Below are 144,179 nucleotides of genomic sequence, written 5' to 3'. Positions count from 1 at the left end.
TAAAAGCTTCCCCACCACTGATGAGTTTACAATTGACATTGTTTCTTCTTCCTTTTATTGAAAAAGGTATCACATATTCAACCCTCCTATGATTTGATACCACCAATGGATCTAAGCAGAATTGATGAGAGTGGCACCAACACCTCTATAATTTCTCATTTTTGTTTCCTCAGCAATATGGAAGAAATTGTGTCTGACCTAGAAGACATATCCATTTTAAGCATTGACAGCTTTCCTGTTATCTCCTCTTTACCAGTATTATCTCATCCAGTAGCTCAGGAAATGTCACGTTTTCACCTAACACAAGCACTGTCTCTTTGACTCCATTGCAACCCTAGTGCCAGTGTTATGAAACTTCAGTATTAAATGATGGCAGTCAAGATACTTCTGATCAACTCCAGTGCAGCCTACACAGTCAACCCTGACTGACAGGGAACTGACACTGGTTGGCTGCATGTGTACTGGATGCATAGCAGACAGGTAAACAATCTCTAATGCTGATATTTTTATGCTGGTTCAGAAAAGACACTCTCTTGTAAACTCTTCGAGTGAAATGTACAACTAGTTGCTCAAGTAAATCCCCACTGCTATGATTTAAACGGCCAACCCCATACAACTTCCTGTGAGGTGCTTTCGACTTAATTTTGCTGCCGCAGAGAGACTGAGAAAACTGTTGAGTTTTCTTGTTGTTGGAGTTCTGCAAACTTTTCAGATTTATTTGGACCTTGACGAAAAGATCAGAGGAGGTAAAAACAATGACTGCAGATGCTGGAAACCAGATTCTGGATTAGTGGTGCTGGAAAAGCACAGCAGTTCAGGCAGCATCCGAGGAGCAGTAAAATCAACGTTTCGGGCAAAAGCCCTTCATCAGGAATACAGGCAGAGTGCCTGAAGGTAGCTCTCCACCCTTCAGGCACTCTGCCTGTATTCCTGATGAAGGGCTTTTGCCCAAAACGTCGATTTTCCTGCTCCTCGGATGCTGCCTGAACTGCTGTGCTTTTCCAGCACCACTAATCCAGAAAAGGTCAGAGGAGTCAATTGGCTGATCAGGAGGCAGGCTGCTTCAGTAATGGGGTCTGAAGCTGCAATCCCTGTTGCAACACACAATGCAAGCTGTGCAGTTGGAAAGGAGGAGTAAGGAGTTGAAGAGGAGGAAATGTAAGAGAGAGAGAGTAGGAGGAGAAAGACAAAAATAGAAAGTTGACAAAACATCCAGGATCCCTTCACTCCAGGCAAGCTGACTGTAAACAGACACTCAGATGCCAGTTCCCATATCCCAACATCCTAGCTGCTACACAAATTCCCACTTTACAACCTATCCTGTTCAGAACATTATAACATCATGAAAACTGTGAAATAGAAGTAATCAAAAAAACCAAAATTCCACAACAGTTTTATCCAACAAGTTTTCTGAATGTCCATACGAACTTTTACACAAATATATTCTTTAAGTCTCCTATGTCATCAGGCTATGAAGCATGGCCATCCCAGGGGCTGCAGACTGGCTGGTGCATGGTTTCTGGCTGTCAGTGAGGAAACCTTGCAGGATGGCCTTGCACAGCTCTGCAGTTTGTTGCCATGATTTTGGGCTGCATCACCTCAGTGTTGGGTGGCTGTGGTTCAGGGTGACTAACTGAGAGGTGGCAACAAAGGCACTGGCAGGAAGTAGTCATGGGAGTCGTCCTGACAACAAGTTGGTGCTTCCTAGATCCTTCCCTATTTCCCTGGATGCGCACACAACAATCTACTAAAGGACAGTTATATGACCTGCTGCAGTAGCCTGCATGCTCCTTTGGATGCTGTTGATTGCAGACATAATGCCAGTAGACTGTGCATACATTACAGTAAGCATGGATCAATGACTTCAGCCTAAAATTCCACACAGTGGAAATTGAGGCATGGACCATGAGATGCTGCAACCCAACTTTGTCCACAACAGCTGACATGGGTTCATTGGTAACCTCAGTCTCTGGTGAGAGGCACATAGGCGATCCTTTTTCTCCATCACTAGCTGCAGCCTACTGATGGCCCATGACTCACCATAGGCAGACTCACCTTTACAGAGGAACCTCTATTATCTGAACGTCGATTATCCGAGCTTTGGATTATCCGAACAAGATCACAAGGTCCCGATGCTTGGCCAAACTGTATCATCCAGCATTCAATTATTCGAACATTCGATTATCCGAGCAACAAACTCCCCGCCCATGTTGTTTGGATAATCGAGGTTCCTCTGTATACTCTTCTCCAAAGTACTTGTGGTGTTAGTTTCTAAGTTAGTGTGTAATGGGTCAAATCAAACCACCTCAAAATATTCAGACGATAGTCTGGACCCCTAACCTTTCCTTCCTTTAAAGGTAAATGGATGGAGTTGCATTCCAAAAGCAATTTAGTTGGTCATACTGCTGGATTTCAAGCAAAACACACTTTATTCATCCACTATGGTCAAAATGCAACAGAAGAAAGGAGGAATTGGAGTAACAACTCCAATGGGAAACTTAACAGAATAATAGATACAGTAACTATTAGTAATTAACTGTTCCAATGTGGTAATATCCCACAAACAGACTCTTGGCAAAAGGCAAATTCAGAACACAGATTGTCACACATGCAACTCCCCTAGCAGACAGAGAACCTTTTGTCTTTGGCTATAACTTAGAGAGGGGAAAAAAAAACTTTTGCTTCTTCAAGACCCCAACAGCAACTGCTGAATGCTAAAATGAAATCTCTGGTTCCATGGGAGCTCGACTACACCCATTCAGGCTGCTTCTATTCCAGTTTTTTTTTAAAAACCCAAAGCCTCACAAGCTGTTTACTTCACTGGCATTTCAACCAGACAATGCAGCACCTCTGTCTTAAGACCTCTCTTTTAAAAAAAAACAAGACCAAGTAGCCTCGTGAATCCACAGCATCATCACAAGTGGCTACCAGTATCAGAACAAATGATGGTGCTATTTTGTATCAAAGTTCCTGTATTACTCATTCCTTCTTCACGTACTGACCGGGTATCTGAAGGCTAAAGACAAAAGTAATGAACAGTTTGTGGGAAGTGGGTGTAGTGAAAAGCAAGAGCATTATATAAACTTCAAGTTCAATTTTGTGCCAGAGATCAGGATGAGGATAAAATATAATTGGAGAAGAATGAGCTTCCCAGCAACATTAATGTTTCAGACAGCTGTTCCAATACAGTTTCCAATTCAAGATGGCAGCACTGGAGCAGCAGCGTTCTTGCCCACGTCCTGAACCTGGGTTCGTCTGCTTCCATATACCTTTCATTTTTCTCTCTCTTTCTTTTGCATTTGCTTTTTTCTTCATTTCCATTTGTCGGCAGCATGGGACCCCTTCCTGGAGTGTCGGCAGCAGCGGAGGCGGTTCCTTCCAGAGTGTTGGATGCAGCGAGAGAGGTTGCTTCACACAGGGTTGGTAGAGGCGGGTTCTTTTGCTGAAATGGCGTCCCAGGACGCAGCAGCTCCAGCAATGTAAGCCAGAACGAGGCACTGGCTGCTTTGTCATGGTGGACCCAGCGTAGAGTTTAAGCGCAGTTCAGGATTCAGACTCATGGCAGCAGCAATGTAAGTGGAGTCAAGCTGGTGCCAAAGAATGGTGACATGGTTCTAGCAGCGACGGTGCAGCTCCAGGACATGGCTGGGCCCCTATACCTGACGGCAGAAATTATCACATCCCGGCCGTGGCAGAGTGTGGAGTCTTGGGGTACTTGACTGTTTGCAGCCTGAGGAGTGGAGTTTGAGACTGTTTTTCTGGCAGCAAGGACTCATGGCAGAGGCAGGGAGGTGATCTGGACATTGCCTTTTCCTTCAGCTCTTTCTATTATTGCTGATTCTGTTTTTAATCCTGCCTTTTGTATACTAAGATGGTGCCAGAGACTCGTACAATTTTCACTGTACTCCTGTACTAAAGTAAATGTCACAATAACATCTAAATCCAAATTCCAATTTTTTCTCTGTCCCTGTTTCAAAAACATGGCATCAGAAAAACTTAACTCAATCTTTCTCTGAGTTAACACACTGTTTATAGGGAGTCTATCAAGAATACAGGAAGTCAGTGCTTTCTTTAGCAACACAGATATTGAGGCATTAAAACTGAGAGGATGCCTCTGTGTGGGAAAGACAAGAATATGGGGAGACAGTTTAAAAATAAAAGGGTTCCCATTTAAGATGGGAATAGGGAAAACATTTCTGTCTCAGAAAATTGTCAGTCTTTGAACGTTTTTCGCCCAAAGAGCAATAGAGGCAGGCTCATTCAACATATTTAAGACACAAGTTGATAGATTCTTGACTAACGAGAGTCAAGGATGTTGGGGGTAAGTGGAATTATGAAGCTGAAGTCACAATTAGATCAGCCATGATTTTATTGAATGGCAGAGCAGGCTGAAGAGGCCCAATGACAGAATCCTATTTCTAATTCTTATGTTTGTTTTTATATTGACACAACACTCAAAATATTACATCGTCTCCAAGAAAGGATGCCAAGCACATCTCTGGTCATCTTATTTGTTTGTTTTTTTTCAGGGAAGTAGGTTTCATTGTCAAGGCCAGTATTGTCAATTCCTAATTTCCCTCACACTTAGTGGCTTGCTTCGCCATTTCAGAGAGTTGTTAGAGTCAACAATACCACATATACAGGCCCGAATAGGTAGCAGATTTCCTTCCCTACAGGGCATTAGTGAAACATAAGGCATTTTATGACAATAAATACAGACAAGGAAAAGCCCTTGAAGCTTGCTTTATCACTCATGGCTGATCTGGTGTTAACATCAACCCTACATTAGTGCATATCCCCAGTAGTCCTCCAACCCCCTGGTAGTCAAGCATCTATCTATCGCTGCCTTAAAAATATTTAAAATTCTGACTCTTGAGGAAGGGAATTCCTGATGAATTGAATTTAAATTCTAAAGGCTGTTGTTTCATCAGTTTGAAACATTGGATTATTAATTCAATATCACTGACACTTAACCAAATGAGTTGAAATTTACATTCCCCTTGGCTAAATGCAAGTTGCATTGAGTTTTTGGAGATGCGATTAAAATGATTTCTCACTGTATTTTAGCACTGTCACCTCATTACCTGCCGGTCCATGGTGCCTCTCATGTAAGACACGATCTCCATCTTGCAACATGCCTTTTCTGGAACTACAGCACACTCAGCGAATAACCGCTGAGAGATTGGCATCCCTCAAGCCTCGGTCATCTTTAAAAGGTCATTGTGCACCAAGGTAAGCATTCTGAACGTAGCCTGCTTGGATAAGAACGTTTTTGATGATGTTGGAGAAGGGGAAAGCTGGCACTGTGATTTTCCAATGGGGAACTGGAGGTTCCAGTCCAGGCAGTGCAACACAGAGGAATCCTGTTCCCAGAGGACCAGTAGAAGAGGCCGCAACACCAAATCCTGGCAACTTGGTCTCAAATCACCACCCGGGTCAGTGTTGCTTTATTGGGATAGTGAAAAAGACAGCAGTGCCATAAGTAGGTCAAATGAATTTCTCAGCTCTGTCATGGTAAGTGGTCACACTCTTCTCTCTGATACATCACACTCATGCTATCTTTACTAATGTAGCCATCTCCCACCAAGGCTTGTGCTCTGTCTGGCAACATCTTCCCACACCCACTTATAACACCCCAGCCTCCAATACCACTACCACGCCATGGTGCCTATTCACTCCTTCGGAACACATCACACCAACTTTCGTCCAAGTGTGCCAGCAATAACAGCTGTGCCACCCACCTTCATGTCTCTTAATCCTCCCCGCTTTCTAATGGCAGGGAGGGTGCACATATTAGGCTCCACACCCTCTACAAAGACAGAATTCTGGCCCTCACAGGAGAAGACGGCACGGTGGCACAGTGGTTAGCATTGCTGCCTCACAGTGCCGGAGACCCGGGTTCAATTCCCGCCTCAGGCGACTGACTGTGTGGAGTTTGCACGTTCTCCCCGTGTCTGCATGGGTTTCCTCCGGGTGCTCCGGTTTCCTCCCACAGTCCAAAGATGTGCAGGTTAGGTGAATTGGCCATGCTAAATTGCCCGTAGTGTTAGGTAAGGAGTAAATGTAGGGGTATGTCAGGGGATTGTCCAATCACCTGATGAAGGAGCGTCGCTCCGAAAGCTAGTGTGCTTCCAATTAAACCTGTTGGACTATAACCTGGTGTTGTGTGATTTTTAACTTTGTACTCTTCATACCACTACTATCTTTACAAAGACTGTGTTGTCATTGTCATCCATTGCATAACATGTCTAACCACTGGCCATGACACGTTCTCTCTCTTTTGTTTTGCAAGTACCACCAATATTCCCACCACCCTCACAGTGAAATGCCAGGCTCCTGGACCTCTGAGGATGGGAATACCGAGATCTCAGAGGAAGCATTGGGAAGGCTGCCTTCTGCACATCCGTCCAGCTCAGATATTGACACCTCGACGGGAACTTTAGATGCAGAGAGTGTGGGAGCACAAGCTGATGAGCATCTCACAGTCACAGCTCTGCCGCTGGCTCTCAGGGACTGCCGAAACCCAGGTTCTTGCTCAGGCCCAGGCAGGAGAGGAGTCTGTGGTGTTGAAAATCAGGGACTTCATCCACATGCACAGGGAGCGACAGGAGCAGACAGTGATGTGGGAGGCAATAACCCTCATTGACCAGAAGCTGCACCAGAGCAGTGAGTCATGTGACTGTCTGCCTCCATGGACAGGTTGGTGGTTGCCATGGAGAGCCATGCCTGGCAATCCCAGGGTGTACTGGAGAGGTGCAAGCACCCTCACTCCATCACCCTAGCCAATGGTCCTCAGGACCAAAGGCATGGTCACAGTGGGGCAAAGCTTGCACTCCAGGTGCCTTTCTTCCAATAAGAGACAGGGTGGTGCCAGGAAGCATCCACCAATAGGAGGAACCACGCAGATGCCACTCAGGAGACTCCACTCAGGGCAAGCCAAAGGTGGACAGACCTTCCATTTCCATCCTGCTTGCTCTCCTCCAACCATTGGAAGTTCACCTCAAGGCAGATCCACTTGAATCTTACAAGAAGAATCTCAGCATATCTGGCCTGTCCAGATATTAATGCCTCCAGGATCACCCGGCCAAACCTCCAGGATCAAAGGGTCTCGTTGTCAAGAAGACATCTACTCACCAGCTCCAGAAGAAGGCAGGGAGAGGAAGAAGAAAACTTATTGAGGACACTTTGAAGGCATGGGTTAAAACGCATTATACATTATCTGACAGGTTTCTATAAATGGCACTGATTTAACCTTCCACCTGATTGGTGGTCTCTCTATGTAGCCCCAAATGTAATTGTGAAGTATGATGCCTAACTGTGTGGTACCATGGATCAATGGCTGTGTTAGAGTGACTGCTGCCAGCAGATACAGGCCAGTGGGACCTGTGGGCACTTCTGTCCTTGTCCCACAATATTACTTTCCTTTCACTGGTTTCAGTGTCCAAACATGTTGATGTGAATGCATTGGTCCTTAAAGCCTGGAGCAGGGAGATGCAAAGCAACCACGAGAATGGAAAGAAATAGAAGCTGGGTATAGGCCATTCAGCTCCTGAAGGCAGAAATGGGTACTGCATGCTGGAGATTAAAGTCAAGATTAGAGTGGTACTGGAAAAGCACAGCAGGTCAGGCAGCATTCCTGACGAAGGGCTTTTGCCCGAAACTTAGATTTTCCTGCTCCTCTGATGCTGCCTGACCTGCTGTTCATTTAGCACTTGAAGTTTGTCTCATCATTCTAAACGGTCATGGTTGACCTGCTGCAGGCTTCAACTCCTCATGCATGGTCAATACATTAGGATGGCCAGCAATTCGGGACCTTGCAAGTCTGTGTCCTATACAGTCAATGGGTCTGTGTGCAATATTGTTAACCTTTAAAGGCCAGCAAATTGGATGAGTTCCCAAACATCCAAATCCTCCTTCCTGGCTCCCATTCCAATGCACTCCATCATCTTTGCTTTTCCCCAGGTCCCCACCCAACCTGTCTGTATAAGTCTACATCTGCCCACCTTCCCGACCCAACCATTGGCATTTGAGGTGACTGTCCAGATTTAGTCATACACCACACTCCCTTGAAGACAGGGTGCTCCACATCATGCATGAACATTGCTTCTGCATGATGCCCTTCCCATCATGCTTTACCACAGGCTGTTGCTCCCCATCACAATTGACAAGACCACTTCTGCCAACCCCATGCCCTTCCAATCCTGCAGCTCCTCCCCAAACCTGAAAAATACATTCATAGTTTTCCTGTCTCCCTTGAAACTTCACCCTCTCAAACCTTCCATTTTTGCGGGTGGGCCCGATGAGATGCCTGACAGTGGCCAATCCTCTGGACTGGTATCAGAGGTTTCCCTTGACTTGCTGTGTTGGGATACCCTGACTGACAGATGCCTAATTGATGAAACTTACACCTCTAAACCAGACATGGCTGCTTCCTTGCAGCCTAGGGAGTATGTTGGCTGTGTACGCCTCTGGCACTTAGTTCAGGTGTGACATAGCCTATTGAAGAACAACAAGAAGAACACCACCTTGACTAAGAATTGCTAAGCAGCAAAGGAAGCTGCCTGTGTCACTGTACTAATTGGAACAGTGAGCTGTGCGATCAGGCCTGAGATGCAGCCTTGCCCAATCTGTGAGCCTGACCTTGCGCATAAAGTGTCCTTGCTGCAGCCTTTCACTGGACTTACAGTAATGGGCCTGTACTTCCTGAACAACCTACAAGTGGGTTGGAAGTGTCCCATGATGGTTGTGGTAAATGCAGACGCCACTGTCCATGAATGTGGGCTGCCAGTGGCTGCTGCTTGTGGATTGTGTCCTAAGATAATGTTTACAACTTGGAGGTCATTCAGAGCAGCAGCAAGCTGAAGCTGTTAAGCACCCAGTCTGAGGTCTATGTTGAGATTTCTCAATGGCTAGCTTGTAAGGCACGTTTAGTAAGATAGAAGCCGAATAATAATATGGCAGGTGGCATGTTAATGAAGTGTTTAACAAGCAATAATCCCCCTTTACTGGGAACTCACTGCAGCCCTGCGAAAAAGTCAGTAAGTTTTTGCCAAAAGCATAAGGGATGGGACAAGACACTCATTGTCAAGACAGACTTCATCAAATCACAAACCTCAATACAGCACCACCAATACAGCACTCAAGGCAACCACCTGATGAAGGAGCAGCGCTCCGAATGCTAGTGCTTCCAAATAAATCTGGTGGACTATAACCTGGTGTTGTGTGATTCTTAACTTTGTACACCACAGTGCAACACCGGCATCTCCAAATCCTCAATGCAGCATACATTTCTCAGCCCTCTATATAATAGCCCACAATCTCACCCTTCCTTCATTGTTTTGTATTCCAATGTAAAACAGTAAATCTTTTTCTTAACACTGAGAAGCTTGTGGAAAATCAATTGGTGAACCATATTAGACCTTCTCAAGTGTACACTGCCCTATTCAGAAATTGGTTACATTAATATACATCAGCCCACATCTTTCTCATCAATCTTCACAAGTTCATTTTTGCACTGAGTCAGTGCTGGTATCTCCACGTAGTATTTAAGTTAATTATTCTCTGACATGCAATGAAAATGTCCAGCAGTTATATTTTATAATTAAAGTGCTTCTGGACATGCTCTGGAATAGTAATTATACCTGCCTGACTGCTGTAGACATTTTGTAACCCTGAAATTAGGTTTTCAGAAGAAGGTAATTAATGCTTCTGCTCATTTATTACAGATAACCCTGAGATACATTTTTCTTTTGCTTTAATGGTGCCTCCTCTTCACTTCCATCACTCAGCTTCAAAACCAGTCCTTTTCATATCATTTTGAGATGATGCTATCTCAGGATCTAGTAAAAATAAAATGGAAACCAAAGAGGGGTGGAAAAGAAACTCTGAGACACTTGGAAATCTGAAATAAAAGCAGAACAAATTTGGAAAGATATTGCAGATTACTTTGCATCTGAAAAGAAAAATATACACTTTAGCTGCAGCTCCTCCTTAGAATAGTGATTGGTAGTCTTTGTGACTATACAATACACAAAGACCAAATGTTTTATTATTTGATGATAATTCTCTATGGAATTTTTGGAAGTTGGTCTATTCACTGGGAATATAAGAGGTGGAAGGATTCCAAAAATTCCAAAAATAATTCATAAGTTATGCTTAGACAATGTTGAATAAATGTGATAGTTCTACTCACATTTGAAAGTGAGACATGATTGCCTCACAGCACCATGGACCTAAGATCGAGTCCACCCTTGGGCAACTGTCTGTGTGAGTTTTACACATTCTCCCTGTGTCAGTGTGGGTTTCCTCTGGGTGCTCTGGTTTCCTCCCACAGTCCAAAGATAGGCAGATTAGTTGGATTGGCCATGCTAAATTGCCTCAAAGAGTTCTGGGATGGGTGGGTTAGCCATGGGAAATGTGGGTGCTGGCAGATGTTCTTCGAAGAGTCAGTGCACATTCAATGGGCAGAATAGCCTCTCTCTGCACTGTAGGGATTCTATGATTCTATTTTGCAATCAAAATAAAATCCTTTCACCTTTCTGGTGCCAATAGACTTTTTGTGTACTTCCAGTCTTTATTTTGCATTTCTTAGATTTTTATTTTCTTGTACAATAACCGCTATGTGACTAATGTCAATGTTTTATACAGGGTGAAGCAGAATGATGAATTGTTGCTGTCATGTCCCTCGTGAGTCTAACCGCAGTCTCTCAGTCTCATATTTCCTTGAATATCATGAGAGTATATTGGAAATACTCAGCAACTGGAACAACCAATGCAGTGAAAGAAAGAGAATTAGTATTTTGAGTGTTGCAGACAGAACAGAGATAGTGGGATAACTCTTTCTCTTTCTTCTCGCCACTCTACTTTCTGCTACGAGATGTATTTTTAGAGGGAGACTTTTTAAAACCGTTTTGAGTGTTTTGATTTTCAATAATAAACATGTTTAAGTAAGATATTCCAATGGTCATGGTCATTAAAGCAGCACAGACTGGAGCTGCACCTCAAAGGAAATGTGGAATCCCCACTGCAGTTGACTCCACGGAAATTTCCCAGGAAATGAGAATATCCAATGGGCAATTCCTTGAGTCCGGCGTTCTCTGGAACAGCCTCTTAAATAAGAAAACTTGGAAGGATCCAACTCTATTAAGCATAATTGTTAACCAAGAAATATTAGAAGGATAAAAGCATACTCTAACTCCTAGGTAACTATAAAACTGACCTCCGCCAACTCACTGAGCCTCCCTAGTTCACCTCTCCCAGCTTTTTACATGCTTAACAATAACCGCACGACTAGAAACACCTCATCGTCCGACCCTATTAAACCTGAAACACTCACTATCGATCAAATAGCACCACAACCAACATTCCCAAAGATACAAAGAAAATTCCCACATGTGCTGGCCTCAGTTCTGCCCCCACCCTCCTCCAGACTTGACAACCATTTTTACCTGTCTTACCTGACACCTCTCATCCTAAACCAGATCCCAGCGCAACCAAATTTTCCAACCCCTCTCCCTGCCAAACCTCACCAGACTGAACTATCTCCTAACGTAAATTGATAAATGCTCCCCCAACACCCTTACAGTACTGACCCCTCCTGACAAAGCAAAATCCCACTTCCCACCATTCAGACTCAAACACATATATCCCCCCTCACATGACCCAGTAACCTATATCCTCCAAGACCCTGACTCTAATTGTTTATTCAATACTTGACATCCTGGCATCCTACAAGCTAGCACCATATATCTGGCACACTACCCACCTGGCAGACTACCCACCTGGATCACTACCTACCTGAAACATTACCCACCTGACATGGTATTCCCTCTCATCCATCTGGCAATGGAAATCCTCACTACCTTGTGTCTTAACTCTTCAAGCAACTGCCAACTTAATTCCAAACTTATTCTTTCACAGAAGTTGTCCAAGCTGCGCGCTGTACTGCGAGATATTTAAATCACAGAGCACACCAACTACTGCAAAAAAGGGGTGCGGATTCTGTGAAGATCTTCACTGCTGCGATTGAGGGTTCTTGGACTAGTTCGTAACTGGAAATCCCGTCGAGGATCTCCAGCACAAAAAGGCATCTAAAGTTAAAGGGATCATTGTTAATCTGATCAGGCTCTGAAAGCCCATTCCTGATTGGAATGTCTTGGTCAATGTTTATTCACACGACAGTCTGTGAAGTAAATGCAATGACAATATTCACTCTTTCATGTATCTAGACACAAACACAAGCAGAGATTGATTCTAGAGAAGAAGACAGTTTTGAGAGTTATAAAACAGTTATAAGAAGCAAATCAATTTTAAGGTGGACACATGAACAATATAAGTACTCTGTCATGATTCTTTGGAGAATAATGTTTATTAGAAGTCTTGTAATGTCCACTTAGGTTTATGCCTGAACTTCTGGTTAACTGGTTTCCTCACTAGTTCTTGGAATGATAGGATTTGCTCACAGTAGTTAGCTTCTGTCACATGATCGATACTTCTATTGTCTGTTCAAAACGATTTAGTTAGAAGCCTTTAGTTAAAGTGTGGAGCAGGTTACTTTCACTTAACAGGTATGGGAATGTTGGCCAGGTCTTATAAAACTCATAAAATGTAGGAGCAGATTACACCATTCAACTATTGAGACTGCTCTGCCAATCAATAAGACCATGGCTGATCTAATAATCCTCAACTCCACTTCCCTGCCTTTTCCACATAACCCTCGATACCCTTACTGATTAAAAATATATGTATGACCCAACTTCTACAGCCCTCTGCAGTAAAGAATTCCATACATGCATTACTCTCTGAGATAAGAAAATTCCTCCTTACGTCAGTTTTAATTGAGCAACCTATTACTCTGAAATGATGTCCTCTGTTCTCAGGTTTTCACAAAAGAGAAACAACCTTTCCACATCTACCCTGTCAAATTCCTTAATAATCTTGTGTGCTACAATCAGGTCTCCTCTCAATCTTCTAAACTCCAACGAGCATGTGGGCACGAATTGCTTCAGTATTTTTGTTACCTCTAGTGGAGTATGTTGCAATTTTTGCATTGCCCTTTACAGCTCAGCTTTTTCTCATTATTTGCTCCTTTACATCCCTCTTTGCCTTGAACCATCATTCATTTTCTCACTTAATTACAATTGCCTTTCACATTATCACAGACTGTCCTTTTTATTCTTTCCTTCCTTATTCCCTTTCCTTCTCTCACCACTTGCTTTATCACTGTAATATTTTCTAGTTTCGATTAAACATCACAAACCTGAAACACTGTACAAGATGTCGATCTCACCATGGAGTTCTGCCAATGGGACCGAATTAAGGTTGGTGGGTGGGGGGTTGTCACGGAGGTGGGGATGAACCTTTCTTCAGCCATCTTTGAGTCCGTGGGCTATATTTTGCAAGCAATAAACAAATTGCAAAGAATAAAAAGGACTGCCTGTGATCATGTGAAAGGCAATTGTAATTAAGTGAGAAAATTAATGACTGTTCAAGGCAAAGAGGCTTGTAAAGGAGTAAATAATGAGAAAAAGCCGAGTTGAAAAGAGCAATGCAGAAATTGTAACTTTCCCATCAAATGGATATCCCTATTAAAGACAGGCTGCCAGACAATTAGAAAGCCACCTGCTCAGGAGCCTTAACAGTGTCTCCACCAGGACTGCATCTTGATGAAGAGATTGCCATTTAAGATGTGAGGGCACTTGCACCATTCAGACTGGCCCTGGTAAAGTGGAAATGAGTTGGTGGCTGTGCAACATTGTCACCGGGGTATCCCTCTGGGTCAAAGAGTGGGCTTATTCAGAGAACTGCCCTTTCTGGTTGCGCTTGCTGGTTATCTAGAATTCTCAAGATCCTCAGAGTTACTGTTATTCTTTGTAATATTATAAACCTTTCCTTTTATCTCATACACTCCTTACCTTTCCCAGTGGACTATGAATTGATCTTCCTGGCAGAGCTTTTGTTTATAATGAAACACACTTTTGTTGCAAACTTTGAACCATATTGTTAAATGTTTCCCGCTGTTTATTTACCTCTATTCCTTTCAACTTAAGATTCTTGTTTGATTTGTTATTGTTGTCACATGTACCTTAGTACGGTGAAAAGCTTTGTTTTGCATGCAGTACAGGCAGATAATAATATACAAGGACATACCGAACATAGGGTGTTAAAACAGATTGAGGCATACAAAATTACAGGTGCACAGGAGGCGCATAAAAGCAAAATCAACATTAGATTTGAGATTTGAGAAGTCCATTCAGCAGCCCAACAACAGTGAGGAAGAAGCTGTTCTTGAACCTGTTAGTAAGTATGTTTCAGCTTTTATATCTTCTGCCTGACAGAAAGGTTGGAAGAGAGTATATCTGGAGTGGGAGGAGTCTTTGATGATGTTGGCTGTTTGGACTGAAAGCATAGGAACCCTACAGTGTGGAAGCAGGCCATTCTGCCCATCAAGTCCACACCAGCCCTCTGAAGAGCATCCCACCCAGACCCATTCCCCCCAACCCTGTCCCGATAATGCTACATTTCCCATGGCTAGCTCACTTAGCCTGGACATTCCTGGACACTATGCGCAATTTAGCATGATCGAGCCACCTAATCTCTGCACCTTTGGGTTGTGGAAGGAAAGTCATGCAGACATAGGGTCAAATGTGCAAACTCCACACAGACAGTCACCCAAAGGTGGAATCAAACCCGGTTCCCTGGTGCTGTGAGGCAGCAGTGCTAAACACTGAACCACCACACAACCCCAACTGTGTCACTTTCAAGCTTAATATAGAAAACAATTGCATTATGGTCACTATGCTACAGCTTTAACTATTCCCAGTTCTGAAACATTAGCTCCATGCTCTCTCCAGAGACGTTGTCTGACCTGTTGAACATTGTCATCCCTGAACAAGCTATCAATCATCTTAAAGCTATTAGTTTGTTCTGCTTCCTTCTCTCTCTCTAGCATGAAGTGTATTTAGCTGTCTTAGACTCAGTGACTTTCCAAGTCAGCAGATTTTGAGATGTTGGAATTATCACCAATTCTAATCTGGTGGTTATCTGTTGCATAATATCTCAGTCAACATCATCTTCACATCTACTAGCAACTCCATTCTCACCCAACTCTGAGGTTGGAGTTTCAGTGAGTGCCGCCTTAATAAAGTGTAGATCTTTAATAGACTCTCCCTCTCTGAGACTAAGGTAAAATAGTTACTCCCAGAAGGATCCCAAAAGAGCCAAGCTACAACTTAACATTGTTAGCCTCAAACAATATTGATTGGCATCACAATCCAACCTCTTTGGTTACTTCCAGTGCATTCTCCCTGCACCCTAGCTAACACCCTGTCCAAGATTGCTTTTGCTACACCAGAAGTATACACATGTTTCACTCTATAATTATCATATATATTAAGATATCAAAAATAAGAGAGAGAAACAGCCTGAAAGCAGAGATTATCATCATACATGAATGATTATGATGGTCTCTCTGATTTCTTCTGCTGAGAATCATTAAAATACAAAACATAGCAGGCTTCCAAATTAGTTTTGTTAAAATCAAACAAAATTACTTGCTGCCTGTACTAATTGGATCTAAGTATTATTCAGATTTTACTAATACTGTTTCTAAAGGGAATGGTGATGCATATTCAGTTTGACTGGGAGCAGTTAGAGCAGTGTTTCGTTAATCACTGTGACAAATGTTACATTTACTTCAACACACATTTACTCCTTTAAGACTGGCTGGGAGCTGTTCCTATTCAATACCAGTGCAGCTACATTGTCATTTTCAGAGACAGCTCCTCTGAATTCTGCTGTCTGGAGGTCATGAAACAATTTAATGACTGACTCGATTAATTTTTGCTCAAGGACTAAAAATGTTTCGTTTAAATTATTCACAGTGCCACTCTCAGTTGTTCTTCAATGCACTTTTCATTTTCTCCCTGCTCTCATGCATCTGTCAGATTCAAACTTGGAATTAGTGATAAAGAAAACAGTTGGTGAATTGTTAAGGAAACTCAAGAGCTGCAAAATGTTGAAGTCATTCATTCAGGCTTCTGCTCCTTCCCCATTCCTTTCATTAGGTTTCCATTGCACAAAATCTCCCCTCAGACTCTCTCCTGTACTGGTCCTGAGTCAGAGGTGGTGGTGAGATAGGGTGGGAGGGTAAAGTTATTTAAATTGGATGATTGGGCGGGATTGACAAAGACTGAGGGGATTAAGTAGGTAGAGAATGGAGTTATCTGGTCCTCAGGTCTCCTCCTGAGTGTTTCCCACTTGACCAGATTTCAAGCCTGTTTGCCAGGTTGACCTCTGTGTGGAAAAGGCTATCAATGACCAAGTCACCTGCAATTATGTTAAGCCTCCCTGTGTACTACCAGAACTCTGCTTGATCAGTAAGGCATCAGAATGTCAAAATTCTCCTGAGACCATCCTTATTTTTTTTCCAGTAGCCATCATTCCTCTCTGAGCTTAACATGTTGAAGAGAACCACCTTCTCTTCCATCTGAGGTATCTGGGTGTCCTCGTACATGAATCACAGGAAACTAGTATGGAGGTAATAAGGAAGGCAAATGAACTCTTGCCATTTATTGCTAAAGGAAGAAAGTATAAAAGTAGGGAAATGTTGCTGCAACTGTGCAGGGCATTCGTGGGACTGCACCTGGAGTGTTGTGAACAAATTTGGTCTCCTTACTTGAAGAAGCATTGGAAACAATTCAGAGAAGGTTTACAAAGATTGATTCCAAAGATGAGGTGTTTGTCTTATAAAGAGACATTGAACAGTTTGGGCCTATATTCTTTGGAGTTCAGAAGAAACTGAGGGCGGCACGGTGGCACAGTGGTTAGCACTGTTGCCTCGCAGCGCCAGAGATCCGGGTTCAATTCCCGCCTCAGGCGACTGACTGTGTGGAGTTTGCACGTTCTCCCCGTGTCTGCGTGGGTTTCCTCCGGGTGCTCCGGTTTCCTCCCACAGTCCAAAGATGTGCAGGTCAGGTGAATTGGCCATACTAAATTGCCCGTAGTGTTAGGTAAGGGGTAAATGTAGGGGTATGGGTGGGTTCGCTTCGGCGGGTCGGTGTGGACTTGTTGGGCCGAAGGGCCTGTTTCCACACTGTAATGTAATGTAATCTAATCTAATCTAAAAAAAAAGGCAGGAGATATAATTGAAGCGCATAAGATGCCAAAGGTGATTGACAAAGTAGACGAAGAGAGGAAGTCATTATGTGGGACAGTTGAGTGGTCATATTTTTAAGGTAAGGTGTTTCATATTTAAAACAGATGAGGAGAAATGGCTTCTCTCAAAGGATTATAAATCTGTGGAATTCATTAACCCCGAGTGTGAGAGTTTGGTGGATGCCAAGACATTGAATAAATCTAAAGAGAAGATGGATAGGTTTTTAGTAATGGATTGAAGGGTTATAGAGAGTGGGTAGGAAAGTGAATTTTGGGCAAGATGAGATCAGCCATGATCATAATAAATGGCAAAGTGAGCTCATAGAGCTGAATTGCCTCATCCTGCTCCTAATTCTTATGTTCTTACATCATATTCATTTACATCCCAATTACTTTGCTGAGCAGCCAAATTCTGTTCCTAGCTCCACATGTAGATGGTGTTATAAATTGCTTCTCTCGCCTCAGATTCTTTTCTATTCAGACTGGTTATCAGCAGCACTCCTCAAAAAAGCCTAACTCTTGTCTACACTTCCTTGCAAATCCCTGCCCTATCTTCGCCTACCCTTGCTCTCCAAAGTTCAGGAATGCTCTGTTGTCGTCAGATTTCTGAAATCATACAACATGGTAATAGGCCCCTTTGGACCAACTTATCCATGCTGACCAAGTATCCTGAACTGAACTAGTCCATTTGCGCACATTCGGCTCCTATCCCTTTAAATCTTTCCTATTCATGTACCTGAACAAATGTCTTTTAAATTTTGTATTCTCGCCACTACCAATTCTTCTGGCAGCTCATTCCATACACTTAGTAAGCTCTGTGTGAAAAGGTTGCCCCTCAGGTCCCTCTGGATACCAATGGATACACCAACTTGGATATTGTTCCAGTATATATGGTACACCTTTACTGCACAACTCGGCAATACTGTACATTCACAACACCATTGCTTTGTTTCCCTGCATTGTGGAGTTTACCTTGGTTGGTTGATCTGCAGCTAGATTCTCCCATATGACTTCTTTTTCCCATAAAATATATCTTATTCATAGAGCTTGCAAAAACTTAGTTCAAAACATTTTATTTCAAACATTACAGAATCTGTAATGAAAGTCAATTTGTCTTCATGCAGTATAGTCCACTCTTCAGTGTCTCAACATGATTATAATAGTCTGAATATTTATTGCATACATCCCTGAATACAATACAATCCCATATGATAGATTGAAATTGAACATTATGGAAAGGGCAATAGAAATAAACTTTTATCCCTGCAGTCTCTGCCATTTTGAGGCATCTCAATACAATTTCAATGAACTTGATGTTCCCAATGTATATCTTTTGTAAGGAAGCCAACACAATCATAGAATCCCTACAGTGTGGAAACAGGCACTTCAGTCCAACAAGTCCACATCAGCCCTCTGAATGCAACCCACCAAGACCCACTCCCCCACCCTATTACTCTACATTTACCCTGACTAATGCACCTACACATCTCTGAGTACTACAAGCAATTTAGCCAATTCACCTAATCTGCAAATCTTTGGACTATGGGAGGAAACCCACATAGACACAGGGAAATGTGCAAACTCCACACAGACAGTCACTGAAGGCTGGAATCGAACCCTGGTACCTGACACTATGAGACAGCAGTGCTGACCACTGAGCCACCACACCACCCACAATAGCTACTATAGCTTTCAGCTCCTTGTGTACTATGGCTGAAAGGCTTTAGACACTGATCTTTACCCATTGTGTCTCTGTGCCATTGTGCCAAGCTTTAGTTCATCCCTTCATTATGTAGGACTTGACATTGCCAGTCTACAACAGTAGCTCAAGGACAACTCAAGGAAGACCAACAAGTTTCAAGCAGACCAAAGTATGTCTTTCACCAAATAGACTGACCTTCAGAAACTGTTGAAGTTTGACTCGGTGTACATTGCTGGGAACAGGCTATAGAGCATAGATTCCTGTGCCATGGACATGCCCGAAATGAATCTAGGCAAAAATTATAGTACCTCTATCCAGACCATCTTTGTAAAGGCATATTTCACAAGGAAGCAGACAACAGTCTTTTACTCAATACACCCACATTGAGATCAACATGCAGACTGAGTGATGCTGTGGATGTGTAGGAAGGATGTGTAAAAGCCACACTCACCAGCCAATCTGCATGTTAGTGCTTGCTTGTGACTTCTGGTGATAAGGCAGCTAGACAGTCTGCTCAGGGAACCATATGACAGGATCAACTATTTCTTTTTGTCACAGGTCCTCAATGACATTTATGCTAACTACTGCCTGATAGACTTGTGATCAAAGATGTCATTCCGGCATTACAGCACCTTCCAACGTGTTTTGCTGCAAAATTGCCAGACCTATTTTCACGACACCAGCTGCAGGTAGAACCTTGGCATACAGTGCCACTTACTCATAGTAAGCAAGGACATACAGAACATAGGATACTTGGACAGGGTGATGGACACAGGTTACATGGGAGGTGCACAAAGCAAGATCAACAAGATTTGAAGTTAAAGAATCCATCAAGAATGGCAGGGAAGAAGCTGTTCTGAACCTATGGGAATGGGTTTAGGTGCAAGCTAGGAAACAAATACGTCAGTTTAGCATGGCAAATGTACCAAGTGTAAAATTTGGGAAGTCAATCAAAGAATGTTGGAACAATTCAGTCTGAGGTAACAAAGGAATGCATGAGTGTTTCAGCAGCAGTATAGCTGAGGTAGGGGCCAAGCTGGCTGTTATGAAGGTGAAAATGGGCAGTGTTGGGGATGGTGCCAATCTGGTCAGAAGCTCAACTCAGTGTCCATTGTGATACCAAACATACAAAGTATTCAGTTTCACCTCAGGCATTTACCAAGGAAAGAGCTGGAGTCACTGACATGGGAATAGACATTTTCACATTTTAGTTGATTGAAATGTTTTGCTTCTCCAGTGCTGGATGTTAGTCAAGAAGTTTGCCCATTTGTAGATAGTAGAGATTTCAAGAGCATGGTGAAGAGGTCAAAACAGCACAGAAGTGTAACCTGGTGCTGTGTAATCAGAAGAGGGGTAGAGTGAAGATCAGAAATGTAAGGGGTCAAAGATTAGATTCTAGAGGAAAACCAAAGGTAACCATGAAGGCTTGGGAAGATGATGCATTGCAGGAGATCCTATGGCTGTGGTTTGACAATTTATTTCAGGAGTTGATGAGGATATTAGATTGGCACATGTAGTCCCACCCAAGTGGACAATGGTGGAGAGATGTTGAAGTTGGATTGTTGTGACATATGTACCGCACTCATGATTAGATACACTTCAAACCTAACTCCATATTGCAAACATGCAGGTAAAAGATTCAAACTCCCAATTCTCTTTCTCAAAGTCTCCCCCTTTTTTCAGATCACTCAAATTGTTTCACACTCTTCCCCAGTACAGGGATTATATGACACTCAGCTGTAAGTTGCTTCCAATGGCTCCTGTCCTGGCCCAGAATTCTTTGTCTGAGCTTTTGATTTTCTGTGTGAGTATGGAGTGAGGGGCCAAAGACTAAGATCTGTTTCCAGACCATCATACAACAATGATTTGAAATTTTATAATACTTTTAACGCAGTTAAGCATCACAGGCAACTCACAGAAGTACTTTCAAACATACGTTTGATATAGAGCTACATAATGTGCTATCAGGGCAGATGATCATAGGGTCGAAGAGGTATGAAAGAGCTTCTTTAAGGATAAAATGGAAGTAATGAGGAGGATAGGATTAATCAGAGAATTTCAGAGCTAAGATCCCAGATTACTAAATGTATGACCTTCAATGGTGGACCAATTAAAATCAGAATGTGCATGTTGGAGAACCACAGAGATATTATAGGGTTATAGAGCTGGAGGAACTTCTAGAGATACAAGGGGCTAGACTTTGGAGGAATTTGGACATATAGAGGAACTAAAGCAGGAGGTGATTGTTAAATGGTACTTGGTGGAGGATATGGGCAGAAGAGGTTCTTGGATTAGTTCAAATTTATGGAAGGTGACAGATGCAATTGCATTGAAATGCATTGGGATAGTCAAGTGTGCCAATAGTAAAACAATGGATGAGCTTTCAACAGCAAACAAGCTGAGGCAATATTTCAAATGGAGGTGGATGGCCTTGGTAATGGGGTGAATATGGGCTTAATAGGTTATCTCATTCTGCAGTTAAATTACGGCACATTGACTTCATCCTGACAGCTTTGGTGGGATCAGCACTTATACCACAATGTGCCCTTTCCCAATCATGGAAATTTAGTGCCATTTTGCACATTGTGTATGCCAAGGATGGCAGGGGAGAAAAAAGACACATTCAACATAACACATTTCAATGCAGAATTAACTTGCTCTGATAATTCAGTGGATGACTAAAAAAAGTATTGAAATGTTTTCCTTCTTTGCTTCCACAATATTTACTTGTTGCAGAGACTCAGCAGGTGGCAGCCAAGTCCCACTGAAATCTTTTGCAATGGTTTTCCCTTTCATATGGGCATGCCCTGAGTGTCCTGACTTGCAAGGGAGGCAGGAGAAATTTTTCAATGCCTCAGAACTCACGCTGTTTACGTCTGAAGAACATCAATTTCCTGATGTTAATTCTAGAATTCTAAGGCAATTAATGACTTGATTGTAGGAAAACGATGATGGCTCGCCAGCAGCAAACCCACATTCATCCATTCCTAAACACATATTGCTTTACTCCGTATTGCGGAGGCAGGGTCAGTTTTATGGTTAAGTTTGGAGCATCCTACCACGATAGCTTCTTTAGAGGTTCCTGCCGTTTGGGTTACCATAGTATTGTCAGATCATGTCAGAGATAAGATCTGGTATACTCCCACCCAAGGAATATCACTTCTCTGACTTCTGGCCCAAATGGAATTAACACGTGTCCCCAAATTTGCTTGCATTTCTTCAATAAATGTTCATAAGGCCCTCAGCAGCACTCCCCAGATCCCATTTATTGTGACTTTCCCAGATGTATAACAGGCAGTATGGTGGAATTTCCTCAGATACCCCTTGAATTTGCCCAGACACATACTTTTGGTCTGCAAACTATCTGTGGAAAATTCAACCACAGCAAAATTTAAAGGGACATTTCTAACAGAGAGAAATTCCTACAAAACTTGACTCCAGTTCATACTTTAGGCTGTCTTTTCAGAGCCCAAGAATGCAATCGTTTAAGACTTTTGATGTTAATCATCCGTGCTTAATCATTTTACGTGTTCCATCTGTCTTCCTCTTTGTCACCATAATCCACTCCTTCGCAAAAGCAAACCTATAATATAAACTGCACACTGTTGCAAATGCATAACTCTGCAAGAAAGGATGTTATCTCAGATTTGGATGCAAGTACTTCATTGAAGTGCAGTAACAGGATCTTTATTTGGCAGAAGTGCTTAACCTGCCAGTAGTTAATGACAGTGAGTATCTAAAGCATGAGATTGCTGCTCAGTGGCTGAGCTGATTTTGTAAAACAACATGAGGTCAGTACAGTTTCATAATTTAGCAGCATTCCTGAACTTTGCATAAAACATTCTAGGGCCATCTTTGCGGTTAGGAACCAAATGTTAACGTTTTGCGATGTTGACAGCTAAACTGCTTTCCCGGCTGCCCTCCAATGCAATTAAAGGTCAGGTTGTAGAGACAACTTTAATTGCTCCTAAAGCACTCAACATCCTTACACCAAACCTTGCCTTTTAGATGACTTTGAATGTCAATGGACCAGGAAAGCAGGGGGAGAAAACAGTTGGAAATGCTCCAAAGTGCTCCCTCCTCCAGGTCCATTTGCTTAAAGTGGGCTGCCATGATGAAACTGGTGTATCAGGAAGGATCTGAAAATATTAATATTGACTGAGTGCAATAAGCACTACCCACTGTAAAAATGTCACATGGACTTGGTAATAGAAAAAAGCAGGATATTGTGGGAGACAGACCTAAGGACCTATCACAGTCTTTCAAGTAACATACAGACTGTTCTTACGACCTGCAAATTGTTACAGAGACGAAATAAACTACATCTTGTCTCCTCTACAACACTCTTCTTGTTAGACCAGGAGTTGGTTTACCTTATTTATACCAGACCATGTAAGTCACAAATAAATCCACATACTCAAGCATGGAATCTGAAGGTTTAATTTAGTAGCACCAGACCCAACAAAATAATGTTCACAGCCAATAGAGGTTCACCTATATGGCCCAGGGACATCGTACTTATCATAAAGATATGCAACGGGCAACACTTCAACATTGGGGACGTCACATTTTCACAAACTTGTATATCCGTAACCAGAGTAAAAAGCTGTGCACTAACCTCAGTCTCAGACAAAAGCTGAATAAGGTTAAATATCAGGAGGTTAAGGAACAGCTAATAGAATAATTTACAGGGCCCCATAAGCTCACGGCAGAACCTGGGCAAGAAAGCATAATTATATTGCAATAGGAAATTTGATTTGTAGCATTAATGAGATGGACAGTTATGTCTATGTGAGTTTGGTAGAAATGTTTTCCACTGCAACAGAACTGGAGAGAGTTCAGATTCCAGGTGCCAACAAACATTGAGGAGAAAAACAAACAAAATGACAGCCACTGATCAGTGTACCTCACTCAGAACAATGAAGCATCAGCAACTGAATTGAATCAGTTTCCAACACGACATAGTAAACAGCCTAATATAATGAATCCCAGTTATACATTAGATACTGGGATGATGAGGAATGGATGAGTTCAAGTACAGTATTTTACCTCATTGCTTTTCAAAGAACAATCCTGAACAGCCATAATAGATATCACATCAAAAAAGGAGATAACAGTGAGGAAATGAACAAATGATTTTACTAATAATTTAAGCATTGGGACTGAATGAGAATGTCCAAACTATCTACAGGTTGAAGTATGAGGTTTACCTACTTTAGCACAGATCTACAGTTGGATTGGATTGAAAATGAAAACACACTGACAGAATTTCAAGATGTGGTACACATAACTCCATGCAGGACACCCCTCAGAAGAAACAAACAAGATCTAAAGATTCTAGATACTGCAAAGAAAAACAGCCTGCTCTGGCAGGCATGTCCTCCTCAAAATAAATAAAAGAGAGCAAAGGTCTTCCTGAAGAGATCCTTAGATGCCAGACAGTCCAGAAGACAGATCAAGACTTCTATCCAGCAGATTATAATTGGTTTAAAAAAGGAAGAGAAGGGAACACATTCAGAAAGAATGCTGAAACCATCAGATTGCCTGAATTTGAAAAGTAAAAGATTTGAGGAGAGGTTTTGTAGTGTTAAATTTAATTATATAAATGAGTATATACAATAATAGTGGGGAAGATATATATGTCAATGAGTCTGCCACTCTGTATGTATCTGGAATGGTCAGAAAGGATGTATAATTGATTTAGTGTAATAAGCACCACAAATTGTGATGATGTCGTAAGGACTTACCTGGAATAAAATGTAGGATCTCGTGGGGCAGATCTAAATCTAAGGTTAGACCCTTCCAACCGAGGCACTTGCCTCTCCCAGAAGATAGTTATTTTCCTCCAGGTCTTTCCATTGCCCTCGAGCATCTTTATCCTAGCCACTGTGTTTGGGTGGATGTAGAGGCTGAATTGACTGTCCCCTGCAAGCAGCTAGCTGACACAATGCTGACTCCATTGGGGTAGGAGCCCCAAAATAGTCCCAGCACCTGAACATTCTGTAAGTGTAATGGGAGGTTGTGTCCACTTCCTGACAACCTGTAAATACTTGCAGGCCTGAAATAAACTTTGTCTTGTTTGCTCTACAAGATTCTTCTTTTGAGACCAAAAGGTGCCTACTGTCACACACACTACAGCACTGATGGTGTTAAAGACATGGGTAACAAAATATGCAATAGAGATGAGCATAAAATCAGGGTAATTGAGGTGTCAAAAAAAGAACATTTTCTGACATTAATAGAATTTCCCAGCATTGCATGAATCCAGCACTGTCTCTCAGTAGAAGGCTGGAGTGCCATCCGTGGTGGAATGACACACAATGTCAGGGAGCTGCAGGGCTCAAAGAGGCCCATTTGGAGATGTCGGTTAATTCTGAGGATCCTCACAGTTCTGGACATTGAATTTTTAAACTGGCTTTAGAGACTACCATGAATGCTTTCATTTTGAGGTTTCACACCCCAAATCCAGGTTCCCTATTCTTCAGCAACACTTGCCTCTCCCAGAAGATGGCTCTTTTCCTCCAGGTCTTTCCATTGCCCTCCAGCATCTTAATTCTAGCTGCTGTCTTTGGATGGATGCAGAGGCTGAATTGACTATCCCCTGCAAGCAGCTAGCTGACACAATGCTGACTCCATTGAGAATTAGACAGGAATTTAAAAAGGAGGTCCTTGAGAGTAGTAATATCTGGATTACTCCCGGTGCTACAAGCTAGTGAGGGCAGCAATAGGAGGATAGAGCAGATGAATGCATCGTTGAGGAGCTGGCGTATGGAAGAAGGATTCACATTTTTGGATCATTGGAATCTCTTTTGGGGTAAAAGTGACCTGTACGAGAAGGACAGATTGCACTGAAATTGGAAGGGTCTAATATACTGGCAGGGAAATTTGCTGGCGATGCTTGGGAGGATTTAAACTAGTAAGGTGAGGGGTGGGACCCAGGGGGAGAGTGAGGAAAGAGGTCAATCTGAGACTGATACAGTTGAGAACAGAAACGAGTCAAACAGTCAGGACACGTAGGACTAATAAATTAAACTGCATTTTTTTCAATGCAAGAGGCCTAACAGGGAAGGCAGATGAACTAGGGGCATGGTTAGGAACATGGGACTGGGATATCATAGCAATTACAGAAACATGGCTCAGGGATGGGCAGGACTGGTAGCTTAATGTTCCAGGATACAAATGCTACAGGAAGGGTAGAAAGGAAGGCAAGAGAGGAGGGGGAGTGGCATTTTTGATAAGGGACAGCATTGCAGCTGTGCTGTGGGAGGGTATTCCTGGAAATACATACACGGAAGCTATTTGGGTGGAACTGAGAAATAAGAAAGGGATGGTCACCTTTTTGGGATTGTATTATAGACCTCCTAATAGTCAGAGGGAAATTGAGAAATAAATTTGTAAGGAGATCTCAGCTATCTGTAAGAATAATAGGGTGATTATGGTAGGGGATTTTAACTTTCCAAACATAAACTGGGACTGCCATAGTGTTAAGTGTCGAGATGGAGAGAAATTTCTTAAGTGTGTACAAGAAAATTTTCTGATTCAGTATGTGGATGTACCTACTAGAGAAGGTGCAAAACTTGACCTACTCTTGGGAAAAAAGGCAGGGCAGGTGTCTGAGGTATCAGTGGGGGTGCACTTTGGGGCCAGCGACCATAATTCAATTTGTTTTAAAATAGTGATGGAAAAGGATAGACCAGATCTAAAAGTTGAAGTTCTAAATTGGAGAAAGGCCAATTTTGATGGTATTAGGCAAGAACTTTCAAAAGCTGTTTGGGAGCAGATGATTGCAGGTAAAGGTACAGCTGGAAAATGGGAAGCCTTCAGCATTGAGATAACGAGAATCCAGAGAAAGAATATTCCTGTTAGGGTGAAAGGAAAGACTCGTAAGTATAGGGAATGCTGGATGACTAAAGAAATTGAGCGTTTGGTTAAGAAAAAGAAGGAAGCATATGTAAGATTTAGACAGGATAGATCGAGTGAATCCTTAGAGGAGTATAAAGACAGTAGGAGTATACCTAAGAGAGAAATCAGGAGGGCAAAAAGGGGACATGAGATAGCTTTGGCAAATAGAATTAAGGAGAATCCAAAGGGTCTTTACAAATACATTAAGGACAAAAGGGTAACTAGGGAAACATAGGGCCCCTCAAAGATCAGCAAGGCGACCTTTGTGTGGAGCAGCAGAAAATGGGGGAGATACTAAACGAGTATTTTGCATCAATATTTACTGTGGAAAAGGATATGGAAGATATAGACTGTAGGGAAATAGATGGAGATACCTTGCAAAATGTCCAAATTACAGAGGAGGAAGTGCTGGATGTCTTTAAACGCATAAAGGTGGATAAATCCCCAGGACATGATCAGGTGTACCCTAGAACTCTGTGAGAAGCTAGAGAAGTGATTGCTGGGCCTCTTGCTGAGATATTTGTATCATCAACAGTCACAGGTGAGGTGCCGGAAGGCTAGAGGTTGGCTAACATGGTGCCATTATTTTAGGAGGGTGGTAAGGACAAACCAGGGATCTATAGACCAGTGAGCCTGACATCGGTGGTAGGCAAGTTGTTGGAGGGAATCCTGAGGGATAGGATGTACATGGATTTGGAAAGGCAAGGACTGATTAGGGATAGTCAACATGGCTCGCAAACTTAATTGAGTTTTTTGAGGAAGTAACAAAGAGGATTGATGAGGGCAGAGCAGTAGATGTGATCTATATGGATTTCAGTAAGGCGTTCGTCAAGGTTCTCCATGGGAGACTGTTTAGCAAGGTTAGATCTCACAGAATACAGGGAAAACTAGCCATTTGGATACAGAACTAGCTCAAAGGTAGAAGACAGAGGGTGGTGATGGAGGGTAGTTTTTCAGACTGGAGGCCTGTGACCAGTGGAGTGCCACAAGGATCGGTGCTGGGTCCTCTACTTTTGGTCATTCACATAAATGATTTGGATGCCAGCCTAAGAGGTATAGTTAATAAGTTTGCAGATGATACCAAAATTGGAGGTGTAGTGGACAGCAAAGAGGGTTACCTCAGATTACAACAGGATCTTGACCAGATGGGCCAATGGGCAGAGAAGTGGCAGATGGAGTTTAATTCAGATAAATGCAAGGTGCTGCATTTTGGGAAAGCAAATCTTAGCAGGACTTATACACTTAATGGTTAGGTCCAAGGGAGTGTTGCTGAACAAAGAGACCTTGGAGTGCAGTTTCATAGTTCCTTGAAAGTGGAGTCACGGGTAGATAGGATAGTGAAGAAGGCGTTTGGTATGCTTTCCTTTATTGGTCAGATATTGAATACAGGAGTTGGGAGGTCATGTTGCGGCTATATAGGACATTGGTTAGGCCACTGTTGGAATATTGTGTGCAATTCTGGTCTCCTTGCTATTGGAAAGATGTTGTGAAACTTGAAATTGTTCAGAAAAGATTTACAAGGATGTTGTCAGATTTGGAGGATTTGAGCTATAGGGAGAGGCTGAACAGGCTGGGGCTGTTTTCCCTGGAGCATCAGAGGCTGAGGAGTAACCTGATAGAGGTTTACAAAATTATGAGGGGTATGGATAGGGTAAATAGACAAAGTATTTTCCCTGGGGTCGGGGAGTCCAGAACTAGAGGGCATAGATTTAGGGTGAGAGGCAAAAGATATAAAAGAGACTTACGGAGCAATTTTTTTCACACAGAGGGTGGTACACGTATGGAATGAGCTGCCAGAAGAAGTGGTGGAGGCTGGTACAATTGCAACATTTAAGAGGCATTTGGATGGGTATATAAATAGGAAGGGTTTGGAGGGATATGGGCCGGGTGCTGGCAGGTGGGACTAGATTGGGTTGGGATATCTGGTCTGCATGGACGGGTTGGACCGAAGGGTCTGTTTCCATGCTGTACATCTCTATGACTCTATGACTCTAAATTACAGCAGGGTCCCCTCTTCTCAACTTTGTTCTTTGCAATGCTTAATGTCCAGTTGTAAGCCCAAATTCTTATTGCACAGAGTAGGGATAGGAGAACTAAACAAAAGTTTCAGAATCACTATCCCTTTCATTTGCCTGAACATAAGTAATTTCCACTTCCATTGTTTAGCAACCAGATCGACAATGCTGCAGATTCTAGGCAGAGGAGTTAAGCCCTTCAACTTTTTTTTCTCTGTCTTGGAGTGTTCAGCATTGGATGCCTCTTGCAAGGATTGTCAATTGAAGAAGGCATGGCTGAGCTGGAAGTTCTGTGCATTGTGTTTTATCCTGTGTTACATAAGTGCAGAAGATTCCACCCTTAATAATTTGATCTTGCCCATGATATGGCTTGCAGCCCCTGTTTGTTAGTATATTTTGATGTTACCTCTGGCATATGGTCTATAATGTCTACACACAAGGACCTCTTCTTCCAGCAGCTTATTATGAAGTAAAAAGACAGTATGGATTCCACAGGAGCTGTCCAATGCTTTGACAGTTTCGACATATTCCCTCTAAAATGGCCTAAAGCAAATAACTGCCTTCCCAGTTTCCTGAAAACATGACAACTGTAGTGCACCAGTTGAAGGAAAATTAGCTTTCAGAATACTGAAATAACCTGGACAGTTAATAGGAGTCTAATTACCTCTTATAAATGAGCAGTTCAGTAAGCTGTGAGATTAATTTAACTATTTAAAATAATTACTGGTGATTATCTATTTCAAATAAATAAAATTCAAACTGCAAGAGATGTGTAATGTAGGTACTGTACAATGTAATTAGTATACCATTAAACAACATACTCCCTGCTCAATATTTAATACAGTTAACTCTGACTATCCAGTAGGATGTTCAAAAAGCAATTGGTCTGACACTTCCTATTCAGAACTATACCCAAGACAAGTTATGAAACAACTTTGATGGCTGGTTGCAGACAAAGAGTATGAAGCCATCTCAGAGCATTGTAGGGGCATGACATTAGGGCTAGGGTGGATGAATTGTACTGAATGGTCTGCTACAATGTTATAATACTACAATCTGTGTAATTCTGTGTAATTCTATAGGATTTGGAACTGGAGTAAAGAGTGCAATGTGACACTAAATAGGAAAGCAACATGAATGGTGTGATTTAACTACAATTAATATGTTGATGTAAAGAGAGTTGCATAATGCAAACTTTCAAAATCACATGGTTTATCAGAGAAAGCAAACTGAACTATTACAGTCATTATTAGCCTCACACAAATAATTGATAGCAGTCACTCCCTCGATTTTTGCTTTCAGAAATACCCCAACTTTAGATTGAAGAAATTGGTGAATGCCCTCAGAGCCACTCCCTTGCCATAACTTTGTTGGACTCAATGGAAAATTCACTTACTCAAATAAATGAAGCCTCCAATAAATTTCTGCCAGTTAAATCAGCTTGGCAGACACAGCAATAAGAGATAACGCACTCTGAGAGATTTGTATTTTTATATCAAGGGAAAGTATTTGAGTACAAACAAAATACTATATATGCTGGAAATCTGAACAAACACAGACAATACTGGAGAAACTCAGCAGGTCTGGTGGCATCTGTGGAGAAAGAAACAGAGTTAACATTTTGAATGTGTTATCACTTCTTCAAAAGAGTTTCTTTTTACAATCACCAGATTACCTGTGTTGTTAATTAAAAGAACAATTAACTATCATTATCCACCAGGGGTATTGCAAAAATAACAATATAGGGGACAGAAGGGAAAGAGGGAGAGAATTAAGTTAAAACGGAGTTGGAGGGAAACATAATGCTCTCCATGGCGCCCACCTCTCTCTGGAAGCTTTAAAGGTATTGGTGGACACCAAAGTGCTCCCTCTCCATGGACACCTAGACATCAAATAAGGGTACAGAAGAGGGGCAGACAGTCCGAACTATGACTCCATTCATGGTCTGTGCCTAGATCTGTTGATGGCCACATTGAGGCCAGGCCCAGAACTAGCTCCTGAAGGAGATCCTTTGATTTTGGTGGCACAATGGCTCAGTGGTTACCACTGCTGCCTCACAGTGCCAGTGGTCCAGGTTTGATTCTAGCTTCAGGCGATTATCAGTGCGGACTTTGCGCATTCTCCTTGTGTCTGCGTGGGATTCCTTCGGGGCTCCGATTCCGTCCCACAGTCCAAAGATGTGCAGGTTAGGTAGATTAGGGAATTGAGGGGTTATAGGAATAGGGTATGGGGGTGAGACTGGGTGGGGATTCTCTTTGAAGGGTTGGTGTGAACTCGATGTGCCAAATGGTCTGCTTCAACACTGTAAGGATTCTATGATTTGCCCACACCAGTCCCTCTGCACCAGGTGAACCTTGGGGAGCTCTATCGACTCAGAAATGAATAAACAGCAAAACCATCAAACTAAAGAATTACTTTTGAGATCAATTATTGCAACTCTCAAATTGTTTCAATGACTAAGGCAATTAATGAGTGACTGAACTCAGACATAGGCCAAGGCCTCTGAAATGCTCAGTGTCAAAATCACTAATCTATAACAGTGGAGAAAGTGAGGACTGCAGATGTTGGAGATCAGAGCTGAAAATGTGTTGTTGGAAAAGCGCAGCAGGTCGGGCAGCATCCAAGGAGCAGGAGAATTGACATTTCGGGCATGAGCCCTTCATTCCTGAAGAAGGGTTCATGCCCGAAACGTCGATTGTCCTGCTCCTTGGATGCTGCCCAATCTATAACAGTGGTCAGGTCCTCCACCTTCACCATGTCTGCCTGTCCCTGAGCCTTGGAGACCCAAGCCGACGATAGTCAACTCTGAAGAGCCTCAGTTTGTCTGGCCTGTCTAGACTCAAGTACCCCTAGGATCTCCCTACCAAAACTCCAGGGCTAACAGGCTCCACTGCTGAGTAGAATCCCTCCAGCCCAGCTGCAGAACAAGGGAGCACACTAAGTTGTAGTGGAAGGCTTTGGTGGCATAGGTGAAGAAGGCTGTGTTTTTATAAATTATGAGTTTCTCCACAAATATTCATGGCATTAACTTTCACTTGTTCGTGAGTCTCTGTGGAGGCGCGAAACACATTTCCATCTCATTTGACTGTAATTCTTGAGTACAGACCAAACTGAAAGGATGGAGACTTACGCTAATGCCAACTGCATGATCTGGAAGCAAGGGGAACAATGAGTAAACATGGCACTTGGCCTTGTGAAACCAGTGGCTCTTTTGGTTCAACATCCCAAATATTGGTCTCCCTCTATGCAAAGGTGTTGGTGTCAGAGACTTGTGCTGCTGTGTCTGTGGCCAGAAGCCGCATCACCAGAGAGACTATAAGAGTAGCAATTTGCCTGTGTCAATTGAATCACTTACCCTACCTATTGAGAGTGCACTCATAGCCACCATCTTCCCATTTGGCACTTTTGATTTCCAGGACGATGACATACCTGGCATGATCATAACTGTTCCCTGCTTTGAAGCCTGGCTGCTCTTGACTGTGGCCCACCCTTCCTGCATTATCCCCTTCCCAATCTTCTTTACAGTCTCCCCTCTACATTTCCCAAATCTTAGATTACTTACAGTGTGGAAACAGGCCCTTCGGCCCAGCAAGTCCACAACGACCCTCCGAAGAGCAACCCACCCAGACCCATTCCCCTACACTTACCCCTTCACCTAACACTACGGGCAATTTAACATGGCCAATCGACTTAACCTGCACATTTTTGGACTTTTGCTCCCATTCCTTTCACAAATAGTGCCACTTCAGACATCTGGAGGAATGCATGGCATTAGAGGAAGAAAGTCAATGACCTTCTCCAGTGAACCAGTGAAAGGGTCACCACCTTCCTTCCAGTGTTTTACATTCAGTCTATCTCTTCTACTGTTCCCATGTCACACCACTCTTTACCACTTCCACTATTACCACTTCCAGTGTCTTCCCTCACTCGCTGCCATCTGCGAATTCATGACCCCACTAGCTCTGCTCCCTCACTTGCTCAGGATACTTCCCTATCCTGCACCAAAACTAATAGCTGTGCCGCCTCACTTTCATCTCCCTTAATTCCTGCCTCTCTCTTATTTCTGGAGCAAAGTAGTCCATAATAGAATGAGTGGGATGCAGGTATTGGGATGCTCACAATTCATATCAACATCCCTTATGTGGAGAGGATCCTGACTCTGACTGTCCCAAGTGACTGACTGAGCGTACCCAAGTACCTGGACTGGCATAGGAGGCTGTCTTTAATGTACTGTTGTAAAGGCTACATCTTTTTATTTTTCTGCATTCTTGATTATGAAGTGAAATGTAAAAGGACTGGCTTAACAGCCATGGATTATTTAAGGACTGCTGCACGTTTTAAAATTAAGTGACCAGATGCTTATCACTGCCGACCCAAAAACTCACCTCAACATCCAGCAGATGCAGAAGAGACACAGCAAGTTGCACCTGCTGTCAAGAGTGGCTTTAACAGGTTTGGGATCAACTAATCGGGCTACACAGAAGTAGTTTTGCTCGATGGACAGCTGGTCAATTTTAAACTTCATACAAATGCCAATGTCACTACTCTATCAGATCAAATAACATGACGAGTGAACCTGAGACTACAACTTACAAAGGTTAAAGTATATGCTCTAGGTACAATAAATCCTAAAATTGAAGGTGTCCTGCAAATAACATTGCAACGTAAACAGCAATAAGAATTGAAAATGTGTATGTTCAAAATCACCACTCCGCACGTTTCAGATGACATGCATGTTGGTAGCATAAGGAATTCAACTACAGTGAGGGAACAACTAGTTCAGAAATGGCCTGTCTTAGACCAGCTGGTCAAAAGGTAACCAGTAGAAGATTTAACTGCATTTCTCAGACTAATTGCAGGACCCCCCAAAAAAAGACAGAACCTTGTGAGATGATCTGTTTTGGCATAAGAGTATTATTCCATACTATCAACATGAAAGAAGTCACAAGCATCACTGGACTGGTGGGAGTGTTTAATCTTCTGTCCTCTAAAACAGAACAATCAATACAAATGACAAAGAGAATACTGGGTAAGCAGAAATCTTCCACTATCACAACTCAGGATGTGAAAAAGTCTAGTCTACCAGTCAAACAACCACAGAAGATGTCAGAAGACATCCAGCTTAATTAACAAGTTGAAGTAAAAGGCTTGTAACTTTCAACAGCTTTCAACAGATGCATCAGCAGATTGAGAATAAAGGTGTGCTCGAACAATGTGGTGGGGAACCGCATACAAATTCATGGAAGCCAGTTCAACAGCCACAGGTTCAGGACACAGTCAAAAGAAGAAATTTCCTGCTCTGCTCATCAAATATATTTTTTTTAAATTCTTAATTTCTGAAAAAGAAAATGCCTTGTCCAGAAATCTAGACAAGAAAGTACTTGTTTCAACAGAATCTCCCATGATTGCCGATCATTGACATTCAAGGTCCCCAAGTGATATTATTGGGAATCTACCAGAGTTCGTGAGGAAGAGTTCCTCCACAGCTTCTAGGTGTGTGCTGGAGAAATACCCAGCACCTCAATCCAGAGGATCAACATATGAACCAGGAGCAGGAATAGGCTCTCTCGCAACTTCAAGCCCGCTCCACCATTCAATAAGACCACAACTGATCTTTTCGTGGACTCAGCCTATTCCCCCTCTCACCATAACCCTGAATTCCTTTACTGTTCAAAACATTATCCATCTTAGCTTTAAAAAAAACTCAATGAGGAAGCCTCAACTACTTCACTGGGCAGGGAATTCACACAAGATTAGAGTGATGCTGGTAAAGCACAACAGGTTCAGGCAGCATCTGATGAGCAGGAAAACCAACATTTCGGGCAAAAGTCCTTCGTCATTCCTGATGAAGGGCTTTTGCCCGAAACATTAATTTTTCTGCTCCTCGGATGCTGCCTGTCCTGCTGTGCTTTTCTAGCACCACTCTAATCTTGACTCTGATCTTCAGCATCTGCAGTACTCACTTTTGCCTAGGGAATTCACACAGATTCACAACCCTCTGGGTGAGGAAGCTCCTTCTCAATTCAGTCCTAAATCTGCTCCCCCTAACTTTGATGCTATGCCATCTTCCCCCAGTTTCACCTGGCTGTAGAAACATCCTATCTACTTCTATCTTATCTATTCCCTTCATAATTTTATATGTTTCTTTAAGATCTCCCCTCATTCTTCTAAATTCCAATAAATATAAACCCAGTCTACTCAGTCTCTCCTCATAAACCAACCCCCTCAACTCTGGAATTAACCTAGCGAACCTCCTCTGCACCCCTTCCATTGCCAGTACTGTACATCTTTTCTTAAGTAAGGAGATCAAAACTGCACGCAGTACTCCAGGTGTGGCCTCACCAGCATTTTGTACAGCTACAACATAACCTCCCTGTTTTTAAACTCAATCCCTTTAGCAATGAAGGACAAAATTCCATTTGCCTTGTTAATTACCTGTTGCACCTGCAGACCAACCCTCTGTGATTCATGCACAAGGACACCCAGGTCCCGCTGCATAGCAGCATGCTGCAACTTTTTATCATTCAAGTAATAGTCGTTTTTACTCTTATTCTTACCAAAATGGACAACTTCACATTTATTGACATTGTATTCCATCTGCCAGACCTTTGCCTGCTCACTTAAACTATCTATTTCCCTTTAAAAAGTTTCACAGTCCTCTGCACACTTTGCTGTACCATTCATATTCGTTAATCTGCAAACTCTGACAACCTACACATGGTCTCCAAATCATCTATGTAAATTGTGAATAATTGTGGCCCCAACACTGATCCCTGAGGAACACCACTACTCACTGATCACCAACCAGAATAGCATTCATTTATCCACACTCTTTGCTTCCTGTTAGTTAACCATTCATGTTAATACATTACCTGTAACTCCATGCATCTTTATGTTATGCAGTAGCCTCTTGTGTGGATGTTACTAAGCAATAGCAACAAAGCTCCATTTGGGTTTTTCCAGGTCTGTTTGTTCAACAATTAAGGCTAAATCTCCACCCTTATTCTCTCTGATCTTTTGATATTACAATTTCAAAAAAAATCACATAATTAAATCATTGGCACCCCAGTAATGTCCAAATGTGTTCATATTCCAATTCTTATTATCCATAAAATTCTACATTCCCAATATGAAGTTAAAGTTCTCCAGGTAATGGACCAAGGACTATCTACTAGAAATGATGTCCTCAATGAAGAACATACAAAAGTTAAAAGAATGTCCAGCAGAGAAATAATCAGCAGATTGGACTTGGGATCAAAATCCTATGACCTGTCATTCTTTCAAGTTTGAAGAGATTGAATTCTGAGAAAGTTATGAAACATAAGGACCAAATATATTTGGGAAGTCAGATATTTGGTGGGCGATGAGGAAGAGGTATAAGTAATATAATGCTTAACATGTGTAATATGAATGTATGATTGTTAACTATGGGGGGAGAAAAGATTGGAGAGTCCATAAGGTAATGTTTCTAAAGTAGCCAATGTTACATTGAGATCCACCCAGTTTGATGATATCATACAGACTTTGGGTGGAAACGGGTGAGTTCTGTACATACCTGAAGGGAGCAGATTTATGCTGTATCGTTCCCAAGAGTCATTAATAATTTTGAGTAGCAAGTTCATGTAAACTGTATCTATTACTATCATGCAGTCCATCACTTTGTTATGTAAGACATATGCCTCTTCTGTTTAAACTCAGCAGTGATGTATTCTCTACCACTAACAATTGGACAGGTTCCAGACTCAACATCAAGAAAGGAGGATTAATGGCAGTGAACTACCCTAACCAGAATACCAGTTTGGCAGTGATAGCCTCTGAACCTATGATGCACAGTAGAAATAATTCATGGGAGGAGAGAGAACATCAAGGGAATGACCATAGAATGGTCCCAGATAACTTGGAATCAAAGACTGGCAGGCTAAACTGCATAAGTTGCTGTATTTAAAGAGAAGGTAGTTCAGGTACAGTCAGGGTACACTCATATAAAGTTAAGACAAGAAAATCCAGAACTTTCTGGATTATGAAACAGAGATTAAGATGAAACAGAAAAAGAATGAATACAACACATGCCAAATGACTAATACAATAGAGAATTTTGGGCGGCACGGTGGCACAGTGGTTAGCACTGCTGCCTCACAGCGCCAGAGACCCGGGTTCAATTCCCGACTCAGGCAACTGACTGTGTGGAGTTTGCACATTCTCCCCGTGTCTGCGTGGGTTTCCTCCGGGTGCTCCGGTTTCCTCCCACAGTCCAAAGATGTGCGGGTCAGGTGAATTGGCCATGCTAAATTGCCCATAGTGTTAGGTTAAAGGGGTAAATGTAGGGGTATGGGTGGGTTGCGCTTCGGTGGGTCGGTGTGGACTTGTTGGGCTGAAGGGCCTGTTTCCACACTGTAAGTAATCTAATCTAAAGAATCATACTCAATGAAGAGAAAAACAGTAAGAAAGAAAAACAGAGGATTGTGAGAGCATGGGAACAGCTTAAATCTTATGATACAATGATCACTGCCCCATAAATAGTCTCCTACTGACACTTGGCTCACCTCATTCCCAAGAATCATGTACACCAGTGCATTAGACTAGAAACATACTGCCATAGAAAACAAATTCCTGGAAACAATTTTAGGACTTTTGCTCCTGCTGGACGAAGATGCTGACCACATTGTGGTGAAAGTGGAAGTCATTGAGACTCTTGAAGATTTCAAAATTGATAAGGAGGAGTCATTGAACATGCTGGTCACATTTAAAGTTGATGAGTCTTCCAAATCAGATGAGATGACTCCAAGAATATTTTGGGAAATAATCCTGAAAATTGCAGCGGTTATGGCCATTATTTTCCTATCTTCCTTTGATACAGTGGAAGAGAGCCAGAAGCTTGGAAACCTTAAAATCTTGTTCAACAAAAGTTGTAAATATAAGGTCAGCAACTATAGGTTAGTCAGTACAACCACAATGATGGGAAAGCATTTAGAAATGATAACTTGGGACAAAATTAATAATAATTTGGGCAAACGTCAGTTTAATTAATGAAGGTCAAAATGCACATGGTGCCACAAGGGAAGTTGCCTAAATAGAGATGGTGCAGCAGGTCAACAAAGTTTCATTAAGTTCAGTAGGAATGCACAAGTAGTTCAGCATTTACAGAAGTGCCAGCTCTAACAAACCTCCTTTTGCGCACTACTGATCTTTCTTCTGACTCCTTTCCAATTATAATAGGTGTGTACATAAATACTGACTGTATTTTCATTCATTTCAAAATTTCAACATCCACTCTGGTAGACCTAAGCACTGTTGAAACTTTATTGCTGGAACAGCACAGCAGGTCAGGCAGCATCCAGGGAACAGGAGATTCGACGTTTCGGGCACAGGCCCTTCTTCAGGAATGAGCAGAGAGTGTTCAGCAGGAGAAGATAAAAGGTAGGGAGGAGGGACTTGGAGGAGGGGCATTGGAAATGTGATAGGTGGAAAGAGGTCAAGGTGAGGGTGATAGGTCGGAGTAGGATGGAGGCGGAGAGGTCAAGAAGAAGACTGCAGGTCAGGAAGGCGGTGCCGGGCTGGAGGGATCCGGCTGAGACAAGGTGGGGGGAGGGGGGATGAAGAAACTGGTGAAGTCCAAGTTCATCCCCTGCGGTTGGAGGGTTCCCAGTCGGAAGATAAGACGCTCCTCCTCCGACCGTCGGGTTGTTGTGGTTTGGCGGTGGATGAGTCCAATGACCTGCATATCCTCGGTGGAGTGGGAGGGGGAGTTGAAATGCTGTGCTACAGGTTGGTTGGGTTGGTTCGTCCGGGTGGCCCAGAGGTGCTCTCTGAATCGCTCCGCAAGTAGGCGGCCTGTTTCCCCAATATAGAGGAGGCCACACCGGCTGCAGCGGATGCAGTAGATGATGTGGGTGGAGGTGCAGGTGAATCTGTGGCGGATATGGAAGTTTCCTTTGGGGCCTTGGAGAGAAGTGAGGGGGGAGGTGTGGGCGCAAGTGTTGCACCTCCTGCGGTTGCAAGGGAAGGTGCCGGGAGTGGAGGTTGGGTCGGTGGGGGGTGTGGATCTGACAAGGGAGTCGCGGAGGGAGTGGTCTCTACGGAAAGCTGATAGGGGAGGGGAGGGAAATATATCCTTGGTGCTGGGGTCTGTTTGGAGGTGGCGGAAGTGACGGCGGATGATGCGCTGTACATGGAGATTGGTGGGGTGGTAGGTGAGGACCAGTGGGGTTCTGTCCTGGTGGCGGTTGGAGGGGCGGGGCTCAAGGGCGGAGGAGCGGGAAGTGGAGGAGATGCGGTGGAGGGCACCGTCGACCACGTCGGGGGGGAAATTGCGGTCCTTGAAGAAGGAGGCCATCTGTGTTGTACGTATTTTGAACTGGTCCTCCTGGGAGCAGATGCGGCGGAGACGAAGGAATTGGGATAATGGGATGACATTTTTACAGGGGGCAGGATGGGAGGAGGTGTAGTCCAGGTAGCTGTGGGAGTCGGTTGGTTTGTAGTAGATGTCCGTGTTGATTCGGTCGCCTGAGATAGAAACAGAAAGGTCTAGGAAGGGGAGGGAGGAGTCCGAGACTGTCCAGGTGAATTTGAGGTCGGGGTGGAAGGTGTTAGTGTAGTGGATGAACTGTTCAACCTCCTCGTGGGAGCACGAGGTAGCGCCGATACAGTCATCAATGTAGCGAAGGAAAAGATGGGGGGTGGGGCCAGTGTAGTTGCGGAAGATGGATTGTTCCACATACCCTATGAAGAGGCAGGCATAGCTGGGGCCCATGCGGGTGCCCATGGCTACTCCTTTTGTTTGGAGAAAGTGGGAGGATTGGAAAGAAAAGTTGTTCAGGGTGAGGACCAGTTCGGTCAGTCGAAGGAGGGTGTCGGTGGAAGGGTACTGGGTGGTACGGCGGGAAAGGAAGAAGCGGAGTGCTTTGAGTCCTTCGTGATGGGGGATGGAGGTGTACAGGGACTGGATGTCCATGGTGAAGATGAGGCGTTGGGGACCGGGGAAGCGGAAATCCTGGAGGAGGTGGAGGGCGTGGGTGGTGTCACGAACGTAGGTGGGGAGTTCTTGGACTAATGGGGACAGGACCGTGTCGAGGTATGCCGAGATGAGTTCGGTTGGGCAGGAGCAGGCTGAGACGATGGGTCGTCCGGGGCAGTCAGGTTTGTGGATTTTGGGCAGGAGGTAGAAACGGGCGGTGCGGGGTTGTGGGACTATGAGGTTGGAGGCGGTGGATGGGAGGTCCCCTGAGGTGATGAGGTTATGGACGGTCTGGGAGATGATGGTTTGGTGGTGGGGGGGTGGGGTCATGGTCAAGGGGACGGTAGGAGGAGGTATCTGCGAGCTGGCGTCTGGCCTCAGCGGTGTAAAGGTCGGTGCGCCAAACTACTACTGCGCCTCCCTTGTCAGCTGGTTTGATGGTGAGGTTGGGATTGGAACGGAGGGAGTGGAGGGCTGCGCGTTCCGAGGGTGAGAGGTTGGAGTGGGTGGGAGGGGTGGGGGAGTTCAGGTAGCGGTTAATATCGCGGCGGCAGTTTGCTATGAAGAGGTCGAGGGCAGGTAGGAGGCCAGCACGGGGTGTCCAGGTGGACGGGGTGTGTTGGAGGTGGGAGAAGGGGTCGTCAGAGGGTGGGCGAGAGTCTTGATTGAAGAAGAAGGCACGGAGGCGAAGGCGGCGGAAGAATTGTTCGGTGTCACTCCGTATATTGAATTAATTGACCCGAGAACGTGTGGGAACGAAGGTGAGACCTCTGCTGAGGACTGATCTTTCATCCTCAGAGAGGGGCAAGTCTGGAGGGATGGTGAACACACGGCAGGGCGGGGTATATTTCCCTCCCCTCCCCTATCAGCTTTCCGTAGAGGGATATATTTCCCTCCCCTCCCCTATCAGCTTTCCGTAGAGACCACTCCCTCCGCGACTCCCTTGTCAGATCCACACCCCCCACCGACCCAACCTCCACTCCGGGCACCTTCCCTTGCAACCGCAGGAGGTGCAACACTTGCGCCCACACCTCCCCCCTCACTTCTCTCCAAGGCCCCAAAGGAAACTTCCATATCCGCCACAGATTCACCTGCACCTCCACCCACATCATCTACTGCATCCGCTGCAGCCGGTGTGGCCTCCTCTATATTGGGGAAACAGGCCGCCTACTTGCGGAGCGATTCAGAGAGCACCTCTGGGCCACCCGGACGAACCAACCCAACCAACCTGTAGCACAGCATTTCAACTCCCCCTCCCACTCCACCGAGGATATGCAGGTCATTGGACTCATCCACCGCCAAACCACAACAACCCGACGGTCGGAGGAGGAGCGTCTTATCTTCCGACTGGGAACCCTCCAACCGCAGGGGATGAACTTGGACTTCACCAGTTTCTTCATCCCCCCTCCCCCCACCTTGTCTCAGCCGGATCCCTCCAGCCCGGCACCGCCTTCCTGACCTGCAGTCTTCTTCTTGACCTCTCCGCCTCCATCCTACTCCGACCTATCACCCTCACCTTGACCTCTTTCCACCTATCACATTTCCAACGCCCCTCCTCCAAGTCCCTCCTCCCTACCTTTTATCTTCTCCTGCTGAACACTCTCTGCTCATTCCTGAAGAAGGGCCTGTGCCCGAAACGTCGAATCTCCTGTTCCCTGGATGCTGCCTGACCTGCTGTGCTGTTCCAGCAATAAAGTTTCAACTTTGATCTCCAGCATCTGCAGACCTCACTTTCTCCTCGAAGACCTAAGCACTGCACTACTTTACAGAGGAACCTGGATTATCCAAAGGACACAATTCCAGATAATCGAATGCCGAATAACATAGTATAGCCAAGCATCAGGATAATTGAGGTTTCTCTGTATATGATGCATCCAAGGCAGGCAATATATAATCAAATTTAAAACTGCTTCTAATTGTATAAGTTAGCTTCGTTTTCATTGTCAAAAAAATGCTTAATGCATTGTCTCAATCAAGATTAGGATTGATAATTTACAATAAAACATCTATTTTTAGATTATATCATCAAGCTCATTATAGAATCAATCAAATCTTGTTTTGAATTCTCAGACAAACTTTGCAATATTATTACTAAAAGGCCACAAGCAAAACCACATCATTTGTAACAAAATATATTAAAGTAATAAAACTCAGTCCAATGCTTTTAAAATGTGCGTATTCCTTCTATTATTTTTTTCTTCTCATTTCAGAACATTGAAAGCTATTCTCAATTCATTTATGCTGTCATTCATGTCAGCTACCTGAGGAGAGTTGCAATGCAAAGTGCTGCAGGCAATGCTATTCTATGGATCAGTTACTAAGCTGCACATAACAGCTTGAAAGCACTTAAGTCGAAGTGGCCATCCGTCAGTTTTCTCTGGATCTTCTTACCAAATATTCTGTCAAGCACACCATGGTTGGCAGGTTTATTTTTTAGTCTCTGTCAAGAATCAAAAGCATGACTTTGGGCCTTGGATTTTCCATGAAGCAGGCATTGTAATTGTACCACAAACCTGTCCTTAACTATCTAAAGTAATTGTTTGTGTGAAGTAATAATAATCAGCAACAACACTAGCCAGCTTTTAAAGGACTGACTGCTTCACTTGTAATCACAAAAATGTGTCCTTCATTGAACCATTGAGAATTTTGTTGTAAGACTATGCTGAAACCAAAATGTTAGAGACTCGTTGTGCACGTTGATGAAATTGTCTGCAATTTTGACTCAGCAAGTTTTATACTTGGCGAAATGACAACCTGAAATATTTAGGCCAAGCATTTCTACTTTATAGCAATACCTAATTACTAATGCAAGATTTAAATAAAAACACATTTCTTTGATTTAAAATAGAGCAATTGTGTGTTAGCTTTTCAAAGCACTTTGGCACATAATGACAGAATACAGCTCTGGTTTCAAGCTTGGGGAGTTTCCCATTGAAGGAGACATGTGAGCAATATTTGAGTTTCATTCTCATTGTATTAGCAGTGAGTTGGTGCCATTACGCCCAGTCAATTACTTTGGGTGTGGATGGGTGGGGTAGCATTAGGAGGATACTAAACTATTTCTGTGGTTGACCTCCTTTGAACATACAGGGTCAGCTGTCAGTGCTATATATATAAATCGTTCACAGGCAGGTCGTCGATCCGAAATACAGGGGATTTTGTGTTATAACCTTCTTGCTGCATTGTTTTTCTGATTACCATCAGGGACCCAGACAAGTTGACAGGCTGGCCACTACGTGGAAGGAAAACCAATGGGCAGATGACAATCTCCAGTAAGAAGAATGAGGACAGCTGGGGTTCAGGTTTTGGGGGAAAGCGATGCCTGTCAGGGATAGAATGGGGGCCAGCCTGAGTGTAACAGACATCAAGTCGGGAGAGAGGCAGGGCTTGAGTGAAAATGCATTCAGCAGCAAAAATAACTAAAGACATGCATTTAAATAGTGCCTTTTATAATCTTAGAACACTATAGAGCACATTACAGCTAATTAAGTCCAACCATGGAATCATAATGACTACCAGGTCACAGCTGCATCTATTAGTTCTTTCCCAGGAAGGTTGGTTCCAGCATCATGAGTAGGTAACTGTGACTTTTTAAAAACTTAACAGATAATTGTTAGAGCTGGGTAACAAGGTTGTTTAGACAAAACACTCTTCATTAAGTTATTGTCAATCCCTAAGGTCTAACATCAGACATCATTGGAATCTTTGCTCAACATGCACAAAGTCTTTAACGTTCTTGTGAAAAACTCCCCGAGAGGGAAGATTTTCATTCTGAGCTCATGGATGCAAAATGGATACAGGACAACTATCGATGGGCATCGATCGAGGAAGCCTCAAGGTCTGACAAGTAACAAGACGGGCTATTGTAAAGGACCATCTTGAATCTCTAGGACTTCATCTAGCTTGTTTGCTCGTATCTTAATCATTCTAGTCTTCACACCTCTCATTTCCTAAGCCTTATCCCACCAATGCATACCATGACCCCAATCCATCATGTTAGAATCACAGTGTAGAAACAGGCCACTTGGCCCAAAAGTCCATACTCACCCATTCCCCTATGCTACTGCGCTGCATTTCCTCTGACTAATACACTTAACCTACACATCCCTGAACACTGTGGGCTATTTAGCATGGTCAATTCACCTAACCTGCCCATCATTGGACTGTCAGAGGAAACTGGAGCACCCGGAGGAAACCCACTCAGACAAGGGGAGAATGTGCAAACTCCACACAGACAGTTGCCTGAGGCTGGAATCGAACCCGGTCCCTGGTGCTGTGAGGCAGTAGTGCTAACCACTGAGCGATCGTATCACCATAATCCCTGATACCCTTTATGTCAATACCCCACCCCCATCCCCATAGGTCCTCAAGGTGTCCTCCCAAATTATTACAAATTCATACCAAACCATCATTTTCCCTGTTGTGGTTCTGTTCGCCGAGCTGGAAATTTTTGTTGCAAACGTTTCGTCCCCTGTCTAGGTGACATCCTCAGTGCTTGGGAGCCTCCTGTGAAGTGCTTCTGTGGTGTTTCCTCTGGCATTTATAGTGGCCTGTCCCTGCCGCTTCCGGTTGTCAGTTTCAGCTGTCCGCTGTAGTGGCCGGTATATTGGGTCCAGGTCAATGTGTTTGTTGATGGAGTTTGTGTATGAGTGCCATGCTTCTAGGAATTCCCTGGCTGTTCTTTGTTTGGCTTGCCCTATAATGGTAGTGTTGTCCCAGTCGAATTCATGTTGCTTGTCGTCTGCGTGTGTGGCTACTAAGGATAGCTGGTCGTGGCGTTTCATGGTTGATGTTCATGGATGCGGATCGTTAGCTGTCTTCCTGTTTGTCCTATGTAGTGTTTTGTGGGGTCCTTGCATGGGATTTTGTACACTACATTAGTTTTGCTCATGCTGGGTATCGAGTCCTTCGTTCTGGTGAGTTGTTGTCTGAGAGTGGCTGTTGGTTTGAGCTGCTGTTATAAGTCCTAGTGGTCGCAGTAGTCTGGCTGTCAGTTCTGAAATGCTCCTGATGTATGGTAGTGTGGCTAGTCCTTTGGGTTGCGGCATGTCCTCGTTCCGTTGTCTTTCTCTTAGGCATCTGTTGATCAAATTGCGCGGGTATCCGTTTTTGGCTAATACCTTGTACAGGTGTTCCTCTTCCTCTTTTTGCAGTTCTGGTGTGCTGCAGTGTGTTGTGGACCTTTTGAATAGTGTCTTGATGCAACTTCTTTTGTGTGTGTTGGGGTGGTTGCTTTCATAGTTCAGGACTTGGTCTGTGTGTGTGGTTTTCCTGTATACCTTTGTGGTGAATTCTCCGTTAGGTGTTCTCTGTACCATCACGTCTAGGAATGGGAGTTGGTTATCCTTTTCTTCCTCTCTCGTGAATCGGATTCCTGTTAGTGCGACGTTGATGATCCGGTGTGTTTTCTCTATTTCTGTGTTCTTAATGATTACAAAGGTGTCATCAACATATCTGACCCAGAGTTTGGGTTGAATTTGTGGTAAGACTGTTTGTTCTAACCTTTGCATTACTGCTTCTGCTATGAGTACAGAGATCGGTGAGCCCATGGGTGTTCCGTTGATTTGTTCGTATATCTGGTTGTTGAATGTGAAGTGTGTTGTGAGGCACAAGTCCAGTAGTTTGAGTATGCCGTCTTTGTTGATAGGTTCAACGTCCTGTTGTCTGTTCTGTATGTCCAGCAGGTTGGCTATTGTTTCTCTGGCTAGGGTTTTGTCAATAGAGGTGAACAGTGCCGTTACGTCAAATGAGACCATAGTTTCTTTCTTGTCTATGTGTATATTTCTGATGATGTTCAAGAATTCCTGTGTTGATTGTATGGATTGTTGGATCCGCTGATCAGGTGTTTCAGTTTCTGCTGTAGTTCTTTAGCCAGTTTGTGTGATGGTGTCCCTGGTAGTGATACTATGGGTCTGAGTGGGATGTCTGGTTTGTGCACTTTAGGTTGTCCATAGAATCTGGGGGTGTTGTTGCTTTCAGGTTTCATTCTTTGTAGGTCCGACCTGGTTATCTGTCCGTTTTTTTTGTAGGTTCCTCAGTGTGTTTTTTATCCTATTGGTGAGCTGTGGGGTGGGGTCAAACTCCCTCTTTTGGTAGGTGTTGGTATCTGCAAGTAGTTGTTGTGCTTTTTGGGTCTCATTCGACGTAAAGGCACTGTTCACCTCTATTGACAAAACCCTAGCCAGAGAAACAATAGCCAACCTGCTGGACATACAGATCAGACAACAGGACGTTGAACCTATTAACAAAGACGGCATACTTAAACTACTGGACTTCTGCCTCACAACACACTTCACATTCAACAACCAGATATATGAACAAATCAACGGAACACCCATGGGCTCACCCATCTCTGGACTCATAGCAGAAGCAGTAATGCAAAAGTTAGAACAAACAGTCTTACTGCAAATTCAACCCAAACTCTGGGTCAGATATGTTGATGACACCTTTGTAATCATTAAGAACACAGAAATAGAGAAAACACACCGGATCATCAACACCACACTCACAGGAATCCGATTCACGAGAGAAGAAGAAAAGGATAACCAACTCCCATTCCTAGACGTGATGGTACAGAGAACACCTAACGGAGAATTCACCACAAAGGTATACAGGAAAGCCACACACACAGACCAAGTCCTGAACTATGAAAGCAACCACCCCAACACACACAAATGAAGTTGCATCAAGACACTATTCAAAAGGTCCACAACACACTGCAGCACACCAGAACTGCAAAAAGAGGAAGAGGAACACCTGTACAAGATATTCGCCAAAAACGGATACCCGCTCAATTTCATCAACAGATGCCTAAGAGAAAGACAACGGAACGAGGACATGCCGCAACCCAAAGGACTAGTCACACTACCATACATCAGGAGCATTTCAGAACTGACAGCCAGACTACTGCGACCACTAGGACTTATAACAGCAGCTCAAACCAACAGCCACTCTCAGACAACAACTCACCAGAACGAAGGATCCGATACCCAGCATGAGCAAAACTAATGTAGTGTACAAAATCCCATGCAAGGACTCCACAAAACACTACATAGGACAAATAGGAAGACAGCTAATGATCCGCATCCATGAACATCAACTAGCCACGAAACGCCACGACCAGCTATCCTTAGTAGCCACACACGCAGACGACAAGCAACATGAATTCGACTGGGACAACACTACCATGATAGGGCAAGCCAGACAGAGAACAGCCAGGGAATTCCTAGAAGCATGGCACTCATCCACAAACTCCATCAACAAACACATCGACCTGGACCCAATATACCGGCCACTACAGCGGACAGGTGAAACTGACAACCGGAAGCGGCAGGGACAGGCCACTATAAATGCCGGAGGAAACACCACAGAAGCGCTTCACAGGAGGCTCCCAAGCACTGAGGATGTCATCTAGACAGGGGACGAAACGTTTGCAACAAAAATTTCCAGCTCAGCGAACAGAACCACAACAACGAGCACCTGAACTACAAATCTTCTCACAAACTTTATTTAATATTGTCACTTGTACCTAGGTACAGTGAAAAGTGTATAATGTTGCCACACTCCAGCACCATTTTGGATTACAGAATAAATTGCTGAATAGATTGTATGAATTACAAAATACTGAATAAATTGATATTAAATTGATGGTCCTGAAGCTGAAACAGCTTCAAAAGTTCATCTTTCCCTCTCATAGACTTCACCTTCTCTGCTCATTCAATGGCTGCCATCCGACATCATCGCTGAGGAATTTGCTCCTTTTCTGCCGCTGCTGGCATTGTTGCTTCTGCATCTGTCACCTCCGAGCTGGAGATAGTCACGCTACATAGGTCCCGCACCGCCTCTGATGCTGGACATCAACCGACAGGGTCTGGGCTCATCTTCTGCCGCACCACCCAAACTGGAGTAGGGATGGGTTGCCAGTCTGTGGTCTAAACAGAAGATAGTAAGTGACAACTGCCAACCTGTTCATGAAGGCAGTCAGACACTAGCATATCAGAAGCAGCATGGCACAAGCAGTGTTAATGAAGATATGCTGAGACATAGTGGGAGGTAAAGAATGAAGAGGAAATTCTGAGGGCACAATAATGGTACGGGTGAAACTTTGTTATAAATATGTTCTCACATTTGTAAATATATATTCTTTGTACATCATCAACAGTGTGATTGTATGTCATTTTAGCTATAATTACAAGAACGAAAGTACGGAGCTTCACCATCCTTAGTGCTACACAATATTTTATGGTCCAAGATGTGAAGTGAACACCATATGGGATCTTTGGAAATGATTGTTATTTTAGTGACTAGGGTGATTCTTCCCAGGCTGCCATATGTTGCTTGTGAATCACAGCCATTAGTGAGATGGATTTGTGATTTTGCATCATATGGTTTTGAGGTCAGGATTTGGACTTCACACAGTAGGGCAACTATCTCTCAAACTTGAATTGTCTCTCGAACTTGAATAGATTATAGAACACTAAACAGTTTTCCCAATTAGCATGAACTTGTTAAATACCTTTTAACTGGGTCATTATCTCTTTAAGAAACTATCAAAACAGCGCCCAAGTGAAAGTGCATGAATGAATGAATGAAACTCACACCAGCAAATAGTAAACAAATCTCACAATTCAGCTGTCGTAGTCAGTTTACTATCCTTTATTCTTCTATTAAGTACTTTCTAACTTAGTTAGAGCATATAGGCCTCATATTTTTACTAACATTTACTAATTTAAAAGACAAAGGGACTAACACCTCTTAATTATACAAGCAGACCAGACAGGCACTCTTAATCCCATCAGAAGTAGCAGTCAGCACTTCGTACATATTTTAACCCACCTCCTGTCTCCCAGGACAGAAGCCCCTCAAACCTTTGTGAATGGAATTTTGATATATGTAAGAACTGTGTATAAAGGGGATCTTGCAAGAACTGTATTTTGGGATTCTATTGCCGCCTCAAACTTGTCCTGCTTGTGCTTGCTGATTAAAGGAGGCTATTTTCGCCACAGGTCATTATTTGAACACGATCCCAACACCAGGAATCCTTAACCTCTTGGAGATAAAAGACCAGCAAATCATATGCATCTTTGTGGGAGTCTTTTTCAGAGAGACTTCATCTCCTGCAGAAACAAGACCTGAAAGACCTGTTAGAATCAGAACGCCCTTGCCTGCATCAGTGAACATCACTGCTGCCCTTAATCACTTTACTTCTAGTTCCTTTAATGCTGCAAAAGTAAAACCAGTCAATTGAAAGTAGCTCAGGTGGCCCTGTTTAATCTGGGTTTCCCTTCTGTAAAAGTCACATACTGAGCTCATCCCTTCCCGTTGAAAGTGGACTCTATCGGAAAAAGTTTGCACAAGCAGGTAAATGATCCAAGTTTTGCTTGAACAAACAAATTCATAACTTTTCCCAAAGGCTATTGCAGTAAATAAGCTAGGACCCTGATTTTGCACACATTTCAGGCTTTCTTTAATACCAGGGCATTAAACTGCATAAATATTCTTTAGCAAACTCATTTGGATGATTCTGTTGGCTGCAAGAATTGTATGGCTTCCACACTAAGTGCCCAATTTGTGTAGGTTAGAAACACATCCTGATGATCTGTGCCCACTACCACATACACTTTTCTACTCGCCAGTTCTCCACCCATGCTAAAATTTGATTCTACATGGATTGTAAGAGATTGACAATTTGGTGACAGAAGTTGCCCTCTGTATATGTGGCTTTTGTATTCTCTGAGGTGTTTATGTTCACAGTTGAACTGGACCACAACTAGCACAAGAGCTCTCATTAAGTAGGGCATTGTACTACTGTAGCAAATGTTACATAATTTGGACTCAGGTGTGAGAGATTTTTAGCAGGCTGTCAGTGTGCAAACTTTTTCCGATAGAGTCCACTTTCAACGGGAAGGGATGAGCTCAGTATGTGACTTTTACAGAAGGGAAACCCAGATTAAACAGGGCCACCTGAGCTAAAAATTATATTCAAATAGTCCTTGTTTTTGCTTAATCACGAACCCAGTCTACACTGTGAGAATCACAGATTTTTAGAGTAAATATAACTGCTTGTAACGAACTGATAAGATCTGTAGAATTGTCAAGTTGTGAAGTTATTTAAATGCTGAGTCCTTTAATTATTAAAAAGATCATCTCCCTCAGTGATCTAAAAAACTGAAATCCCCAGTCCTTTATAAATAATAGACCGCCTGCATCAGTAAGAATTGAAAAAATCTGTTCTGGCAATTACAATCTCCTTTTGTTGAAATTGTCCAAGACCTGTCATTATTAATGACTGGTTGCTTTCCACATTCTATTATTATTATGGCAGAGTTAGGTTCATTGTTTGGCAGCTCAAAGGCTCTTTGACAAAGCTATCAGCTATTTTTAGCTGTTTTTGATGTGGGATAATGAGTGCAAATCTAAAACTTTTTAATGAGCTTTCATGAAAGGCTGTGTATTTTATGTTACGTTACAGGCTATAGTAGATACATAGAGCTTTATTTTATTTCATGTCAACATAATTCCTCAGATGTGTCAATGGTGGATATTGGTTACATGGCATAGTGGTGTGATGGCAGAAGTGGATTGGGACATGGGTTGACACAAGTGACAATTAAGCAGGCATGGGATTTAAGGATGAGGAGCATGGGTTCGCAAGGTGGTCACATGGGGAGCTAGTGAGAGATGATAAGGTATGAGGGATGGTAGCCGAAGACTTAAAATTTAAGAAAAAACTGGGATTCGAAGGAAACTTGTGAACAGGCTTGCACTGCACTTGGTAACCTCTGAGGCAGCCTCTAAATTGTTTATGGGGTCAGGCTGTCCAACTCTACTCTACATCCACTCTCACTGGACTGAATATTTGGTTTAAGAAGTAATATTGGCTGGGTGTGGCAGATTGGGCGATCTCCTGACTCACACAACCTGCCTCAGGAATAAATATCCTGCCCTGAGTGTAGGCTGCACTGTAGCCCACAAAAAAAAGCTCCAACTTACATGGATTGATTACATACTTGCATAACTGTGCATTGCAACAAGAAGGACAACTAAGTTTGTATACCTACAGAGTTAGAGACACTCCATGGATCATCAAAATTATGCTACCAAGATCCAGTGTCTAGTTCCCACTTTTGACAGATCCCATTTTTACTGATACAGAAAAGGGGACAAAGAAAACTTAAACATGAAGAAAACTTGTTCTTAGCAAGCTAGTTGAACTCAGTGTAGAGTTTTCACTGTGGCTAGAGCCTGAAATCACAATGTGAAGTTATGATGTTTAGAATAGATGTAAATGCTCTTTCAGGACATGGTCTGCTAACTTTCAAGTTGTGAAATTATTGTAATACCCAAATCTCCAAAAAAGAAGGCTGCCTGTATCAGTGAAGTTATTTTAAAAGTTTGATCTAATTACAATGGCTGTTTGTTGACATTGGTATAAAGACTAACATCGTGTCGATATTCATACTTAATTGCTTTCCTCAACCCATGGTTCTGTCATAAATGGGACTTTTTGATAAAAAGAAGGCTATTATAAACATTTAGAACTTCATTTTATTTCATCTCAATATGGCTCTAGATGCCTTTCACCATTGAGTACAGGGCTAGTTGGCATGCGGGCTGCAAGGGAAAATGATGTTCAAAGTTTGGGTGAAGATTTGTAGCTCGGGTGCTCGTTGTTGTGGTTCTGTGGTGTTGTTGCCCTTTTGAACAGTGTCCTGATGCAACTTCTTTTGTGTGTGTTGGGGTGGTTGCTTTCATAGTTCAGGACTTGGTCTGTGTGTGTGGTTTTCCTGTATACTTTTGCGGTGAATTCTCCGTTAGGTGTTCTCTGTACCATCACGTCTAGGAATGGGAGTTGGTTGTCCTTTTCTTCCTCTCTAGTGAATCGGATTCCTGTGAGTGCGGCGTTGATGATCCGGTGTGTGTTCTCTATTTCTGTGTTTTTAATGATTACAAAGGTGTCATCCACATATCTGACAGAGTTTGGGTTGAATTTGTAGTAAGTCTGCTTGTTCTAATCTTTGCATTACTGCTTCTGCTATGAGTCCAGAGATCGGTGAGCCCATGATGTACCGTTGATTTGTTCATATATTTGGTTGTTGAATGTGAAGTGTGTTGTGAGGCACAGGTCCAGTAGTTTGAGTGTGCCGTCTTTGCTGATAGGTTCAATGTCCTGTTGTCTGTTCTGTATGTCCAGCAGTTTGGCTATTGTTTCTCTGGCTAGGGTTTTGTCGATAGAGGTGAACAGTGCCATTACATCGAATGAGACCATGGTTTCTTCCTGGTCTATGTGTATATTTCTGATGATGTCCAAGAATTCCTGTGTTGATTGTATAGTGTCTGGATCTGCTGAGCAGGTGTTTCAGTTTCTGCTGCAGTTCTTTAGCCAGTTTGTGTGATGGTGTCCCTGGTAGTGATACAAAGGCAGAATGACGGTCATCCTGGGCAAAGCAGACTACATCCAAAAAGCGCAACAACTACTTGCAGATACCAACACCTACCAAAAGAGGGAGTTTGACCCCAACCCACAGCTCGCCAATAGGATAAACAACACACTGAGGAACCTACAAAAAAAACGGACAGATAGCCAGGTTTGACCGACAAAGATTGAAACCTGAAAGCAACAACACCCCCAGAATCTATGGACTACCTAAAGTGCACAAACCAGACATCCCACTCAGACCCATAGTATGATTGCTACTTTAGTGACTAGGGTGACTAGGCTGCCATACATTGCTTGTGAATCACAGCCATTAATGAGATTGGTTTGTGATATTGCATCATGTGGTCTTGAAGTTAGGATTTGGACTCCACACAGTAGGTCAATGCATAAGGTTCACATACAGCACTTGGGCATTGCGAGTATCTTTCACCTGTACTGTAGGAATGTTTGTTTAATGCTGTCACCGACTGAAGAGTTCCACATCACAGGAAAGTGGGGCTCCTCTCTCACGGAATAAAAGATTGCATTCTGTGTCTCCAAAATGATGTATAGTAATTTTTTCCTCCTTAGTTAGTTAGTGCAGTATGGCTAGAAAGTGATTTATTTTATTTTATGTTGGTACAAATGTCTATTGTACAGCACTAGAACAAGCTTTATTTATCAAATAGATGTTGAAAATAATATACATTGCCAAAAAAGACTGGTTTGGCTTTGCAAGCTTCCCACTTAATATTAAACAGTTTACATTTTCTCAATGACTCCTGCTGGAGATGACACAAAATCTCATTATATCCTTTGGTGTTGTTTGGTTTAACACATTTTCTATCTGGCATAAAAGTCAACCTTCATTATTGAAAGGATTTTTCTAAGCTTCAACGATTAACTTATACGTGGACTTCTAGGGTTATTTTACTCCAGGTACATTTGAAATGAGTAACCTATTTCCCTTCAATCTTTTAAATTAATATTTGAGCTGTTCTTTGACATGAGCAGTACAACCTTCTTATGGCTGTACAATATCGGACGTGAAGTGTATATTTGCCAGAATGCTAATATGACATTTTGTGATATGATTATTGTGTAACTAAGCAAACCAATCAATATTACAGAGCACAGTTTGCAGAACAAATCTCATAGTTCATGGGTCGTCATCCATCACGTAGAGAGCATCTACCTTTTGATTGGACACACAATTTATTCATGGTGTGACCATTTTATGTAAATTAAATGAGCCATTTAAATTGTTTGCAAGGTCAGAGTCACATTTGTCATTCCAGTTTGATTATATTACAGACGTGTCAACTTGAGGCAAGGAATCTTCAATATGTATTGTGGCCAAATGGTAAGTGTTTTTTGCAAGAAAATTCTCTCTCTCTTCTATGCTATATTGCTCTGTGTAATGGCAATATCCTTTGTAACTGGTAGTGACAAGTATTTATGTCAGTGGCTTTCAATTAATCCATATGCCAGTATCAGAAACAGATGTTATTTTCATCATCCATGTCATAACTCACATAATTAGTTCAGGCAGTGGTACATCAGTACCATGCATGTGAGTGTCCCATTGGGTTCTTGACATGTTCCTGGCATCTTTATTGAAAAGTCTGATGATAGCTGTTAATGCTGCATGGGAGATTTTTCCAATTTATCCTTGTAAAAATAACATACGTTGAATACTTAAGAATAATCAAAAGTCTTTCGGAAAAGTTTGTTCTGAAAATACTTCCATAGGAATAGTAAAAATTGCTTAGAATCCCGCATTAACCCAGAAAGTTTAAGCATTGGATTTTACAGAAAATATGTGCAGTCATTATTTGCTTATCTATTAGCAAAGTTTAACAAAATCTCCCATTGAACCTGTTTCCTTCTCTGGTCTATCAGGGAATATATCTCATTGAAATTGAATTAGATAGATTCATTTAAAGGGACATAGAACAAAGTGTAATTGACCCCAACATATTAATTGAGTATTTTTGTGTGCGTGATACACACTTGAACACAAAGCTAACGGGGCAGCACGGTGGCCCAGTGGTTAGCACTGCTGCCTCACAGGTCCAGGGACCCGGGTTCAATTCCAGCCTCGGGCAACTGTCTGTGTGGTTTGCACGTTCTCCCCATGTCTGCGTGGGTTTGCTCCGGTTTCCCCCCACAATTCAAAGATGTGCAGATTAGGTGAATTGGCCATGCTAAGTTGTCCATTACTCAGGGGTACATATGAGGAATGGGTCTGGGTGGGTTACTCTTCAGAAGGTCGGTATGGACTTATTGGGCCTGTTTCCATATTGCAGGTAATCTAATCTAATTCTGATTCAGCCAAATCTCAATTTGACCACAGTGCTCAAAATCAACAACATGGTTGACAGAGCAGCCTTACAAAACCAGTGGTGTACTCAACTCTGCACATTGCTTTACTGCAAACCTTTCTAGTTTATAAACAATGATTCATTGCAGTGTTCTATTTTCTGATCATTGCATCCAACTCTCTTTCTCACTTAAAGTTATTCATTGATGTCAGTTTGATTTCATTAATTGTGTGAGATTTCATAGGGCTTTTGGCCATCTTACAAGAAAAAATGAAATACTTAGAATGATATGGATAGAGTGGTTAAGAAGGTGTTTAGTATGCTTGCCTTCATTACTCAGACCATTGAGTACAGAAGTGGCATATTGTTATGTTGAGGTTGTACAGGACTTCTGGGGTACTATGTCCAAAACTGATTGCCCTGTTATAGGAAGTATATCATTAAACTGGAGAGGGTTCATAGAGATTTACCAGGATGTTGCTGGGAATGGAGGGTTTGAGTTATAAGGAGAGTGTGGGTAGACTGAGAGGAGAAAGATTTGAAAAAGACAAGGGGACACTTTTTTTTAACAGAGAGAGGCTCATGTAAGAAATGAATTTTCTGAGGAAATGGTGGATGCCAATACAGTTACAAGTCACTGGTAAACTTTCTCAGACATTTAAGTTTCAAAGACAATTACGTAAGTACATGAATAAGAAATGTTTGGAAGGATAGGAGCCAAGCACAGGCAGATGGGACTAGTTCAGTTCGCAATTGTGGTTGCCATGGCTTAGTATAGGACCAAAGGGTCTACTTTTGTGCTGTTTGACTCTATATGAAAGCCATCACTTCAAAACTTTTGTTTTTAGTGAATGAAAATATGTTCTTTGGGAACAAGTGCTGAAAATAGCAACATAATCATTTCCATTAGCTTTTCACAGCCACACTGTAACATATTGGTGAGAGAATGGAGGGAGAGGTACTAATTTCACTCAATTCCTTTTGCCAGTTATCAATCATAAAGTCATACAGTCATACAGCATGGAAACAGATCCTTTGATCTTGCCAGTCCATGCCAACCATAATCCCAAACTATACTAGTCCCACCCTCCTGTGTTTGGCCCATTTCCCTCCAAACATTTCCCTATACATTTATTTAACTAAATGTCTTCTAAACATTGCAATCAGTCAGGGATATCTCAGAGAGAGAGTTGAATTGATCTCCCAGAAATCCTGCCACAGTCAGTGAATTACGCACTTGTGGAAAACAAATATTCAGTCCACATTAGGTCCAACTCTACTTAATTCAAATACCAATAAATCCTGGAAAGATAAATTGCAGGTTGAATTTGTACTACCATCCTGTTAGTCAAAGGGAAAAATGAAGGAGATGCTCTAATCAATGCCTAATGTTTGAAACAGGAAAAAATACATTGATAGATATTTTCTCTTTATCATTTCCAGCAGATCATCAATGCAGCTGCAAGTTCTACTTTTATGTATTATTTGGTGACTTAAATTCCCTACTGGAATTATTTCCCTACACCATATTCAAATATAAATTCGATTCCACTTGATTCTAGATGTCATTACAACATTGTTCCAAACAAGGGCACAATAATTCTGGATGTCATGTGGGAGTGGCTGCCATGAGTAATAAGGCAGCATTTGACCAAGTATGGCATTAAGAAACCCTAGTAAAATTGAAGTCAGCAGGAATCGGGTTGGGGTGGGGAATCTCTCCACTAATGTGTGTTATACTTAGGACAACGCAAGTTGATTGGGATTGTTGGAGGCCTATCATCCCAGGCCTAGGATATCACTGCAGCAGTTCCTTTAGGCCAGTGTTCTAGGCCTAATCATTTTCAGCTGCATTGTCAATGACCTTCCTTCCATAATGCAATCAGAAATGGGGATTTTCATTGGCAAATGCACAATACGTTACCATTCAGATATTGAAGCATTTAGTAAGAATTAGACATCATTCAGGCTTGAGTTGATGAGTGTCAAGTAACATTTGGCCCACTTAAGCCCCAGGCAATGACCATCTCCAACAAGAGAGAATCTAAGCACCCCCTTTGCTGTTGAACGGCAATAGCATTGTTGATTCTCTGAATGACAACAGCCTACGGAGCTACCATTAACAAGAAACTAAAGTGGACCTACATATAAATACTGTGGTTAGAAAACCATGCCATAGATAAGGAATTGTGCAACATGCAGCTTACCCCTGATTTTCCATCTACAAGGCTTAAGTCAGGAGTGTGATGAATTAGTCTCCACTTGCCTTTAACAAAACTCAAGAAGCTCAATATCATCCAGAACAAATCAACCTGTTTGATTGGTACCCCATCCACCAGTTCAAACATTCAATCCCTCCAGCACCAGTGTATCATAGCTAATATGTATGCCATCTATAGGTGTACTGCAACAACCAAGAAGGCATCTTCAACAGCAAACTCCACTTCCTTGAAGAACAAAGGCAGTAAGCACATTGAAATGCCATCACCTGAACATGTCCCTCCAAGTCATGCACGATATTGACTTTGAATTATATTTCTGTTCGTTCACTGTCACTGGACCAAAGCTGGGAATTCCCTCCCATGGAATAAGCAGGTTGTTTTATGAAGAGGCATTACACTGGCTGGGCTTACCTCCACTGACATCTAGAAGAATGAAGTTGACTTGATTGAAATGTGTAAGATAATAGACAATAGACAATAGGTGCAGGAGTGGGCCATTCTGCCCTTCGAGCCAACACCACCATTCATTATGATCATGGCTGATCATCCTCAATCAGTATCCTGTTCCTGCCTTATCCCCATAACCCTTGATTCCACTATCCTTAAGAGCTCTATCCAACTCTTTCTTGAAAGTATCCAGAGACTTGGCCTCCACACCCTTCTGGGGCAGAGCATTCCACACACCTACCACTCTCTGGGTGAAGACGTTTCTCCTCAACTCTGTTCTAAGTGGCCTACCCCTTATTTTTAAACTGTGTCCTCTGGTTTGGGACTCACCTATCAGCGGAAACATGCTTCCTGCCTCCAGAGTTCCAATCCTTTAATTATACGTCTCAATCAGATCCCCTCTCAGCCTTCTAAACTCAAGCATATACAAGCCCAGTCACTCCAATCTTTCAGCGTAAGATAGTCCTGGCATTCCGGGAATTGACCTTGTGAACCTACGCTGCAATCCCTCAATTGCCAGAATGTCTTTCCTCAAATTTGGAGACCAAAACTGTGCACAATATTCCAGGTGCGGTCTCACCAGGGCCCTGTACAGCTGCAGGAGGACCTCTTTGCTTCTATACTCAATTCCTCTTGTTATGAAGGCCAGCATGCTATTAGCTTTCTTCACTGCCTTCTGTACCTGCATGCTTGCTTTCATTGACTGATGTACAAGAACACCTAGATCTTGTTGTACTGCCCCTTTACCTAACTTGACTCCATTTAGGTAGTAATCTGCCTTCCTAACCACACATTTATCCACTTGAACTGCATCTGCCATGCATCCGTCCAGGCCATCCTGTATTCTCCTAACATCCTCCTTACATTTCACCCTGCCACCCAGCTTTGTGTCATCAGCAAATTTGCTAATATTACTTTTAATACCTTCATCTATATCATTAATATACATTGTAAAAAGCTGTGGCCCCAGCACTGATCCCTGCGGCACACCACTGGTCACTGCCTGCCATTCCGAAATGGAGCCGTTTACTCTTTGTTTCTTGTCAGCCAACCAATTTTCCATCCAAGTCAGTATTTTGCCCCTAATACCATGCGCCCTAATTTTGCTCACTAACCTCCTATGTGGGACTTTATCAAAGGCTTTCTGAAAGTCCAGGTATATTACATCCACTGGATCTCCCTTGTCCATCTTCAGAGTTACATCCTCAAAAAATTCCAGAAGATTAGTCAAGCATGATTTCCCCTTCATAAATCCATGCTGACTCTGACCTATCCTATTACTGCTATCCAGATGTGTCGTAATTTCGTCCTTTATAATTGACTCCAGCATTTTTCCCACCACTGAGGTCAGACTAACTGGTCTATAATTCTCTGTTTTCTCTCTCCCTCCTTTCTTAAAAAGTGGGAAAACATTAGCCACCCTCTAATCCGCAGGAACTGATCCTGAATCTATAGAACATTGGAAGATGATCATCAACGCATCCACGATTTCTAGAGCCACCTCCTTCGGTACCCTGGGATACAGACCATCAGGTCCCGGGAACTTATCAGCCTCTAGACCTAACAGTCTCTCCAACACCATTTCCTGCCTAATATAAATTCCCTTCAGTTCAGGTTCTTCAGCCACTATTACATCTGGGAGATTGCTCATGTCTTCCCCAGTGAAGACAGATCTAAAGTACCAATTCAACTCTTCTGCCATTTCTTCGTTCCCTGTAATAAATTCGCCCATTTCTGTCTTCAAGGGCCCAATTTTAGTTTTAACCTTTTTTTCTTTTCACATACCTAAAAAAGCCTTTACTATCCTCCTTTATCTTTTTGTTCAGTTTATCTTCGTACCTTATTTTTTCTTTGCGTATTTCCTTTTTAGTTATCCTCTGCTGTTCTTTAAAAGCTTCCCAGTCCACCGATTTCCCACTCATCTTTGCTATGTTATACTTTTTCCCTTTTGTCTTTATATGGTCCTTAACTTCCCTCGTCAGCCACGGCCACCCCTGCCTCCCCTTAGGATCTTTCTTCCTTTTTGGAAGGAACTGATCCTGCATCTTCTGCATTATACCCAGAAATACCTACTGTTGTTGTTCCACTACCATCCCTGCTAGGTTATTGCACCATTGAACTTTGGCCAGCTCTTCCCTCATAGCTCCATAGTTCCCCTTATTCAAATGAAGTATTGCCACTTCCGATTCTACCCTCTCCCTTTCAAACTGCAGATTAAAGCTTATTGTATTGTGGTCACTACCTCCTAATGGCTCCTTTACTTCGAGGTCCCTGATCAAATCCGGTTCGTTGCACAACACCAGATCCAGAATTGTTTTTTCCCTGGTAGGCTCCAGCACAAGCTGTTTTAAGAATCCATCTCGGAGGCACTCCACAAACTCCCTTTCTTGGGGTCCAGTACCATCCTGATTCTCCCAGTCTACCTGCATGTTGAAATCCCCCATAACAACTGTCGTAATATCTTTGCGACAGACCCATTTCAGCTCCTTATTCAACTTACACACTACATCCAGGCTACTGTTTGGGGGCCTGAATGACCTTTCCGTAATGAATGTAGAAAAGATATTTCCCTTTGTGGGTCCGTCCAGAACTAGGCACATTGTTTTAAAACAAAGGGTCACCTTTTTACAACAGAAAGAACAAGAATTCTTTGTCTCTTATAGGGTGATGGAGTACTCTGCCCCAGAAGGCAGTGGAGGTGGAGATTTTGATATTTTAAGAAAGATTCAGATAGGTTCTCATTAGGCAAGGAAACCAAGGGTTATTGGGAATGGATGGGAATATGGAAAACGAAATACAAACAGATCAGCCATCATCTTATTTAATAGCAGAATAATCTCAAGGGCCTAACGGTTCACTTCAGTTCATATTTGATATGTTCATAGATTGTTTAGACTATAATGGCTCACCATCACCTTCTCAAACGTAATCAGGATAGGTCATAAATATTGGCCTATCCAGCCACATATCCACATCCTAAGACCACTTTGGTTTAGAAACTCATTCATATAAATAGATACATGATTACATTGGAAAGTTTGATTGTTAATTTTACAATTTGTAATCTTCAGCAGAAGAATATGCACTCTCCAGTAATGTGGTAATATCATATGTAAGATTTTTTATCTGGTAGTAAACTGAATGTCAAATAACGTTTTAAGATAATTTCTGAATTAATGGATTATGCTGCTATTGGGAAAGTAAAATATTAATACTTCCTTTTGCAAATAAAAATAAATCCAACAGTTTCCTATAATGGAAGAATTTTAAATGATGGTTATTTCTGAAAGGATTGAACATACGGTGAGTCAGGTACACACTTGCAGTTTCAAAGTGCTTTGCTGAGTCTCATGAACTTAGGCATTGTATTAGCCTACCTGTATCTAGCTGTCCTGGCCAATCAGAGAGAGTGGTAGGCTGACATGCCAGATCTGTCAAAGGTAGAATTTCTAAATGAAGGGACCTTAGCTGTGTATAGAATGATTGAACTGGTACATGGATTATTGAAACTGCAGAAACCACAAGAATTGAGAGAAGGCCAGAAAAGACTATTCTTTTCCCAGGAAAGGCTTTCCCTTTACCAGGGAGGCCTGCTGCAGAATTTGAGAAATTGCATTGAGGTGAGTTCTCCTAAAGATGAAAGGGAGAGGCCAGCCTGGAAAGCTAAGCAGTTATGGATGGAAGTGGACGAGGAAATTATTAGCAGATGTATTGTCCCTCAAACCTGGAGGGAGTACACTGAACGCATCCAGCACCACAGGAGGGTGGAAATTGTGAGTGGTTTTACACTTTCAGGTGTCAAGCCCCACATACTGACTTCCCCAGCATTTTCTGATGTAAGGATTCTCAGATCAGCAAACCATACAGCTTCACTCATTACAAGCATATCCTCACATTCCCCTCTGAACAGCCACCATTCATACCCCAATTATCCTCCTGCCCTTTCAACCAGGACTCACATTCATCCCTAATGAACATTTTCCTTCTCTTCTATCACATGAATTCACCTTATGAAGAGGTAGACAGCAATGGGGAAGGGGTTTGAAGGATTTGGAAGGCCCTCCCAGGCAACTGGCACCTTAATGTCCTTTGGCAATGTGTGCCCACCTATTCCCTGGGATGGAAGTCTAGTTCCAGGAGAGTACTGAGGAGATGCCATGGAAGCTTGATCCTACGGAAGACTCTGGTACTCACACATGTGAAGAGAGTTTACCTCTGCCCATGGCTCACATGTTAGAGGCCTCCCCATCTTGGAACAGGATTTTGGTGTTCAGTCCCTCTTTCCTGCGCAGCAGAATGTTGCTGAGGAGAAGGTGGCTGCTGTTATTTGCGCTGGTGTTACTGCTCCTTTTCTCCTCATCGGTGATGCAAAGTAAAGTTGCATATGCTGCTTCCAACCCACGTTGAATACTGTCCATGGCAGTAGGGAATTCCAGCTGAAGATGAGTTTTTTTATCCTTTCATAACGTGTGGGCATTGTTGGCCAGCTCAGGAGTTGGTATTTATCTCTAATTGCCCTTCAGAAAGTAGTGGTGAGCTGCTCTTTTGAACCGCAGCAGTCAGTGTTGTCTAGGTATGGCCATAGAGTTATGAGGGAAGAAGTTCCAGGATTTTGAACCCATGATGGCAGAGAAAAGGTATATAGTTCCTGGTCAGTATAGTATAGCCAGTGTGTGGCTTGGAGTATAGCCAGTGTGTGGCTTGGAGAGGAGCTTTCAGACCAGTCTCTGTGAATCTGCTGCCTTTGGTCACAGGTCACAGATTTGGAAGATCCTTTCAATGGTGCTTTGGTGAGTTACTGCAGTGAATCTTGTTACAGTTCACTGCACATTGATTGGCAAAGCAGTGAATGTTTCAGAGAAAGTGGTTCCAGTCAAGTAGACAATATTGTCCTCAATGGTGTTTTCCTTCCTGAGTGCTGGGGAAACCAGGCAAGTGGACTGTTTTCCATCACATTCCTGACTTGTGCCTTGCAGATGATGGACAGGCTCGGATGGTTAGAAGGTGAGTTGCGCAGAATAGAATGTCCAGCCTATATCTGCTCTGAAGGCCATAGCATCTATCACGCTAGTCCAGTTGAGTTTCTGGTCAAGGATAAAGGAAGTGAAAAACAGGTGGAAAAAAAGCTCTCAAATCTCGAAGACACTCTGAGATGGAGTGCAGTGAGCATCAACCTCCAACCTGCCTATGGACGGAGCTGTTCAGACTCGCTGATCAAAGGCTTTCTAGTGTGGCAGCTTTCCTGAAGACATATCTCCACTGTGCACTCACCTCATTGACACTGGCAATTTCCACACAATTCAGAAAATCAATATTAGCAGAATATTGAATGCCAGAATCCATTGTCAAAAATAAAGATAAACTCCTACCATAATAAACTCCTACCCATGCCAACAGATTTGTTGAAGCTCACTTGCTTGCATGTGAACCTACCCAGGAAAAATTTATAAGTAGGCAGGATGATTTGGCATCTTGAAATTAACATCATATTTAGAAGCTTCAACTCCTTGCACACATGAACCTGCCTCTCTCACTTGCAAATAATTAAGGTATAAAGATATAGGAAACAACTTTCAAAAGTGCACTTTCATATAGCGATGTTCATGAAATACATTTTGTTCCATTTAATGATTATCTTAATCACATATATATCTATAAAAAATGCGAAACGAACAAGCTTATATAAATTTTGACATTCGCAGGAAAAGATAAAATAAGAGCTGAATATATAATGAGTGCACTGTTCAATAATTGTCATGGCCTTCCACTTTGTACTGTGTTGCCCAAGCTCTTTCATTTAAATTAGCTGGCAATTTTCATTTTGTTTCACAGAATCAAGGGACAATTTTTCCAGCAGCAGACTTTAACCCTGCTGAAGATGCAGAAGTTTTGTTCTCTGCACTACAAGGAATGGGTATGTACCATTGAATATGTCGTCGGCTATAAAAAAAGCTTCAAAGAAACAGGGCCAACATTGTCACTCTTTTAAGTCCTTCATCGTCCAATAAGACTGAAGAACAATGTTAATTTGACATACCTGACAACCAAAATAAAATTAAAACTTTAATCATATTTTAGGAATTATACCTTCATTTTTATATAGTTGTTAATCTTGAAAATTTCTGAGCTGTTGAATGGTGTTAAGATATGATTTGGCAAGGGCAATGTTTTTATCACCATTTTCGATAATACCATTCCTTAAATGTTTACTTTCTTATCATAAAACCAAATATTTTCCAACATCATGCTTTCATTTCAGGAATGAGTAGGTTCAGTGATTTGACCTTTCGTACTGAGTGTCAGTATCAAGGACTTGAATCTTACAGGCACTCAGGGGTGAAGTGTTAACCAGTGTGGACCTACTGGCCCACACTGCAATGTTACCTCAACCAAGGGTGGTCTCCAGCAATTGACTAGCTCATCCAGTGAAATGTGATAAGTTGGTAGTCGAGAAAGACGGGCCCATGCTTTTTGGGTGACCTGTGGCACTTGGAGGCCCACTTAAGGTATTCCTCCCACCCCGTCTACTCTGGCCCACCCCCATCACCCATCATCCTTGCACTGCTGGCAACTTCCAGCCTCAAAGTCGGCTTCTTCCCTCAGGCTTTGCCACTGTCCCAGAGGAGGCCAGTTCTCCAGTAGGTGCTACTAGGACCAGACACCTGGAGTCATTTGATTGACTGGCAACTCTCAGAGAATGGACTTCCTCCTTCATAGGGATGGAAGTCACGCCTCAGGCCAAATAATGAATGGCGAGTATTAAATGGCTGCATGGTAAGCCAGCCATATAAGGGCCCACTCAGCCCTGCTTTTTTAGCCCTGGCTATCTAAATGAAATGTCAGCCTGTCTACCTTTGGCATAGAATCTATAAAGGCCACAGGGTTGTTAAGGAGCATATGGGGCATCAGGGAGTCATGGGAGATGGGTAGTTAAGCATAAAGGTATGTATGAGAATCCAGAAGAAATAGATAGACGGCTTGAGGCAAGATAGGAGTTATGAGTGGCCATGGAGAGTGAAAGGAGTGAGACTGAGAGCAGGAAGGATGTTTTCTGTTTTCTGTTTTATCCTTCCTTCTGAAACTTTAAATAGGGCTGGAGTCCCAAGTCAGGCTCTCTGCCCAGAAGCTAATTTTAGCTCTCCCTACATTCACTTGGCCTGACCCCCAAATCAGTCCAAAGCTCCTGATCTAAAATCGAGACAAACATTTAACCATTTGGAAAGATAACTTTGCATCATGGGATATTGTGATAGACGTCAAGAAGTCATAGACAGGAAGGTTGATAGGGCAGACTTAAGTTTAATGCATGGATGTGTAAAAATATTCCATTTGGTTAGAAGAATGAGAAAATTCAACATGCAAAAAAGGATACAATTCTCAAGGCTCAGTTCTCACTAAATATGGGTGAAAAACCAAAGGATTGGAGGTTAGTTAACTTTCTACCCTTATTCAAAAAGGATAGGATGGATAGCGTACATAATTGCAGGCCAATCAATCTAATCCCAGCGTTGGGCAAATTGTCAGAATCAATATTGAAAAGTAGGATTACCTTTTACTTGGAAAAGACATGGATTAATCAGGGAGAGTCAGCATTGATTTGTTATGGGAAGTTCATACCAAACTAACTGAGTTTAACTTTTTTGAAAAGGTAACAAGGAAAATTGATGACTTGGAGGTGCTGGTGTTGGACTGGGGTGGACTGGCAACTTAAAAATCACACAATACCAAGTTATAGACCAACAGGTTTCTTTGGAAGCACTAGCGTTTGGAGCGTTGTTCCTTTATCAGCAGCATTCTGAAAGCTAGTGCTTCCAAATAGACCTGTTGGACTGCAACCTGGTGTTGTAGGAAAATGGATGGCAGTTGTGCGAGAGATGTTACTTACAGGTATTTTACTAGGTCATTTGTCAAGGCCCCATATGATAAACCAGTCATAAAAATTAAAACCAAGGGGTACAGGGAGAATGTGTCAAGTTGAATTCGAAATTGGTTCAGTGACAGAAAATGAAAGGGAATGGCCAACGGATATTTTTATCATTCTGAGTGGGTGTTCCACAGGGCTCAGTGTTGAATCCTTTGTTATTTGTGATATGTACTAATGATTCAGACTTAAATGTGGGAGGCATGAAGGGGAAATTTGCAGACAACGCAAACATTTGTTGGGGAGTTGACAGTAAATGGGCCTGGCTGTTGACTACATGATGATATCAGTACTTTGATTCAGTGGGTGGAAAACTGGCAGAGACATTCGATGGAATGCATTTGGGGACAGCAACAAAAGCAAGGGAATACACAATAAATGGAAGTGTTAAGAGGGCCATAACAGACCTGAGAATGTGTGTTTACAGCGAAAATGGCACAATATGTAAAGAAGGTGTTAAAGATGACTTTTGATTGTTTTCATTCATTGGGTGAGCTACTGAATAAAAACATCAGGGATGTAATCTGGAATTATATAAGAGTGGTTAGGGAGATTTACAAGAATGTTGTCATGGCTTCAAAATTGCAGCTATGAGGAAAGATTGGATAAGCGATGGTTAGTTTCCTTCGATTGGAGGAGGCTGAGGTGTGACTTAATTGGGGTTGCAAAATAATGAGGATCATGATTTGAGTTTCTCCTCGTGCAGAGGTGAGCTGCCAGGAGCACAAAGTTGTGATGCTCCCCGCAATATTTATTCTGCTGTGCAGATTTCCGACATCCGTGTGCATTAGAAGTTTCCACGACTGGACGGCATGTGTAGTACCTCCCATCAGACGCGCTGCCCAGAAAGATTGTTGGTGAATTGTGAAAGGATGAATGGGACAAATTATAAAAACATTTGCACCCAGTGGTTGGAATTCACTCCTCAGTTTGGTGTTCGAGGCAGAAATATTCAACCAATTTGAAAGGGATCAGGATCTGTACCTGAAGTGCTGTAACCTGTAAGGGTATGAACGAGGAACTGGCAAGTGGAATTAGAGTCGGCAGATCATTTATTCAGCTGGCGCACCAGCAATGGGCTGAACGGCTTCCTTCCATGCTGGAACTTTTCTCTGGTTTGAGGACATACAGCAGCAGTGTGATCTGAGAGTATATTGCACACAGTGTTGAATGTGGCAGAGCAGCTTGAGAGTAGGGCATATGGGCCAAAAAACAACAAGTTATGGTGAGCATTTATACAACACCTCAACTGAAGTGTTGTGACCAATTCTGGGCACAACATTTTGAAAAGGATCTGAAGGCGACAGCGAAGATGCATTTTCTGAGATTAGGGGCAACATTTATGAAAATAGATTGGAGAGGTGATTTGATTAGAGGGGAGATTTGATAGAAGTGTGCATAATGATGATTATTCCAAAGGAAGACAGAGTTGAGTTGAGGTGTTGAGAACACTCATTTATAGTGATTGGCTAAAGCACTAGAGGCTGCATGAAGAACTATTTTACACAGCGACTGAATACGATCTGGAATGTAAGCTTGAATGTGTGATGGAGGCTGATTCAATCATGAAATGGATAATTATTTCAAGTGAAAACTATTGTGAGGGTGGCCTCTTGTGGTGCAGTGGTAGTATCCCTACCCCTGAACCAGAATGCCTGAGCTCAAGTCACATCTGCTCTAGAGGTGTGTAATAACATCTCTGAACAGGTTGAATAGAGGGAAAAAAAACTTGTAACAAGCAAAAAAAGCATTTGCAGGGGTAATAGGAAATAGAAAAGAAGGTGCTTTCATACAGATCTAGCTGACTTGCTTTCATACAGATCTAACATAGAAAAGATATTTTCAACAATCTTCTCCTTCTGTCTTACAATTATTTAATGATCTCTATGATTATACATAGACAGGAAAATCAAAACAGTCTTTTATAAGCACAGTGTTTGAACCAATTGATGGCAAGAACATTTGTAACCTCTACAACATTACTCTGATATAAATATCTTGAATATTACTTCACCAATAATTATGAAAACCTGAACTATTGCACGTTGGACTAATACAGTGGAAACATTATGCGAATTGAGTGTGATATTGTGTTTCTCAGGTACACTTAGTTTATTCAATGTTATTGATTCATGGAGTTGTCTGGTTAAACAAAATACATAGGCTTTCAAATGTGATTCTGGTCCAGTCCATTAATTAGTATCAAATTTAAGGAAGAACACCAGAATTTGAGATGGATTTTGTTGCTTACAAACATAGCATTGTATATTACACCTGTTTCAGGAGCTGTTCCATTGACCCTCTTGAAGAAATAGCCTGGACATTATACCAGACGTTTCACTAACGCTGGTATGTTCAGCATCAGCTACTCAGGTTAAGTGTTAATAAATTCAACCAACTTTAATATTCCTTCAGTCTATTTCCTGTTTTACTTTTGGAATGTTTTGATAAAAATGGTGAATATGAGCCTCACGGGATAAGCAACGAGGTTCATGTGTTCGGAAGCTGAATTAAATCTGTCAGTTCCAGAAAATGTGTCAAACAAGTGCCACACTGTCTAATATAATTACTTCCCCAAGCTAACTTCTACAGCAGTCAGATTGTGATTAATGGCATCTCTCAAATCCCATTTCCACCCCACACACTCCATTCCCAGAACAACTTGCCAGTCAGCAGATATGCCGGAATTCACAAGCATCCCTACCCCCATGCCAGTTTTAAAAATTCCATTGCTCATCCAGAAATCTGTCCAGAAGTGCCCTGCAAGTTTCCTAACAGTTTTCCTGGACATTGCAAATCAAGGGAATCAGCAGGTCCTGCAGGGTGGGATGATGCTGACATGAGACTTCCTCCTTAACCCGGAACATCAATGGAGGCCATGACACCAGACTATGGTAGCTTGATCTGAGATTGCTACTTGGGTGAAAGCAGTCTTAGCCATCTGGAAAACTTCCATGTGAAAGGGAGGTCAACGTCCTTCTCCACTAGACCAGTTCCACCAACTTCTCTGCGATACCTCACACTCACTCTATCCCTGCCTCCCACCAAGACTACCGGCCTCACTGCCTGCAACATCTCCCCCCTTTGTTCTCATTCAACTCTAATCGTGCCACCACTAAACCAGCATGCCTTCTGCTCACTCGCTCAGACACCTCCCCACCTGAACCAACAGTAACAACTCTGCCACCCACTTTCATTCCCCTTAATACCAGCTTGCCTGTCATCTCAGAAGCGAAACAGTCCACAATGGGAGTAAGAAGAGTCAGGACGGTTATTTGGCTTTTCACCACTCATGAGGACAGGACCTGAGCCTAACTACCTGAACAAAGCTTGAACTGGTATTGGAAACTGCCTGTGACTTACAATGCTGTGAACCCCAGAGTGAAGGCTATCCCCTTTAACTTAACTGAGTACCGCAGTAATATGAACCCAGTATCTCTGGTGAGAGGGCAAAGTGCATAAATACTATGTATGGCAGGGATGATGTGAGCATCCAGGGAATTCCGAGTGAGTGAGCACTATAAGAACAAGTAAAGATGCAATTAGGGCCAATCCATGAGCTGGGTACGTGACCCTCCATGCACAGTATCCTTTCTGCAGCATTAGTTGCTGCAAAAGTTTCTTTTGCAGCCTAAGGTGCCACATTGAAATGCATTCTGTAAATGAACTGGAGTTATGGCAACAGTGCTTCTTAGAGACTGGTACATGTTGAATGCAAATATCTTTGGATGTGGGATGCATGTGACATGTCTTCATGGAGAATGCCCTGACATATTGGTGCCCAATTTCCTACACAGAGGAGACCAGGATCAAGCAGCAAGTGCTGTGCCCACCACTGCACCGGATTGCTTGTTGAGGTTTCCTGACATCGAACTTGTTTTTACAAGTATGGAAAGATGGGAGACTGAATATTGATGAGCTAAAATGGGTTGTGAACAATGCATTTAACAAACAGTAAAGACTGTCAATTAGCATCTTGCTACACTGCTTGTTAAAAGCATAAATGACAGCACCAGTCACTCCTAACATCGAGATTAGCCTCGCCAGACTTGTTGCCAGATTCTGCCACACATTTTGCCATGGCTCATGTCACTCAGATTCCTGTAAAATGAAGCCCTTAGAATTTTTACAGCAACTCTAAATTCAAGACCAATGGCTGGATCATTATTTAAATCAGTATTGTATTTTCCACTGAACCTTCCTCTTTCCTTCTATTGTCATTAGCCCTTGACTTCTCTAAGCGTACATATGGAAATCAGTAAGTAGCAGTACATTAGAACGGGGGCCAGAAATGTCTTCAGTCGCTCTCACTCTGTCATCATTTCTTTATCAGAAGTGGAACCCAATGTGAAGTAGTTCTCCCTGCAAACTTTTCTTTGGGAAGTGCTCAGAAGGGACTATGACCATAACAATCCTCGAATCATGAGAGTTTACCCATCCGAGTTTGAGCAATTCATCCATGGTTAGACCTTCAAATAGCTTTGTCACCATTTTTCTTCTTGATTTTCGTAAACATATAAAGTGCTGTTCTGAGAACTGCGGATGAATTTTAAACAGAACACCAGGATCTGTTGGACCAGGAAACTGGGATTAAGTTCAATACTAGACTAATACCCTGAGATTATGGTCCATTGAAATCAAAGCAGAATATGACTAGGTAGCTTGAAAAATTTGCATTCCACCCAATCCTACGGGCTTTCTATCCAGTGAATTAAATGAAAATACCACCTTATTTCAACAAATAAAAATACATGCAAATTGAGTGTAATTATCATTTCAAACTTTGTGGAAGATTAGTTTTATGTCTGGTCTCTCAGGCTCAGGCTCGCAACATAAAAATAATACCCACAGCAGATTATTTTATTAACAGTAACAACACTTCAGTAAACTAATTTGAAATCTATAGAGATACTCTGCAAACTGAGAGGAAATTACTTTTCTCCCTTTTCTACCTGTTTTTCTCCCTCTAATTCCACTGGTGCAGATTTTAAATCATAGTTGAGTTGAGCTTCCAAATATTCAGATAACCTTTGTCCACCATACACTGGTTAATGATTAAGGAAGGGAGTGGAGACTGAGCCAAAGATAAGTTTACCATAGTGCAGATATTAACGCTAGGATTTAAATCATAGGTGTGCCCAGATACCACATTTCTCAATAGAAAAATGTGGGAGTTTATTGTTTCATTTAAAAGCCCTATTGCTTAATATTCCATTTCTATTATTCTACTTCAACACTGAGCATGCTGATACTATTCTAGTCAAGGCAGAATGACTGCAGCAAAACTACAACATCACTGAGATTATATATACATTATTGGAAAATGTGATATCAGGTTCATTAAAGGAACATCCTTCAATTTAAAATAGATCAAGTTAATTAAATGGTTTCATACATTGGACCTTGGTAGTTGTTGTGTTGATTGCATTGATGAGGGAATTGCTTTTAACTTGGTTCACCTTAGTTATAAAATCAGTATACTGATTATGAACTCAGCAATTATTTCCACAAATCATTTTGTGGCAGTACATGTTTAATATCAAGTTGTATTTAATACTCACTCAGATTTGACTGCCTTCATAAGCACATGACAATCCATTGCAAAGGACCCTTTTGAGTAAATTGCTCTTAAAACTGGTTTGAACTGTGTATAGTTCACAGGAAGAGGATGAAGATGGTCTCAGAATGTTGCAAAGCTGGGAACACAGCAGGCTTGACACATTTAAATCAGGCATCAAAGTACAGGTGCATTATATTTCTTACCTTTGAGCTGCCCAGTGGCCAGCCAAATTGGCAGCTCCAGATTATTGCTGGGACCCCTCAGGAAATGACCGTGGAAGTTGAATGGTCAGAAAAGTTAGCAATTGAAAGTGGAGAAGAAGCTGAGATCAGACACTCAGAGGATTGCCATACTATAATCATAATACCAAAGGTGAGACAGAGGCTCATGAACTAAGTAAAAACAATGACTGCAGATGCTGGAAACCAGATTCTGGATTAGTGGTGCTGGAAGAGCACAGCAGTTCAGGTAGCATCCGAGGAGCAGTAAAATCGACGTTTCAGGCAAAAGCCCTTCACCAGGAATAAAGGCAGAGAGCCTGAAGCGTGGAGAGATAGGCTAGAGGAGGGTGGGGGTGGGGAGAAAGTGGCATAGAGTACAATAGGTGAGTGGGGGAGGGGATGAAGGTGATAGATCAGGGAGGAGGGTGGAGTGGACAGGTGGAAAAGAAGATAGACAGGTAGGACAAGTCATGGGGACAGTGCTGAGCTGGAAGTTTGGAACTAGGGTGAGGTGGGGGAAGGGGAAATGAGAAAACTGTTGAAGTCCACATTGATGCCTTGGGGTTGAAGCGTTCCGAGGCGGAAGATAAGGCGTTCTTCCTCCAAGCGTCTGGTGGTGAGGGAGCGGCAGTGAAGGAGGCCCAGGACCTCCATGTCCTCGGCAGAGTGGGAGGGGGAGTTGAAATGTTGGGCCACAGGGTGGTGTGGTTGATTGGTGCGGGTGTCCCGGAGATGTTCCCTAATGCGCTCTGCTAGGAGGCGTCCAGTCTCCCCAATGTAGAGGAGACCGCATCGGGAGCAACGGATACAATAAATGATATTGGTGGATGTGCAGGTAAAACTTTGATGGATGTGGAAGGCTCCTTTAGGGCCTTGGATGGAGGTGAGGGAGGAGGTGTGGGCACAGGTTTTGCAGTTCCTGCAGTGGCACGGGAAGGTGCCAGGATGGGAGGGTGGGTTGTAGGGGGGTGTCGACCTGACCAGGTAGTCACGGAGGGAACGGTCTTTGCAGAAGGAGGGAAGGGGTGGGGAGGGAAATATATCTCTGGTGCTGGGGTCTGTTTGGAGGTGACGGAAATGTCGGCGGATGATTTGGTTTATGCGAAGATTGGTAGGGTGGAAGGTGAGCACCAGGGGCGTTCTGTCCTTGTTACGGTTTGAGCGGTGGGGTCTGAGGGCAGAGGTGCAGGATGTGGACGTGATGCGTTGGAGGGCATCTTTAACCACGTGGGAAGGGAAATTGCGGTCTCTAAAGAAGGAGGCCATCTGGTCCTCCTGGGAGCAGATACGGCGGAGGTGGAGGAATTTGGAATACGGGATGGCATTTTTGCAAGAGGTAGGGTGGGAAGAGGTGGAATCCAGGTAGCTGTGGGAGTCGGTGGGTTTGTAAAAAATGTCGGTGTCAAGTCGGTCGTCATTAATGGAGATGAAGAGGTCCAGGAAGGGGAGGGAGGTGTCAGAGATGGTCCAGGTAAATTTAAGGTCAGGGTGGAATGTGTTGGTGAAGTTGATGAATTGCTCAACCTCCTCACGGGAGCACGAGGTGGCGCCAATGCAGTCATCAATGTAGCGGAGGAAGAGGTGGGGAGTGGTGCCGGTGTAATTACGGAAGATCGACTGTTCTACGTAGTCAACAAAGAGACAGGCATAGCTGGGGTCCATACGGCTACCCCTTTGGTCTGCAGGAAGTGGGAGGATTTGAAGGAGAAATTGTTAAGGGTGAGGACCAGTTCGGCCAAACGAATGAAAGTGTCGGTGGAAGGGTACTGTTGGGGACGTCGGGAGAGGAAAAAACGGAGGGCTTGGAGGCCCTGGTCATGGCGGATGGAGGTGTAGAGGGATTGGATATCGATGATGAAGATGAAGCGTTGGGGGCCGGGGAAACGGAAGTCTTGGAGGAGGTGGAGGGCGTGGGTGGTGTCTCGAACGTATGTGGGGAGTTCCTGGACTAGGGGGCATAGGACAGTGTCGAGGAGGTAGAGATGAGTTCAGTGGGGCAGGAGCATGCTGAGACAATGGGTCGGCCCGGGTGGTCAGGCTTGTGTATCTTGGGAAGGAGGTAGAACCGGGCAGTGCAGGGTTCCCGGACTATGAGGTTGGAAACTGTGGGTGGGAGATCTCCTGAGGTGATGAGGTTCTGTATGGTCTGGGAGATGATGGTTGGGTGATGGGGGGTGGGGTCATGCTCAAGGGGGCGGTAGGAAGAGGTGTTCTCGAGTTGGCGTTTGGCTTCAGCGGTGTAGAGGTCAGGGCGCCAGACTACCACTGCGCCCCCTTTATCTGCTGGCTTGATGGTGAGGTTGGGATTGGAGCAGAGGGATTGGAGGGCTGCGCGTTGTGAGGGTGACAGGTTGGAGTGGGGGAGGGGGGTAGACAGGTTGAGGCGGTTAATGTCCTGGCGGCAGTTGGAAATGAAGAGGTCGAGGGCAGGTAATAGGCCAGCGCGGAGTGTCCAGGTGGATGCAGTGTGTTGGAGATGGGCGAAGGGGTCCTCGGAAGGTAGCGGGAGTCCTGATTGTGAAAGTATCAAGCAGATTTGACAAATTGGATCGATTGATGAAGGAGTCCATAAATGTAGTGCCTTGCTGTTTCCAGGACAAAAGTAGCTGCATCTTTCCATATACAGCTGACTATCACCATGGAATGTCAGGTTCAGCAAGCTTACTGTCTGCTGTATATACACACAGGCCTACACTCCATTCCTGAAGCCAAAGGTACTGGGCATCAATAAGAAGGAGAAAGGACATAATCGGCCTCAACCTCACTCCAGGTGACAACTAAGCAAGCAATTTAAGAGATTTAGGATGCATCTGTGGAGGTGCATAAGATGCATGTGTGTTCCTGTGCACAAAGTGACCTGGCAAAAGCATTCAAGTGACGTCATTGAGCTCTAAAGAGAAGGCCTGAAGTGGTGAAATGGTGTGTGAGTTGGTCTGAAATCAACCGTGATAATGTGATGAGGTCAGTGATTTGAGGATCGAGAATTATGTGAATGAGGGATGGAAGAGGATGGTTTCTAGTTTGAGAGTACATCACAGCCATGCATTCAATATGAGGTCTGTTAAATTAAGGTGTCTGCCTACAGTGTGTGGGCCTCATAGTAAAGTCCACATGACTACAGAAAGCAAGGAAGGACACTTGTATGTGATTGCATTTTAACCCAAACTTCTTACTTTTTACACAAAATATGCATGCATTATCATGTACATTTTGAGTTGTCAAAGTTACCAAACATATATGTGATTGTTGCCATGCATCAGCAACTGTTTGTTATTCCAGCCACTTCCTCTCTAGTCTGTTTATTTACAAAAGGCAAACTTGATTTTAAAAGTGCTTGTAACTGTTGTGATACATATGTTTGGTCAGCTCCTTCTTCAACATCTGCTGGTTCGAATGGTGCACTCCATGGTTCAGTTTCAGATTCTTCTCAGCTGGTTTATACTGTGGCCTTAGACTGCTGTTTTCTTCAGAGGCATTAGCTGTATATGACAGGTGATCTTTTCAGTTTGTGACTCCAGCTTCAAGGCTCCTGCAGTGAACCCTCTGCACTGTTTGTCCGTCTGTTCATCAGTTGATGTGGCCCGCGAAGTACTGTAAATCTTTTCTGATGCATTTAGGGTTATTAATCAGAGCTGTCAACTTGCCTCTGCTCAGATGAATGGCTTTACTTTTGTACTTAATAACTGGAATTCCAGGTCCTCAGATTAGTCATAGTATTGGGCACTCAGATTAATATGCCCTCTCTGTGTGCATGCTGTTCCATCACAGAGTTCTCAACATTAGGTTTTTTTCAGCTTTGGATTGCCATTTGGTGTAAATTTTCAAGGTTTGTGTAGCTCATAATGTTGGAAGAAACATTAGAGTCAACCTGGCACTTCATATCCATGGGATGCTTTCGTTCTGCTGTATTGATTGCAATAGTTACAAACTATTTTCCCCTTTAGGTTTGAACTTTCTGCAAGATGAAGAGTGAATTATCTAAATCTTCATCCTGCATTTCTCCAGTGCCATTGACATTGCATGTTGATCAATGGACTCTTTTTCACCTTAATCCATAGTATTCAACATGTACAGTACATGGGTAACTTTCATTTGGAGTTCAAAACATGCCTTTAAAGCCTTCAAAAAATACCTTCTCTGTGATATTTCTGCTTTTGAGCCAGATTTAGGGTAGGATATGTTTTAAAGCAATCTCTTCCCAATAGCGATAAAAGTGTAGTAACTTGCAATCGCTCCAGCTTGCCCAACAAATCTGTTGCTATTTTGTAATTCTATATGGAAGCAATCTCAGGTTTTCCTTCATATCCCCTATCATTTAAACAGAGATTAGTTGGGAAAAGCTGCAGTCATTTCCACCTAACCAGTTTTTTTTTTGACTGTGGCTTTCTTTGTTGTTCTTTTTCATTTCAGTAACACAGGTCACAACTCTGCAATATCTGTCTCCCTGGGAAACAAGCCCACTGCCCCTTGGCCGAATACTTTAATTTCCCCCTCCCACTCCCCCCAAGGACATGCAGATCCTGGACGTCCTCCATCGCCAAATCCTTACCACCTGACGCCTGGAGGAAGAACGCCTCATCTTCTGCCTAGGGACCCTCCAACCACATGGGGCCAATGTGTATTTCACCAGTTTCCTCATTTCCCCTTCCCCCACCTTACCCCAGATCCAACCTTCCAACTCAGCACCACCCTCGTGACTCGTCCATCTTCCTTTCCATCTATCCGCTCCACCTTCCTCTTTGACCTATCACCTTCACCCCCACCTCGATCCACCTATTGAACTCTCAGCTACCTTTCCCCCAGCCCCACCCCACTCCCATTTATCTCTCACAAGCCTCATTCCTGATGAAGAGCTTATGCTCAAAATGTCAATTCTCCTGCTCCTAGGATGCTGCCTGACTGGCTGTGCTTTCCCACCACTGCACACTCAACAATATCTGTCTCCCCGTCAGTATTTCTTGCGCCTCTACAACAGCCATCCTAGTGCTTCTTCTGACAGTATGTTTCAATGTCCAACACAGCACTGTGTTCAAAACAAGACCTTTATTGAAGTGAACTTGTGATGTCTGCCTTGTGTGTGTATGTATGTGTGTGTATGTCTAATGACAGAGATCACACAAGTACAGCAAACTGGAAAGGACATCTGTACATGGATCTTTCCCAGATCGAAGAAGGGTTGCAAGTGAAATATCCAATAGCCATTGCTAAGTCTATCTTTACCTGTATTTATGTATGATTTGAACATGAGTGAAGGAAACATAAACTCAGATTTGTTGATGACATAAAATTTTGACAAATGGTGAGCATAACTGTAAAATACTCCAGGAGGACATAAATGTACAGAACGGGCAGATACTAAATGTACAGTTTTATGAGAAAGTGAGAGGAAATGCATCTTGGAAGAATAAAACAAAGAATGTAATGGAAATCCACTACACTGTGGAAATAAGCAGAGAGCCCTAGCGTTTTAAATATCTAATCTTTGAAAATGCAGATAGTTAAAGTCAAAACAAAGAAATTAAAATGTGGTGTTAAAAGTAGAAATATTCAGCACATAAATTAATGCAAACTTTGGTTTGGCCAATATTAAGGTACAGTTTGAAGTTTTGAGTTTCTCATTATAAAAAGGACAGCCACAGAGAGAATACTGTTTTGATTCAACAGGGTGACGCTGGCAATGGGAAATCATTATTGTGAGCAAAAACCCGAGATACAAAGACTATTTCTACCTCAGCGAAGATAGGTGGGATGCTATCTGATTTGGTGACTGTCTGTAATGTTTTCAGTTTTTAATTACAGAAGATGAGGTAACTTTGGCCTTGGAAATTAAAGGAAATTACATAAAGAGTACGTGTTCATTCCATATTTATTTTCACTCCCATAATGCACATGAAAATTAGGAGAGATGCGGAACAGACACCTAATCTAATATCACCCATTTTACACTGTTGTTTTTAGTTAAAATTATTGCCATTAATTTTAGTTTATTGTAAGGGATTATGCGCTGCAGGTATAACATATTCCTTAATATGCCCTTGCTGGAATTGTCAACGTGTGTTGCAATGGGAGAGTTCCTGGAACAGTTATTCCGGACTGTTTACATTTGCTAATTATAAATTAGATCAGTTTCATCCTTTAACATAAGGGGAGATGGAATTTCAAACATCACTGAAAATCATTTTCTGAAGAAGGTGAAATTACAGTGACTAAATTCCCAAAGTAATTCTTCATAAATAATGTAGTTTTAAAAGATCAAATTTCCATTCATGCACACTAGAAGCATATGTATTGATTATTTTATTTAAATTTAATGTAAAATAAAATAAAGGAAATAAATTATACACTGTTATCATGGCATCTTTTATAGATGGAAAGGCTTTCCAAAATTTAGTTTTGAATCCTTATAAATGTAAACTATATTATATCAAGAGAACAGATCAGTCAAACAACATTATAAGAACTTAAATGTTATTGCTTGAATTAAAAAAGCAATAAAATTGTATTAGTTTTTGTCCTGTTTCCACTATTATTAATCACATCCATTCTGACAAGACTTCTCTATGAACTAGCTGGTTTCAATTCAACTGAACAGTGCTACTAGTTTATTTAAAGCAATTTTTGTGTTTTAGTCTTTATTACTACCATGCTTTTAAATTATTAATTAAATATTAATTGCCAATCAAATCATCATCATTTCACCACCTACATCTCTCAAATGCAACTTATTTGACAAGGCAACAATCATATTTTAAAACCCATCATGTTATATGTGAATTTGTCTTTCCAGGCAAGTGAGACATTTTAAGGTGTTTTGAATCCCTCAAAGTTAAAATGAGGTTTCAAGAATAGCATTTGGATAGTGGAATGTAACTTTCTGCAAAATGATGGATTGAATTGATCAGACTTCATGTAATTCTGCATTGCCTTATCACAATGAATGGCATGCAACCATAGCACTCTGGGAACAGTAGATTCTAATCCTGAGACAATAACCACATGTCAAGTTATATTTCCAGTTGTATATCTCCTATTTTTATTCTACCATATCGAGAGAATCACTGAAATTTACAGTTGAATTTACAAACTGGATTATCTGCTTAAACACGAGGGGGACTTCGTAACAGCAAATATTTCAAACAGATTAAGATAACATTTGGTAGCAAAGACCTATGTGCTTAACCAGAATGAATAAACCCCAGCCCATATTACGCTTTAGACCTCATTAAAATTAAATGAGTGAGCTATGGATACCTGCTAAGAATTCATAGGCAGTTCACTAATCAAGCTGTTCGATTACATTTAGGTTTGGTTATCCTTAACACAGCAGAATCGGTGCTTTCAATATTCATGCAACTCAATTTTGGAAAGACAGGCATAATGACCTAAAAGGTGATTTCTTAACTGGGATGCCTTAACTTTATTGGAATGGTGCTGGAAAAGCACAGCAGGTCAGGCAGCATCTGAGGAGCAGGAAAATCGACGTTTCAGGTAAAAGCCCTTCATCAGAAATCGGATACTGCCTGACCTGCTGTGCTTTTCCAGTACCACTCTAATCTTGACTCTAATCTCCAGTATCTGTAGTACTCACTTTTGTCTTAACTTTATGTTAGACATGCAATTCCGGCATGGAATATACAATGTATGCAGCAATTCATATTGAATGCTTAGACATCCATTTTGCACTATTACATGTATATTATCTTTTACATTTTTCTGCACAGCCTTGCAGAAGTTACGTTGTAACTTGATTGCAGCCATGCAACTTAGTGAAAGTGTTTAATTTTTAATTTACAGAACCAACAATCTCATGCTTAAAATTACAGCAGAGTCTCTGAAATACAGTAGGATTATTTCTCTAGCAAGATATCGTGAGTGAATTATTGTCATGTAATGCAAATTGATGGTATCTCCTGCAAGATGCAGTAGCTGGAGAATAGTTACGTACAAGTAATAGTGTCAAAACAATCCATTTCAGCAGTGAGATTTCCAAGTGTGATTGACAGGGGATTTGAAAACACTACAAACATTGGGTTGAATCTTAATTTTTTTTTGCCAAATCTGAGTTGCATCAATTTCTTTGTAAGGCAAGGCCTAGTGGTTTTCTCATTGTATCTTTCCAAACTAACTTCATTAATTACCCAACACCCCCCCCCCCCCCCCCCCCCCCCCCCCCCCACCACCACCATGCTGGACCTCAGTTCAAATTTCTGCCAATCTTAGTACGCGATGTTCCTGGAACAACTAACCACTTAGCAGACAACACCCAAGATTAGCATTGCTTGCATCCATGCCAACTTTAAAAGGCATGTTTATCCAAATGGCACTGGCATTCCGAAGCTGCCATGCTCGTCAAAGGACAGAGCTAGAACGTGGCAAAAAAAGAGGAAGATGGCATTGCTATGCTATGACAGGGGCCTGAAGGCCTTGCTCAAGGAAATTGTACAAAAAAGACTGGCAGAGGAGGTCATGCCACCAGACCAGGTTGCCTGTTGAGTTGGTGCTATCTCCAGAGAGCAGAGGAATGTGCAGCATTACAGTAAAAAGTTCAACGACCCACTCTGCCTCCAGGGTAATTGCAACATTTTTCTCTCTGCAAATTTACACTCACTCTGTTCCTATAGACAACTCCTGCCAAGATTCATGCTCTGTCACTCTCACTATTGCCTGCAACAATTTTCCTCATTCACTCTCATTCTTCCACCACTCCACACCGCTAACCCTGCAAGGCCTCTGTGCTGCCTACTCAGTACCTGGGAACCCATCACTATCTTTTTCATCTGCACTAGCCACACACTGTTACTTACTGATTCCATCACCCCACTCGTATCATTAAAGGAGATGACAGCTGATAATTGGGCAGAGTGAGACCACATAGTGAGACCTTAACTCACAAAGAGGCAGGGAGGTGCTGGGAGGCACCCAGCTGGAGGTGGAACCACACAGAGGTTCCTCAGACATCCCCTATCAGGGCATTCCAAAAGTGGCTCAGCCCACCATGCCTGCTCCCCTCCAATCTTTGACGGTTAAACCAAAGGAGGATCAACTTGATTCTGACAAGAAAACCCTTGGCATGTCTGGACTGCACTAGCAGGTTCCACCACAGAGCAGGATCCCTCAACCCAGCTGCAGAACAAGGCAGTACACAGACTCATAATGGGAGAGGGAGGAAGAAGAAAACTTATTGAGAATGCTTCGCTGGTCAGGTTGGCAATGGCTTGTATGTGGCTCTCAGGTTATGGATAAATGTTTGTTCTTTAACTGTACATGTGTTGTAACTCTCACTGTATAGGCCAAATGCATTTTATACCATCTGGCATCACAACATGGTCACAAATGTGGATCAATGGTTGCAGGTCTTTGTTGGAAGCCGACTGCACCATCTGGAAGCGGGAGATCAATGAGTACACAACACATCCAGTCACTCTGCCACTCCTCAATCAGCATCCCTCACGTTCATCTCTCTCTTTGCGCAGAAGTGCACTGATCGGCCCTATCCTCATTCTGGTCAACATCTTGTTCCTTACATAAGTGTTGCATGCCTTAGGTTTTCCTTAATCCTACCTGCTAACGCTTTTTCGTATCTCCTTCTGGCTCTGCTAAGTCCATTCTTCAGTTACTTCCTGGCTACTTTGGAACCCTCTAGAGACCTGTCTGATCTCTGCCTCCTCAACCTTAAGTAGGCTTCCTTCTTCCTCTTGACTAGATGTTTGACATTCCTTGTCACCCAAAGATCCTTCACACTACCATCCCTTCCTTGCCTCAGTGGGACAAACCTATCCAGCAATATCAGCAAGTGTTCCCTAAACAATCTCCACATTTCTGTCATACATTTTCCTGAGAACATCTGTTCCCAATTTAAGTGCCCCAGTTCCTGCCTAATAGCATTGTAATTCCCCCTCCCCCAATTAAATACTTTTTCCATACCATCTACTCCTATCCCTGGTTTGATGCCAAGCAGCAAATCCAATATGGCCTCCCCTCTGGTCAGCCTATCTACATATTGAGTCAGGAATCCTTCAGAAGCTGGATTCCTGTCCCTGCACATAAAGTTTGGTCAGATAGGAGGCTGAATAGTGCTGAAGGCAATTGGTCAAAATACGAGGCATTTAACTAACAATAATCCCTCTTAATTGGCAATTCACCACTGCCTGGTGAGAAATCTACCTCACCACTTGTGAAAAGCATAAAGATGGATCAAGATGCTCCCGTCATCAAGATAGGCCTTACCCACTTTTCATCCAAATTTTTAAAAATTTAGGCTTGGGATGTGGGAGCTGCTTGCTGAGTCGGCATATATTGCCTATCCCTAGTTGCCATTGAAAGGGTGAAGATCAGCTTCTTGAACTGCTGCAGTCCATGTGCTTTAGGTTAACCCACAATACCGAAAGGGAAGAATTCAGGATTTTTACCTAGCAACTTGGTTTCCAATATGTTTCCGAGGTGGAGGGAGCAGATGTGATGCCAATGAAACAGGCTGCTTTGTCCTGAATGGCATCAAGCTTCTTGAGTGTTGTTGGAGCTGCACTCATCCAGGCAAATGAGGAGTATTCTATCATACTCCTGACCTGTGCCTTTTAGATGGTAGACAAGTTTTGGAGAGTCAGGAAGTGAGTCACTCACTGCAAAGTCCCCAGCCCTTGACTATCTCTTGTAACCACTGTGTGTATACAGCTAGTCCAATTGAGTTTCTGGTTAATGGTAACCCCAAAATGTTAGGATTGGAGGATTGTGAATGCCATTGAATATTAAGGTCCAATGATTAGATTCTCTCATGTTGGAGATGGTCGTTATCTGGCATTTGTGTGGCGTGATTGTTATTTGCTATTTGGTAGCTCAATTCTGATATTGTCTAGGTCTTTTACACATGAACTGGTCCAATATCTGAGAAGACAAATATGGCGCTGAATACTGCGTAATCTGCCACACATCTTGCCTTAACCCACATCACATAGGCCCCTATAGGATTCCAGCCATTAAGATTGTCATTCAGATTATCAGTTAATGATTAATTACACTGCTCCTTTTTTTAATTGAAACATGATATCTAGCTGGTAAGTAATATCTAGCTGGTAAGTAATTAGTCAAAGTAATGCTCTTATCTCACTCAGTAGAATGTGGTAGCACTTAAATCAAACTACTTGATCTCTATAGCCTGCGTGAGTTACTTCTCTCCATCATTCTTCAACTTCTCCATCATTCTCCACAAATGTTTGAATTTTCTTCTTATTTTAAGATAATTCTCCAAGTTAATTATAAAATAATTCATTCATCTAATTCAGCAATTTTGTGAGAGAGAATTCCATGCTCAGTCAGGTCTCTGTGTTCATTTGTTTATTTAAACTCCCTTTTATTATTTTAACAATGATTTTAATTTGATTCCTTACATATGGTATTGCCAGACAATGGAAGTACTGTAATTTCAACCTTGCAAACTCATCAGTTTTATTGGCTTTAGGACACTTTTTTTGATAACATGAACAATATAATACTTAAACCAAAATCTTCAAATTAATATACAAACAAATTCTATTCTTTGTTATTTTTCCATATAGAATGCAATAAAGATGATCTTATTGAAGTTTTAACCCAGCGCTGTAATGCCCAACGGCTCATTATTGCTCAGATCTACAGTGGTTCATATGGACAGGTACGTAGTTTGATATTTTGCTGATATTTGTCATGAGTTAAAATGATCAAGAAAAGTTGAAGATCTCAGATTCTATCACAAATAGATAACATCCTTTCAGAAATCCTGAAGTCCTTTGTGTCATGTCATCAAGTTATCAGGTAAGGAGTTCTTGACAGTTGTTGAATTTATTTTCCTCGTTTTCCATTTGTAAATGGAGAGTGTTATCACTCTCACCATCTAGACTGAAAGACACTCTCATTAGGGAATTAAGTAAAGGTAGGGGCTTTGATTATAATAGAAGTCCTTGAAATGAAGGAACGGCCCTTGCTTAATTAATTTCTCTTAAAGGGAGTATCTGGCTTAATCTAGAGAGAAGAACATTTAAAAGGCATCTGGATGGGTAAATGAATAGGAAGGGTTTGGAGGGATATGGGCTAAATGCTGGCAACTGGGACCATGTCAGATTGGAATGTCTGGTTGGCATGGACGAGTTGGACTGAAGGATCTGTTTCCATTCTGTGTGACTGTGTGACTCTGTGGTGATATTTTTAAAAATTTGATGGTCTGCAGAGCTTCTTTTTCTTCATCAGACCCAGATTCCCTCAGCACCCCTCCGCTGGTAGTGGACTAGTATTTGACTGCTACGCCATCAAATACCCACCTCCACTGATATTTTACCAAGGGATGCTTTGGCTGTCTCACCCACCCTTGACCTCAAGTGGCCAATTGATTTTATCAGTGAGGAGAGGTGCACAGGCCACATGTTGGTGCCACCTGGTAAAACATGTTACCCCACTGTGCCCTCACCCCCACCTCTTGAACTCATTCAACCAACCATTTCTCTAAGGTCAGCCACACTGGCTTGGTAAAATTCACAACTTGCCGAATTCAGTTCCATATCTCATCAGAACCCACATGATTGCCCAGCAGCTCACAGACTAAGAGCTTCTGAAGGATTCCTGACTCAATATTTAGATAGGTCAACTAGAGCGGAGTTGAAATTTTATTGCTGGAACAGCACAGCAGGTCAGGCAGCATCCAGGGTACAGGAGATTCGACGTTTCGGGCACAGGCCCTTCTTCAGGAATGAGCAGAGAGTGTTCAGCAGGAGAAGATAAAAGGTAGGGAGGAGGGACTTGGAGGAGGGGCGTTGGAAATGTGATAGGTGGAAAGAGGTCAAGGTGAGGGTGATAGGTCGGAGTAGGATGGAGGCGGAGAGGTCAAGAAGAAGACTGCAGGTCAGGAAGGCGGTGCCAGGCTGGAAGGATCCGGCTGAGACAAGGTGGGGGGAGGGGGGATGAAGAAACTGGTGAAGTCCAAGTTCATCCCCTGCGGTTGGAGGGTTCCCAGTCGGAAGATAAGACGCTCCTCCTCCGACCGTCGGGTTGTTGTGGTTTGGCGGTGGATGAGTCCAAAGACCTGCATATCCTCGGTGGAGTGGGAGGGGGAGTTGAAATGCTGTGCTACAGGTTGGTTGGGTTGGTTCGTCCGGGTGGCCCAGAGGTGCTCTCTGAATCGCTCCGCAAGTAGGCAGCCTGTCTCCCCAATATAGAGGAGGCCACACCGGCTGCAGCGGATGCAGTAGATGATGTGGGTGGAGGTGCAGGTGAATCTGTGGCGGATATGGAAGTTTCCTTTGGGGCCTTGGAGAGAAGTGAGGGGGGAGGTGTGGGCGCAAGTGTTGCACCTCCTGCGGTTGCAAGGGAAGGTGCCGGGAGTGGAGGTTGGGTCGGTGGGGGGTGTGGATCTGACAAGGGAGTCGCGGAGGGAGTGGTCTCTACGGAAAGCTGATAGGGGAGGGGAGGGAAATATATCCTTGGTGCTGGGGTCTGTTTGGAGGTGGCGGAAGTGACGGCGGATGATGCGCTGTACATGGAGATTGGTGGGGTGGTAGGTGAGGACCAGTGGGGTTCTGTCCTGGTGGCGGTTGGAGGGGCGGGGCTCAAGGGCGGAGGAGCGGGAAGTGGAGGAGATGCGGTGGAGGGCACCGTCGACCACGTCGGGGGGGAAATTGCGGTCCTTGAAGAAGGAGGCCATCTGTGTTGTACGTATTTTGAACTGGTCCTCCTGGGAGCAGATGCGGCGGAGACGAAGGAATTGGGAGAATGGGATGGCGTTTTTACAGGGGGCAGGATGGGAGGAGGTGTAGTCCAGGTAGCTGTGGGAGTCGGTTGGTTTGTAGTAGATGTCCGTGTTGATTCGGTCGCCTGAGATAGAAACAGAAAGGTCTAGGAAGGGGAGGGAGGAGTCCGAGACTGTCCAGGTGAATTTGAGGTCGGGGTGGAAGGTGTTAGTGTAGTGGATGAACTGTTCAACCTCCTCGTGGGAGCACGAGGTAGCGCCGATACAGTCATCAATGTAGCGAAGGAAAAGATGGGGGGTGGGGCCAGTGTAGTTGCGGAAGATGGATTGTTCCACATACCCTACGAAGAGGCAGGCATAGCTGGGGCCTATGCGGGTGCCCATGGCTACTCCTTTTGTTTGGAGAAAGTGGGAGGATTGGAAAGAAAAGTTGTTCAGGGTGAGGACCAGTTCGATCAGTCGAAGGAGGGTGTCGGTGGAAGGGTACTGGGTGGTACGGTCAGTCGAAGGAGGGTGTCGGTGGAAGGGTACTGGGTGGTACGGTCAGTCGAAGGAGGGTGTCGGTGGAAGGGTACTGGGTGGTACGGTCAGTCGAAGGAGGGTGTCGGTGGAAGGGTACTGGGTGGTACGGTCAGTCGAAGGAGGGTGTCGGTGGAAGGGTACTGGGTGGTACTCCAACTAGAGCGGAGGCCATATTGGATTTGCTGCTTAGCATTAAACCAGGCCAGGTGTCAGATCTCTCGGTGGGAGAGCATTTTGGTGATAGTAATCACAACTCCCTGACCTTTACTAAAGTCATGGAGAGGGATAGAAGTTGACGATATGGGAAAAGTATTTAATTGGAGGAGGGGGAATTACATCGCAATTAGGCAGGAACTAGAGCACCTAAATTGGGAACAGATGTTCTCAGGAAAATGCACAACAGATTTATTATGGTGGGTGTGTTGTCTGTGAGCTATAGTCCCACATCCAAATGAATTGACAACCTGACCACCATAAAATCAGATCAGGGCAGCCCAGCCAAATGGAGGCGGGCCCATCATAAATTTTCAAAAATGCAGTCAGAGTCAATCCTTTCTTGGACACCTGTCCGTGTTTCAAATACTGGTGTCCATACAGCAAATTCTCTTTATCTGTTCAGAGGAGCTGGGTTTCTTTATCCAGGCCAAAATTTATTGCAGATTTCTAATTGCCCTGGAAAAGGTGGTTATTAGCTTCCTTCTTGAACTAGTTCAGACCAGTTGGTCTAGGGATACCAACAGTGATGTTAGAATGAGTGCACTGGAATTTTCACACAATAACAGTGAAGGAACTGTGACTTATGTCTACGACAGGATGGTAAATGACTTTGAGGGGACTTGCAGATGGTGATGAATCTGCTGCCCTTTTCCTTCTTGATGATAGTGGTTGTATGTTTGGGAGCTATACAAGGAATTTGGATGAATTTCTGTAGTGCATCCTGCAGGTGGTACACACTACTGAGTGTCATCATTGGAGGGATGTGCTGTTCAATCAAGCAGGCTGTTTTGTCCTGGATGGTGTCCTGGATTCCATTGCATTCCTCACTTGTGCCTTGTAGATAGTGGACAGGCTTTGGGGTGAATAAGTATAATTTGTACAAGTTGGCCTTAAATTCAACAAGGTTTGAAAACAAGTGCAAGGACTATGATTAACCTAGAACCTATGCCTCCTGTTATTTAAATGATTATAGCTTGCAGACAGTACTATAAACGTAGAGTGGCTCCTCAACTCTGTGTGGAGCCATAAAATCATTTGAGGCTGGTACCAGCTGTCCTGAATTTATTTTTGAGTTCAGCTTTCATTCAGTATTTCATGTGGCTGTGTAAACATGATAATTTAAAGAGGCTGACTAGTGGGCAACCTGCAGAGGTACTTTCAGCTTGCACGGCCACGTTGCTAATAGACATGATTAGCTAACAATACGCGAAGCTCGTCAGTCCAACTCTGCCTGACCTTCTCAAAGGGGGAGTGTATTCTGGCTGGAACTGGTTCTGTGTTCAGAAGGAAGTGGGCAAGAAGAACGATGCAACAATATGGCAACGAGCGAGCTCCAAGATTTTCCGATTTTATGTATTCAGCCAAAGTGAATATTTGCAATTGCATTCATGAAGCATAATCACATCCTCAAAGCACTTTACAGCCAGCAGAAATCCACCCCATGTGGCATAGACCCTCTCCTCTGCTGGCAAAATTCATGTGTTTTTTTTGTATTCATTTTTGGGATGAAGACATTGCTGGCTAGCCCAGCATTTATTGCCCATCCCAGAGGGCAGTAAAAAGTCAACCATGTTGCTGTGGGTTGGAGTCACATGTAGGCCAGACCAGGTAAGGTTGGCAGTTTCCTTCCCTAAAGAGTATTCATGAACCCAATGGACTTTTCAGGGTCATCATTAGATTCTTTCTTCCAAATTTTTACTGAAATCAAATTCCAACATCTGCTGTAGCTAGATTCAAACTCGGGTCCTCAGAACATTAGCTGGGTTTCTGAATTAACAGTCCAATGGTGATACCACTGGACCATCACCTCTCCTGATAGAGACATAATTAAAGCAGATATAGAAGTAAAGTAATGTTGGCCCAAAAACGTCACCCCCATGAAGGTCTTTTACTATTTAAATTTGCTGCCAATGTCCATTTGGCATGATGTCAACCAGTCACATTGGTTTGTGCCAGGTCCCAGCCTTGTTTCCAGTATTTTCTTGCCCACGTCCAAAATCTACATCCCTGGGCTAGAAAAATCTGCTTCGTATGTCCCTCAATGTAGCACTCCCTCTGTACATCATTAAGAGGAAAGCCTGAAGTCAAAATGCACAAAACTGTGGTACATCTCAAATTGATGGCCTTCTGGCTCAGAATTGGTGTTAATACCAACGGAGCCAATCTGACACTTTAAACTGTGATTACTGAAAATCTGACAAAAATGCAATGTAGTAAATAAGTCTGTTTTCAGTGGGGTGCCTTTCATCAGAACTCTAGCAATTTTTTTTGTGACTTGTCTGCTCAAGGTGTGAAACAGCTGGCTGTACTTTATAAAGTACAAACAGCACACAGATTGAGGAGTGAGTCAGCAGCTAACTGTCAACAGTGCAAATTAGCACAGTGGCAAAGAGATTTGAGTCATCAGGTTCACAATGCTGCTCATTTTATTCTGAGTCAAATAATCAGCTATTTGTGATAGCCCAGCCTCATAATTTAAACATCATTTAAAGGTACAGATCAAAGGCCATTCTATTTCACCTTGATTTCCATTCGACAAGATCAACAGACCACAATTGCTTTCTGAAAATAGTGAATTGAAGAGTGTAGATACAAAGAAGTAAAAACTGTGAACTTTTGTTGTGTCTTACTCAGAGATACACACTACTTCTCAGAGTAGGAGAGGGATGGAGAAAGAGAATATAAAACTGCATGAGAAACTGTAATGCAAAATTATGTATCAGGATGTAAAATGAGGGAAGTTTAGCTTTTAGACATTCATGGGGTAATCCAATGTTGATTACCAGGCAGAGCCGGTAGGAATGTGATGTGGAAGTGGGTATTTCTGGGGGAAAGCCAGGCTCCTGCTCCAGCCTGGAGATGAATTTTACCCCTCGTGTCTGTAGAAGATTTTTTTTTTAGAGAGATGCTTCTAACCATGAACCATAAGTTTGGAAGCAAAGACACAAGATTTTATCCATCAATCTCAAAAATTATCATTTTCCTAATCTTCTTGTGTGTCATCTAATGACATACTTCCATGGAAAAATTTTCCTGGAAATTTTCTTTCACTGATGTGGAAAGACAGAAAGGCCGACTTACAGGCATAATGTGTTTGCGTCTGGAGATTTTCCTATATGCTTAGCCTCTCCTCCTTAACTCGTCATTTCTTCCCCCTTTTTCTCATTCTCTCTCATGCCACTTTTCTCCTCTCTCACGTATCCCCTCCCCGCTTACTCTTACTGCCTTTTACTTTCCCTCTTCCCCATTACTCTCTTCCTCTTCCTCAGTCTAATTATTCCTTCAGTGTCTAACGTTGCTTGACTTGAAAAGAGCATTTGGTCTTTGCAACCCACTTTCAGACCACAAGACATTGACCAGAGAGTATTAAGTTCAAATTCTGGTCAATTCCTATATGTTGCTTTGGATGTTTCAGAGCTATTCGGGGGAAAGTTTCTCTCCTGGGTGTGATGTGAGGAAACTGGGAATTTATGGTTAGAATGTAAAAAAACAAATCAGATATGCAATTCCAAAGCAAATTTGCCCAATTTTCCCCTCAAGACTTCAATGTCAACTTCAGAATCTTACCCGTGGATGGTGACTATCTTATTTCTGTGCATTTGCAACTCATTAAATCCCAATTCCCCTTATTTATATCATTTCCAAGTCACCTCTCCCAAAAATGGCTCAAGTTCCCAACAAAAATCAAAGGGGATACCTGGTGCCTGTAGGTCAATGAATGCTTCTCTCAGCATCATCTAACTGTTTCTTCACAACAACACTGTCCCTATCTGCTCCACAACTGCCACCCTCCTCCACCCTCCATCCTAGCAGCTTGGCATTGGCAAGCCACCACCATCATCACATAATCGTGGCTACTCTCGGACTAACTTGTACACCATTTAGCCCTTCTTCACCTTACTTTAGAGTTCGGCACGTGCCAGCAATTTAAATAACAAAAATGAATTAACGCTGGAAGGCCCTGGCAGTGGAATCATAGAATCCCACTGGGCAGAAGCAGGCCCACTGAATCTACACCAAACCTCTACAGAGCATCCCACCTGGACCTACCTACCTACCCCCCCCCCCCCCCCCCCCCCCCCCCCCCGCCCCCCACCCTATCCCTGTAACCGCGCATTTCCTACAACTAATGCATCTGGTCTCCACATCCCTGGACACTATGGGCATTTAGCATGGCCAATTCACCTAACCTGCGCATCTTTGGACATTGGTAAGCACTTCCACATTTGTGCCCATGCAATTCTCCAAGAAAGGTGCCGAAGAGAATGACTGCATAATTATTGAAATACAAAATAGAAAGTTGCCTGAGAAAAGTAAAATACTTAGCAAAATGCTTTAAATGAAAATGGGAAAATTCAATCATACATTTCAATGCTTTAATATGTCTGTAAATTCTCTCATTGATATGAACAATGCTGATTTATTGATGTAAAACTGTTACCTCTTTTAAATATTTTAACAGCAATAGTGTGATTTGAAAATATTCCCTTTGCTGAAATATACAACATGTTTCAATGTAGCCTTCAGCATGTTGATGATTGTGTTCATAACGTGCTCACTTCATCACAGGAAACGTCAATGTATGGTGATCAAATAAATGTCGTCAATGTACACCAGTTGTGGAAAGTGTTCCCCTCCCTTTAAATCTATGACAGTTACTACATGTATGTTCACCCAATGTATATCAGACGATACATCCGCTAACACAAAAAATGATTGCTGACTGGGCAGGTGCAAATGCATGCACACAATATTAAGCCAATTTTTTAAAAATTAAAAGGAAAATTTTCTAGGTTTACCAATTTATATCTCTTACCCAATATGCTATTTCTTTAAAATTGTGCCATTCGTTGGGACAATTAATTGTCACTATATTTATGAGAGATACTGCAGCAAGTACGCATTCTCCTCAGTGTTAGTAAGCTGAACTATTTGCCTGACCAGTCACTTATTATGTATATTTCCTATAAACAACTGATGCTGAAATATTTCACAAAGGCAAGGCACTAAATACTCTTCGGCATGATACAATTAACATATGTAAAGTGTGGATAACCTAAATTTTTCCTTATTTGTTCTTGCTTACCCACCACAACTTGTCCTCCTGGTGATTGTAGGGGGGCATTTTAATTAGTCCTCATTTTTGTAATGGATTAATACTCTCATGGGTGCATTGTCAATGCCAAAATGTCTCCGGAATTAATTTTCTTTCAAAGAATGGTTTGGCAGTTGTTTGAGATTTCTTGTACTCACACAGAGGAATGAACTGATTTGCAAATTCATTTTTAACCCAGTGTAACCTTTTCCTTCCAGAGAACACATTGACTGCTTTATTAATTATATTCTAATGTACACTGGATGCATTTAATTGCTGTCCTTCTGTGAGATGATTTAAAATGATGTACTAGTTGCTAAATTTAGTCTATCATAGTTCCTGCCATTTCCAAGCAATTAATAAATGCTTAATACAGCATGTTGATGGTGCTCTAGTTAAAATTGAAACTGATTAGAATTTCCAGTGGCAATTTCTTGCAGTCTATTCCAAAAACTTTTACTTTCTAGAGTTTATCCCTAAAGCATTTGTACATGAAGAACCCAATTAGTTTAAAATCCATGAAATAGTTCTGTTAGTAAATCGGCAGTTGCATCTTATATGTTGTCATTTTTCTTTGTCATTTGTTCAACGACAATGGCTTTTTCCACTCAGAGCAGAAATGTGAATCAAGCAGTGTTAAGTGTAGTATTAAACTGGGCAGTCCATCAGATTGGGTAATAGAATGTTGCTATGGTTTTGCTCTATTTGTATTTTTCAGCATTTTTAACCATGCCTGATATTTTTTTTTCCCATTCAATTCACTTAATTAGGGGGCTCCTTTTGAAGTCAAAGGAAGATAGTGAGAGCGTTGTTTCATTTTTGAATCTGTGTGCCACAATTTAGCATTTCAAAAGAAGAAATAAAAGCACACAGAACTTCAATGAGAATTAAAGGCCGCACCTTTTTTCCTTACAGCTGTAGATTTATGTTTGCAATTAACAAAACATATTGGAAGGAACAGTAGTGCGCCAGTCCCAACGGGTTCACAGATCACCTGGGACTAGGCATATTGACAGATGTGATAAAGAAACCATTAGCTTTGTCACTTTATTGTCACAAATAAATAGAGGCAGACTACAGAGTGGGTGGGGGTGGGGGGGGGGGGGGCAGGAGTGTGCAATTGCTGAGTCATTATGTTGGCATGGATAATGACCAAGAGGCAATTTGATAGAAACATGGGTAGATTTCCTGATATGCTATGCCACCTAGTGGTAGAATTGAACTTGTTCTCAAGAATCCTATGCTGTGAACTTGAAATAGGACCAAGAAAACATTGGACCAGGACAAGGCCATTCAGCCCATCAATTCAATGAGATCATGGCTGATTCAATAATTCTCAATTCCACTTTCCTATCTTTTCTCTATAACCTCTGTTTGTCTTATGATAAAAGATTATACAAATTAAGCCTATTTTAGAGTAATAGAGATGTACAGCACGGAAACAGACCCTCCGGTCCAACTCATTAATGCCGACCAGATATCATAACCTAATCTAGTCCCATTTGCCAGCATTTGGCCCATATCCTTCTAAACTCTTTCTTATCACATGTCCATCTGGATGCCTTTTAAATGTTGTAATTTTATCAGCCTCCACCACCACCTCTGGCAGCTTATTCTATACACATACCATCCTCTACATAAAAAGGTTGCCCCTTAGGTCCCTTTTAAATCTGTCCCCTCACACCTTAAACCTACACCCTCTAGTTCTGGACTCGTGTACTCTGGGGAACAGACTTTGGCTAATCACCCTACCTATGCCCCTCATTTTTTTTATAAACTTCTACAAGGTCACCACTCAGCCTCTGACGCTCCAGGGAAAATAACCCCAGCCTAATCAGTCTCTTACCATAGCACAAATCCTCCAACACTGGCAACATCCTTGCAAATCATTTCTGAACCCTTTCAAGTTATCTTTCCTCTAGTAGAGAGACCAGAAATGAATGCAGTATTCCAAATTTTTTCGAAAATTTTGAAGTTTAAGAAATGATCTAATTGAAGTCTTCAAGATATTAACTGGAAAAGATAGAGTAGATAAAGATAAACGATATCCACTGGTTGGGCATTCTAGAAATAATTCATGGAACAAACTCAAGACCCATTGTCTGAGAATTAGGACGAAATTATTCAGGAGAGATGTTAGGAATCATTTCTACTCTGAAAGGATGGTAGATGTTCGGAACTCTCTTTCACAAATAGCATTGGATGCTGTATCAACTGTTAATTTAATATCTGAGACAGACTGCTTTTTGTTAAGCAAAGCTATTAAGGGCATGTGCCAGAGGCAAGTACATAGAGTTAGCTCACAGATCGGTGATGACCTCATTGAATGATGGAACAGACACAAGGGGTTGAATGGCAAAAGTGAGGACTGCAGATGCTGGAGTTTAGAGTCAAGATTAGGGTGGTGCTGGAAAAGCACAGCAAGTCAGGCAGCATCCAAGGAGCATGAAAATCGATGTTTCGGACAGGAGCCCTTCATGGCCTACTCTTGTTCCTTAGATTTTAATCAGTAAAGGAACTATCATAACTTTAAATATATTTAATGTCTCCGCCTCAACTGCCCTTCGCAGTAAAGAACTTTACAGATTCACCACCTTCTGATAGCAGACCTGAAAAACGGATATCAGACATTTGAGGTGGGCTTTATGCTATTGACATAGCAATGTGACATACGGCAAGATGTCAGTTCCCTTGACTAAGGGCTGCTGACCAGCAAAACAGGCTGCCTGGCTCCATGACTGCACCAAAAGGCAAGGCAGGAATGCTGTGAGAACCCAGGAAGGTGCTAAGTGGAGTGAACACTAAAAGAACGAGCACCCAGAGCCCTGAAATGTAACCTGGTCCAATCTGTGAGTGGAGTCCTTGTATGCAAAGTGCCCTTGCAGCAGTATTTCAACCCTGAAGTGCAGTTTCAAAGTGCAGAAATCTCCTGCAAGTGGATCAGAAAGGTTTCATGAGGATTCTGAGAGGTGGGCATTTGTTCCATGATGCTCTGAGATGCCGCTTGGTCCTAAGCAACATGGAGAACATTTTAATCAAGCAGAGAGCTGAAGTTACCAGATACCTGCTCTGATTTCCATGTTGTGATTTCACAACATCTAGCTTATTCAACATGGTTGATACAATAGGAAGCTGAACATTAATGAGCTAAGTTATGGTATTAATATGGCATTTAACAAAGAATAATCCTTCTTAACTGGCACTGAACACTACCTGAGTCAATTGTTCATGTCTAACGGAAGGTATGGAGACTTTTTGGTAGTGAGAAATTTGACTCAACACTCGTCAAATGTATAAAAGATATAGCAAGTTGGAGTGAGATGCTCTTGATGTCAAGCTAGGCCTTGCCGTGCTGCTTGTCTGATCCTGCCACAAATCACATCATAGTCCACATCACTCAGACCCCAATTTTCTTCTATTCCTTTGTTAACTCATGCTTCCAGAACTGTATTGGTGTGGAACATTGAGGCATGTCATTTTAAAAGGTAATTTATATTTAGCTATATAGCACGCCTCAAAAGACTTCAATAAATTAATATGAATTGCAGATGTTATTGTATGGACAATGACAGTTTCTTTTCTCCACCGGCAAAGTTCCTTCTTTTATAAATATATGTTGACTGAAAGAGTAAGATTAACCTAGATACCAAAAAGCCTCCAGACCTTCCTTTAGATGATGCTAAGGAACAGTTTGCATCCATCTAAACAATTGAATTGGGTAGACAAAATGTCATCATGTCAAAAGGACAGTGCTTCTAACAATTCAACACTTCCCTCATTACTCGATTGCAGTACCAATCAACAATACTTTTTAATTCATTCATGTGGCATGACTGTTGCTGGCAAGGTGAGCAATTTTATCAGTGCAAACACTGGAAATATAATTCAATCCATAGCCTTCAGAGGTGATACTGCTGAACTGAACCAAGCTGACTAAAGGAAATGAAAAACAAAAATTAAAATTCTGGTACTTGTTTCATTTGACTATGTGATTGCTGTATAAAGTCAAGATATCAAATATTTATCAATTGAAATAAATTGCAGGTCACGTAAAACTTAATTTTTTTCAAAAATTCATTAAATATATATCAGCAAGATGGTAGCAAGCTTACATTCCATACTCTGACATTTCTGCGTGTGGGAAAATGACCAGTTTGGAGCATGGAGAAATAGAAAATACTAGAGTTGATAATTTGCTGTTCCTAGGGCAGTTTTATAGATTCCTTGGGGGTGCTGGTATATTTTCTAGCAGACTTTTCATCACGTCATATAATAGAACATATCAGAAGTTGCTGTAATCTGATCTGACTGGGACCAACTGTTCTGCTGCAGCTAATAGTGTATTTATACAGCACATTCTAATGTAGTGCTGATTACACTGTCCACTTCCATCACTTTAGACCGGCAGAGAAAGCTCAAAAGGCATGTTAAATTGGAATGCTATTAGTCAGGCTTTGACCATAGTCTGTTTCTACCTATTGAGAAAAGCTGATAAATCAGATCCTTCAATTAGATAAATGCAACTGTATTATCAGAATTTGTCTAACAAGACAAGAGGTATATTTAGTACGTGCTTTTCCAGCTGATATTTTCATCTAGTTCCCTATACATTCGAACATTTTCAAAGGTCTTGCTTTTACGATATGTGTCTTAAGTGGGTAGTTTTGTTTTTTGTACTTTGATCCTTTGTTAACATTATTTCAGTATTTCATTGTTATTTCAATATTGCCAGAAACTATTGAATTAATACTCCAGTACAGAAGTAAGATCAAACAGTAATTACAACAACAACCGTTGTATACTGTGGTGCCTTTGAACATAATAAAACATCTCAAGTGCTTCACAGGAGCACTATAAAGTAAAATTGAACACCAAACCACATGAGGTAATGTTGTGGAAGCTAGTCAAACGCTTGGTCAAACACATGCATTTTAAAGAGGAATTTAAAGGATAAAAGAGAAGTAGATAATCTTAATGAGTGAATTCCAGAGTTTTGGGTTTTGACAGTTGAAGATAAAGCTGCCATATCTAGTGTAATTAAAATTGGAAGTGTTGCAGAGTCTGGAATTGGAGGACCCTAAATAACCTGAAGTGTTTAGAGTGGATAGGAAAGGTGAGGCCATAAACAGATTTAAAAATAAGGGTGAGAATTTTAAAAGTGAGGCCTTATTTAACTGGGAACAGTGTAGGTCACCAGGCACAGTGGTGATGGGCAACGGGATTGGAAGCACATTAGGATATAGACATAGAGGTTTGGATGATTTCAAGTTTACGGGGAGGGGGAGTGGAAACTGACAAAAATACATTTAAATAGTCAAGTCTAGGGGTAAGAAGGTATAAATGAAAGTTTCATCATCAAATGACCTCTAGGAGGAACTGAAGAGGTGGAAATAGGTGGTCTTAGTAACAGGCAGGAAGTGAGGACTGCAGATGCTGTAGATCAGAGTCGAAAAAGTACAGCTGGTCAGGTAGCATCCGAGGAGCAAGAGAGTTGACGTTTTGAGCATATGCTCTTCATCAAGAATCTGTCATAGTAACAATACAGATGCATGTTCAGAAGCTCATCCTGGGTTCAAAAATAATACCAAGGTTACAAACATCCTGGTTCAGCCTCAGATGATTGCCAGACAAATGTATAGGGCTGATACTAGAGAACAGAATTATGGCAGGGATAAAGACAATTAGTTTGCTCAATCAAATATTTAATTGGAAGGAATTTGTGCACATCAAAAATCGATGTCTGACAATTTGGCAATAGTGACTTGGTCAAGAAAGGTGGTGGTGAAGTGAAACTGGGTGTCATCAGTCGTATGTACCAAACCTAACACTCCATCAGCTAAATCACCACCAACATCTTGGTGTAAGATCATACTATCATGACTCTTATTTATATAATTTCTTAGCTGCCACAACATCGTCTCATGTGATTTGGTGTTCAAGTTTACCTTATTAACATTCATTAATTTCAAAGTGCAATTTAAAGTTTGCTGGATCTTTTCAAATGCACATTTTAATAAATAGGTTATTTCACTTCCCAAGAACTGGCACATGTTATTGACGAAACAACTTGCAGTTAATTGCATGTTCCTCCTGATTGAACATACCTTCTTTCAAATACAGGATCTGGTCACTGACCTTAAGGAGAAATTGTCCGACCATTTCAAAGAGGTAATGGTAGGTCTGATGTATCCACCAGCCTTTTTTGATGCTCATGAACTGCGACATGCTATGAAGGTACAGTACAAATACTCTCGTATCTTCGTGAAATTTCGGCATGGAAAGATTGTTGTTTTATGATAACTCTAAACAGAATTACTTATTTAGCAAGATATTTATGCTGGAATAAGTGGTGTAATCATTTATTGGACGCACTTAATTTAAACGGTTGGTATATGAATGCCTGATGTTTCTGGTATGTGTTTCCAATAGGAGAGCATGGAATCATGATCAATAAATTGAATTCTCATAATGAAGAGCTCATATAAGTTTAACTTATGTAATTGTTACTCCTCATTAGAGTAACACACTGGAAATCAAGCCCTGCTATTTCCAGAGTTGTCACAAAAAGTAAAGCATTTAAAAATATGAAAAATAGCGAATTTATCAGTCCTTCAAATTTAGGTTGACAGAATGCATGGACCAGGTTTCTATACCTAATAACAATTACTACTCATTGAAAATAAATTATTTCTAATTACAAATAAACAATTATCAATCATCAATACATAACTGTACCAGTTAAAACACTAGCACAGTTATAAATGCCTACATACATACACACACACACGTAACACAGACAAATACTCCCTTTTGCTGATCAGAATGATACTTTTCAATTACCATGCACTTTCACTTGTTTGGAAGAGATGCTGAGTGACTGGTTCACACTTTTAAGGATTGCTGGGTACTAACTAAAAGACACAATTTATAGCTATTGATATGGGGATATAAACTGGATATGTTGGGGGCTCAGATTCTTTTGACTACAGAGCAGAAACACCACTGTTTTATTTCCAGTGATCCAACTCCTTCTGCACAACCATTCATAGCCATAAACTGTTCAGCTGCCTGGGAGTTAATGATCTATTTGTTGCCAGTTGGCAGGCCTTTGTCATCGATAACTGGTCACTAGCTCTCAGACCAATCACCTCCTTGTTGCTGGCCAAATCCCTATTCCTACACAACACCTGTCTGTAACCGCCTTCCCCTACTGCTTAAACAAGCTCATGATGAGGAGATGCCAGCATTGGACGGAGTGGACACAGTCAGAAGTCACACACCATCAGGTTATAGTCCAACAGGTTTATTTGAAATCATTAGCTTTCTGAGCACTGCTCTTTTGTCCTGTAAGTGGTGAAGACAAGCAGCTGTGTAAACAGCCCATATAAAATGGCAGTAATCTTTCAACAATCCATGGCTTTAAAATAAGTTTTTATCTCATTTCAGTCTGCAATCAAAAACACAGAGAATACAAAAAGATATGGTCCTTGCATTAAATGCCATAAATCTATAAGGATTCTGGGTAATCCAAGATGGAGGATGGGAAAAATTCTTGGCTGTAACAGGCTGCCCCTTTTTTTTTAGGTATTTTAGGTGTTGGAAGTGATTTCCTCAAATTCCAGAAGTAGCAATCACTGTTTTATATGCTGTTGCAATTGTTTTGGAACTTTGGAGAAAAGAATGGCCAAAACAACAGCATTCTTAAAAGGGAGACAGACAGACAGACAAAGGCAGCAAGCACATGGTCTGTAAGGGAGAGAGAGAAAGAAACCCACACTGCTAACTGACACAGCAGTGAATCTGCGCAGTTACTGCCTTTGCTGTTCGAATTCATGTATCACTGGACATTGGAGAGTATCTAGGAAAATTTAACAAACAGTGAAATTCACAACTGAGATTGGAGAAACCTGTTTGGGAGAGGTCACAGCACAAAAACAGATAAGTAAATAGTTTTAAGTATAGCCTGGCTGTAAATCTACATTAGTAAGTAGAATGTGTTCTTTCTTGATTATATGTTTTTATTGGAGTCTGTCTCTTGATTAGATTTTAAAAATATAAGCCATTTGTATGAAGTTAGCATGGAACAGTGTTTTGTAGAGCAATACGACAGTGCTATTTTCTGGGTCTGTAGATTGGAAGGAGCAAAATGGCCTTTAGTAGAGTGATATGCTCTTTTTGTCGGATCTGGGGGTTTCGGGAAAGTTTAAGGGTTACTGAGTATTATATCTGCAATAAATGTTGTTTGCAAATCTGTCAGATCAAATGGATCACTTGGTGCGACAGTTAGAGGCGATGAGGAAGTTACAAGAGCTAAGGAGTGTGATGGACAGCAGTTACAGGAAGGGAGAAAAGTCACAGATGCAGTCAGGTAGATGAGTTGATTCTAAGAAAGGTAGAAGAGGTAGGCGGGTAATACAGGAGTCTTCTGTGGCTATCCCCATTTCAAACAACTATGTTGTTTTGGAAAATGTAGAGGGGATGGACTGGGAGAATATAGAAAGTTAGGCAGGAATTTAAAAAAGAGGTCCTAAAGGGTAATAATACTGGATTACTCCCGGTGCTACGAGCTAGTGAGTTTAAGAATAGGAGGGTGGAGCAAATGAATGCATGGCTGTGGAGCTAGTGTAATGGAGAAGGATTCACATTTCTGGATCAATGGAATCTCTCCTGGGGTAGAAGTGACCTGTAAAAGAAGGATGGATTGCACCTGAATTGAAAGGGAACTAATATACTGGCAGGGAGATTTGTTCAAGTTGCTTGGGATGATTTAAACAAATAAAGGGGAGCGGCTGTTTGGGACCTAGGCAGATACTGAGGAAAGAGATCAATCTGATACTGGTACAGTTGAGCAAAGCAGGCAGGAACAAAGCAGAGAACAAGGTAGGACTGATAAATTAAACAGCATTTATTTCAATGCAAGAGGCCTAACAGGGAAGGCAGATGAACTCAGAGCATGGTTCGGAACATGGGACTAGGATATCATAGCAATAACAGAAATGTGGTTCAGGGATGGACAGGACTGGCAGCTTAATGTTACAAGATACAAATGCTATAGGAAGGATAGAAAGGAAGGCAAGAGAGGAGGGGGGAATGGTATTTTTGATAAGGGATAGCATTATAATAGGGTGGTTATGGTAGGGATTTTAACATTACAAACATAGACTGGGACTGCCATAGCGTTAAGGGTTTAGATGGAGAGGATTTTTTTAAGTGTGTACAAGAAAATTTTGAGTCAGTTTGTGGATGTACCTACTAGAGGAGATGCAAAGTTTGACCTACTTTGGGAAATAAGGCAGGGCAGGTGGCTGAGGTGTCAGTGGGGGAGCGATTTGGGGCCAGCGATCATAATTCTATTAGTTTCAAAATAGTGATGAAAATGATAGAGCAGATCTAACAGTTGAAGTCCTAAATTGGAGGAAGACTAATTTTGACAGTATTAGGCAAGAACTTTCAAAAGCTGATTGGGTGCAAATGTTTGCAGGTAAAGGGATGACTGGAAAATGGGAAGCCTTCAGAAATGAGATAACGAGAGTCCAGAGACAATATATTACTGTTAGGGTGAAAGGAAAGGCTGGTATGTGTAGGGAATGCTGGATAATGAGAGAAATTGAGGGTTTGGTTAAGAAAAAGAAGGAAGCATATGTCTGGTAAAGACAGTAGAAATCGAATGAATCCTTAAGTATACTCCTACTGCCTTTATACTCTAAGAGGGAAATCAGGAGGGCAAAAGAGGACATGCTTTGGCAAATTTAATTAAGGAGAATCCAAAGGGCTTTTACAAATACATTAAGGAGTGAATAGGGCCCCTCAAAGATCAGCAAGGCAGCTTTTGTGTAGAGCCACAAGAGATGGAGGAGATATTAAGTGAGTATTTTGCATCAGTGTTTACTGTGGAGAAGGACATGGAAGATCTAGAATGTAGGGAAATAGATGGTGACATCTTGAAAGAAATGTCCAGATTGCACAGGAGTAAATGCTGGATATCTTGGAATGCATAAAGGTGGATAAATCCCCAAGACCTGACCAAGTGTGGGACCTGACCTAGATCTCTGTGGGAAGCTAGGGAAGTGATTGCTAGGCCCCTTAATGATATATTAATATCATCGATAATCACAGGTGAGGTGCCAGAAGATTGGAGGTTAGCTAATGTGGTACCATTATTTACAAAAGGTGGTAAGGACAAACCAGGGAACTATAGACCGGTGAGCCTGACATCAGTGGTGGGCAAGTTATTGGAGGGAATCCTGAGGGACAGGATTTACACATATTTGGAAAGGCAAGGACTGATTAGTGATAGTCAACATGGCTTTGTTCATGGGAAATCATGTCTCATGAACTTGATAGAGTGTTTTGAAAGAGTAACAAAGAGGATTGATGACAGCAGAGTGATTGACATGATCTGTATGGACTTCAGTAAGACGTTCAACAAGGTTCCTGATGGGAGATTGGTTAGCAAGGCTAGTTCTCATAGAATACAGGAAGAATTAGCCATTTGGATACAGAACTGTCTAAAAGGTAGAAGACAGAGGGTGCTGATGGAGAGTTGTTTTTCAAACTGGGGGCCTGTGACCAATGGAGTCAAGGGTTGGTCTTGGGTCCACGACATTTCGTCATTTATATAAATTATTTGGATATGAACATAGGACATATAGTTAGTGAGTTTGCAGATGACACTAAAATGGAGGAGTAGTGGACAGTGAAGAAGGTTACCTCAGAGTACAATGGGATCTTGATCAGATGGGCCAGTGGGCTGAGGAGTGGCAGATGGAGTTTAATTTAGATAAATGTGATGTGCTGCATTTTGGGAAAGCAAATATTAGCACCTAATGGTAAGGTCCTAGGGAGTGTTGCTGAACAAAGAGACGTTGGAGTGCAGGTTAATAGCTCATTGAAAGTAGAGTCGCAGGTTGATAGGATAGTGAAGAAGGCATTTGGTATGCTTTTCTTTATTGATCAGAGCATTGAGTATGGGAGTTGGGAGGTCATATTGCGGCTGTACAGGACATTGATTAGGCCCTTTTGGAATATTGTATGCAGTTCTGATCTCCTTCCTATTAGGAGGATGTTGTGAAACTTGAAAGGGTTCAGAAAAGACTTTCAAGGATGTTGCCAGGGTTAGAGGATTTGAGGTATTCGGGAGAAGCTGAATAGGCTTGGGCTGTTTTCCCTGGAGCATCGAAGGCTGAGGGGTGACCTTAGAGGTTTATAAAATCATGAAGGGCATGAATAGGAGAAATAGACAAAGTCTTTTCCCTGGGGTGGGGGAGTCCAGAACTAGAGGGCATAGCTTTAGGGTGAGAGGGGAAAGATATAAAAGACTCCTAAGGGGCAATGTTTTCAAGCAGAGAGTAGTGCATGTATGGAATGAGCTGACACAGGAAGTGGCGGAGGCTGGTACAATTGCATTATTGAAAAGGCATCTGGATGGGTATATGAATAGGAAGGGTTTAGAGGGATATGGGCCAAGTGCTGGCAAATGGGACTAGATTAGGTTGGAATATCTGGTTGGCATTGACAAATTGGACTGAAGGGTCTGTTTCCGTGCTGTACATCTCTGACTGTATGACTCTACAGCACCAATTTTCAGTCCCACTTCAAGAGTGAGAAAAGGGATACTTCCCATCTCCACAAATCTGAGTCTGACTCTGAAGTTCAGATTTTAATTTTAGTTCCCGTGTGCCCAGGGGATATGTTGACCACAGAAGAAGTTGTTTCAAACTGTGGATGAGGGCTCAGTGCAAAATACCAAAATCAAAACTGACCTGAGATTATGTAAACAGCCAGCTGCCCCAATGAACCATGAGTCCCCATACGTCCATGCTGGACTCTGGACCACCCTCAATCTCAACCCCATGAAAATGATGTGTGGTCTATCAGAAAATTCCAGACTTCTGCCCTGAAGATAATGAACAGGGAATTTATTTTAGTAAAAACAAGCAGTCCACTTGTCTCATGGATTGCCTTACATTGACAAGGGGTTCAGGATACCTTCACATTTATGATTTCATATTAATTTGACTGCCTCTTACAGCAGGATGCCACATCAATAGACCCACAGGATGTTCCAGTCAATGACCATGGAGCACTCCATGTAGTCACTGTAAAATCATCCTTTACATAAAAATGCCAGGCTCCAGGATCTTGTAATTTTCATTTGGGCCTGCTGACTCCTCTCAAAGTTGCCTTTAAGAGCATATTTGATGCACCTCATAAATATGTGCCCTTAATATATGTATGTACTCTTATTTATCACAATCTCTGGATCCTTGAAAGTTCATATGCTATGTATCTTCACTTATTGAATGTGGTTACTGCCCTGCCATTGGAATCAGAATGGGATCACAGCTATTTCAATTATATATTACATATATGAATAACTATAATGACTCGATGGTAGTCAATTGCTTAGCAGAACACAGGTACAACACCTCTAGAAGATCAAGGTCATCCTTATGCATTTCCTCACAGACACCCAGCTACAGATCTGCTGTCTGTTCTCTTGATCAGGGCATAGGATGTACCCTGGCAGGGACATTATGTTACAGCATAAAACCAGAGCCCATCTGCTGTGCTGTATGGATTGAAAATGTATGATTAGTTATCGCTTATAGGAGTAGAGTGAGTAACCATGCATTACAGCTCTGTACTGCAGCTGAATGGTGATTTAAAAAGCTATTTCACATTATTAGTTGTGTTATATTGTGGAGTTGATATTTCACCCTGGCTCTATGACTCAATGCTGCAATAAATTCTAATTTGACAGAGAGCCCTGGTGAATTTAATTCAATGCCACTAATTAAATTTCCGAGATGCTGTTCAAAAAATCTAATTGGTAGGTGGAAAAACATTGAAACCATTTTTTAAAATTCCATTAGGTTCTTTCCACTAGATTCAAGGTCACATTCAGTTTAAACAGTTTTCCTCTCCTCATTACGATATTAGCAACTTGTTGATTGTCATTGATTATCTAAGGCCCTCTTAAATGATACTTGTAGCTTAAAAAGGCAACAGCGCCCAAGGTAATTTGTTAGATTTAACAACAGGGAAATCAAGCATTATGCAGATGTTGGTACACTAATATGACTGTTTTGCCAATTCTGTATTCTGACAAATGAGTTTGTTTTTGAAATGTTAACACACTGGAAAATAAAAAATTGTATTGTCAAAGTTCACGTTGCTGCAGATACTGCACCTGGCACAGAAATGAAAAACTTGTTCCTTGGAGGTTAAGCATTAAAGCCCTGCCTGCCTGAAAAGTTGACAGTAAAATGACAGTGCCCTTACAATATTAGATACCCTTGGGATGTTAAAAGAGGGATATCCTTGGGTCTGTGCTCTGATTCACTGAATCACCTAAATGAATGAAAACTTGCAATTCCAAAGAGCCTTTCATTACACAAGGTGGACTTAGAGAGTTTTACAACCAAAAAAGTGAAGTGCAGCTACAATTGTACTGTAAGAAATGCAATAATCATTCAAAGATTATAATGTATATATGTAAAGGAACCTTGCTGATTTTTCTCCATTTAAACTCTCAACTGGATTTCAAATATTTGCTGTGTCTGGCAGCTTCTTGGCATGACTATTTATCTTTATGTTAATAATATGGCTATTGTTAGACTGTGCATACTCAACTGGGAGAGACATGAATTGTACTATCTGCTGTCTTATATTCTATTTGTTGAGATGGAGTTTTGGGCACATGCAATGTCTCTATCTCTAGCCAGTTAATTTTTAACCAGGAGCTATATTAGTGCATCTAAGCATTTTTGAAATTTAACTTTGCACTGGCTGTACTTTCAAAGCCCCAGAGATTAGGATTAATTAAGGTGATCTCATAATTTTGCTTCAGTGCACTTAGGAATCAGACCATCCCCTGACTATTTCACCTCTCAACCACTTTCTCATCGATGTGATCTCCAAACCACTTTGCATCAAGATGAAAGTAGAGTTATTGTGTCATAATATATAGACCTAATTCAGTCCTCAGGATGTCGCTGATGATTTGACAGCAAGGATGCATATATTTCAGTTCCTGTTGCATTGTGAAGCTAAATTTTACAACTGCTCCCTGTGTAGAATTAATTTTACAATTATCCAAATCAGAGGGATTTCCAGGGAACAGTATGAAAAACAAAACATGGCCCTTAGCTATTTGAGGAGAAAGTGAGGGCTGCAGGTGCTGGAGATCAGATCTGAAAATGTGTTGGTGGAAAAGCGCAGCAGGTCAGGCAGCATCCAAGGAACAGGAGAATCGACGTTTCGGGCATAAGCCCTTCTTCATTCTTTTCCAGCAACACATTTTCAGCCCTTAGCTATTTGAAGCATTATTACATACAAGATAATGTCCTTGCAATTTATTTTATGATTAGATTAGATTAGATTAGATTCCATACAGTGTGGAAACAGGCCATTCGGCCCAACAACTGCACACCGACCCTCCGAAAAGTAACATACCAGTAGCCATTTCCCTCTGACTAATGCACGAACACTATGGACAATTTAACATGGCCAATTCACCTGAACTGCACATATTTGGACCGTGGGAGGAAACCGGAGCACCCGGAGGAAACCCAAGCAGACACTGGGAGAATGTGCAAACTCCACACAGGCATCACCCGAGGGTGGAATCGAACCTGGGACCCTGGTGCTGTGAGGCAGCAGTACTAACCACTGAGCCACTGTGCCACCTGCTTATTTTTACAGCCACTTGTACAAATTGTAATATTTAATAGTATATTTATATTTTCACGCTATAAATTGTATTTGTTTCAGTATCAGATTAATCTAATTGGCTTTGTGACAGTCATATTATGAACTTTTTTTCTTTTAAATGTAGGGTGCAGGCACAGATGAAAACTGCTTAATTGAGATTCTTGCCTCAAGAACCAACAGTGAGATCTATGCGATTAATGAAGTCTACATGATGCGTAATACAATTTTTATAATTCCATTCAAATTTTAAAATGACTGTCAGTTTAGTTTTACAGAAATTAAGATGCTGATTTGCTTTACTTTTGTACCTTAAGATATGAGTGATGCTGGCCAAGTCATACTTTCACCCCCTGCTTTGTTGCCCTAGGATTGGGCTTTCTGCTTGAACAACTAAACATAGAACAATAGAACATAGAACAATACAGCATAGAACAGGCCCTTCGGCCCACGATGTTGTGCCGAACATTTGTCCTAGCTATGTTGCAATGGTACTCCCACAATGTTATTAGGTGGAGAATTCCAGGATTCTGACCAATAGCAATGGAGGAATGCCCATATTTGTCCATCCTAGTTTTGTATCTTGGAAGTGACTCGGAAGGTGATAATGTTCAATTGAAATTGCTGCTCTTGTCCTTCGAAGTGATAAAAGTTGCAGGACAAGAAAATGGTCCTGAAATAAGTTGATGAATTGCCATAGTGCGCCCTATGGATCATACATACTGAGGCATATTGCACTGTTGTTGGAAAATGATGGATATTGCATCCAACCAAAATCAAGGTTACAAATGACATATAAATTAAGAATTTGTACTTGCATACCTTGGAGAGTTCACTTGAAGATTTGCTAACTAAGGCCTTATTGTACTTCATAGATTGCAATGGCAAAGTTGAAAGGTGATGGAGCTTGCAGTATTTTGATGTTGGGACTCAGTCGGTATAGTCTGCTGAAGTATATGGGAAATATGACATACAGTGGCAATGTTCATTCGCATATTCTTTACAGTCCTGGGGTACATCCTGTCCTACATAATGAAAACTGATGGATGTGATAAATGCCTTTGGATATTTTGCTACCCTAAACACACTATATAAATGCAGGTTAATTGGCAAATAAGGACATATTTATGACAGTCTCTGAGTAGTTCAGGGTCCAGGCCTCACTGTTAGCAAGAAAGACTTTGGAGGGTCAACTGGGATGAAAATACCTAGGTTCTGTCCTCCTCTGATGTCTGGGTTATTGCTGGTAAATCCATCTGCATTTTTTTCTTCTTATTCAACATTAGGACCAATATAATCAAACACATTGCAAACATTCCACTGGGAACGGAAAGTCATCCTAGCATTGTGACACAAGTCCTGTCTGAGCTAAAGCAAAAAAAAAAGCTGATGAATTAATTGGGTTTTACTGAGGATTTGTTATTTTCTAGGAGTAACTCTCAAACAAATTCATCAAATTCAGTAATAATCATCCTTGGTGTCTAAACTCAGGACTACTGCGTTACTAATCTGGTACCACAACTATTACAGTTCCTTATCCATGATATTCTCTGTAAAAATAAATATTTCATAGCTAATAACAAATGCACTTTCTGTTTTGCTTTTAGAATTTGGTGTGCCACTTCAAGAGGATATTGATTCAGAAACATCTGGACACTTCAGGGATACCCTAATGATACTTGCACAGGTATCTTGAACTTACTTCAGATCTGTTATTTTGGGAAATAAGTGAACTGCGTAACAGGAAAATCACTAACTATAACCAAGTAGCAACTCTGATTATATCTTAGATTGTTCCAAAAGCTTGGAAATAAGTTAAACATAATATTCCTGTGTGCTGTGAGGTTTGCCTCCAGCAGGATGCATTACCTGATGTGGCAATGCTTATGTTATCCCTCACGGCAGAAGAAACTAGGTGTGGACAATATTGTATTGAAAGATCTAAATGCTGTTTATTACAGCTGACTATTGTGTACAAATAATACATTTACGGTCACTTAGGTGGCTAGGCTAGAATTATACCATTCCGTTACAGCAAAAGAGTAGGTTTCTCGTCGTGCATTGTACTTCAAGTGATCCCAGGAAAAACTGGTGTCTGGGACATTGCTCAGGTATGTGCTTTGATGCAGTGATGATATCATGAGCATGTCTTTTAAAGTAATGCTGATATGCCGTGTCTCTTAAATGTATACTGACCATGATAGGAAATGAATAATTTTTGTGATTTTTGTTATTTTGGCTCAAATGTTGGAAATTAAGTTAAATTTTATTGACTGAATCTTACTTTTTTGGCTAAATGTGAGTTGTGTCAATTTTTTAAAGGATTTTCATCACAAGGCCTAGCAGATTTTCTCACATTAGCTCGCTACCCCACCCGATACTATCCCTCATGCGGATTCCAGCTGCATCTTACCATGTGTTATTCCCAGAACAACTCAACACACAATGGATATTCACCGAAAGAGTGTATCATTGCACTTGCACAATCTTTAAAAGCCTGCTGAGAACCCGGTCAAGAGCAGGCACAAAGCTACTTTGCTCATGGCATACAGCAGGCATGGCTGACAGTCCCTCGCACCTATCACCCTCATCACCACTCAAAGCCTACGCCACACACTTTACCTGTCCTGAGTTTCATCCCATCGAAACACCCTCTCTAAGACCTACAAAATTCTTTCCTAATGCAGTTATTCACATCTTGTCCTTGTTCAGCAGAGGAGTATCCGATGCAGGCAAGCACTTGGACAAGCTTAAACATAAGCTTCTATGTCATCTGGAAAACAAAAGAGAATACAAATGAAAGAACTATCGGCTGCAGTTTACACTAACAATATGACCTAGATGTCGGCCTTTTGATTTAGACAGTTTATGATGGTTTTCTCCACCCAGTTTCCATCTAAAGGAACCGGGTGTCAATCAGCTCCTGAGTGCCTTGTAGGACCTGATGCAGCTGAGTTCTGTCATCCACAAGGAGAGCTTCCTCCTCCTAAGTCTTCATCCTTCTTCTTGGAAGATTGTTCCCCTCCCCTGGCTCATCAACATCTAACAATATCACCTTATTGCCTGCTTAATTGTGCACAGCATGTCAGGATTATTTAGCATGTTCTGTCCAGACTATACTGGATGACTCCTCTTGGAGACCAATCTAAGCTGTGGAGTCAGATCTTCAGCAGACCTATCACCTGCTCCAGCAAGGTCATGATCGCAGCATGTGTATCAACTTTGTGAAGGTGCCATGACAGCTGAGTGACTAATACATTAAATCCCAAGAGGAGTACCTGCTTTGCTTTTACTCCTATGCATCCTGGATCCACCTCAACCATTCCAATTTCCACTGCATTCATTAGATTCCACTGTCATACTTACATGACATATGATACAGCAATGCTCCCTCGTCCCACAGCAACCTTCAACGTTCTGCAAGTAGTGAGCACCAGTTGGCCAGCATTAGCCTCTCCAAAGTTATTCGTCCTAACTTCTGCAAAACTGTGATGACAATGTTAGTTCAGCCAGCACCAATAACATGATGCAATCTGCCTTTGACGAACATTTGACACATGCGCATGTTCACCCTGCATGTATTTCTTCTGTGTGAAAAATTGATCGCAAATGATATATAGCTGGAACTTGCAAATGTAAGTTTCATGTATTTGCCCGTTCAGTATCTTAAAGTCCAGCAGATGTAGGTACCATGCTTTCGCCCATCAAAAAGACAATTAATTACTGGACACCATCTGCATCGGGCTTTGCCTAGTCACCGGCTACCCGACCTCCACTCCACCTCCCAGACCCTCCATGTCTTCTTCCACCTTGCACTACCCTGACAGACGATTTACACCTACCAGCTCCCAAAAGTGTAGACTGACCACATTGAATCTCATCTCCAACTGTCCTCTGCAACTGAACTCCTTCACTACATCTTATTGATATCCCCCACCCTGGTTCTCTAATTCACAGTGCAAAGCGTATGGTGGTGGTCATTGTCAATAGCCTCCCTGGTCATAGCTTCCACGTGCTTTGATGCTGTTCTATATGGTTCCCATCAACCTTGAGACTGCTCCCATCACTGTCCTTATGCTCACTTCCACAAATGCTTTCAAAACCCAACCCTGACATCCTCATGCCTTTTGTCAGTGGTAACCCCCACACATCACTCCAATGCACCCCATCTACTGTTCCTACAGGCCTCCCTTAAACTTCCTTAAGAACTGAAGACCGATTCTCCATGACAGTATTGAACCCAGACCTCTGACTGACTTTGCGGAGTAGCACCTACACATTTGAAAGGGACCTGAGGGATAACTTTTTCACACAGAGGGTGGTTTGTATGAGGAATGAACTGCCACAGGAAGTGGTAGCTGCAGGTATAGTTACAACATTTTAAAGACATTTGGATAGGTACACGAATAGGAAAGATTTAGAGGGATATGGGCAAAATGCAGGCAAGAGGGACTAGTTTGGTTTGGGAAACTTGGTCGGCCAGGAGAAGTTGGATTGAAGGGTTTGTATGTGTGCTGTATGACTCTATGACTCTACAATGAGGTGAGTTTAGTAAGATAAACCAAGGGAACCCATTGGGTCTAGAGGTGACAAACCCTCCCAAAAACTCCATGCAACTTGGACTTAGCCAAAACTTGTAAGATTCAACCCAAGATTCCAATTTATTTCCGTTGACTTCAATTAGCTTGGTTCCTTTAGTGTCACACTTGGTTAGATGCTGTTTGGTTACAATTGCAACCCTTTCTTCTCAAATTCAGTTCTTTTGTCCATATTTTGTCCTTGTATTAAAATCTGGAGCTGCATGCCCATGATAGAATCCAAATAGCACAGGTTATTAATTAGTAAGTGCCACTTGATCAGTGTCAGCAACTCCTTCCATTAATTTTGCTGATGATTGGAAGTAGACTGATGAGGTGGTAACTGACCAAATTGTATTTGTTCCCCTTTTTGCAAAAAGGTTCTATGTGGACAACTTTCCATTTTGTTAGTAGATGCCAACTTTGATGCTGTATTGGAGGAAATTGGCTAGAGGTCCAATTAGATCTGAAGCACAAGTTTTCGGTATAGCCAGGATGTTGTCAGGCCCAATCGCCTTTTCTGCATCTAGTGTCTTGAGTCATTTCTTTATCATGGAAATAGCCGAAGACTTGCATTCATGATGTGGGGTCCTCAAGTGTAGCTGAGAATGATTATCCACTGAACATTCCTGATTCAAATTATTGCAAATACTTTAATCATGTCATTTGCACTCATGTGTTGAGTTTTCATAAATGATGTTAATGGAGGCCTTTACTCCCTTTAGTAGTTTAATTTCCCACCGTCATTCATGACTGGATGTATCGAGATTTTGGAATCTTGATATAATCTATTGGTTGTGGGGCCACGTAACTCCACCTATTATATGCTGGTTCTGCTGTTTGGCATGCCGATAGTCCTGGGTTATAACTTCTGCAGTATAGCATTTCATTTCTTGGCGTGTCTAGTGTTGTTTCTGGCATTCACTCCTACACTCTTTATTGAACTAATGTTGATGTCCAGCTCAATGGTAATAGTCAAGTGCGGGTTATGCTGATCTATGAGGTTACAGATTGTGGCGAAAGATGATTCTGCTGCAATTGATGACCTTCAGCTTCTGATTTTTTCCCAATTTGACTCTCTTCTGAATCTATCCTATTTGGCATTGTGCTAATGCCACAGAACACAATGAAGAGTGTCTTCAGTCTTGATATAAGCTGTTGGCTTCACAAGGACCGTGCGGTAGACATGCCATTTCTATACAACCAGAGACATATATATCTGTGACAGGTAAGTTGATGACATTGGGGTCAAACAGATCTTTCTCTCTTGTTGGTTTCATTACTACCTGCTGCAGGCCAGTCTTGCAATTCTGCACTTCACCAAATCAATCAGTAATGATTCAGTCTTAGTGATGGACATTGAAACTCCCCTCACTTCTCCAGAATACATCGCTGTGCCCTTGTTACCCACTGAGTGGTGTTCAATATGAAGACAGTGTTGTTTCTTCAGCTAACTGAGTTAGAAGATTTCCTTGCCCATATTGATCCTAATCCTGTGAAACTTCAGGAAGCCCAGATTTAATACTGAGGATTCCCAGCGTCATTCCCAGTACTGTGTACCACAGTGTCACCATCTTGAGTACATCCATCCTATCAGCTAGAGGTTTATGTTGTAAAGTTGTAAGTTGTGCATTCTATATGCCTTCTCTTCTCCCAGCCTGTCGAATGCTTCTCTCCCTCATAAATTCATCTGTCAATTGCCATTACAGTCATGTTCCAGGACAAAGAATCCACTGCATTATCATGGTGTATTTAAATTTGTCATGACACTTTTACAGGCCTTAACTGACTAAATCCAGCTGCAATTTTAATGTTAATTGTTTAAAGATCTTTCAATACTGTATAACTGTGCTGAACTTCTCTAGTTGGCTTTTAATTAAATGACCTTCATAAACACAAACATTATTCCCAGTGCAGTTCATTAAATCCTATAATAAATAAAACAAAACAGCGGAAATGTCAATGTGTAAAGGTTCAGGCACCTGTCAAGACATCTGTTGATCATTTTGCCATCCAAATTATAATGTAAGCTAAGGTTGCATTGGTCTTACATTCAAATCTTGGCTGAACATAATTGAATGGTTTTGTGCAGCATGCAGAGAAGCAATAGACTATCAGACTCCTCTCATTTAGTAACTGCTCACTGTATAGTTAGGTAAGCAGTGAGAACAGGAGAAAAAAATAAGGTGCTCCATTGGTAGACCACTAGACTGTGCTCAAGCACTGTAATATAGTCCAGGACTAAAAGTTATACTATTATTATCTATAGTTTGTCAACAAGCATATTCCAAAGGCATCTTGAACAAAATCATTTACATTTCAAAATGACAGCATTTTATTCAAACACTTCTCAAATATTATTTATTCTTAAAGATGACTCTATGACTCTATAATTGTCAAACATGTTTTCTGGTCAGTGCTTTGTAAAAATGCTCATAGGTCTCCACCAATAACTATTAAAATTTGAGAGGTGATAGGCTACCTGACATTTTTTTTGTTAGTTTGCTGACCAATGCTCACTGCCATGACATGTGAGCATTAGTTGTGGCTGTCCTAGAGTGGGACCAATAGTGGTCACCAGATGGAAAGCGTCATAGTTTACCTTTGCTTTTGAATGTCATTGCAGATCTCAGCAAAATAATCTTTTAAAAATATACAGCTTTAGTGATTTTGAGAAGATTTGTAGTTCAGGTTGATGATATGAATGTAAGTTAGTTCAGTGAGCTTGAAGGTTTGTTTTCAGACGTTTCCACACCATGACTAAGTAAAATCATCAGAGGCTCTCACTGATGATGTTTCCTAGTCATGTTGACAAAACGTCTAAAAACAAACCTTCCAGCTGAGTGAGTTAATATTCAGCTTTCTCAGACCCGGGGAATTTAGTTGTTATAGCACTCCTGTCACACATTTTTGGCTGCAGCTCAGGGTGTTGGCTATTATTTGTGTGCATAAAGTGATACAAGGTCATTTCAGGCAAGGTAAGTAACATGTCATAACATCAGGAACCATTGGCTCATATTATTACAGCTCGTACATGTGTGCTATGGATCAGTGCTCAATCAAATTGAAAACACCAAACTGGTAAGATGTAGTCAGTTTGGTTTGTCAGTGATAGCAAATATGGGGGTGGGGGGGGGGATTCAATTCCTTCAAAACGAGTTTGCTGTCAATGGAACAAGGAAGTTTCGGTTAATGCCAACATGGTTTCATTCAGGCATTGAGCAAAACCATATCTCCTGGGATGATTTATGTACTAGTTTCCAAAGTAGCCAAGTAATACGATGGTAGCTAAACATTTATGCATTAAAATATCAAATAAAAATAGAGATGTGAATTTGCACCTGGGTTCTCCTACTTGCTCATCATGCCTGCAACAGAAAATGGTGGACTCTTCACAATAAATACATAAAGTGCATTTCAAGCATTTTGTGGGATTTCTGCAACTCTCATGCTGAATAATGTTAAGAAGTGAAGAAGGTGCATAGATCAGTGTGGCACAAAAACAACAGGAAAAGTTTGAGGATCTCGCCATCTTCAGTCACATTCAATTTTTCAGTTGCTTACTTGTATGGGGGATGCTTTTCAGTATTAGAGTAATCCATTGTTAAACTCATTTAAAACATTGTGATCATTCCTTTGAATGAACAATCATTTACTGGCAATTTTCTTCAGAAACAAAAGTGATTCAGAAGAATACAATGCCCAAGGTCATACTGCCCCCTGTTGGTGTGAAGGAAAGACTTTAAGTAGGATTTTAACATGAGATAACAGTAAGCTTTTATTTCAACGGCAGCACAGATATATGCTCTGAACCAAAAACACCACCAAAGTTGAATATCTAGTTTCCACTTTTCATGGAAGCAGAAATAAAAGAAAACTGAAATGACCAAATATATACATAAAATTAAAGACATTGTTACATTGTATAATTGATCAAGACAAATTGAGATATTGAACATTTTTGTTGCACAAGGATGATACAAAAACTGCAAGCCAATGAACAGGCTGGGTGTTTTCACTTCTGAAAAGAGAAGGCCAAGGGTAATCTAATACAGATACTTCACCATAAGTTTGCTCGTGGAGCAACTTGGATATAGTGAGGACTGCAGATGCTGGAAAAGTCAGAATCAACAAAGTGTGGAGCTGGAAAAAGCACAGTATGTCAAACAGCATCCTGATGGAAGGTCCCAACCTGAACTGTCGACTCCCCTGCTCCTTTGATGCTGCTTGACCTGCTGTGCTTTTTTCCAGCTCCATTCTTTATCGACTCTTGCTTTTCGAGCATGAAACTACTTCTACTGGGAAACTGTTAAAAGTTCAGATTTCCACAGGGGAGAGTGTTTATTGACATGGTTTTCTGTCCCGACAATCAGTAAGGAGTAGAAATGGGGGGGATAAGATAAATTGTTGGATTCATTTCGAGATATCCACAGCAACTATTTCTGAGGCTGCTGGTTGTCCTGACAACCATGCTGCAATTCATGTCAAAGCCATCGACTATACCACTGGGGAGTGTGATGCCACAGGAGAACTGGAAACCTAGCACCTGGGGTAGGGCAGACTCTCAGTTCATCGATGTCAACCTGGATCCAATACTGGAGGTCATGAGAGAGACAGGACGAAGGTCCTTGTGCAGGAGAGACGGGAAGAAAGCACCTAGTCATGCAATTGGTGCTAATTCCTGTTCCATGTCATCTTGCTCTGCCTCCTTTTCTTCCTCCCTCACACCTTGCTCCTGATTCTTCCCCAAAGAGCTAGTACCTTCCAACTTCACAACGTCATCAATGACCAAGCTTCTCTGAAGAGTCATTCCCGAGAGAATGCAGCAGGCACCTGAATCACATCTTCAGAAGCCTGACTGCAAGGCTCAAAAGTGGTCATTCTGAGCAGATGGTATTGTTTACATTGCCTCTGGGCCTGTTGTGGTATCAAATTTGAATGATGCCCATTTTAAGAAGCCAACATACGAATGAGCCAAGTACCAGATGTTGTCACATGAGCACAGGCTCTCAGCTCTGTTACATTTGAGGCTGTGACTGGAGATTACATTGTACTGTATCTTTTAGCTTAACTATATATACCCAGCAGAAATCCTTAAGCAAAAGGAATTAACATACTTCATTTATGTTACATTTAGAGAACACAAGAGCATAGTTGTAAGATGGCACCCATTGAGGGGTGAATTTCTTCAAGGTATTTCTTGTATCCTAAATTGTGAGTGAAAATCTGACAACTTGGACTGCTGGAGGAGAAAGGAGTTATGTCACCTGCAAAACTGATCTGAATCAGGCATTAAAGCAACCAACTGATTTCTGTTTGTCCAGCTTGTAGACCTACAGCAGGCTAACTAGTCTGCCAGGCAGCGTCACAACATTATTTACGCACAGCACATGGAGTCCTTAAAGGAAAACCTTCTGCATACAATGAAGGGCAGTGTGAAAACCTGGCATGGTAGAGGATGGTTATGGTAAATTCATCCTGGACTAATTCATAATGTCACCACAATTAATGCTGAGTATAATTCACAGGGAGCCAGAGAAGAGGGATATGAGTATGAGGATCCAGCCATGGCTGCAGAGGATGCTACGGTAATAGAAAAATCTTTTACATATTTTCAAATGCTATCTAGAGTTACTTAAATTATTGAACAAAGAACTTTTGATGAACTAATAGATAACATGACACTGAAAATTCTCTCTTTTAATTTTTGATATATTAGATTCTTTGGGACGCATGCCAAGGCGAATCAGGGGAGCATAAAAATATGCTGCAAGATATCCTGTGTAGAAAGAGCTATCAGCAGTTGTGGATGGGTAATTAAAGATTCTATTGTTGACTTCCTTTTATGATTTTATTAAGTTAAAAATCACACAACACCAAGTTATAGTCCAACAGGTTTATTTGGAAGCACTAGCTTTTGTATCACAAAAGTAAAGGTCAAACTAATTTTAAAGAGCTCTTTAAATTTTCACAGGAGGTAAGTTATTTTGTTAAATGAAACCAAATTTTATATCATTTTATATGCTATGTAAAGAAGTTATATATGCAATTATTAGACTCAGTACTACTTTAACAGAAAAATCTTGAAGGTCGTGTGAATTCCAGTCACCCAGTTTATTCTCTGTCCTCTCCTGAAGATGAAGACCGGTTCATTAATGTCCTATAAGGAAGGAAACTGCCAATCCTTACGTAGTCTGACTTATGTGTGATTCCAGACCCACAGCAATGTGGTTGATCTCTGGGCAATTAGGGATAGGCAATAAATACTGGCCTAGCCAGCAATGTGCTCATCCTGTGAATGAATGAAAAAAAAAATGAAGATCAGGTTTCACAGATTTTAACAACCCCCTGAAATTTCACTCAAGTGAGCCTTATTAACTATTTGAACATGAAAAAAGAACACTGCAGCTGAATGGGATACTCTCATCACTAAATTTACATTCATGTTTCAGCATGTATGTGAATAACCATACAGACTTTTATCTGCCTGTATTGCTGACAGAATATAATACTGGCACCAAGATTAGCTAATGAACTGAGAAGCAAAGGACTTTCATTTAATTTTAAACTTGCATTTTAAACTCAATTCTATCATTCCACAATAGCCATGATCTGCTGTCATAGGAGTACATGCCAGAAATTTGGGAACATGGATTTGTCGTTTCCCCAGCAATCAATTTTAATGGATGGAAGACATTATGCCTTGCACGCTGATTCCCTGCAGTATCCTGTTATGAGTGTGACTGCACACTGAGATTGTTAGAAGCATAATTGCAGATCTTTACAAACCACAGCACTAGGAGGTCTTGTAGTACAGCGTTTGCATCATTCCCTGTGGGCCAAAAGCATCAGGTTCCAGTCCCACCTCCATAATGATGGCCATGGAAGGTGTGTCATAATGCAGCCAAACCAAATAGTAAATCCATCTGTTATACCTATAGCAAGTAGTAAGATTAGGAGCATTTCCTGATCAGCTGCATTTACATTATAGATTCAGCTTCCCCATATTAGAACACTCACATGCAGGATCTTGCCATGAGCAGCTATAATCCTTGTTTTGAGTGACTACCACACAGACATCAAAGCACTGCTGATGGTGTTTACATTGAGTTGAATGAACTGGAAGTAAGTAAAGAAGAAATTGTCCTTGTATCGCATTTCATTTTTAATAATTTTTAAAAAACAGTAATTCTGACTCTAAGAAGACAATGTGATTAAATGCATTTTTCCACCACATTTTCCTTTCAAAAATATCCAAGAATTAAATTCATTATGGGCAATAGATCTGTTCGAGGCCTGCATTGGGTTCTTCAGGGCCACAGCCCTACCTGCCACAGGATATCAACATCAATCTCTTCAAGCTGTGCCTCACCCCCTTAGTTACTTCATTTCATGATTTTGACTATTTTTTGAAAGGTTGATGTTAGACAAGTGCATCGTCATTTTCTAATCTCATGAGACAAATTATGAACCATGGTATTGTTTTACTGATGGTGCCTTCAACATGCTGGAGTCCAACATTTTACAGCACATGATAAGCTAGAAGCCATTCAGGACAGAGCAGTTTGTTTGATCAGTGTCTGTGAATTAAAAATCTCCTTCCTCTAACACTATTACAGTGGCTTCATTATTAATATCTACTGGATGCAATGCAGAGCTTCATCGAATTGGTTGCAATACCTTTCTCCCTTGAAACCTCATCCATCCAGAAGGGCAACAGCAGCAACACTGTGGGATTTCTCTTAAACAACACCATTTCTGATTAGGATTCATATTACTGCCTCTTCAACAATATAGGGTTTATATTCTGAAATTCATTTCCTGATACTACAGTTAAAGAAACATCATCACAAGAACTACAGCAGTTCGAAGAAAGTTCTCATCATCACCTGCTCAAGGCAACTATGGGTGCAAGTTTCCTCATGTCACCCAATCCTAAGTTTAAAAAAAAAGTGTGATTTCACAAAAACATTTGCAATCTAATAATGTAAATTAACGTTTGCAAAGTACAGGATCAATTTTCTCTCTGGCTGGAACAAGACAAATACTAATTTCAAAATAAACAGATATAAATCAACTGCAAATTTTCAGAGGTCAGAATGCTCCAAGGATGTCATTTAAAAGTTTATGCAAATTTGAGAATCTGCAACGACAAGTTAAAGCAATTGAAAAGATACTGTGAGTGTTGCTTTAATGCTGTGGCCACAGTACTGACAACATGCTGTGGCTTAAGAATATTTGTAAGGTTTCTGACAGAGGAGAAAAGCAAAGAAAACAAAAATAACGGATAAAAAATGACTACAAAGATAAATATTATCTCTGGAGTGCTGAGAACAACAGCAACTTATGACAACCTTCCAAGTTAGCAATGTAAAAAATGGCACTGGCCCCAATGGTGAAGAAAATCTTCCATTTTCATTGAAGGGTACAAATGTTAAAGGTGCAGGAGGAATAGCATGTTGCACAGCTGGAAGAGAATGATCATCAAGGTGAAAATTAGGCTAGGGGAGAACTTTGAATCACTTAACACTGTGGCTCTATTCAAAGACCAGAAAAATCACTTCTGGCTAGGGAATTATACAACTAAAAGTTGAGTAAAGAAGAGAACAGATCATCATTATATCACTTGTTCAGCTCTTTTTTTTTCATTTAATATTATTGAACATAACTTGTTGAGAATTAATATATAAATAGAAAAGCATCAAGTGTGTAAAGTCCACAGAATGACAGCATGAATTATGACTTTTTTTCAAACAGTAAATCATTAGGTATCATTGTGGCCTTGTGTAGAAAACAACCAACTGAGTTAGAGGTATATACAATATATATCAGAGGCCCAAACTTATAACAACTGCCATGCAGCAGTGACGTCCATTACCAATGCTGGCTCAGGGGTATCTGTTCTCTGATTAGGTGCTCCAGTCATGTTGGAATCTTTCCTATGAGCAGGAGCTATGAGCAGGATCTGTTGGAAGTATGACCATCCAATTAAATTATCTTAAAAACTGAAACCTTCAGATTGATGATTTGGGAAGTTTCTGTAAGAAGGTCTTTTAATTAGAAAATATTTTGGGCTGGACTTCAATAAAAATAAGCTGTTTCAAATTCGAGAAGGTTCAGCAAGAGCTCTGTGGGCTCCAGTGAGTTACCGCACTCAGTTTGCCACTGTGCTCCTCATCATGTGTGCATCATGCCTCCATAGGACTGTGTCTTATGCTCACTATTAATAGAAGTACTCCAACTGTTGGGAGCTTCCAAGACTTGTATCACTGGCACTGTAATTAAAGCCCAGTTGTGCATCAGGTCAATCACTGCTAGCCACAAGTAGCCCTTTACAATGAAAGTAATGGGAGGGAAACAATAAAGGAAAGGAAAAGCTTCTGAGAGCACATAGGTGGTGTGGGTAACATTTCATTAGAAATAGAATCTTACATCCACATATCATTGCTATTTTACATCATCACCTGCCTGACAGCTACAAAAATCAAACTACTCAGGCTACCTCTCATCAGTGACCTGCCTGAGTTTCAACAGTAATTTCTGTTTTTATGCCCAGCCTAATTACTGATCACTGCTTCCAAACATGACAAGCTGCCTGGCTTTCTGTCTGCACTGAAAGACAGAAGGACTGTGAGGCTGTTAAGTTCTAAATGAGGGAATAAAAAACACAAAAAGTCAAGACAAAGGAAGACAGAGATGTTCTGAGCACTCAAGTAGGCACAAAGTGAGTGAGCACTAAGAGGAAGGAACACTGAGATGCTGTCTGGTTGAATTCATGAGGTGGTTGCTATCCTAAAGTGTCATAGCAGCAGCATTACAATGCTAGATATTGGTGCACTCCAAAGTATAGCATTGTTGTGGAGAACTGGTCAGATATGGGTCATGATGATAGAATGCAGCTGGTATGTGTCCGATGCCAATGTCTATGCATGGTGGGAAGGGGAGGAGCACTCCTGATTTACTGGGTACTACAGTCCAAGACAGTGGGCCAGAGAAGCAAGCAGTGAGCTAGAGTTTTCGGGTTCCCCTTCTGAATTTATGTTGGAAATTGTCACTGTCTCATTTCTATCGGGCATGGAAAAGAGTAGAAAAATGCATTTCAATTAGGTGGTGTGAAAATGGGTGTAAATATGCCTCTCACCACTCACCAAGATTCTCATTGCCACAGGGTGTGGAGGTTCTGAGACACTGTCACTGAACTACGTCAACTGTTGGTTGGGGACCTCTGACCTGAAGGAATGAGTGGCCATCATATTTCAATAGCCATTTGGCAACTGGCAACTTCCAAGAATCTATGGCAGACTTTTTTGGGATCCCACAACTCTTGGCTAACTGTTTGCTGTATAATCCTAACATGTTTTGCTTGGCACAACTAGAGCAGGAAAAGCAGAATGTGATGGATGCTGAAGAGCTGGGAGACCAGCAGCAGTCATCCAAGAAGGAAGACAAGAACATTGAGGAAGAGGAAGCACAATAAGCCAGACAGGACTCAATTATTACCTCGTTCCAGTAGATATGAGCTGGGTGCAGCGATCAATCACTAACTGTAAACCTTTGATGGCCAAAAGGCCAGTGATCCTGTCTATTCCCAGAAGCAAATGCAGCTTTTCCTTGTTTACCTTCGCCTTTATTATTGCTAATAGAAGTTATCATTTTAAACCATTTGAAATCTTTCCATTATGTGATGCTCCTATACTGAACACCAAAAAGATGTTAGGCAACACTGGGTATTAGGGAAAGAATAGCACACCGTTAGGATTCTAAGATGGGATGATGCTAAGGATGGGTAACCAGTGTAGGTTGGTTTTTAAATATCAATATATTTTCAAATGGGAACTTGTATTTAAAATGAAATAGCAGCTGTCCTGCATATGAACCCTTGGTTTCTCTTTTATTCCCCTCCCATTACATGCACCATGAAGGCAAACTCCTGGCTGGCAGTGCTTGATCAGGTGTACAGCTGAGCCTAAAGAATGGAGTTCCCAGCAGTGCAGAGTACTTCCAGCATTGCTGACTGGAAGATAGAGTGAGCGGGACACCATTTAGGCAGAGTACATAGTTATTAAGGCAAGCTGGGGAGAGCAGTTCGAGAAAAATTACTAGGGATCACAGAGAGAAATTCTCCATGAAATTACCAAAATTGAAGCAGCCGATTTCTGCCAAGATTCAGCCTATTTGTTTTCCTTCTGGAAAAGCTGAGATACTTTATGAATTAAATGCTGTTATTCCACAATGAAAATGCATGACTCTTACTTTAAGATGAATCGAGTTGCAAAAACAATGTTACATTTCCATAGTTTAACTGAGGTCAATAACTTAATTAGGTATCAAAATATCTTTAGACTACACAGTCTTAACCTCATAGGAGTTTGCAAATCTGTATTGCCACTTTAATTGTCTGATGAATTGTTCTTATCTAGGTCAAATTTTACTCCTGTCCTTTGGTATGTAGCAAGGTTGTTGGGATTATAGTGTTGAAAGATAAGATAGTATCCTTGCCAGCTGTACTCTCAAACGACCCAACTTTAACCAAGGTGGGGAAAAAGTGGATGGGTTTAAAACCTTCCCTGACCTCAGGTACGTGAGGTTTGGACAATTTTAACTCTCAGGCCTTTCCCAATGCATTTTCCATTCATCCCTCCCTGGTAGCAGCAACTCGCTGACAGCAAGAGACAATTGCCAAGGTCACCTGGCACTCTGATAAATCAGGAGAGGATTTCAGGAGAACCTACAAGGGAAGTAAAATAAATGACCTCTTTGTTCCCCTTCTAACTCCTACTCACCCTTTCCTGTCAGGTTGAATTGGTGGGGGAACCATAACTGACTCCTTGATCATGGCCATTGTTTAAAGCAGTTGCACTCTCACCACATTGTCAGAGTCTGATCTGCAGACTTGATGAAAGCCCATGCTGCCTTTCTGGTGGGCAGTCTCCCTGCCTGCTTAGAACAGCAGTTTTGAACTGATGTGAATGGTTTTGTTCACCATCTGTTTTGCTTCTGCCAGATAAGCATGTTTAAGATTATCACACAAGACCTCTGGAAAATGGCTTTGTCCTTCAAATTCTGGAAATCACAGAACGGTTAGAATGACACACGGAATGGTTTCACCAACTTGCTATAGTTTGGAAATCTGAAATGGAGCCATCAATCTTGTCTTCAAGTTGTATCCATTACGCCATGAAACCAAGATTCTACTGAAAAAAAAATGTGCAGCCATGGAAGGCCCAGAATAATAGCTTCTATTAGTTCTCAACTAGAAAAGCTTCAATGGATCCTTGAAGATCCCATTATGGCAAATATAATGATAAGGATTCTGCCCACAACACTCAAGATCATTTACATATTTATCAAATTAAACTAGTTGGAACTAGTTTTGCAATTAATTCTTTGAACAAAATAATCATGGCTAGCATTATTTCTCATGGGAAAATGAGAATGTTGCAACAGAAGGACAATTATGATTGTAGTTCTACATTTGCGAAATAGTTCTGAGGACCATCATCATTGTTGTTCGAATGCTACTCAAAGTCAAACTGATTGATATCAGGTGTATACTTAAAAATAGAACATTTTGACTTCTTGACCCATCCTTGCTGGCCTCCATTTTAACTACTCATTGCAATTTAGTGACTGTGATTTGGAGTAGGCATCAATCTCATAAAATTAATGCAATTTGATCCCAATGCTCAGGCTTGAACAAGGAAGTTGCCTTCCTGCAAGCTGAAACAGGTCAGCAGTATTAGGGAGGATAAAAGGATGCTCCACAGTAAGTGGAAATGTGTCCTTTTCATACCCAAGAGAAGCAGGAATACCCTCAGGACCGTGTCTGCAAGTATTGTTCTGAAATCCAACTAATTCCAGTAGCATAAGTGATTTTACTTAAATTGCTTCTTTCTTGGTGTGTGGGGTCAGGTGAAGCAGAGGATAAATAGATGGGGCGAAATCCCACTTGAACACCTTAGTTGCAGACTACAGTTTCTGAAAATATATCAACAAAATTTATTTTATAACAAATACTGTAGAATAACTACAATGTATAATTAAATGTACTGAAATACTGTTAGATATACTGTTAGGCAAAATCTAGGGATGACGTAATTACGAATTTAGTTAAGTTTAGGCACATTTAGTGAATATGACAGTAAATAAATATCACGAATGAGCTACTACTCTCTATCCAGAGTAAAATATAGGCAGAATCTAACAGCTGACACGAAATGTTACTTTTGTTGTTTTATTATATCACGATGTGTGAATGTGTTCAATAAGATCTTAAATAAATACAAAGCTACTGATTTATTTTTCTATTTACACTGTGTAATTTGTGCTGTAGAAAATTGAGCGCAGTCAGAGGGTAACAGATTTTAAAGATAGGCAGATATTATCTAGGAAAGATTTACATAAGAATCTAACATCAAAGTACATTCCTTAAAACTTTAATATGTGAGTGCTATGTTTCCTCTTCAATTATTTCAGTTAATGGTAATGCTGACCTCATCCTTGATAGTTTTACTTTATTAGCTATCAGGCACTGGAATTGTGCTCAATTATTTGTCACTGTGTTCTAGGTAATAGTTTTAATGTAAGTTCTGGCATTCTGACCTTAGGAGACCACTGCGGGTAGATTAATAAAACATTGCTGAAAAGCTTCTCAATTTTCAGTAATCTTTCTTGTAGCTTTTCAACAATTCCAACTTGTATCTGGCCAAGATATTGTGGATGTAATCAGAGACTGCTATGATGGACACTTTCAGCAATTACTCATTGCAATTAGTAAGTAAATTATATTTGTTAATTTGCTAAATTAACATTGCAATTTTAAAGTTCTACTTGCACTTGGTAAGTGGAAGACAAAAAATGATTCTGCAACAAGGCTCTTTTCAACAATATTGAAATAGAAATTTCTCTTTTTTTGTTGTAATGTGTAAAAATTTGTTTTAATCTGTAATCCTTTTGTTTGATTTCTCCAAGTTCTTTGTGTTAGGGACAAAGCTTCCTATTTCGCATACAAGCTCAACAGTGCAATATATGTAAGTAATGCACATCTTTCTAAACTGCATTTTGAGGATATCGAAAGTATTTTTAAACATAGAATTGATTTGGCTGCAATTCAGCAGTGACTTTTACTTGATATATCAAAGTATTTCCAGTAACACCAGCATTTCCGCTGGGAATAGATCCATACATAGAAACTAAATCAAAAAAGATATCACTATAAGAATTGAATGATGAATTATTATTTTGCTATAAATAATTTCATGTAAAATTAAACCTTTGAAATGCAGACTGATTACCGTTTCGGACCAAAAGGAATTTTCTGACTTTTCTCCCCCTGTATTTTACAGTAAAACTGAATGCAAACATTCTGCAGGCACTAGTGACCCCTACTGATATCAAATCAGAATACATCTTATGAAATTCAATGTAGAACAGTGTAAGGTGACACATTTTGGTAGTGTGAATGAGGAGAGACAATGCAAGTTAAATAGTATAGATTTCAAGGAAGTGCAAGAACAGAGAGAGATACCATGAAGTTAGCAGGAAATCGTAACAAACCAGTTAACAAAGTATATGGGATCCTGGACTCGATAGTTAGAGACACAGGAAAGTGAGGGATCTGCCCTCATAACGCTGCTATGCAGGTTACGACCCAAGATCTACCTGCAGAGTACAAAAACCAAGACCTAAAACACTAGTTCCAACAAGCTGGTGCATTCTGTCGAATTCCGTTGCATCAAACTTTACAAAATATGTGAAATATTTAGAGAGTGCTCAGAAGATGATTACTCAAATTTGTGTTGGATTATGTAATTATGTGGATAAGCTGATGTTGTGGTACTTTGAACAGAGAAAGATGAGAGGAGATTTGATAGATGGGTATTTTAAAATCATAAATATTTAGGGGGTATGATGAGTAAGTTTGCAGATGAGACCAAAATTGGAGGTGTAGTTGAAAGTTAAGAAGGTTAATACGATGTACAATGGCCCATCTGATCAAGATCCTAATGTGTCGAAGAGTTGCTGTTGGAATTTAATTTAGGTAAATGTGAGATGCTGCATTTTGGAAAGGTAAATCAAGGCAGGATTTATACATGTAATGATAAGGTCCTGGGGAATGTTGCTGAACAAAGCGACCTTGGAGTGTAGGCTTATAGTTCCTTGAAAGTAGAATCGCAGGTAGTCAGGGTAGAGAAGATGACATTTAGTATGCTTGCCTTTATTGGTCAGTTCATCGAGTACAGGAGTTAGGAGGTCATTTTGCAGCTGTACAGGACATTGGTTAGGCTACATTTGGAATACTGCATGCAATTCTGGTCTTCCTGCTATAGGACAGATGTTGTGAAATTTGAAAGAGTTCAGAAAAGATTTGCAAGGATATTTTCCATCGGAGTCTGAGGAATGGCCTTATAGAGGCTTATAAAATCATGAGGGGCATGGATAGGATAAATACACACATTCTTTTCCTGGGGCGCGGGTGTCCGGAACTACAGGGCAAAGGTTTAAGGTGAGATGGGAAGGATTAAAAGGGACCTAAATGGCAACCTTTTCACACAGGGAGGTGCATGTATGGAACAAGCTGCTAGCAGAACTGTTGGAGGTGGGTACAATTACAATATTTAAAAGGCATCCGGATGGATATATGAATAGGAAGGGTTTAACGGGATATGGACCAAATACTGGCAAATGGGACTAGATTTATTTAAAATATCTGGTCAGCCTGGATGAGTTGGACCAAAGGATCTGTTTCCATGCTATATATCTCTATGACTCTACTTAGATAGAATGATTGATTTAAAAAATGTTTCTACTGAGGATTTGTAACCAGAGGGCACTAGTTTAAAGTAAGTCGTGAGGAAACTTTCATTATGCGATGAGATTTAGAATTAGAAATGCAGTAACTGCTATGTTGGTGGATACAGAATCAATAGTAGATTCAAAAGGGGATTCACTTAGTATTTGAAAGAGAAATTATTGCAGAGATATGGCGAAAGAACTGGGGAGTTAGGTAAAGGGGCAGTACAACGAGATCTAGGTGTTCTTGTACATCAGTCAATGAAAGCAAGCATGCAGGTACAGCAGGCAGTGAAGAAAGCTAATAGCATGCTGGCTTTCATAACAAGAGGAATTGAGTATAGAAGTAAAGAGGTCTTTCTGCAACTGTACAGGGCCCTGGTGAAACTGCACCTGGAATATTGTGCACAGTTTTGGTCTCCAAATTTGAGGAAAGACATTCTGGCTATTGAGGGAGTGCAGCATAGGTTCACGAGGTCAATTCCCGGAATGGCAGGACTATCTTACGCTGAAAGATTGGAGCGACTGGACTTGTATATGCTTGAGTTTAGAAGGCTGAGGGGGGATCTGATTGAGACGTATAAGATTATTAAAGGATTGGACACTCTGGAGGCAGGAAGCATGTTTCCGTGATGGGTGAGTCCCGAACCAGAGGACACAGTTTAAAAATAAGGGGTAGGCCACTTAGAACAGAGTTGAGGAGAAACGTCTTCACCTAGAGAGTGGTGGGTGTATGGAATGCTCTGCCCCAGAAGGCTGTGGAGGCCAAGTCTCTGGATACTTTCAAGAAAGAGTTGGATAGAGCTCTTAAGGATAGTGGAATCAAAGGTTTTGGGGATAAGGCAGGGACAGGATACTGATTGAGAATGATCAGCCATGATCATAATGAATGGTGGTGCTGGCTTGAAGGGCAGAATGGCCTACTCCTGCACCTATTGTCTATTGAGTCAGCCAAACTGGAATATTATTTGAATGACCTGTTACAAACTGGATGTCCCTAAAGGGCACTTTTTCAACTGTATCATTTGATAATTCTATTATAGATACTGATGACAGAGCATGTTTGTATTAAATTAACAAACATAAAGACAGGTTTGAAAATATCAGAAATGAGATTTGCAGTGTTTGAAGACCTTGGTGAAGACAAGACTACCAGGGCTGGATTTTGCTTTGAGAGTATAAGTAAGGCTAATAGAGATTACCATTGTGATGGAGTAAATTAGACAACAATTTTGGAATAAACCGTAGACACGTATAAGTGAAAATTCAAATGTGCTTTCCAAATTTACCAGGTTGCTCCGCAAGATGTGTTATAATATATTGGAATAGACTTGGGGTCCAAATATTCACTGTGATGGAAATGCTGGAAGAAGTCAGTAATCCTTAATTCACTTCAAACTCAGCGGCTCTCATTTCAATAGAGATGGGTTTAGGAGCAATCTGAAGTTAGTACAAGCACAGATAATGGAGGCAGCTGGCTGCTTAAATAAGCAGCTGCCTTATTCAAGCCTGATTTTGGAGTCCATGGAGTGTACAACCTGGAATGTGGAAATTATACCAGGTAAAAGCAGGTCTGTTCTCAGTGCACTTCTTTTAGTTCAAAGTTTGTGAAAAGATTTGTAGCTCGGGTGCTCGTTGTTGTGGTTCTGTTCGCCGAGCTGGGAATTTCCTCCGCCGAGCCGGAGGAAAGATCACAGAAGCGCTTCACAGGAGGCTCCCAATCACTGAGGATGTCACCTAGACAGCGGACGAAACGTCTGCAACACAAATTCCCAGCTTGGCGAACAGAACCACAACAACAAGCACCCGAGCTACAAATCTTCTCACAAACGTTGAACACCTACGGGCGAGAGACGCTAAGACAAGCCAGGAAATGGGAATCCTGTGCCAACCGCCTAAGCGCCATGCAACACAAATTCCCAGCTCGGCAAACAGAACCACAACAGTTCTTTTAGTTATCCACTGCGCAGCTCTGGAGAGCTGAGATACCACTTTGAATCTGGTCCCAGGTCACCTTTGGAGGAAATACCTATCCTTTCACGTACATGAAAACCCTATGGGAGAGGAAAGGCATCCATTAGGATTATGAAATGTAGGCATGCTTGCACATTTGTTCATGGGACGTGGTTTTGCTGGCTATCCGTAATTGTCTAGGAGAACGTTGTGGTGAACTGCCTTCTTGATTCTTCAGCCCTAGGATTGTAAGTTTCAACTTCCCATTCTCCCTCCCACTGGAAAGAAACAAGATGCCAAGAATTTCCAACATGTAAACTTGTTTTATGTTTTTTTTGTTAGATTGCATTTATATTTTATTCACCCATTTCATATCAATTTCTTGGTCCTGTTTTGTTGTATTACATAATTCTCCTAAATCTCTGAATTTCTGCTATTTCTGGCAACTTTCGAGGCCTGTTTTCTTTTAATCGTAGAGTCCTGAGCTTTCTTTGTTAGCCATGGTTGATTGACCTTTTATTGAGCTTTTGTACCTTGGAGGACAGGCACATTTTGTGCATCCTGCTGTGGGCCCACTACATTCCCCAGGAAGAATTCATCTTGCCCCCTCTTTGTCCTCTTCTATAGATTGTTATGGTCGATGCTTAATTTTCTGTGTTTCTACTGTAACTGTGAATAGTCTCTGTCCTGCCATTCACATGTCAATAAAACTGGCTGGGCTGAATTCCTTCCAGTGAGCTCCTCAAAGTCATTGCCCATATCCTTCCTCCTTATGGACTTGCCATTGGAGAAGTTTGAGTGCTCATTGCTTCCATATACATGTAAGTCCTCTGATCTAAGATACAATTTTACATACTGTGGATGTATGCTTTTACAGGAAGTCTGGCTGGTTTCTTGCAGTGGGCTTTCCCCTGTGCTTTCTTTCTGATTTTCCGTGGCTTTCCCTCTCCGCAGTATGTCTAGCCACTGAGCATCTGCAAAGGAGCTATGTCTCAAGTAAGATAACCTTCCTTAACATCCCCTCTACAAATGCCATTACAAAAACATAGCTGCATTGTGATCAGGGCTGGGTACTGAATATTCAACGATATTTGGCAATTAGGAAGGGCAGACAAGACACAGGAAGGCGGCGATGCACTGATAATAAGATACAGGATATGCACATTCATAAAGGAGGATCTCAGATCAGAAGAACAATGCATGTAATCTATTTCAGTGAAACTAAGAAACAGCAAGGGGCAGACGACATTGATTGGAGTTATTTATAGGCCAGCAAATATTAGTGGTAGTGTGTTGCATGGTATTAGTGGTGTTGCAAAAGAAATTAGTAACCACAATATGATAGAACTTTACAATACATTTAAAAGTGGGGTAGTTCATTCTGAAGGAATGGTGTTAAGTATGAAGAAGGGAAATTATGAAGGCATAAGGCACAAATTGACTGAGGTAGATTGGGAAAAATACAATAAAAGGCATGACTGTACTTAGGCAATTGACATTTTTTAAAAAAAGACATGACTTATAGCAACTATACATTTCTTCAAACTGCAAAAACTCAAAAAAATCAGTCAACCATGAGAGACAAATACTGCATAAGACTAAGACAAAAAGGCCTGTAGAATTGCCAGAAATAGCAGTAACTCTGAGGATTGGAAGGATTATGTAATACAAGAAAAATGGACCAAGAAACTGATATGAAATGGTTGAATAAAGTATAATGTAATCTCACAAAATACATAAAACAGACTGTAAAAGCTTCTATAGGCACATAAAAAGGAAACCTTTGCCTTAAAAAAATGTGGGTCCATTAGAGGCAAAATGAGGAATAGAGAAACAGAGAGAAGCTAAATAATTACTTTGTGTCTGTTTTACTGAAGAAAATAGCAGAAATCTCCCATAACTAGAGATCTAAGTGCTTTGAGAGAATAAAAAGGTGAAGAAAATTAGCATAATAAGAATGACATTCTGGAGAAATTAATGAGACTGAATATTGATAAATTTCCAGGATCAGTGTTCCCTCCAAGCCACTCCAAGGTTCCAAGGTTGCTTGTATAGTAGTCAGTGTTGGCACGCTGACTGCAGAATTGACTTCTGTTTCAAAAGGTCATTGACACACAAAAACCTCAGAAGCCTGTGCTGCCGAGAAGAAAATTGGAGGAAATCCACCCACGTGATGGTCTGCATTCTACAGTACTGAAGGAGGTGGCTTTAGAGATAGTTAATACACTGGTGATTATATTCCAAAATTATAAATTTTGGAATGATTCTTGAAGATTGGAATGTAGTAAACTTCACCCCACCACTTAAGAAGGAAGCAAGAGAGCAAACAGGGAACTGCAGACCTATTAGCCTTACATCAATAGTTGACAAAATTATGGAATCTATTATAATGAATGAGATAAATCAGGTAAACCCATTGATAGTGATCTGACTGGCCATAGTCAGCATGGATTTGCACGTGCTTTACAAGCTTGTTGGAATTTTCTTTGAAGATTAATAAAGTTGATAAAGCAGGTCTATAAAGAGATTTTTAGAATGTGTTTAATAAAGTGCCTCACAGGAAGCAGATTAGAATGATTAAAGCACATTTAATTGGTGGTAATGTACTGACATGGAGTAATGATTGGCTAACACTTCGAAAACAAAAATAAATAATGTCATTTTCATGTTGGCAGGCTATGACTAGTAGGATACCACAGGGATCAGTACTTGGGCCCAGCAGTTCACAAAATATATCAATAATTTGGATGTGGGGACAAAAGTATTATTTCCAATTTTACAAATGATAGAAAGCTAAGCAGGAATGTGTGTTGTGAGCAAGATGTCAAGTGTCTTCAAGAGAATTTGGACAAGCTTATGACTGGGCAAGAATATGGCTGATGGAATATAATGTGGAAAATATGAGGTTATTATGTTGGTAGGAGAAACAGATGTGCAGAGAATTTATTAAAAGGTTAGCGGTTAGAAAGAAGAGATTTACAAAGGAAACTAGGTCCCCTCATCAATAAGTCATTAAATGATAACCTGCAGATACCACAAGCTATTAGGAAGGCCAATTTTATATTGTCTTTATTGCAGAGGATTTGAGTACAAGGGTGGTGATGCCTTGTTTCAATTGTATAGGCATTTGGTTAGACCACATCTGGTGTACGATGTGCAGGTTTGGTCTCAGAGGCAATGTGATGCAGTTCACTAGATTTGTTCGCAGGTTGGTGGGATTGTCTTATGAAAAGACAGAGAAAACTGGACCTGTGTTGTTTAGGGTTTTGTAGCATGAGAGTTGATTGCATTGCAACTTACAAAATACTTGATGGGATAGACAGGTGAGATGCAGGTAAGATATTTGTTTCCCTTTGTTGGTAAGTCTAGAAACAGGAGGCACAATTTTAAGGGGATGCCATTTAAGTCAAACATGAGGAGTAACAATTTTTATTCATAAGGTTTGGAAAGTTTGAACCTTTTGAAAGTCTGATAGATTTCTGATTACCAAGGGCATACAAGAATATAGTGACTAGGTAGGTAAAAGATATTGAAGTGTTTGACTAGCTTAAATCATACTGAATGGTGAGGCTGAATAGCCCACTCATGTTCCTATGTTATATTTAGTAAAGCCGTTTGCTATTCACTTCTTAGCATATAGACTCATAGAGATGTACAGAATGGAAAAAGACCCTTCGGTCCAACTTGTCCATGCCGACAAGATATCCCAACCCAATTTAGTCCCACCTGACACCACCCAGCCCATATCCCTCCAAACCCTCCCTATTTATATACCCATCCAGATGCCTTTTAAATGTTGCAATTGGTCTAGCCTTCACCACTTCCTCTCGCAGCTCGTTCCATACATGTACCACCCTCTGCATGAAAATGTTGCCCCTGAGGTCTCTTTTATATCTTTCCCCTCTCACCCTAAAGCAATGCCGTCTAGTTCTGGCCTCCTTCGACCCAGGGAAAAGACTTGGTCTATTTATCCTATCCATACCCCTCATGATTTTACAAACCTCTATAAGGTCATCCCTCAGCCACGGACGCTCCAGAGAAAACAGCCCTAGCCTATTCAACCTCTCCCTATAGCTCAATCCCTGCAACCCTGGCGACATCCTTGTAAATATTTTCTTAACCCTTTCAAGTTTCACAACATCTTTCCTTAAGGAAGGAGATCAGAATTATATGCAATATTCCAACAGTGGCCTAACCAATGTCCTGTAAAGCCGCAACATGACCTCCCAACTCCTGGACTCAATACTCTGACCAATTAAGGAAAGGATTCCATATACCTTCTTTACTGTCCTTTCTACCGGAGATTCCACTTTCAAGGAACTATGAATCTGCACTCCAAGGTCTCTTTGATCAGCAACATTCCCACGACCATACCATTAACTGTATAAGTCCTGTTAAGATTTGCTTTCTCAAAATGCAGCACCTCACATTTATTTAAATTAAATTCCATCTGCCACTTCTCAGCCCATTGGCCCATCTGATCAACATCCTGTTCTAATCTGAGGTAACCTTCTTCGCTGTCCACTACACCTCCAATTTTGGTGTCATCTGCAAACTTACTAACTATACCTCTAATGCTCACATCCAAATCATTTATATAAATGATGAAAAGTAGTGGACCCTGTGGCACTCCACTGGTCACAGGCCTCCAGTCTGAAAAACAACCCTCCAACCATCTGTCTTCTACCTTTGAGCCAGTTCTGTATTCAAATGGCTAATTCTCCCTGTATTCCATGAGATCTAACCTTGCTAACCAGTCTTCCATGAGGAACCTTGTCGAATGCCTTACTGAAGTCCATATAGATCACGTCTACCACTCTGCCCTCATCATTCCTCTTTATTACTTTAGATTAGATTAGATTCCCTATAATGTGGAAACAGGCACTTCGGCCCAACAAATACACACTGACCCTCTGAAGAGTAACCCACCCAGAGCCATTTCCCTCTGACTAATGCATCTAACTCTATGGGCAATTTAGAATGGCCAATTCATGTAACCTGCACATCTTTGGATATTGGGAGGAAACCGGAGCACCGGGAGGAAACCCACGCAGACTCTGGGAGAATGTGCAAACTCCACGCAGACAGTCGCCTAAGGCTGGAATCGAACCTGGGTCCCCGGCGCTGTGAGGCAGCAGTGCTAACCACTGAGCCACCATGCCACCCTATCTTCAAAAAACTCAATCAAGTTTGTGAGACATGATTTCCCACACACACAGCCATGTTGACTATCCCTAATCAGTTCTTGCTTTTCCAAATGCATGTACATCCTATCCCTCAGGATTCCCTCCAACAACTAACTTGCCTACCACCGACGTCAGGATCACTGGTCTATAGTTCCCTGGCTTGTCCTTACCACTTTTCTTAAACAGTGGCACCACATTAGCCAACCTCCAGTCTTCCAGCACCTCACCTGTGACTATCGATGATACAAATATCTCAGTAAGAGGCCCAGCAATCACTTCCCTAGCTTCCCACAGAGTTCTAGGGTACACCTGATCAGGTCTTGGGGATTTATATGGTGGCAATGGTGACAGAGTCAGAGGCAAGATTACTATCTCCGCAATTATGTAAAAGGAGTGATAAGAAAATTATAGGACATTTTACATTTCTAGATTTTTATTTCCATTGTCCCAATCAGAAGAGAACAAATCTGAAATTTACTATAACTTTTTCAATCGCCGGATTTCAATCATATATGTAAATATCATAAAATGTATTAAAATGATTATATCCATCCATCTCAAGTGATGGATGATTTATTTTTAATTGTGGCATATACTTCAGAATTATGCAATGACAGCAGAATCTAATACAGGTACACAATCCTTTATCCAAAATTCCAAAATCCGAAAAGCTCCGAAATCTGAAGTTTGTTTGTGACGTTTCTTCTGCATAACAAGGTTGTTTGGAGAGCAAACAGGTGACCCAACTCCACACCCACTCGACACAGTACTGGCAGGTGTGAACCTGTGTCTCAGCGTTCGTACTAGTCACACGTGGGTCTACTGTTCACTGTGAAAATGTCATTTATTCTGAAATCTGAAAAATTCCAAAATCTGGAAAACAACTGACTTCAAGGATTTCAGAAAAAGGATTGTGTACCTGTACTAACAATGCCACATTAAGAAGGGAAGTCAGTCTATGGCAGAGTATTCTGTTTTTAGTGGTGGTGAGCCTGGAGAAGTTATGGAAGAATCACTCCATATTCTACAAAAGAAATTACCAGGAGACGCAGAAAATCCTTCATGAAATTAAACTTTAATCTTGCAAAATCAAAGCTGTGGGAGTCAACAAAATGTCTTCCTGACTCCCCACAATCTCCTTGTTCTCCTGCAATTTATACAATTATTCTTCCGCCCTCATCTGATAGCATTAGCATGCCCTCTCATACTGGCTTGCTTTGCCTTTCCAACCTATTTATCATCTGCCACACCGGTTCCCTCACATTACAACACCATCATCTTCAGCATTAGCTCATCTCCCAGTGATTTAACTAACCTATCACAATGCACTACCATTATCTGTTACGGGAGCCCTGTAGCATGTTCCATACATTGCAACACTAAGTTAACTATATAACTGCCAGAATAACTTCTATAGAGCCAGGAAGAGGAGGTAATTAGGTGAGTTGGTTACATATCTGAAAATGACATAGGAGGAATGATAAGACACCTTCCAATGTTGGCCAGAATTAAGTATTGGATAGGAAGGTCCATAGTCAACCTTCCCATACTACTAACAACTGAGGTCTTTAAGTGGTCAGTTAAGGAGTCCATGTCCCCACCACTAGTATTAATCCTGTTACAACCTTGTGGACTCTGGTGACCTTCGAGTCTCTTGATCAAAACAATCAGCGTCTGTCCAAAGGACTGGATATTGAAAGCCAACTTCTTCTTCTGATCCACATGCCACCTTTCCCAATGAACCCCACCCGATGAAATCCAACCACCAACCCCTGCCAAACCCCAGTACTTAACTGTGGCCTCTGTCCTCCATAATCATGGGGCCTCAGAGGTTCTCCTTCCAACAGCAGCCATGATCTCCTTGGGATTTTTTGAGCTCTGAACAGCAAGCAGCTCTCATTAGCAAGCTTTATGCCCTTTGGATCTTGATTCCAGGGTCAAGCCGAATAGTGGTTTCACTTTCGTGATTGGTTTGTTGTTCAGTACACCTTCCCAAAAAGAGATATTGCAAGTTGCCAGCCCTTCAGCTACCAGGTGAGACTCCCAATACCACAACCCCAAGATACTCCTGCTATATTCCAAAACTGAGATATATTGGAGTGCTCCCAATAGGTTATGTGCTACCAGATGACAACAAGTTTGCTTCGTGAATGCTGATGCCTGCTAAAAGCACAAATCATCCTATATATTATTTATGTCATTTTGAATACTACATTCCAAAATTCAGATTGACTATTTTCAAATAATTAAAGGTTTTACTATATATAAGCGCCAAAACAGTACCAGTCCTGTGATAAATTTTTGCAGAAGTCCATAACATAACCCAGACTATCATCATTTTACTTAGGACTTCGGCTTTCATAACAAAACAGTTATAAGAATCTTAATTTCAAGAAGTGAACTGGATCTGATGAATATCAAAAGAAGTTACAAGGAGCAATATGGAAATTCTCTACACCATGATATCAGGGTATGGCATATTCACCTTTTATGTAATATCCATACACATTGGAACCAAGTAATTACCTAACAATCTGACTGCTGTATTGTTAATCATGAATCTGGCAAATTAACCCTGTTAGAATTTGAGTAGTAATAATAGGTTACAAATAGAATCAGAAATTTTTCTATAGATCTTATTTTGAAATCACAATACTTTCCTTTGCATATCTCTAAAATAGCTTTACATTAGGGCAAAAAAAATCTTGTAGGTATCTTGTAGCTTAAAAGTACATCATAGTGAATGATTTACTTTTGAGATACAGAACCTATTGTTATATAGACAACAATATCAACCCAATTTGTCCACTGTATAGACCTACATGCAAGAGTGATAAGTAACCAAGATAAGCTTTGGATAATGTTCTTTAAGGAATTAATGTTTATATTAATTAATAGAAGGATAACCTTAGAATCTTTTGAGTCCATCAAATCAAGCAAAAATGGCCTCAGTTTAAAATCTCCAGAGAAAGAAAACATCTCAGACAGTGCAGCATTCCTTCAATACTGCACTGAAGTGTCAATTTAGATAATGCACTGAAGTCAGTGGAGGATTGCTTAGACCCACGAACTTCTGATTCAGTCACTTATCTCTGAGGCAAATCTGAAGTAGTGGATATATACATCACATTATGTGGGTCAGACCAAGAAGGTCCTAGCTGCTCAACAATCTGTACTGAAATGGATGATCTTACTCAGAAAATTCAGTAAAAATTAGGCTTAAACTTTCTCTCTAAAATCTAAAGGAAGTCTCTTGTTCCTTTCAGCCTCACCAAGAAAAGGAAAGATTTATCTTTCTGGAACTTTTCTGGCCCCAGGTTATTTTTCAGCTAGGTTGATCCAGAAAAGAAGCCCCAAGAGTATTCTAATCAGGCCTCCAATTAAAATGTTAGAGAAGGCCCCTGTGGTATTCTGAGGACCTGATGAACAATATTTTAAGGAGGTATCGGCTACTGAAAAGACCAGATTAAGATTAGAACCTCCATTAAAATTTGTGCAGGGAACAACTACAAGGCATCTACCTGCCTCCAGCATGGTTTTCATCAGACAAACAAGGTTAAAGTCAGCAGGCACTGAACTAATTTCAATTTTACTAACAACTGGAAGGGTTGCTTTTTACAAAAAAGATGATTAATAAAAGCAAAACTTAATTTTACTTCTGATTTTATAGCCACATTCAACATATCAACTTAAATGATTTAAAATAAAGATACAAAAGGTTAAAAGGAAATTTACAAAGGGTTAATGGGATAAATTGTTTCTGCTTGACACTCATTACCTCCATATTTTGCAGATGCAAAAAAATTTGAACCTTTAAAATGAGCTGCTGAAATTTACATGTTCACATATATAAGAATTTACATATTAATGTAACATAACTATAGTTTGCATATTTAAGATTTATGATGGCTTTTGATTTGATCTCTTGCAGCAATATGCATCGGGACACTATGAGGCAGCTCTTTCAGCAATTTGTACTGGTGATGCTGAAGATTATTAGATGAAGAAAGATTCATAACTCATTTTAAATCAACAGTAAAAGTTCTGAAATCACAAAACCCAAGCCCACTTCAATCTTCAATGGAGATCGAAGAGTCAAATTATTTTCTTAAAACATTGCAATCAACTGCACATTACTAATCAGTAATAATAGACATTCTTTTGTTGATCAATAGAGTATCTAGAAAGAGAAAAATACTCCAACTCATTTTAATACTGTATCTTAAGTATATAATTGCACAGTTAATTAAAAGAATAATTCTCATAGTGCAAAATAGGATCAACAGAAACATTTCAACATTCACTGCCATGATCAATTTATGAGATGAGATGCATCTATGAGATGCACGGCAAGAATTCACCAAGGCTCCCTACACAGTACCTTCCAAACCCACAAACTTCTACCACCAAGAAGACCAAGATCAGCAGATACATGAGAACACAATCACCTGCAAGTCCCACTTTAAGCTACACACCATTCTGATTTGGAACTATATTACCACACCCTCACTACTAAAATCTTGAGAATCCATCTCTAAAAGCCTTGCAAATATACATGGCTTGCAGCAGTTCAAGAAGCCAGGTCCAGGACAGTTAGGCATGAGCATTAAAAATTGACCTAGCCAACAACATCCATCCATGAGCAGTGAATGAATGCAAAAAACCTTTTTCATGATTATACAATAGTTTGAGATATTGTAGCGATTTTAAAAATGTAGTTAAAATTTCAGTGTTCTTATCTCAAATGTGGCCACAGAAATCTTAATGAATGTAAGGGTTCCTGATTATTCATTCTGAGCAGCAGAGTATATTATCAAGAGGTTCAGAAATCTGCTACAATGCCTTGATTGCTTTTTGTTTGCTGGTACCTTTGTAGATCTCCTTACTTCTTCAGTTCTTTTAACAAAAACAGTGCATTTTAATGGCTGCAACAAAATAAAAAATATTTTTGCTCTTCAATTGCTTGCAAGATATTTCATTGCTATTCGGCAATTAAATTACAAACTTAATATAGTAAATGCAAAACATTTTGCATGAAATATTCAGTAATATTGATGTCATCAACCAATTATGAATCAAGGAAATATTGGTTATTGATGGAATATAATAATCAGGTTTGTTTCATAGATTCTAAGATTAAGGATACCAGGAAAAGTATCTTTGATGAGTGGGGTGTTAGAACATGGAGTGCCACGAAGAGTGGTTGAAGTAGAGATTTTAAGAACGTTATTAAGCAGGGAAAGATAAAAGACTAAAGAGAAAGAACAGGATAGAACAAGAGGTTTTGATTTTGATTGCTTCAGCGAAGAGCTGTCATAGGATGATAGCTTCCTTCGTGCTGGTTAATTTCAATGTTTCTGCGTGATTCATTTCAATTCTGTAAGTTGCACATCTGCACTAAATATTTCCATTTTCTTGCTTTGGTGCTCAGCAAAGACAGAAACTTCATAATAATAAAACCTCTGCTTTATTGAGTACCTTTTGTGGATATAAAAGCACAAAACTTTTGAGATTACCTTTGAACAGCTCCAGATACTTGTTAATTAATTAGGCTTAGAATTATGCTGAAGCCTAATAAGATGTTGTTTGACTGAACAAAGTCATTTGTTGGGTGCCAGGATTAGTAAAGATCACTTAAAAGTAGTACTACCATCACAAAGTATTATGCTGAGTTGAAACATGAAATATATTTATTTTATCTGAAGTATCTTAGAACTGAGAATAGACAAATTCTTTTAGGAATTGTGTATTACACCAAGTGAGACGAAGAAAGCCATAATTGATTTATACCTTGTGAATAGAGAGGGAAATAGAACAAAATAGCCAGATTTTGCAAAGTGCCACTCTCCCTCCCTACGCATTAAAATGTAAAGTAGTCCATGTATATAATATCCAAAATACAATCACTAAACTAACATCAAAAAAAGCTGACTCTTAACAGATTAAGTTGCACATTTCTTTTTAATGTAATCACAACCATAGCACATGTGATCAAGGTGACCAAAGTGATTTACATGCAAACATTTGTTTACCTTAACATCAATACGTGTTGAACAAAAAAAAATCATAATTTGTCAAAAACTAATGAAGGAAACAACTTATTTCTTCTTCCTTCTTAAATTCTTTCAGTTAAGCTATCTGAATACTTTCTCATTCTGTCTGAGTATCTCTGGGTAAATCTGAACATCAGTTCTGATGACCAAATCTTCATAATGGTTGAGACAGCTACATAGAGTGGCTTAATCAAAGGCCCTAATCCACATTGCTGTGTTTCTGGATTTTAGAACACTGGCTAGTATTCAAGGTTTTATTTTATTTTCCCTTTCTTCATTTCACTTTAGTTTGTGGAAGGAATTTGAATAATAGAAGGTTTCACCTGGTCTCACTTTGTCAGGTTTAAACAAATTAAATCTTGTACTGAGTATGTTTAAACAATAACTATTCAGGTGAGCAGCCCAAACTATGGGGATATCCTGAGAGAACAGAAAACTGTCGAGCCTGTGTCAAAGAGAAATATGAAATTTTCTGTCTGGCTTGTCACCAAGCAAATACTCTGCAAAGATCTCTTCAAATTCTATACACTTCTTTTTCTGCAGAACATTCAATGCTGGGTGATATGATAATAATAGAGTATGTTTGATTCCATTCTTAATTCAAAATATTTCAAACACTTCCAGCTTCCATCAGTGTAACTATGTTCCTTCCCAGTTTACCAAAGGTAGTTAATAGGTATCATGGTATTCCACGCTGAAAATGTGTTGCTGGAAAAGCGCAGCAGGTCAGGCAGCATCCAAGGAGCAAGAGAATCGACGTTTCGGGCATGAGTCCTTCTTCAGAAATTCAGAAAACGTCGATTCACCTGCTCCTTGGATGCTGCCTGACCTGCTGCGCTTTTCCAGCAACACATTTTCAGCTCTGATCTCCAGTATCTGCACTCCTCACTTTCTCCTCATCATGATATTCCACTCCAATACTAGCTTACTTAACACTGAAAAACAATTATTGGAATAGTCAAATTCACATCAGTTTTGCAAAGGGATGTTTCAAATTTTGTAAACTCCTTCTAAGATAATAAACTTATCTGAAGCTGTAAGACTGCTGAATATAAGTTGTGAATTTACAACTTTACCTTCAACTATGGGTACTGAAATGTTATCTTAAGTCCTGTACTCCCATATTTCACATATAGTTCATCATGCTCTCTGATTGAGTAAAACCCTTCATCTTTCTGATAGTAACATCAACTTCTGTTTCCATATCTATCACATGCATACTTGAGAATTTCCAAATTCCTGCACTAGCATTAGGTCTACCATGATCTCAACCTGATGCATTGCAGCAATCTGACGCTTTACTGCAACCTGCACCATTGTTCTTTTCTTTCCTTCCACATGTCATCTGGATATCACCACTTCTCCACAACTACATTTCTGACTCTGAAACTGGAAACAGCTGTTGTGGCCTGGATCTGACAAAGTAGAGTGAAAAACAACTGCCTTGCAACTATATCTTTCTGGCAATTCCAACACTTTGGTTTCATTGCAAGACTCTTGCTGCTTTTGTTTTGATTTTACTCTAAAGTTTGGCTGGGATTTCATTATTCCTTAGGCCTCCAATAGACATCAAAGATTGATTCTAAGATAACACCTTATCCACATTTATCATTTGTATAATAAGCGAAGGTCTTTTTAGCTTGATTGCAGCATCCTGTTGCTGGGAAACACCCTACTCATCTTGAGTAGTAGTAGCATGAAACTACTAGCTTCCCCTCTTGCTCAAACTTTTTAAATGTTCTACCCTCCAAATGTGTCATGTGGTTTATGAATTTCAATGCCAGTCTGATGCGAGTTATCTAGACTGCATGTCCCAAAGATTGGCAATTGAATCAAACAGCATATCTCTTTGGCTGTTTGCAGGAGGCAAGGTACTGACAATACCTAGCCTTTACTTACAAAGCACAAAACAGTGTCCAACTTTCGAGATCATTTGTTAAATATTTCTGAATGTGAAAAAAAATGTTGAAAACTAATTTAGTTTTGCCAGTCAAGGGGTGCACGTGTGTGTACTGGAAGCTTACTATATTAGTACCAGAATCCTTTTCTTTGGAGATATAAAGTGGCAATACACACATTGTGAATGTTTCAACTCAGTAACCAGGTTGCAGCCTTTCTCTGGTTCATCTCTCACTACTATGCCTTGACCAATCAGACACTACCTGTCTGATTTAAACCAAGCTTGTCAGTTATATAACTAGTACATTCTCCATGACAATGCCTCTACCAATCAGAATCCACTTGCTAAACAATCAGCAATTTCTTTTTATATAGTATAAAATATTATTTTCCTGTTATATTGGTACTTAATGCAAATTGTTCTGATAAGTTCCAGACAAAATCAGTGTGCTTTAACAAAATGTGTCATTTTTTCAGTAATGCGCAATAATACAATATTTTACATAGGCAGTGATTTACAAAAATTTTTGTTTTTTTGTTTTTCATATCATCACAGCACAGGCAATATCTTTGTAGGCATCTGCTTCTGCTATACGTCCTCCTTCTGTGTCTTCAAAATATACCAATGGTGTATTTTCAACTCTCTTCTTGGATCCTCTTTTTAAGTCATTACATTACCACATTTAGCCATATTCCAACATTATCCACTTAACTAGTTATATATGAGCTCACTTCCCGTACCATGTCTCTTTCTTCATTCATTGAAGCAATCCTCATTGCAAGTCCATTCCTGCTAACTAAGTACATTCTCTTAATGTAAACATTGCTAAAAGACAACGAGAACTTGAAGCTTCTCATCTTGCATGCATCAACATTTTGTCTCCTTTTTCCAACATATAAATTCTGTACTAACAGGCATTTATTCTCTTACTTTGATACTATTTGAGCAAACATAGGGAACAGGAACAAGAGTAGGACATTTAATCTCTAAAAGCCTCCTCCATCATTCAATATGATCATGGCTGATCATCCAACTTAATACCTTTTTACCACTTTGCCCCACACCCTTTGATCTCTTCAGTGCTAAGAATGATAGCTAACTCTGTCTTGAAAACTTTCAATGTTTTGGCCTCAAATGCTTTCTACGATAGAGAATTCCACACTCACCATTCTCTGGATGAAGAAATTTTCCCTCATCTCAGTCCTAAACGGCGTACCGTATATCCTTAACCTGGGAATCCTGGTTCTGGACATCCTAGTTATTGGGGACATCCTTCCTGTGTTTACCCTATCCAGTCCTGTTAGAATTTTATAGGTTTCTGAGATTCCTCCCTCATTCTTCTAAACTCTTGTGAATACAGTTCCAACCAATCTAGTCTCTTGTCATTCTTCAGTCCTGCTATCTCAGGAATGTCTCATAAACCTTTATTGAACTCCCTTCATAACTAGAACATCCTCCGATAAATAGAACCAAAACTGCATGCATTCCTCCAGGGCGCAGTGTCACCAAGGCACTGTACAATTTTTGCAAGATAACCCTAATCCTGTACTCAAATCCTCTAACTATGAAAGCCAACATACCATTCTCTTCTTTGTCCCTTGTTGTACAAGCATGCTTACCTTTCAGCAAGGTAAGCAACAATGCTTCATGATTTAATCTTAGTGCATAGGGAATTAATAAATACATTAAAAATGATCATAAAAAAACCCCTAAAATCCACTAAAACCTATACCATTTCACTCCATAGTACAAGAGCCAACAACAAACTTTCCTAGTTGGTCAAAGAACATACTGGTGATATAAGTTCTCCTGAATAAGTTTCAGAGATTCTTGCCCCTTACCCTTCAATATTATTCCAAGCAATATTTAGCTAATTAAATTTTTCTGAAATTATCACACTATAGTTCTTGCATATCTAAGATTTCCTTGCAACATTTCTCCATAAAATATTCCAGTATCATGCCCTTTTACTTGTTCTTTTGTGGCTTGTGAGCATTGCCCACAATGTCAGCGGCTGTTGCCCTCCCCAGTTGTCCTTGAGATGGTGGCGGTGTGCCACTTTCTTCTAATGCTGCAGTCTGTCTGGTGTAGATGCAGCCATAATACTAGTTGGAAAGAATTCCAAATTTTTAATCTGGTGACAATGACGGGACTATCAAGATTTTCAAGTCAGGATGTACATTGTTTGGAGGGGAACCAGCAGATGATAGGGTTCCCATGCACCTGCTGCCCTTATCATTTTAGGTAGCAGAAGCTAGAGGTTTGGAAGGTACTGTCAAAGGAGGTTTGGCTAGTTGCTGCAGAGCATCGAGCATATGGAATGGATATTTAAGAGCGTGGATGAGATGCCAAATATGCAAGCTGATTTGTCCTCGATGAAATTGAGTTTCTTAAATGTTTCACTCAGCAAAGTGGAGACTTTTCCATCACACTCCTGGTTTGTGCTTTGTGAATAAATGATGGTGCCTCATAGATTTCCAGTTTTAAGTCATTAGACCTGTTCTGAATGTATCCTATTCAGAATGGTGATGGTATCTACAACACAGCAGAGAATATCTTCAATGTTAAGGCAGGACTTCACCTCCACAAAGGCTGTATGCAGTCATTTCATTTAATACTGTTATGAGCAAACGGTCTGCAACTGGTAGGTTAAGAAGGTTAGCAGGAGTAGGTTTTTCTGTCCTGTTGGTTCCTTCAATGCCTTCTGGAAGTGCAGTGTAGCAGAAATTTCCTTACAGACTTAGCCAGTTGGATCAGTATCAGTACTAATGGCCTACTTGATGACTGCATTGTAATTTCAGACACAGCCTACATTATAAGCCCCCACTAACCTAGTGTTTAACATGGAGCAGTATTTGGTTAGCTGAGTGACAATTATACCTGGTAATCAGTAGATTTTCTTGCCAATGTTTAACTTGATGTCATGAGACTTCATGAGATGCAGATAAATGTTGATGGCTCCCAGGGCAACTCCTCCCCAATTGTATAACACTGCATCATCGCCTTCTGTGGATCTATCCTGTCCATGTAGCAGGACGTACCTAATATTTTTATGGGGGTACTTCCTCCATCCTCACTATCCAAGACCTCAGACACACCTTCCAGGTGAAGCAGCGAGTTACCTGCACGTAACTCAATCTAGTCTCCTGTATTCACTGCTCACAATGTACCTACGTTCTGCCTGCAAAAGTGAACCGAGCTTTCAGTTACCTGCCACATCAACACATTTCTCTCTCAGGCCTGCCGCAGTACTCCTGTGAGGCTCAGAACAAGTTGGGAAAACAGCACCTCATTTTCTGCTTGGGGACGCTGCAGCCTTCGGGACTCAAGATCACAGAATCATAGAATCCCTACAGTGTGGAAACAGGCCATTTGGCCCAACAAGTCCACACAGTCCTTCCAAAGAATAATCTACCCAGACCCATTTCCCCCACCCTTACCCCTGACCTACACATTCAAGTTCAATAATTTTAGGGCCTGAGTATTTTCTTCCATGTCCTTTACCCACCTCCAGACTCCAGGCCTTGTTCTCGCATGGGGTTGCTTCGTCACAGCCCACTCACTTTCACTCACTAATGGTTCCCATTTGCAGTTTTTCTTCCTCCTCAGCTCCCCATTATTT

At 41.4% G+C, this 144,179-nt stretch overlaps 1 protein-coding gene across 1 annotated transcript; it reads left to right on the top strand.

The window, feature by feature from the left end:
- The first annotated feature begins 53,434 nt into the window (after positions 1-53,434).
- Positions 53,435-137,563, top strand: LOC122555879 (annexin A10-like). The gene is made up of 12 exons (XM_043702124.2): positions 53,435-53,508; positions 62,971-63,052; positions 82,393-82,487; positions 96,505-96,618; positions 105,224-105,314; positions 106,704-106,783; positions 115,202-115,261; positions 115,393-115,486; positions 123,351-123,446; positions 123,645-123,703; positions 134,952-135,074; positions 136,536-137,563. Exons 1-12 carry the CDS (start codon positions 53,491-53,493, stop codon positions 136,602-136,604), a joined length of 981 nt encoding a protein of 326 aa, XP_043558059.1. The 5' UTR covers positions 53,435-53,490; the 3' UTR covers positions 136,605-137,563.
- Positions 137,564-144,179: the final 6,616 nt, after the last annotated feature.

The sequence above is a fragment of the Chiloscyllium plagiosum genome, unplaced genomic scaffold (genome assembly GCF_037043375.1).
Source record: "Chiloscyllium plagiosum isolate Xiang-an unplaced genomic scaffold, Cpla_swu_hap1 HiC_scaffold_1, whole genome shotgun sequence".
NCBI classification, from domain to species: domain Eukaryota; kingdom Metazoa; phylum Chordata; class Chondrichthyes; order Orectolobiformes; family Hemiscylliidae; genus Chiloscyllium; species Chiloscyllium plagiosum.
This window is presented reverse-complemented; position numbering and strand designations above follow the sequence as displayed.

Excerpts from the sequence above, each read along its gene's own strand:
- LOC122555879 (XM_043702124.2), top strand. Across the intron at positions 82,488-96,504 it reads ACAGTGGTTCATATGGACAG|GATCTGGTCACTGACCTTAA; the intron begins GTACGTAGTTTG and ends TTTCAAATACAG. Across the intron at positions 123,704-134,951 it reads AGCTCAACAGTGCAATATAT|GACTTCGGCTTTCATAACAA; the intron begins GTAAGTAATGCA and ends CATTTTACTTAG.